Raw genomic sequence first — 144,179 nt, 5'->3', positions numbered from 1 at the left:
ATTTCTTATTTTTATGATAGATTAATTTAATAAATACATGTAAACCAGTTTTAAATGCACATACACAGAATGTAACTATTACACATATCTAAGGGGACTTGAGCTAATTTTATATCTATGACCCTATTCATATCCTACCCTATAAAAAGAGTTAAGGATCAATATTAACTTTTAAAATTATACGTTTGTATAATATGACCTCTTTTATGATGGATAGGTACTTTATTCCTGCTGAATTATATTCTTAAAAGTATCCATCATCTAAAAAGTATGAAACCACAGTAATATACACCAACTATGTATTTAGTTGAATATAACTTTTTATGTTCAGACTGTAGTATTTACTCATTTGTTCATCCCCAAATGTTCAGTTAATCAACATTAGGGATAAAATATTATTCTGAATCCTTGAGTCAAATTGTTAAACAAAAGTGGTGGGGGAGACAGGCAAGTTGCTGATATGTGGTAAATGCTATGATAGATACATGGTTAAAGTAGTTTAAAAAAGAAAAAAATGTAATTCTGACTAGTTGAATCAGAAAGAATTTTGCAAGGAAGACTATACACGTATACACATGCACATACACATATTGCACACAGGCACTCAAACAAACATATACACACATATGCACAAAAAATTCCCAAGTATGGAAATCCAAACTTGGCCTAGTCATGAGACTGTCTCTATATTATGTAAAGATGGGAGATTCAGTGTGGTTATAGACAATGGTGTACCTGAACATTCCCTCAGTCCAAGTATGTGGACATGTAGGTTGGGGGTGAACTCAGAGGGGTCCTTTATATCCACATAAGTAAGTCTGATTTATTTTAGAGTCAACAGGAAGCTAAGAGAGGTTTTAATCAGAGGGCTATGGCAGCAGTGTGGAAGATGCATTACAATTTAGATGCTGAAAGAGTAAATAAGTTATTTCAGTAAGTGCAGGAAAGGCACTAAACTACCACTGTTGTTGCTACTGCTTCTAGTACCACTGCTACTTTAATGGGTGAAAATGTATTGAGGACTTACCAAGAAGCAAGGACTCTTCTCAACTTTTAACATGCAAAATCAGGCTTAATCCTTGCCACACCCTTCTGTGGCAATGAGAATGATAAAGAACAGCTAGAACTTACTCTCCTCATTCTTCCACGTTCTGTACCTGCCACTTGATCCCAAGCCCTTGCCTTCTTCCTCATATCTTGCCCAACCTCCTCCTGACCTTTTCTTCTGCTCTATCTTCTAAAGGCCAGAATTACCATGGATATTGCACTTACACCAGTATCCTTGATTACTTTGCATCCCTATCATTCCTTGAGAACTGCCCAGCAGAATTCCAGCCTTGGAGCATTGCCATAGCCCTCATCTTTGCTTTGCAATTATACGACTGAGCACTGCTGGGTTATAGCACTCAAATATGTTGATGGGCATAGTGATAATTTAAGCATAGCAGCGCTCTCAGCCCTACTGACTAAACTTTTATAGATTTGTCAACAGATCTGCCTCTTACTTCCTTGGGTGTCTAGGAACACCCAATTTGTCACAACATTTGTCACAAGTCATCTACTCCAACAGCTAACATACGACCCTGCAACAGAGTGCAATTACTAAAATTATTTCCCCCCTACTTAAAGCTCTTAGAATACTAATAATAATAACAAAAATGATAATAATAATAATCTATCACACTTAGAGAAATAAATTTTGGAGTAATCAGTTTATAGGTATTAGGGGAAACCATATGAACAAGTTGAATTACCATTTACATTTTCACCAATACCAGTAATTATCAGAAATTCATTTTTGTGCTTTAAAATTAAGAACTCAAAAAATTAGTTTTGGTATTCGCTGCCCTACAGTATTTAATTTTTTATTTTAGCAGAGGACAAATTGTTATTATTTCAAAAGTACAGTTTGCTAAGTTGATCCTGGACCTAATCATGAATATAGTAGAAGGCAACATGTAAGCCTAGTATATTTTCTAAATTCATAAGATGTTTCTAATTGCAGCACTAACATCCCTTCCTTCTACTCTCCTCTTTTTCAGTATAGGGCATTTCAACAGTAAACTTCTTCTCTTTGGGCTCTAATCCTGATCAGGAACATACCCATCAAAAGTTAACAAAATGTGCATCTGATAAAATTTCTCCCAAGATAAATAATATATCTGACATTATAGAGTGTAAGGAAGTTTAAGATTCAATATTGCTCCATCTTTAGTCTAACGTGTCTCTGTTTTTGCTTCATTTATGCCCCTAGAGATACCACTATCTGAATTCACTTCCATTTCTGCAATTCTGACATTAGCCAGCAAATGTGCTAGTTTGTAGTTTGTCTTTCATATGTAAAGGAAATCAGTGACCAGAAGAGATTCTCATAGCACTCAGGGCAATTCCATCAGACCAATTAGGAAACCAAAATTTATCTAATTTTACAGAATTTTTCAAGGCTCCACACATTTCTGGAAATTAAATTTTGGCTAATGGGAACTGATTTCTTTTGTTGTATATTGATATAAGATGGGCAACTCAAGAGACCATAAAATGGTAGGCTAGCCAAACTTCTAGATTCATTGATTTTTTCTCTTTATTTCCACTGCTGGAGGAGTTTATCTTCGTGATCACCAATATAGAGCCTAGGTACTACATAGGACAAAAATAAGGAACTTTATTCTATAATATTTTCTACCTTCAAAAAAATCATAAATGTGCTCTATTGCTAATTGTCTTCTTTTCCTGCTCCTAGCAGGTAGTGAAAGCATATGCTTGAGTGATGTTACTTTGAATGTACAGAGGGAGATTAAATTCTCTGTAAGTGAAGAGACTTGTGTATACACTTAAGGGGCAAAAACCCTGTTCACTCTACATCCTGTGATCAACTGCAGTGTGTGTTTTATGTCAGAGAGTTAATGGAAATGCCTCAGGTATTAAGTTAAAAAGTGAATCATTATGTCAATTAAAAACATTAATTGGAATAATTACAAAGAGATCATAGTTTATAGAGAATTTAGTTATAATTTATACAATTATCTTCAGTTACACAGGAAAAATAATGAAGCTGTTTATCTGCAGTATTTACCTAACTGAAAATTGCTACTTCAGAGAATCTACATATACAAACTCCAAATGCCCATTTGAACTGGATCTGCTACAAGGAGTAAGCTAATGAATTTCCCTGAGGACAGGGTGGGTTTGGAAAGAACACAAGACTTCTAAAAACACAACCTAGTGCCAAATCGGATTCCTTAATTTCAACTTTGTTTTAAATGGGTCTCATTTAAGTATAACTGCTAACCTCCAACACTAACCTCCTCCAGTTGTAGAGCCAGAAGGTATTCCTGTACATATAAAACTTGAAATCTGTTTCCTGACTTTCTCAATCTGAATAACTACAATCAAATTTTACCTACAGATCATTACAAGCCAGAAATAAAATAGGAAATTAAAGAGGAGTGGGAGATAGCATTCCACAGACAAATTGTTAAATTTCTTCTTTACATTCCCAGAAGAAATACAAGTACATTTAGAGTTGTCCAAATTTGTATTTTGTTTTGTTTTGTTAGGGTGGGGGTTGGAATATTGATTACAAGCCTAATCTCTGGAGCAGATTTCTTTGGTTTGAATTCTGGCTTCATCACTTACACAGCTGTGTGACCTTGGTCATATAAGCTATTCTCTAGCCTTGGTTTCTTATCTGTAAAATGTGAAAATACTGCTACTCACCCCATAGGGATGCCACAAGGATTAAGTGTCCTAATACCTATAAAACACTAAGAATAGTGTTTGGTATAAAATAAGTACTATATACCTTCAGGTATTATTATTAATACTGGGAAATGGAGTATAATTCAGGTTTCAGTGTTAATTCATTAGGGAACAAGCTAAGGTCGGAGGAAAGATTCTACCCAAGCAGTCTCTGTCTTTTTGAATGGGGTTTAGAAAGACAGATAGATAACCCATGGCATCATAATGCAATATCCCAGAAATTGTGATAGGGGAAGCTCTCCTTTATTTTCTGATTCCCTGATAATACTCTTTGTTCTTGTAAATCAGCCTTGAGATTTCAACACTTGTATGGGAATCCCAGGTGTGTCTGAGTATGGTTAATTATACATTTCCATACCAGAAGTCTCACTAAACATTTAACAGCCCTTGCATATTTGTGACCTATGTCATTTCAATAAAAAGAGACAAGCTCCGGAAATGCAGGAATTTAAATTAAGCACCTCCTTTCTCAAGTTTGATCTATAATTTTTAGAGTGAAATATTGAAGGAGAGCTTTCTGCATAGAGAGAGACAGAAATGATTATATAAAATTACACTCATTCACACATTTTGCCATTACAAGTCAGTAATGTACTGAACTATTTAGCATGCATTTCACTGTTCTCAACATTTTTTTTGCCATGTAAATTAAAAATAACTGCAAGTTGGGCAACATATCATGGTTTAATATCAAGTGGGAGGCCTTTTCCCTACAAATATCCATGTATAAATCAATGAATTGCCATTTAAAATGTGTTTCTTCAGAAACTAGTTGTATCATGTCCTCTGTACTATTGTAAGATTACCTCTTTATTTATCTCTGCTGCTAAGTTAATTATAAAAATGCTTGCAGTGAGTGATCATTTTGCTTGCCTAGTCAGCATCTTAAACTAGATTAATCTTCTAGCAACAGTTAATGGAAACTAAATCACACATCAACATGCTATAACAATATAATGATGAAACAGCAAATGAATCACTCAATTAACTCTTTGATATATATCAAAAACATACCTTGCTGCTATAACTTATAAAGTCAGACTAAGGTTTTCTACTTTCTGTTTTGCTTGCTTAAAAAATGACAAAATTTTGGAGACTAGATATAAAAATATGCATTTAAATACATGATCGAAATAATAAAAAGACTGCTTAATTTCAATTATTAACAACTTCTAAACAAAGGGGCACCATGTTTGAAATCATATGTTGACTGTATATTACTGCTTTCTAAAGCATTTATTGTTAGCTGGATTCATTGTTGATGTTGACCTTGTTTAAAGAGTGCCTTGTTTAAAGAGTAACCATATCCTTGGTGGATCATATTTTCTTCTTCATTCTAAATGCCAGACATCACTTACTCTATCCCTATCTATCCATTAAACTATGAAATCAAAAATTTATGTCTTATTTGTTTAATATATAATATTAAAGTTGCCAGTTTTATTATTATAAGCATATCTGGGATTATACAGTGATCCTAAGGAAGAAAAAAAACTATAACTATCAAAATGATAAATTTCTGATTAAAAGGCACCATGATGCTAGGTATAGAAATGCCAAGGACTATAATGTGGAACGTACCAAGAAGTCAAAAAAGCAATGGTAATGATGAAGTCAGAGTACATGGGTTTAGGTTCTGTTGGGAGGATTTTTGGAACTGGTAAGTTGAATTTGAAAGAAGAACAAAATTTCAGTCACCAGATTACAAGAGAAAGATAACTTCAGGCAGAGAAAATTGTAGCATACACTTTGGATTCTATTTATGGCAGTGACACTTGACAATAGCATGAGAGATTATAGTATTTGTGCTCCGACAATGTTTTGGATGGAATTCAAATATGCCCAATTTCGACTTTTAGCAAACTTTTGCTTACTGAAAGAATCTTAAGAAGAGTGTATTTGTAGTTTTAATTGCTTGAATCTTCTCAATGTATTGGTGATATCAGAATATAAATCCCCTTACATATGATACACTTAACTTTTTAACTTTTATAAATGAACATTCTGGATGATTCTCAAATGTCAATAGAAAAAAAAAGGTTGAAATAAACCCTTGATTATCCATAAGTGAATTTTCTGTGTGACTAATTAGTTGTTGAAGTTTTAATTTTATAAGTTTATAGTTTATCTACATATAGAACCATTTTATTTTTGTACAGTAGTAACGACAATGATGTTGATGGTGACGATGATGATGATGATGATGATGATGATGATCATGATGGCAGCTTTCACCTACTGAGGGCTAAGTTTCAGGTACTTTACATGGATTAGTTCTTTTGCTTCTTAGAACAGCTAATATAAGATAGATATTCTCATTGTTGCCATGATATTAAGAAACCTGAATCACAGCAACATAAGTAACTTGACTCAGGTGGCACATGATAATTGGCAGAGCTGAGAGAAAATCCACCAAGCTGAATCCAGATTCCAGAGTGTTAGGCCAGGGCACAGGATGTTTTAACAAGATAATCTTCAACCAACCTCCTCTTTGAGAAACAGTAGTTTTTGTCCCTGACGGTATACTGCAGTTACCCTTAAAATTCTTAAAAACTGTAGATGACCAAGTTCACCCCAACAGTTACTGATTTAATAAATAGACCTTTGATGGGGCTTTGGTTTCTGTTAATTTAATATTTGCACAGGTAATTTCGATTCACACTTCCAGAGTTATGAAACTTGATGTAGATTCTTTCTTCAGCCTGAAGTTTTGGTTGTCTAATGAACATGTCATATCCCAAACTATATATTATATAGCATTTGAAACTAGATAGCATTTGAAACATTTTTTTTAGTTCATATAAAGACAAATTAAAGTTGAGACAAATGTGTCCTTAAATCTTAAAGGATAAAAATGTCTTTATAAAAATAGAATTTTTTAATTATACCTTTTTATAGAAGATTAAAATTAACTTCCTGTTTAAAAAGGGATTCAGACTGAATCAGGTAAACACAACACAAAGATATATTTTTACTATGAGATTGTTACAATCAAAGAAGAAAAATAAATGAGTAGTGTCCCCAAAAAACATTAAAAGAAAGATTTAAATACTGTCTATTAACTTCAAATTTTAACTCCAGGATAAATAGCTATTTAATATATGCAAAAAGGAATGAATGATTTTAATAGAAGACGTTAATGAAGATTGGAAAGACTAAAAAAATTGAGGTCAATACCGAACTCTGTATTTCCTGCATATACTATAATGATGGAGATGAAAGTGTCAGTAGAGAAAAGAATATTCTTTCCTTGTTTGATCTCTTAAGTTTTTATCGTGGCTCCAAACAAAAGCTATTAAGACACATTAAAAACTCACTGCACACTTAAAAACGTTTATTGGTTAAGATAATTGATAGATTTCTTAATTAAAAAATACTACCTTTTTAAAGAATAATTTTTTTTTCTCAAGCAAATCACTGCCAAGGTAGCAGTTTCCAAAGGCAGATCAGTGCCATCTAGTGGCAAATCCAGTTAATAGATAATCCTTCCTGATTAAATTCAGAAGAGTACCTTTGGTATAAATGCATTTTTAAAGGTACATTTAACTTCCCAAGAAAATCTAATTAATTATATACTAGTGAGATAAACATGTGATAATTCCACTAAAATGACGGTTAGCTTTTGACAGTTCAGTAAATAATGAGGAATAACGTGCCTAAGACAGAAATATATTTGTGTGTGTGTGTGTATGTGTGTTTATGTGTGCGCACATGTGTATGAAAAAATATATGTATGAAAGATAGAAATAGCTAGCTTTAAAAGAAAAAAAGACCTCAAATGGACAAAGGATAATCAAGTATTTAAATGAATAATAGTTTGAGCATGTCTTTAGTTTCAAGACATGCTTAAGGTAATTATAAATAACAATTAAGAATGAGAAGGGAATATTTGTTTCTATTTCCTTATAGGGAGACTAGGCAATAATTGCATACAATTTCAGAACATGAATTTTAAGATAGAGAAGAAGTTACTGAACAAAATATTTGACAACCATGAGATTTTATGAAAGTCTATAAAAATCCTTACTATAGATTCTGGATAATACAGAAAAAAGTATCCGTTTAGAAACGTTCAGAACTATCTTACCTTGAGGGAAAAGAAATGAACCTGATGAAACCAAGTTTCCTTTCAGGCTTTAATTGTATTAAAAGCCAAGTATACTCCCTCATAATTCATCTTTTTGGTTTTGAGATATTTTGCCTATTTGACCTAGCTGAAATTCTGCCTTTTGTTAGTCCTTTTCCTGAGACTCCAATTAACTTTATAAAATTTCTCTTCAGGGAAAAAATCTAGGCAAAAGGATTAATTTAGCTAACAATGCCACAATAAAAAATCTCTGCAGGAGCTTTTTCTGACCTATTCCAGGGACTCTGCCAACTCCAACGCTGGAATGATAAAAGAGCTCTTCATAGCCCAGGAGATAAGGAAAAAACCCATCGCATCAGACCCAATTGCTCTTAGAGGAATTCAAAAGAATCCAAAATAGTCTTAATGTCTAAAATGCCACACTTTCTACCTAGAGTCTAAAATCCAAAAGGGTACGTAAGGTTGATTTATCAGTGAGGTAATTCTCTCAACCTGATGAGGAAAGCTTTTATATGTTCTAAATGAGCTATCAGAAAGGAGAGGGCCATTCTTTTTCTCAGCCACTCACAGGAAACAATACGGTTTTATGAAACACAGAGCTATGAATAAGAAGAGTCATATAGCTTTTCTTGCCCCCAATCTTAGCCATGATGAGTTTTCCCGTTCTGCTCTGAAATGGAGAAGCAGCGGTGATTTCTTTCCTTTTCTGTATGTTACTTAAAACCCTCTGCAGTGAGGCACTTCATTCCTTTCTTATCTCTTATACAACATGAGCATAAAATGAGAAGAAGCAAGCAATGTATGGAACTATGAAAATGTTTCTGTTTCTGTTTAAATTATTTTTAATTTTCTCATTTATGATATCAAGTCTTTTCTAACTTTTTACATGGAATAGCCTTGGAAAGTCTGTCATGATTCAAGTACAAATGTCCATTACATGGTTATGGTTACTGGACACATTTTTCCTGGAAGACCATATAATTAATGTGTGTGTAATTAAATAATGACTACTAATGCTTTGCAAGGAAAGATAGTTTCACTGAGTTCTAGGCCTGCAAGTAGACACACATAAAACACACAAACAAGAGTGTACACATGTATGAACACAATATTCTGGCTCTTACACTCACGCATACATAAGCCCATACAAATGCACACACACAAACACATTCACCCTCATATAACTTTCTTCATTCTGACTTATATCTTGAAAGTTGCAATATTATGTTTACCTATAACAATAGGAATCATGGTGATATGTACTTATTATTACCATGATCAATCATTGACCAATCAGCAATTTTCAATTTATGGACTATGGCCCAGACTTTATATTCATAAGAATATAATAAAAGTTATAAAATAGAATTTATGTTCACTTTAAATATTATAAATTTACAATATCCAGGAAACAGACATCGTAACTTGTTGATAATGATTTATTTTGTCATAATTTAATTACCTATTCTCTATGTTTTGACAACTGACAATTTTGATTTTGTCATTTGAAATTAATTGCTACTTTCCAGAAAGATTTGTTTGGTTTGATAACTAATTACCTGCCCTCATGCCACTCACACACTTTTACATACTCTGATTTTTTTCTTCTTTTCTCTAATTTCAGCTTTATTTGGTTACTCTTGGCTAATTAGTCCTTTCTTCTCTATTATCAGTCCAGTAAAATCAGACCTGAACAAACTATTTCCTGTTTAGGTGGCAATGTGAAGCAGTTGTAATTGCAATTTACAGAGGTTAATTCAGTTTCTGTGTAGTTTTGGTTCTTAACTATTTTTTTTTTTTTGTATAAAATACTTTTCTTACTCATAAATGTCTTGACATCAAGTACTTTGAAGACGCATTTTTACAGCTATTCCTATTAATCATGTCAGAAATCTTCAGTTTTTCTAATGCTTTAATAAGCATTCATCCCTACTAAATGTGTATTTTTAAATTTCTTTGCTAAGTAGTTGACAGAGGACATACTGTGGTACCTGATGCAAACCTGAAAGTCAAGAGATTAAATTTTTTTTAGACACAGTACCCATTAGGTTCAATCTTCTCTCCTAATACCTGTGGCAACTTCCATTTTGGCAGGGCTCTGAAATAATGTATTCAATTCAGTCAACCTTACTAAACACAGGCTCTTTATGGTTTTTGTCCTCTCACTCAGTTTCCAAACATATGGATTAAATCAGAATTTCCTGAAGAATCATCTACTTCTAGTTTATCTGTAGACTCTGTTTGCTTCTTCTCTCATGATTAAAATCCACAGCTCATCCATGACTACTGCTCCTCTCCACCAGCATTCTTGAGGTCCATGTATCATCAAGCTGCTTGCTCACCTTCAAGAATTGCAGCCATGTCTCAGTCCAGGTCTTGGCTTCCAGTCCTACAGAACTCACACTAATTTCATTGGTAGCAACCTTAACTTGACCCAAATACAGACAAGCAAATGCACTCTGTTTTGCCTTCTCTCCTTTCCCCTATGGTGGAGACTTTGCACCATTTGCCTCTGAGTATGAAATCTTCCCTCCTTCATCTTTCTGCTTTATTATCAGAGGACCTCTAACGTTCTAAAGAAATAAAAGTCATCACTTAAAAATGCCACTAAATTGCGTTATGAACTTTATCAGCTTGCACTGGGATTTCTACTTTAGTTTCTCCCTTCCTTAAAAGGGTGCTGCTTTTCTTTGAGGCTTCTTTCTCCACTTGTGCATTGGTTTATACCCACTGCAGACTTCTCCAACATGAAGATTTAGTTCATGCTCTCACCTTCCTGTATTAGTTCTACCTATAGATATGCTGCCTGAAGTTCATCATTAATCTCATTGACTACTAACCAAGCAATTGGGGGCAATATATGAAACCTCTTTACACTTCAGTTTTCTCATCTTATGGAAATAATAATAACAGATACCTTACAGGATTAGGGTAATAAATAAATGAGAATAATGGATAAGTATGATAGCTTTCAACAACATTTTGCAATTATTTATACTTCTCATAGTGATTCAAATAAGTCTGTTTCATTGGGGCTAGAGAAAGAAGCAATTTCCCTTAACATCAAAATCCTCTTTTCTATTCCAATCTTTTATTTTGGTTTTTATTAGTTATATATGACAGTAGAATCCATTTTGACATAATTATACAGGCATGGAATGTATCTTGTTCTAATTTGGACCCCAGTGCCTCTCCTTCTCCTTCCCTCCACCCCTACTCCCTTCCCTCTATTGATCTTTCTGCCATTTACCCATAGTTGTTTTTAAAATTAATTTCTTATTATTTCAATTCTTTTGCTTCACTATGAAACTAATTAACAGAGATGCACAGTCCACTCTGAACTCCCTCCTAGCCTACTTACGCCCTCTGACTTTGACATTCACTGCTCCACAGCAAGTCCTCATATAAGACACTGACATCAGGCCTCTGTTGATGACTCTTTTCTTAGTGGCTCTTTTGACAAAACTTGTCCAAAAATGTTGGACATGCACGCCTAACTCATCCGCTTTCTTTTCTTGGCTACCTTGAACCCTACTCCCTACAGAACATTTAGCCCTTGATGGGCACATCATGGCCACCAAAAGATACATGTTCCTTGACTTAGCAACTAACATGAATAAAATCTCCCAGGTCAGAGCTGCCATTGATGTCTGCAGAATTTTCACTCCTCTCAATGTTTACTTCCCTGAAGAAACAGCTGAAGTCCTGAATTCCACCTAAGGCCATTCATTTCACATTAGATTCCTTGGGAAGAGGCCAAACCCACATTAGTCTCTCAAGTATGCTCTATATTTAGGATGTCCTAGAAATAGGGGAAAGCCCTTAACTTAGGTTTACATTATATAGCTTTTGTAGCTATTGCATTTGGTCAGAAATAGGAAACAGAAATGGTGAAGTACATTTCCACGAAGACTCAAATTACACTATTTTGCAATGTTTAAAATTTGCCTGTCATTATCCATAAATTACAGCTATACATTATAATTATTTAATCTACATTTCTTGTTAAACATCTAAATTATGTCACTTCACCAATTTACAGGAATTATGTGATTAGGTGTAATTATCCTAAATAGCTGAACACAATTAAAAAATCTTACATGCAGGAAGTGTCATATATAGCATGTTATTTTTTTTTTTTCCTCTTGACTCACTGCCCTTGGTGACTATCACAAGAAGATCAAGGTTAACTCATTTAAAATTGGTTAAGGGATTTTCTAGCTTTCAAGTACCCTCTGTTTCAGGGGCCACCTTTAGTAATTCCCTCTACTGAGCCCATTTTCAGACAATTCCTACAGATAGAGTCCCCTGAAGGTTATAACCAGGAATATCAACTGTAGTGATGCTTACTCTCTGACATTCCGTACTGTTTGAAGTTTCAGCAGATCTGTGCAAGGCTGGGAGTTGGAAGTTTACAAAGAGATTTCTCTGCTTAGGAGCCTCCCCCAACATGACCAGACTATTGAGCATCCTGCTTTGAGCTACTAGGCAGCAGTGTGCAATGGTTAAGTGCTGTGGAACCAACATAACCCGTTCAAATTCTTTGATCACTAAACCTGTAACTTTGGACAGTCTTTCAACTTCTCCATAACTTTGTTTCTCCTTCAATAAAATATAGATGACGATAATGAAAAAATTAATGTGACTCCCTATTGTCACTTTGTGCACATAGTAAGTACATATTACTCTTTGGGTCTCAAGATTAGATATCACCACTTGAGAGGCCCTGATCAACATTTTCAATTTTCTTATAATTTAGAATTGATAATTATGTGTTTATCAGTTTACTATCATTCTCTTTATTAGGTCACGCATTTCATGAAGGTAGGCAGCAGTCATGCTTCTGTGCCTAGCACATGTGTTGCCTGGTTCTTAAGGAATGCCAAATAGAGGAAAGAATGATACCTGCTTCCATGGCCTGTTTTTTGTGCCATAACTGGAGAGCATTTTTCATAGTTACCCTATAAATTCATTTGTACTAAAGTTCTAAAGATCATCTGCCAAGAACAAAGAGAGGTTACACGGAAAGGAACTTCCTGAAAGTATCTGCTAACTATTATGCCAGTGATAGACGCCCTCACTACTACCTGCTTATTAAAGGAGAGTGGAAGGTAACTGCCATCCATGGAAACTTGGTGGGCTCAGTGACCAGCCCAAGGCTTGGAGGAGTTTTCTGGGGGCTCAGAACGCCCACAAACCAACCTGCTAAAATTCTGCCAGGTGTGAGGCTCTGTGCCCAGCACCAGACTTGCCCTAACCACAGGAACTTGTTCTGTTGCTGTAAACATCCACTTCACTCTTTTCCCTCCGGCATCCTCTTTGGCTTGTCTCACCTTGCTGTGGCTCCCACCCCCCACGTTGACTCTTGATTTCAGGGTGTGGCTTAAGCTACTTGTTCTGATTTTGTCTCCTTCAGTCTACTTCCACTTATTTTTGTTCACCCAGAAAGACACTAAAACAGGTAGGACTTTTAGGTACTTAGGTACCCGCAAATAGATTAAAATATTAAAGTCTTACATTACAAATGATTTATTATTTCACGTGGACTCAGCAGCAATGCTTTAAGTAAGGTCTGCTTTTCTGTGTATTTTATATCTGATTTTATTCATAAGTGTTTAAGGTTCAGGCAACTTTGCAAAAAACACCAATTGTACACAGCTAATGTCTTTAAACACCTTGGGAATTCAATGAGAGCATTCACAAATGTTAGATTTTTACAGCCCACGGGGCAATCTAAATAGGGGAAAACAAATTAGAAAATTTTTTCATGTATGCAACATCAAAATGAACAGCCTTAAAAACCCAATGGTACAGGTTAATTTACATACACACGAGAGGCAAGGAACTCATTCCTGGAAGAGACTGTCTTTTTTCTTCTTTCTGTTTTAAAATATGGCAAGCTGTAGACAATCTGCTAATCCTTAGTCACATAGAATATAAATCCCTCATGTAGAAAGAATAAAATATGAGAGCAATTCAAATAAGTTCCATGTGTGAAATCCCTTTGGCCTACTTACACAAGTAACTTCCCTTACACATTTTGGAGAAAGTCAGCTACAGTACTTACTGAACACCAGGCTTCCAGTCTAATTCTCAGTATATTTCAACACAGAGAAGACACCTGAATCTGCCTGTTGAAATCTAGAGATCAGAAGGAAAATAATCGGAAGTAGCTTCTACCTCTTCCTCTTCTAGCTCTTCCTCTTTCTACCTACTCTGACCTTAGATAATTCTCATAAAAATGGCTTAGATAATCCTGTGCTTTGATTTTTACCAAGCACAATGAAAACACATCTATTTCCTATTTTTTTGTTCTGCCATCTGTGGGTCAAAGAGCAAGCTTCTCACAAAATCTTTTACTGAACCGTTAGATTTTTCTTAAACCAATATGTGACCATTTTCACAGTCCCTTTACTTGCAAATTTTAATGAGGTTTGTCCTTTTTATAGTCTTAAATAAATGCCCAGACTTCTGGTCTAACAGCATGCCATCGCTGAGAGGAAAGGCCATTAGAATAACAAAAAGTATGTTACTTATTGTCCTTAAATAAGTTCAGATAAAACTGGTATCTTAAAAAATAACTCAATAGTTTGGCAGTTTTAAAACTTTTGTAAGTAGTTGCTAAACTTGAAGTTAGGTGAAGGCCAATGTAAAAATATAAGGTAAAATTTTAAAAGAGAAATGTAAAGACCTGAGGGTAGCAGGAGACAGTCCTGTCATTTTGATGCATACTTTGAATGCATTGAGGTTGTGGATTACATTTTTCAAGTTCACATTTCTTACGAAAGAAATGAAATAAATAGTTATAAAATCAGTTCCTATGCTTTCTTGCATTTTTTGAATAACGAGTAATTTTTTTCATAGCATTTTTCATGTATGTTGCCTCATTTTATCCTCACAGAACTCTATGCAGGAGCCAGGATATCACTATATAACATCTATATTTTTATGATATAGCATCATAAACTCAGAGAACTCAATGGCCAGCTCAAGGTTATACATCTACAAAGTGGCAACCCCAGGACTGATATCCAGGTCTTTCCAGAATAGTACCATGATGCCTTCTTACCTTCTCTGCTTCTTCAAATGAATGTTATAATGTCTATTCAGTGGAAATAAACATTTAACCAACCTGCAAGATATACCTTCTGAAAACATTTGAATATCTATTCCCAGAAGATGGAATATGAAGTTTCAAATAAATATAAGTGAATGTATCCTTTAGAAAACATAGAGACATATAATATAATTGGGATGAAGTTGCTGTAAAGATGCAGTTCCATTTATTCAGAAGATGGAAAATGATTCATAAAAGAGACAAAGCATATAAGAAAAGCCAGGTCATTCATAGTAAATATAAATTTGGCTTAGGGAATTTTGAATTCATATAAAGATATAGAATGTCAAATGTACATGTATATATGCAAAAAAAACCAATGTGTTTCTACAACACGAAGTGAAAGAGGCCATATACAACACTGAGAATTGAGGAGTACATGAGAACAAAATCGGTTTTGAAATTGTAATGGACTGAATGTACCTCTCTCCAGCCAAAATTCACATGCTGAAACCCTACCCACCAGTATGGCTGTTTTTGGAGATGAAATCTCTAAGGAAATAATTAAGATTTAATAAGAGGATAAGAGTGAGGATGTGATCCAACAGAATTAGTGGTCTTATATGAAGAGACACCAGAGCCCTCTCCTCCCCCCACCCCACATACACACACACATACAGACACAGTTGCCACACACACAGAGGTCACATCTCCCCAAGAGGGCCATCTGCAAGCCAGGAAAATAGTTTTGCCAAAAGCCAAATTTGCCAACATCTACATCTACATGTTGGACTTCACAACCTTCAGAACTATTAGGAAAAAAAAATGTCTGTTTATTTATGAGATATTTATTGTTTAAGCCACTCAGTCTGCAGTATTTAATCATACAGACCCAAGCAGACAGAGGCTGAAGTTTTATTTAAAATTAAACTCTCAGTTTTTCAAATAGACAAATTCTAATTCCCTCATTTTTATCAAAATGACTGTTCAACATGTGTTTCAAAAATTATTCAATATTTATAACGAGCAGGAACTGAAGTTAATGATGTCTACTTAAATTTGCTTCATGTTTAAAGTGTCTCAATTTGTTGTTGAAATATAAAATGTTTTTGCTCCTTTGTGTAAGTTATGTGTCTCTAGAATGAGTCCCAGTTATATCCTTTCTTTCTTTATTTTGTCTTACATCTGATGTAGAATATATGTAGTCGATGAGCTATGGATTATGATTTCTTTAATAACACTGGGTGAATGCATTATTAATACTGAACAGCTTAAACAGAACAGGGGTAACATTTCACAAATGTTTCTCTGTTGTCACACTTAGCAAGCCTAGCTAGGTAGGAAGTCAGTCATGGTTCAATCTACAATTCCAAGGACTGCAATTTTACAGAGAACAATAAATAACTTGTCAAATTCTATATTGTACACTGAAATTCTGCCATTTCCCTAAAATTATGGCTTTGTATCTAATCTTTAGTATTTGTAATAGAATAGCCTTCAGCTTATTTGATAAAAGATCTTTTGAAGTGAATTTATGGTATCCATTTTATTTTAGATCCTGAATAAATGAATTTACTTTTGGGGCTTTTACTTTTCAATATGAAGCCAAGAGGGAGCATAGCATTTGTGGAAACCTTAAGTGCAATAAAAGCTCCCAAATGCAAAATTTAGCATTCTGGGTCACTATGTGGATTAAAAACATCCTCTGGAGAACCTTAGATCTTTAAGTCAATCAATTGATTACCCTTATCTATTTATGCTAATTTTCTCTTGTGCACCACTTCCATCTGGGGTTTTAATTGGCTTTTTAACTCATATTGACTGTTTAATAGGACAATCATTTTTATATTTTTATTTAGCAATTTAATAAATTTAGCAATCATAGGTCTATATTGAAAGCAAGTCTCAGTTAATTGTTGCAAAACTGTGTAGAAAAATGATGGGAAAAAGACTTTTAAAATAGCTGAACAAAAGAAAAAGTGCCAGTGATGAACCCTTTTGGGGGTGAAATTCAGAGCTTGTTCCTTTGGCGAGTAGAGGCTAATATTTCAGCTGAATTTGTCACCCATTTCCAGTGAGAGTTTCAAATATATCAGTCCTTTGTGGAATATGCAAATGAGTGTCTAGTTAAGATTCTGAAATTAATTTCACAGACACCTAGATAAAAATGTAATAAAATAAATATTCTTACAACTCAGACACTCTTTTATATTGGTGTGTTTAAAAATACAATAATAGGAATGCATTTTAAAATCTAGACTGTAGCTCTCTCTTCTTTAGAAAAAGGGAAACTATCTTCAAGTTATTTAATGACATTGACCAATGAATACAAAAAGTTTAATCTGTTTTTAATTAGAATTATTAACATACATTAAACATACACACTAATGGGATTTACAGTGATATTTCCATACATGTGTACATAGTGAGTTGATCATGTCTTTCCACCCTTCTTCTACCCTCTCCCCTGACCTTTCTTCCTGCTCCCTTTCCTACTCCTTAATAATCCCTCTTCCAATCTCAAATCATCATTTAAATTTTTTTTTAAATTTTGGTTTTCACATGTGAGAGAATACTTATAATACCGTTCTTTGTCTATTTTATTTCAATTAACATGATGCCCTCCAGTTTTACCCGTTTTTGTGCAAGTGATAAAACTGCATTCTTCTTTCTTCTTTATGGCTGAATAATACTCTATTGTGTATGTACATCATATTCTTTTTATCTATTCATCCGTGGGTAGGCACCTAGTCTGATTCCATGTCTTGGCTATTGTGAATAGTGCTGCAATAACTATTTTTTAAAAGCAGGAAAACATAATGTCTGAATTTTTGTTTTTTCAGATAGGACAGTAATTAAAATAAATTATTTTCTTTTGCAGTACTGGGGATTGAACCCAGGGCCTCATACATGTAAAACAAATGCTCTACCATTGAGTTACATCCACAGCCCAGGATCATTGTTTTAAATTTAACAGTCTTTTGAAATTTAAGAGAGATGCATATTTAAATGACTATACATAAAAAATATTGGTATCATATAAGCTGGCATTTGCTGTGCTAGCATTGACCACCTATAAATTTACTGGTTACACTTTTTATTTTCAGTACTTAGTCTCAATATAGAGAAGTAGCATCAGAACTACAAGATTGTTTTATTTTGCCACTCAAAAATTTGATAGTTTAGAAATCATTTTTACTTGACTTTAATTTGGAATAATAGTTGATGATATATTTCATTTTTTTCTTATTCATATTAACAAAATTAAACTATAAAGGATATTAGCTGTGCCAAATATACTTTAGCCTACAGCATTTTACAATTACTAAAAAGATAAACATTTAATGAGTATTCTAAATATAGTTTTGCATTTGTCTATCCTTTCATTTATCTGTTCAACATTTAATTATTCAGTGCAGGTTTATACAAAACAGTGTTAGACATCAAAGAAAGATAAAGTTTCTGTCTTCAAATCTACTACTGAAATTCATGTAATCAACAAATACCTATCTTATAAAGGAAGGTGAATCAAGTGGCTTAATTGGATATGAATCTAGAGTCTAGACACAAGAAAGACTCCTCTTATTTGGAGAATCATGGGCAACCTCATAGTATCTTAATGTGTTCTTAAAATAAATGCAGGTTGATAATTCAACACTCCAATGGGAAAAAGACAGGTTTGGGGAGGGGATGAAAGGTGAAAGACAGCATCTACTGCAGAATGGACTACAAGGAAAAGACCAGTGCCCAAGGGGATGGACTGATATTGGAGCTGCTTACTCTATGATCAGATTCTAACTATTCATTAGCAGAAAGGGTGAACATTCATAGCAATGTAGAGCAATAGCAAAAGGCACAGTAAAGAAATCAGTACTTTTCATTTTGGGGGCTCAGAGTTGAAATAGTCATCAACCAGTGGCCCTGATGAGACTGACGTAGCCTATTGCCTTCAGAATAACCCAGTGTTTCTTAAGGTCCAATTAGGGATACAGTTTGGACTGGTGCCAAGACAAATGTTTCCAAGGGGAACTTAGGTGTCCTGAGAATACCACTTGAAAAAAAATAATTGAAAAGTTGAAGTCTGTAAAGTATGAAATGGAATAGCATCAGTTTTATGTACTCTTCTTAAGCATAAAGCAAAGAACTTTCTGAGACATGTTTGGCAAGTGTATGTGGCATTGTCAACCAGATATGGGCCTGAGCACCATGAACATTCCCACAAGTTAGAGACCGAGTAACATCTAAAGGATCAAGGGGATTGGCTACTGTAGTAGCAGGACCTACATTGGACATCATTTCCACTCCAAGTACCCCACTTTGGGTTTAAATAATTAAAGGTGTGCTATTTTAATATATTGCTGCATTCTTTGCAACATTTAAAGAAATGCTTAATCTGAATTAGAACAATAAATTTTTGAAGCATTCGACACACTGAAATTAATGCACAAATTATGCAGTCCTTATTTTCCAACCCTCTGCATATTCTATCACACTACTTATATCTAGTTATTAATGAAGAATCAACTAGGGGCCAGCATTGTCTAGATATCTGCCAAGCTTGCTTTCAGAAGTCTTTACTCCTTAACTCTTTCTTTCATATGTTTTATGGATGCCTCCAGATGCATGCTTAAACTCATCTGCTCCATGATAAAGTAAAAATATATAAGGGTAGGATTTTAAACTTAGTAAAAATGAGTTTAATAGTACTTTTCAAACATTGTGTTGAGGAAAACACTGAATGAATGAAAAGATGATCTTCAAAGGAATCAAGAAACCTCGGATAATCATTTCCTCCTCTTCAACCTTTGTTTATAAGGCAAGAATACATACAAGTAGCAGCAACACTGTTTGGGGAAATAAAAACATAAAATTGGATAATTAACCAAAATGTATGGCAGAGGTCTAAAATGATAAGATAATTAAGAAGTCAACCTGCTGAGAAAAGCAAGTTTTTCTTCTGACAGAGCAGACCTGATGTCTGCTTATTGTGCTTGTGGCATTTAAATGTATATTCTTTTAATCTTTATGTGGTGACAGTCGTAATTTAATAAAAAGACAAAAAATACACAACTCTTTCAAATAAATGTCAAGCCATATTTAAAGATGTTATTTAATCTGTTGCCAGAGTATTAAAAAGTTCATTATTCTGACACCTTAAGTGTTCTGGCAGAAATTAAAAATTTAACAGCTTTTCTCCAATAAATTCTTGACAGAATATAACATTGTACAAATAATCCAATCCTGCCAAATATCTTTGAGGAAATAGCAAGGGTATTTGAATAATGTTCCTACTTATATAATTATTCAAATATAAAATGATTTTTAGTAGTCGTTGGGGAACTAATTGAGCAAAGAATAGAAAAACCATCACAGAACCACTTTCCATTAGTAGAATTGCACCTCCTTTATTTTAAAATATTACAACCTACTTTATTTCTAATTAATTTATTAGAGGCAGTTTTTGCCCAATATTTATGTTTATCCTCTTCATTAGACTTAGCGTCATATATTATTTTGACCGTAGATTCACTTTCTAATTCATCAGGGTCTGCACTAATGAAGAAAGGTGGTCATTAGGGACAACCAGAGACTGTTCACTTGGTAATGCGCTTTATCTTCCTAGTGAGAGCCTGACTGCTCATGTGATTTGTGTTCCAGCCACCCTGTACTTTCCTCCTAATTTGATATTGAGTCAAGTGTCCTTGCCAGTACATCAGAGAAGATAAACATGAAAAACACTGTGAATGTTTAAAATTTGATAATCCAACTCTAGAGACAAAGGACTTGGCTTATTTTAATGAAGCAGATTCGCAGGGTTTACATGACAAGGTATAATACTGGTTAATTGGAAGGGTGGTTCCAGTGATCTTGTTCATACAGCTCCCTCAGCATCACTTGAGCTGCCCCCTCTACCATCTCTGGTTATGCTCCTATAGGTACTACTTACATTTTTTATTACAGAGATGTAAATATTTGATTTTATGTATTTGTTTAAAGGACATACTAAATCTCTTTCCTCTGTCTAGATCTCTCTCTTTTTCTCTCTCTCTCACTCACACACACACACACACACACACACACACACACACACACAAACACTACATTGTCCACTCTAGACTTTAAGTATAACTTGCTTTAAAATCACCCAGAATTGAGTGAGTAACCTAGGAAACCTCCTTCCCCATGGTTCCAGCCTGGTCCTGAGCTAGTTTTCCCATCTACCATGTTGTTAGGTTACGCTGCCCCCAGCAGGCTTGACTTCCCAGCCGCACTTTCTACACAGCATTTCTTTAACCCCATTCAAACTAATTAAAAAAGACGAAAAGAAAAACAAACAAAAAAATAAAAAACAATACTTTATTGTGTCTGTGGTTTAATCCCTCAAGATGTTATTCTTTGTTCATCTTATATATAAGCTCATAAATGGGTTGAAAAACCCATGACTGTTTCTTCTAGATAAACTATTTCTATTTTCTAAAGTGTACTCTAAATATTCTTCTAAAACCCTGATTATTAAGGTATTTCATTCAGGCTTTCTAATCTCTTTCTCAGTGGAATTCTATTATTTGTTGCAGCTCATCAAATGTTGCCTTGGGAGAACCCTTCTATTTTCCTATTTTTAAATTGCATGCCTTAAATTTTATATTTTCTTGTTTTATACCTCATACATGCGGGAGAAAAAGAAACTTTCTGAAGAAATAACAATTCGTATTAGACTTTTACATCTTCATACTTATAACATGCTACTTTAGCGCATAAGGAGAGTAATGAAGGAAAGGACTGAGATCTACTTTGAGCACTGCGCTGGTGTATACTTGAACATAAAACTTCACCCTGAGATTCTCTTTCCTTCTCTGCAAACTGAGTTTAATAAGGCACCCCCTTTCTTACCTCCCTAACTATGGTGAAGATCAAAGAGCCACAAATGTTTCCCTACATGCTTTGAAGACATTGTATCAGCATAATTGAAATAAGCATGATAGAAATAAGATTCTCCATCAGTACTTTCAATTTTCAATTTTCTAAGTTGAATTCTATAGGTCATCCAGTAGAATGCTGAATATGGACATAGGTATTTAGCTATGCTTTAATGACCATCATAACAGATGGTCCTAAGACTCCTAAAGGAAAAGCTGACAGTTGTTACAGATCAGCTAAGCCAACCCTTCACAGACGAGGACAGTGTGGTCTAAGATGGTGAAATGTCTTTCAGGACAAGATACTAACTGATTCCTTAGGTAATTACCTCTCTCAATTATGTTTTAATTCCATCTCTCAATGGAATAATATATCCACTCTCTTGCCATGGCTTCATGGTGAAGAGTGTATTTCCCTACCCCTGTGGGCTTGATCAAGAGGCTTTCTATAGTCAGGGGGATGTTAGAAGACTTGGTATAAATGATCCTGAATTTTTGTGTGCTCACACATGCTCCATAATATCCATAAGCCCAGGATGTCCCTATAGGCATTATCCTTTTAGGTTAGAAAGAGCATGAAAAGATGTAAGTACTGAGGCCAAACCTGAGAGTATAGACACTGAAATCACATTACTATACCTTTAAATGCAATTGTCATTTACTTCATGTTCTAAAAATCTTAATGCTATCTTTTAATAATTCAAACTTGCAGAACCATTTATAATATGCCTGAGGATAATACTATGCTTTGTAAGGTAATACTTTGAAATATAGCTGTTTTTATTAATATTTACTGCACATCTAATACTTCAATAGATTATCAAGATCACTTATCTGTACATTATACTAGTGATTTTCAAAGTAATACACCTAGACCACCAAAAAAATCAGGCTCACCTAGATATTTTTAGAAATGCAAAATATTGAAACCCATTGCAGATCTGCTGAAAAGAGGAGTTCCAGGGGAAAGTCCAATAATTTGACTTTCAGCACATCTTCTAGCTGATTCTGATGCATGCTAGAGTTTAGGAAACACTTCATGACATTTATTTATTTCATCCTTTGTTCATTAAAATGAGAAAATGTACACTTCTATTCCTATCAAAGTGCTCCCCCATTTCTTTAAAATTACCCTCTCTAGTTCCCTGACTTGATGACTCCAACCTTTCCAATTTTCTTCATTTCTCAATCTCATTCTGAGCACCATTTATCATGTCATCTCTTTTCATCTTTCATTGGGAATGAAAGGGAGTTCCTTTCCCTTTCAGGTCTCGCAGTCATTAAGTTTCTTTTTCTAAACCTACCCTTCATTGCTTTCCTTCAGTTAAAGAAAGAATCACAAATATTTATTTCTATGACTACAATCTTCCTAAATGTATACCACTAATTCTTCCACACAAGCTGCTAATAAATCCTTGTCTCCAGTCATCTAGTTCTTCGGATTTTTTTCAATATGCAACTAATTTTGGATTACTCAATGTGTAACTCACGGTAGCTAACTTCCTAGCTATCCTGTGGGTACCACCCATTACTTCAATGTTTTGCCATTGTCTCAAATTTTGTTGCTATGTGATGTCTATCCCTATCACTCTACTGGAATAGAGTTATCTATGTTGTGACCTTGGAACTCTTTTTATTAAGAGCTGCAATCTATGTACCCATTCCTTAAATCTGGGTGAACATGTGGCTTGTTTTGGCTAATAAAATGTGGCATAAATGACAGTGTATCCACTTTGAGTTAAAGCTTTAAGAATCTCTGAGAAATTGTTAGCTCTTGGGTTAGGATTGTAGCTCAGTGGTAGAGTGCTTGCCTGGCATGTGTAATGCACTAGGTTTGATTCTCAGCACCGCATATAAATAAATAAATAAAAATAAATGGCCATTGGTAACTAAAAAAATCTGTTAAAAAAAAAAAAAAAAAGAAGAAGTTGTTAGTGCTCCTGAATTTCTACCTCTTTCACAAGAACAGGACTAGATTGTCCCACCTCAGAATTAGAGATCTGTGGAATTGAGATAAATTATCAATCTGAGGCCCTACTAGATAGTTAGTCATCAGAAGACCCTCCTGTTGATTACAGAGGTTAACTTAACCTAGTTAAATTCTGGCAAACTTGGACTGGTAGAGCTATTTAATTGATTCTTAACTTTTGGGAAATAATGCATTTGTTTTTATAAGTTATTGATTTTAGTACGATTTCTGATGTCTTCAATAGCTAACTGGTTCAAAAATTCAACTTCTTTTCAATAGCATAATTCTTGGTCATAGTTGTGATTATTACTGTAAACCACTCCCATGTAACTGTGCCCACTTACTCTGCATGGGTTTAGCTGCCACTTCCTATGTTGGCATTGCTTTATAGCATCACCTTCAGCCCTATACCCTAAACTCTAACCTCGTACAACAGATCTGCACATAGATTATTGTTAGGGTCCAAAAACAGAATTTAAGACAAATGCACAGAATAAAAAAAATCCTCGAAACTGTTAATTTGTCTATAAAGAAGAGAATTCATTATTTCATACATGAAATCCTATATATTAATATGTATGTACAAATATAATTATAGCAATATATACATTATCAAGAGCACATATGCCAAATATAAATTTGTACAACTTTCCAAATTTAATATGTTCAAAATAGAACTCATTATTTTCTCCAATTGCTCTATTCTCACAGACACATTTTCTCATACTTCAAAATCATTTTCTAATCTTTAATTCATCTATTACATTTACTAAGATATCTTTAATCACCATTTCTACTGCAACCAGTCTGGTCTAGCTCTTATCACCTCATATTTGAATTATTGCATCTTTTATCAGACATGAAAATAGAGAAGATATGATCATCAAACTAGATCTTACCTTAGGTTGGAGAAATAGCTAGGTTTCTGAATGACATAATCAAGATGATATACTCCAATCCTTTCACTTCAATATTGAAAATCGCATTAATGGATTGAAACTATCAAGAATAAACTTTATCAGAATACATTTTTAAAAACTGCATTTGGTTCCAACAAACCTACCATACTACTTAGAATTGGAAAACTTAGTAAGAAGAAATAAGTAGAGGTAGAAAAAATGACAAAGACAAATTTGAAAAAAAGTCATTAGACTCATTTAACTAAGAACAAAGATTTGTACAGAGAAGAATTTGGAATATAAGTTTTCACAGATGTTACATGAACAAATACTCAGGTCTTGAATGCTGGGCTAAAGATGTTGGACAGAATTTTAACAGATACTGTTAATTAATTTAAGCCATTTTCTTGTGAAATAATTTAATATGAATAAAGCCTTGGGATATAGGAGTGACTTAATGTTTCATAGGCTTGATGCTATAAAAAAGTGAAGTCGCAGGCATGATTCTTAATGAGGCAGTTACTTTGCCTAACATTTTATCATAGACATTTGACTATTGAACATTCACTAGTCTTAATTTATATCCTTAAGATTCTTGGTTAATAATTGATGTTTCTGGATACATTATGTTGATCAATTGCCCTAAAATAATAACATTTAATCTTTATAATCAAGGAATTAATAAGGTACACAAGTAATAAAGCTTATATTCAGATGGTGACATTTTCTAACAGGCTTTGGTTCTTCAGCTATTTTCCTCCTGCACAGAATCTATCTTCTAAGAAACACAAAGGGGAAAGGGTTGTATGGAAGACTCAGGTAACATCAGACACCAAGGACAGTTGAAAGATTTGATACTAATAAACTATAGAAGATATAGTTCACGTTTAAAAAGAGTAGTTCTCAAAGGGCTGCTGGGGAGAAAAGGAGGAACTTATTAGCAATTCAAAAAGAGCTTCCTATTATACAAATCTTTATATGTAGGTTAATTGCCTGCCAAGATTTCCTTTTAAATCAAAGTTAAAGTATGCAAGATCAATGCCGTACAATGAAGTGTCATTATTTTTGAGTACCTGAAATGCAGCATGGAGCTTTTGTACTAATTTTATTCTACTGGGGAACTGTAAGTATTCTTTTATTATTATTATTATTATTTATTATTATTATTATTATTAAAATATTAAACCTGAAATGTTAAGAGTAGAGTGAGAACAGAATCTCCATATTTTTCATGTTTAAAAATGTCAAAATAAATTATCTTCATTTTTCTAATTGAAACATAAGTGATTTTGAATAGTTAAAAACTCAGTAAAAAAAAGAAAGAAGAAAAAAATGAACTAGAGGCTCCATTTAATTGTGATTCTTAAAGTAAGGATGGTGTATTATAAACACATATAGTCTCAATTCTGTTCCCTTCAATTCTGCTTTCCTCAGGAACTGGAATTAAATCATTTTTTCCCCCTCCTTTTCTTCTTAGCCTAAAGGACATTGGAAGTAACATTTTTTTTTAACAGATTATTAACCTACAGCATACCTGGATCAAAAATGTAGGTATGGAAGTTTCCATGTTCCCTTAAATTCCATGCAATCAGTAAACCCACATCTCACTTGTCTTTCATATCAGTAATTTTCCCTTCTTTTGTTTGTTAAGTTTCACAAGATGAATTGTCAGTGTGAATAAAAGGGCAGGTCAGTTAACTTCCCTTTAATTGAACTGGTTCTTTGTGAGATTAGACAATGCACCAGAGTAATAGTTTGGTTCAGAAGCCTTACTTAAGTAGTAAGTAGCTGATTATTCTGAGAACCAACTATTGGTTTATTTTAGAGATAATTTCACTTTTGTTAATAACAGATGGCCTGGGTAAATTACATATGCAGTATATCAAAACATCTTGTCCATTTAAAAACAAGTTATTAGGAGCAATAAAATGGTGCCAACATGAAAATAGTGGAGGATTAACTTGAAATTTAATAATATTCTAACATTGTAGAAAATATTATATATATTTCTTTTCTTTTTTTTTAATTCTAGTACTGTATTCTATCACTAATGACTAGTTTGAATGTGTTGTCAGGTTTTCTTTTTTTTCCACACTCTTTCTATGAAGTTTAAAATTCTACTTTTGAATTCTTCATCCAAACAAAAGAAAACCAGCGATTGCAATTGCTTTCTGAAAATTTAAGTGTTAAAATACAAAAGAAAAAATAAACATAAGGTTTATATCAAATCTAATACAGGTGGGGGTGAAAAATTATAAATAACAATTCATCTGCTAGATGTTTATGTCATGGAGTTAAGGGCAATTATATCAAAATTGGAAAAGTAAGAAGTCATAAGGAACAGAGTAATAAATCTGAGAGACTCCGATGAATGATGAAGAGTTCTAAAATTATTGTATTAAAGGTAAATGCTTGGTTTGTCACCAAGCAACAAATTTTGAATTGTTGAAAGCAAAGATTTTGAATGCTTCCTTTTGATGTTTACTTACCTATCCCTCTTAGCAAGTTACATGTATTAACTACTTGATTATGGGAAGTTACACACATATACACATAACCTATGTTTTAAATATATATGATCATGTACGTGATTACATGGAGATAAATGCTATGGATCTGTTAAAATAAGAAAATTTATCTCAGAATACTTTTCTTTTTTAAAGAGTGCGTGAAACACAGTCATTTCTATAGGAAATCTTCAGAAACAGGAGATATGGTCTTGTTTTTTTCACTGACAATATTTTCAATTTGATGATGTTGAAAAAATTACAATAATGTTGTTATGAAAACTAGGACTTTCATTATTTGTGTTTCTTAAATGTCAGCCCTCAAAGTTGAGCTTGAATTAAAAATGAAGTGAAACCCAATGAATACTTTATCAATATTAATTTTAGTTGTTTTGAAGCTTTCTGTGTATATCTAATTCTGAATCCTATGTCTCCTTAGATGCAAGTGTTACCATAAATGTTGGAAATAACTTTTTTCTTTTTAAGACTGCAAAGTCAAGAAGTTTATGACCCTGGTGTCTGGACCTGAAGAGTATAGGATTAGGTGTGTTGGTGAAAATAAACTCTTGTCGAATAGGATTTGTTTTTATTTTTTATAACACGGTATCATCATTGTAATGTTACACTGCAGCAGAAAATATCTTCATGCCTCTATGGGCTATCTTTCCACAAGACCAGCTAATCCTAAAGGCGACATAGATCTTGCTGGATAAAAATGTGGAACCTGAGACTGTCATGCAATAATCAGTCGTGACCTTATGACTCCTTGTTATCACACCACCCTGAGGCAAAAGGCTAGACTTTATAAAAGAAAGCAACTTGCTTGGTCCTTGTGAATCATTTGCTACCTGGTAGAACATGAAATAGATAGATATGACTTAACTGGCACAATTACTCTCATGGAAAAGAAAAAACAGAAGATAAAAATGAGACTATAAAGATGAGACTTCAAGACAGATCCTCCTTTACCTATTTGTCTCTTGCACTTTGTGAACAATTATAGTTTAGATGCACTCATAGAAGGAAATTTAGGATTATCATATTTTTAAAATTAAACTAGACCTCATAAAATGAGCGAGTACATGAAAAGATTCCTGCAAAGAAACCATGGACAGATAATAATGCAAATAATGTGAGTATAAGTAAACCAGAAAATGGAAGTGGAGACAATAGTATCAATAAGTATTACTACTGTTAGACTAAGCTCTTCATCAACCACATTATTGAATAAAGAATGGCTTTCTGAAAATTAAAAAAAAAGAAGACTGTGTCCAAGGCTATCTAGAAGATAGCCTTGAAATATTATCTAATATTAGCAAAATGTCATCATGGTTAGCAAGATATTTTAAGTGACTTTTTCTATGTTGACATAATTATTTTTCAGTTATTATTAAATAATTATTTAAAAATCATATATGTGATATATCATATACGATATCACATATATATCACATGTTTTTTGCTCTCACCAGAATGATAAATGTATCATTCTTATTTTATAAATAAAAAACAGGCATGCAATGTGAAAAGCTCAAATTTTTAAAAAAATGTATTAATAAGTATTTAATGAAAACAGTTATACCAGATTTATGTAGAAAATGGAACTACATGGAAGAGTTTAGAATAAAAGAACCAAGCTCAAGTTCACATTAGTAACAGTACTTTTTTTTATGTACAGGGTGTTTGGAGTGTTATAATGACCTTGAGAGATGCTGACAAACAGAGCCAATGTGATCTGTAATTGAATAGTCTCAGGAGCTCCTTGGAAGCAGATGTGGCTCTCCTAATTGTTGTAGGCCCAGCAGTATGCATGGTGCTATATACGCTATGTGATATAGATATATTCGAGATATCTGATGGATAGTTGTTAAGCAGAATGGAATTTTAACACATTTATTTCTTTGTTAAGCCACTGAAAATATACCATGTCATGGTTTCATACTGAAATTAAGATCTCCCATCTCTATTCACAGAAAACAACAGTTGTGAACTTTGTACTCTTCTGCCTTGTAACTGTCCGTGTAACACGTGACATACAATTTAGGTAAACTTTGAATAGAAGCTCTCTGGGAGGGGGACATAATAATTATCTAACCACCTAGATGGAAAACTTTTTGTTCATATAATTAAGAAGAGAAAGATAAGTAAGGATGGTAGATAGAGTCAGGGACTCCAGTGCCTAGGTATTTTTCCCTCTCCTAATCATTCCTTCTCTGGAAAGGGGTGTGAGAAGAGTATGTCCCCTGGGACACCTTCACTCATGACAAGATAATGCTGTGATGGAGATAAGAGATCTTCACGTAAGATGGTGAGTGAAAAATCTAAAAGGGGGGAAAATACAGCATAAATGAATTAGAACATAGATTACTGGTAGAAAAAGCACTCTAGTGAAAAGAATGATGAGCCATGCAATGAACTCCATGAGGTAGGTTTCATTTAGCCCAATTAGACTGAGCTAAATGATACTCAACTGCACAACTAACACAAGGAAAGACAGGAGCCTAACTCCAGATTTTTGAGCTTCTAGTTTGTTCTATGTTGTATGCATATCCTGGGGGAAAACCTATCACATGGACAAATCAATATGCCTCTACATCTGGAATAATCCTAATATATCAATTATATTTGCAGATCTGATGAAGAACAACAATTATAGCAAAAACTTCATGCATAATGGAAGTATATTGTGTTCCACAGTTAGAACCAAAGTCAGGAAAGTATTGCTAAATAAAAAAATACCATATTTGTTAATGCCAGCATAAATTATAAAGGATAAAAAGAAATGTCCTACAAGGTCAAATAACAGAATGGTTAAAGTTTGTAACTAAATAAACGAATACAATATTGATAAGGATTAATATTTCTATGTTTAATATCATTTCAAGTATATTAATATTTTCATAGGAGCAAGATTTCTTTGAGTCTAACATTTGACTTTTGTGATATATAAATGTTTTCTATGTTTACAAATGATTGTTCATAAAAAAATGAAAGGCTAATCATGAAGTTGAATTTAAGTAAAAACAAAGGAAGCCATCATAGAAGCATAGAGAGGAAAATGTGTATTTTATAAGCATGTGATTCTAACTGTACACTAATAGCATAACTTCTAGGCAAAAAAGAACTGCAAAGAAATTTTGAAATTTTGAATTTTACTTGTTTGAAGTAATTTTTGGTGTATATTTTGGAGTAGAACAAATAAATTACACATCAGAGTATTGTTGGGAATTCCAACTATGGGAAAGGAGCCCACGATTATGGAATTGAGGATGGGGAAATAAAAAATAGGCAAGAAAACATTAAAATAATTAATCTGATTTCCATTGCTGATAAGAACCAGAAAGACAAACAAAACAGGGTGTGAGGATAAAAAGTGAGGCAGTATTGGCAGTTGGTAGAGGTACCTTGTAGAAGAATGTAGGTGGTGAGCTCTGATTGTGGAAATGGAGTCCTCATGACTCAATTTTGGAGAACTTACTGGACAGAGGGAAGAGCAAGTATACAGGAACTGAGGAAGAAGAAAACTTGTCACTTGTGAAGCCATATGTAACTAGTTTGTCTAGTTGTGGGATCTGGGTTTAGAGAAATACATGTGGTCCATATGAGAAAGAGTCTGAGGCAAAAGGAAGATTTAAAATTTTTTGTGTGAGTGAGGCAAGATGTTATTGGACTGATTTAAGTAGGGAGGGGAGTGATATGATTTCATTTTGTTTCAAAAGAACCATTTTGGGGTTTGTGTGGGGAAAAAGCTCAAAATCTAAGAACTGAATTATTCTGATAATAGAGATGTGCAGAAGTACATTAATTTAGGATTTTTTTGGAGGTAGAGACTGACAGAAGCTACTGATAAGATAGATGGGAGATAATCAAGAAATAATAAGAAGAAATCATTTTTTAAAAAATTATATTTTACATAAACCATTCAATGAATGGAAGTACTCAATACTAGGATAAGAAAGGTAAAGAGAACAGCCATTTGAGATGGAATGATGGGAAAATTAAATATTTTATTTTAGCCATGAAGTATATTCAATTGAGATTGCATAGTTGGATATATGATTTGTGTAGGGAAAGAAAGAAAGAGGAAAGAAGGAAGGCAAGCAGGCAGAAAGGAAGGAAGAAAGAAAAAAGGGGTGAGAGGAAAGGTTAAAATTTTCAGAGCAACAGATAGGAAATTGTAAATTACTGACCCATAGATGTCCCAAGCAAGGGACTAAAAGATCATTTATAGGATTGTAGAAAAGGCACATCAAACCCCAAGCTCAGAGTACATTCCAACATTTAGAGACCATAAAAGAAAAGGAAATATGAAGAGTGGATTGAGAGAGAGGGTAGCTGATCAGATAGAATGAAAACTAGTTGAGTTTGGTGTCACAGAAGCTAAGAGAAGAATTTGATTGAAACAAAAGGAACAATTGTGGAATGATAAAAAAACAAAGTAAAACGAGAAGTAACTTGTTTTTAATACACAGGTCACTGAGGCTCTTAATAAGAGTACTGGTCAGGGAGTATCTTGTATGGCTGCCCATATGATAATGATGAGGTGAGATTTTAGTGAGGGAATAGAGAGGCTATTTGATTAGATTTGGCAATGGCAGGGTGAATATAATTGCTATGGATTACTTTTCATTTTTCAGTGAAGTAGGAGAGTCCACACACACAATCACACACACACACACACACACAGCCTGGGATGGGGAAAATGGTGAAGGAGGTGTTGCAGGAATGAAGAGAGAGAAGAGCATGGGAATTCAAACTTAGGAGGGAAACAGTGGCACTGGCAGCCAAAACTGAGTACACCTCTGCTCTCCTCTCAAAATATTTTTAGTTAGAGCACAAGCAGGAAATGAATGCTAGCATGATAACTGGACAACTGTCTTACGAAGACCGGAAGTAGGACATGTTCAAGGTTGCAGAGGGAGGAAGAAGGCTCTGGAAGGAAGAAGGAAGCCTGGCTTTAATAAGAGCACAGTTCTTAATGAGTTGTTAAAAACAGCATCAGCAGACGAAGGTCCTATGTTAGTACTAACATAAGACCACCAGTTCTATACACACTACTTGTATAGTTATTTTTAAGTTAATGTTCAATTTTTAAAAATATCTTTTGACAGGTTCAGCAGATGGTGGCTCATAATTCAACTGGATGTGAGAAATAGTATGTTTTTTTTGGCCATACAGTAATCCTTTCAGTCAACAACTTTTCCAAACCTCCCACTCCCTGATCCCCATTCTGATTCAACATTTCACCTATACAGCTTCACATAGGAATGCAAAGAACTGAAAAATTCAATATAACATGCAGAGATATTTATTTATATAAACTATATATGGTGTCCCCAATTTATTTTAAGGTCCATATTTTTTTTTTTTCACTTTTGGGCATTGAGCCCAGGGTATTGCACGTTCTAGGTGAGCTCTCTACCACTGAGCTACACCCCTGTCCCAAAGATATGTCCTTTTCATGACTGGATTCTATTGCTGATGTTATTGCTAAGATGTAAAAATAAACACAGAAATATGTTGCCATAGCCACCAGATGCAAATATGAATCACTTAATAGAAATTATTATATTTGTTTTTATGTACATAATTATCATCTTTTCAAATCAATACTTCAGTTTAGGTTCAAAAAAAGTCATTGTGATAAGATGAAATCAGTGGTCACATAAAACATCAGAGTCCAAAGTCAAGCCAGTTATTGTCTTCTCTAAATCTGAATCTAAATTATTAAGACACCCCAATCAGTGTGTCCAAATATTATGATGCATTATGTCCTATTTTAAGATTGAATAATTGTGCAGTCAAGAACACTGGGTCAGAAGTCCAGGTTTTTGTGTTTGTTTGTTTGGTTGGTTTTTGTTGTTAATTAGAAATCCCCATGAAAAGGAGGGGGGAAGTGGAATCCAAGAAAATAGTTTATTTCTCAATTATCACAGGAGGAATTGATTCTGAGGAAGTTAAACAACCACAGAATGGTCATCCTAACTATTTGGCACAGTCCTGCCTGACACTGAAAAGACCAACTGTGATCTGTTCCTCTATGTGTTGCTATGAGCAGTCAGATGAACGGATCTTCTTGGTCAATGAAAACATTCTGTGTGTCAGTATTTTACCAAGAGAGTAAAACTTGAAGTACAAATTACCTTTAGTAAGAGGATCTACTGGTTTTGAAGAGAATATTATATGTCAAGTACTTACAAGGTCAGATGAATCTATTTCTGTCATAAAGTTCTCTTGACAGAACTCCAAGAAAAAGATGTCAAAGCAGAAAAGATTGGAATGATACATAAGTTTTTGGCACTAGATTATTTGAATGTGTGTTAACTTCAGGAAGAACAATATTCCAAAAGTGGATGCCTTTATTTTAAAATAGACAATGTATTAATAATCTTTCAGGTTATTAAATGCAAAAATACTCTTCTAGAGCATGACTAAATGAAAGGACTGTGTGAAACCCCAACCTCTAGAATCTCTTTCACTAACCAATTAATATTCTCCTGTGATTTCCCTCCAGGGAGGAAAAGTTCCTTTGTTTTTCACAGACAAAGACAGTACATCATCAAACAAAACAGTGAACAATCTAAGCAAATATTTAAGGCTACAAAAGTAAAGCTACAACTGGAAGAAACATTAGAGATCACTCAGCCCAGACCACTCATTTTACAAAGACTGTTGAGACTTTGAAAAATTAAATGACTTGCTCGAGGTCACAAATCATAAACAGCTGTCAGCATCATGCCTAACCTGAAAATGTCTCTTCCTTTCTTTTGAAACATAATCCACTCCACTTTCCAAATGTACTGCTTCTCTTTCCTTCCCTTTTAGTGTCCACCTAAGATAAATCTTTCAAGACCTTTCTTCTCTGTCCAGAAATTCTCAAGTCCCTGCCACATTGGGCCTGTCTTCCACACTCGCTCCATATATCATTTGTCATTGGTGGAATTAATATGGCTTTCCAGTGCCACTGAGTCTACCTGATAGAGTAGATTTGAAGTTTAGACACGCTGCTGTGGAACACTGCAGCTTTTATACTTTGAAGGTTGCATGGGAGTTGGGGAAAATGAATTTTAATAATCATACACTGCAGAGACTATAATTCTTTAATAACTCAAAAGAGTAGTAGAGATTTTTGAGCCAAGGTTTCAAATCAATATCTGTTGGTTATTTTTCAAGACTGAGAAAACACTCATTGTTTAAAGAACAACGTGCAAGGCCATGGATTCCACCCACAGCAGCAGAAGTGGGTACGTGGGGAAGAGCAGACTATAAAATAGTGTGGTTTGAATCTTGGTTCCACATTTTACTAGTAGTGATCAACCAAAATAGAAAGTGGTTCAATCACTTTGTTCTTCAGGATTTCACTTCTGAATATGTGAAAGATGAATAAAATAGCTCCTCCTTCACAGCATTGTTTGAAGATTACCTGAGAACATCTACATAAAGTACTTAACAATAAAAATGACTTGTAGTAAAACCTAAAATGTTAGGTTATTATTATGTCAGATGGGTATTATTCAATTCCTCAGTCTTTTCCCATCCTGTTACAACCTGACTTCTCTGTCACTCTGCAGCAACCACTCTTGCAAAGGTCACTGTGGACTAACTACCAAATTCAGCTACCATTTTTAGTGCCTGTTCTATACTAACCCTGGGCTCTGAAATGTTCATTTCCAGTATTTATCTAATTTGAGACATATAGACCTAATTCCAAACTGCGTGCTGAATTTTTTATATTAATGCATAGGACCAAAAACAGAACTCACTAATTTTTTCTGCAATGAACTTCCCCCCAATTCCCTACCATTGGAAATTGCATCTACATCTGCACCATGGAAATTCTGAAAGGCTTCTTTGATTCTTCTTTCCAGGATCCCTGAGAGACAATTTGTCCTGTTTGCTTGAAGTTTATACCTGTCATTTAATCTTCATTATTAAAAGAAAACTCTTTTATTTTCAAAAGTTTCCTGGTACAGGTGATTAATTATATAATTATTATAATAATATTAGGCATCAAATCCACTCAACAACCCTCATTTAAGTACTCATTCTTTTCTATCCTCTGTGGAACTTTAGTTTTGTTCCTTCTGGATTATACCAACAACCTATTTAGAGAACATTGCTACCAACACATTTCTGATTATTACATTCTCCATATGGCTACTAAAGTAATCTTAAAAATAAGCTAGTGTTGTTATTTCTGTTCATAAAGATTTTTCATTCTTAGTTGCCTATAACACAAAATCTAAAACTGTCTTCCAATTGTTTTCCTTTATTTCCTTCCTCTGTCACCTTCAGATTCAAAAGCTAGTCATATACTAGAGAAGACATTTTGTATTTGAGAACATAAGTTAAATAAAGAGTAGACATTCAGTAATGTCTTTCTATGTTAACAGTTAAGGAATAATGCATAGCAACTACTAAAATACTTTATCAGACATTGCAAAGGGAGCAATATGTTTTGGGTTGCCCTACAGCAATATTAAACTCAGAGGTGACAAGGCAAACAGGTTTAAAATCACCATACAAGGTACATGACTATTGTTATCACTATTTTTTCTCTTCTGCATTTATTTTTAATCGATTCTTTTGTCAAGGATAGAAATATTCAAATGAATTTCTCTGCTACTCAGTAAGAAGAAACAAATAAAAACATCACTCTTCCAAAGCAAACTTGGTGAGAATCTAATATCAAAATTTTCTTTCTTTAATACAAAATTAAATATTAAGGGCCTACATTTTTTCATTGTTAATAGCAACTGAAATCATTGAAGATAGAATATTAAATTTAACAAAGTTTTAATTATTTTACATTTTATAAATTCATAGTCAAACTACTTTCCTGATATTCTATACTATTTTATGCTGGTAACACATCAGTAATGTATCCAGATTTTATCACATTATGTCTAGAGAACAATGCACTGTAGATTATATTAATTATGGTCCTCAAGCTCTAAATTCCAAAAACCCAGGACTAGGGTACATATAAACAGAGACCAGCAACATCAATAAAAATACTAACAAATTCGGAATCAGTAGAGCCTGTGTGTGTGTGTGTGTGTGTGTGTGTGTGTGTGTCTCCATTCAGTACTCCAAAAAAAAAAGTTAATATTTTCATTCCTTTTTACTTACCCCTTTAGAAATTATACCTATTTATATCTATTTGTCTACATATTTTGTTGTTATGATTATGTTTTACAAATGTCAAGGCCATCTGCAAGCTCATGCACTGGTTTTGGGGCACTTAGAAGGCACATGTACACAAATTAACTTGAACAATAGAAAGTCTTTTTTTAAAATTAAAAATGGTTCAATGTCAACTGCTTTCTATAGTTCACCCTAATAGCAAATAGGAAACGACAAAGAAAATATAAATAACTTTATTCAGAGTTTACAACAAATTACACATGCTTCATAATGAAACTCTAAGCTAATTTTATGTTAAGGCTACAGAAGCTAATATAAATATTTAACTGGGCAGATATACCTGAAAAATACAGCAGCATGTTTATTGTTTCTTTATGATGTTAACATTGCTGTTCATTTCATCTTTAATATTTATATATATTTGGTCATCTTTGGACAGATTGTTATATAAGACCACATAAACATAAATAATTTTGGAATTTGAAAGAGTGTATCTAAACTGTAGTAACAATTTGAAACACTGATCCATTTGAAGACCACAAAATTGGAGTTCATTTTATTTTTATTGGTAAACAATCTTGAAGATTCTCTCATTGATGAAAGTCATAAATGTATGAAAATGTTAGCCCGGAAGAGATCAAAATGTAAGTCTTTTATTTTATAAATGGAGAAACTGGAGGTCAATAAATGGAGGATAGTAGAAGTGAAATGACTTCCGATAGTAATTTAATCATTTGTAGTAGATCATTAGGAACATGAAAAGAAATTTTTAATAAATCTTCATAACCAAAGAGATGTTTGCATTGGATCTAGTAGAGCTTTCAGAACAGAATCTATTGACAGTTCATTGATTTTGCAAGGCAGATGCTACATCGAAAGCTTGGAGAGTCATGCTGCAATTGACAACTCTGCTGCCTTTAAAAGACAATGAGTAGGAAAATGATGATTTTATGCAATATATATAGATATACACACAGATACATGAACATGCATATATATAGTATATGTTTGTATTAAAGTTGAAAAGCTATAGAATAATTCATTAATGTCAATCATAATTTCTCCTAATAACTGCATTTCTATTTTAACTGGAAGTATTAACCCTATGTAGAGAGGATACTTCCCATGTCATGCTTAAAATAATTGATATTTTATTTACAGGTATATTTTGAATTTTTCAGAAAACATAAGGTAGACTTATATTTTGAACCTAATAAGTTTACATCTTGCAGTGAGTAGTAGCTTTATCTCACTGATCCTTTACTAAAAAGACTGTGCTCTAATGAGTGTTTGCTATCACTGTGAGTTATCTACTGCAAATACCAAATTTCCTTGTCAGGGCCTAGGAAGGTAGACTAATTTTTAAGGTTAGAAATGTTGAGATCATAGAAAAAGATCATAGAACATTTTGTTTTATAATAATGTTCTGATTCTCAGGATATTTTTCTTATTTCAAACAAGAGATTTGATTGGCACTAGTAAAAACCTTTGTGTGATTTTGACTTCTTTGATAATTTCACTTTTGAAATCCAGCTGTGTCTTCATTGATGTCTCTATAAAGCTTCTGTAGCTTACAGCTGTGCAGTTTTAGACACTGTGCAATGTAACTACATGTACCTTCAACATTTGGTTTTAGGGAAAAAAAGAGAAAAAGAAATTACAGTACATGAATTCAAATTTAAGCTCAATTATTGACCATAGGCAAATAGATTGTGTGACTGTTGACAAGTTATTTAAACTTTAATACTTCAATTTTCTTATCTGGAAAAGGAAATGATAATAAAGTTACATACCCACATATGTTAACAAATGGGTGACATATCAGAGTAGCCTTTTAGAAATTGTAATATACAAGGATCTGCTCTTCCTAGATAGCAGTTATAATTCTGAACATACTAAGTATAAATAAAAATAAAAGAATTCATAATCATAAAATAGGAGATTTTTGTTTTCAACTGATTATTCCGACATGCACCTTACCATTCCAAGGCAATGAGTTGTTGGATGAACATTTTAACTAGAGAAAGAAAATGTCATTGTGAGACTTATTATGTAATCAATATTTATCAAAGAGTTGCATTTAAATCTACTTCATTCAAATTTTATTAGAGGGCCAAATTTTCAAAGGAACTGAATCATTCTAATGTTAATAGCTAAAAGTCATGTTATTTAAGCAATTCAATAAGGTCTTAATCATTTCAAAATTTCAGTCTATGAAGAATTTCTCATTCAGAATTTCTCAAATATTTCACTTTCTAAGGTTATTTGACATTTTATAATAATGCTGAAATGGTATACAAAATGATCTATAGCAGTAGTTATAGTTATGTGACATGGAAGCTTAACTTTTTCTTTCCCTCTTAAAGAATAAAGGGTAAACAGTATTATTATTTGAGAATACAATTTGAATTGATGTAGGGCTTTCTAGAGGGTACATAGTGGTCAAGGATCAAATGAAAGCATCCAAGGATCATTGTGGATCATTTTCAGCAGTCAGTAGTGGATGTCAGAGAGGTTTGAACATGTCAGTGGTGAGAGATGGGAGCAACCAGAAAGGTTGGAGTGAACTGTGGACAAATTTGGAAAATCTATTAAATTTGTGTCTGTATATGATTAGAAAACATTTAAGAAAGAATGAGGTATTATAGCTAAGTCCATGATGGATGATAGACAATCCTTTCAAGAACAGGGAAACAAAGGCCAGAGAGGGAAGAAAAAGAGAGTTTGTAGACAGGTTGCATAAGAATATTTAAAACCTAAGAGAGAGAATAAAGGAATGATATATGAAGTAGTACATAAGGCAGATGCTGCTCAATCAGCTTAGTCATTTGGCATGGAAGAGAAATTTGGGGAGAAATGGAGACATAAAAATAAGCACATCATAGATTTAAAATATTAGCTTGATACTAGAGATGGGAGTTTGGAAAACAAACTAGAAATCTTTAGAAGAGAGAACAGAGTCAATGATGATTGAATGATTGAAAATCCCAAGGGACGGGTACCAACAAAGAAAGTAACTTGGCACAATGAACTTCTAAGTTATTTATAACAAATGACAGTAAAACTAAAATTATCAGGTAAACTGATAAGAAAGGAATGTATTGAGGTAAATGGGCTAGGTTTATGTGGAGTCTTAGTATAAAGATGTTATCTTTTTAATGATCAATAAAATGACCTGATAAAATATGTATTCAATAAGAAAGGGAAGGGAAAGTATATCAGCTTTGGGAAGAGGGATCATTCATTTCAGTTGGAGTAGGAAAGTCAGTCAAACCTGAACATCTAGAAAATGTAGAGAAATTCTATGAAGGTGCCCCTGAGAATATGATAGAAACTTAAATGAATAAGAAAAAAAATCCTGCAGTTTGAATAAAGCTAGATGCTCTAGAATTTTACATGGGAGAAAATGACGTGACTATGAATGGTAACCCTGCAAACTTATATTCCTCTTAGAATCACAGGTAGAGTCTAGAAGACTGGGCATATTTGATGAAGTGAAGCAAAAGAAGTTAGATGTCAATAAAACCCCTGGTTGGTAGAAGACATAGCATAAAGGGAAAAAAATGAAGATTTTGGGAGAAATCTAGCACATAAAAGAAGTTTTCAGATCAAAAAGAATCAAATGGTTTGCATTGTAAAGAGAAGCCAAGGGTGTGCATGTGTCCAGTTAGAATGCTTTTTACATCTTATCTTTACTTTTCTACACAGAAAACTCAGTAAGATCAGTTAATTTTGATAAAGAGCACAAATAAACTAAGCAAACTTTAGCAAATCACTTAAATATCCTCAAAATATCATTTGTTAGATTGATTCCCAAGTATTTTATTTTTTTCGATGCTATTGTGAATGGGGTAGTTTTCCTAATTTCTCTTTCTGAAGATTCATCACTTATGTATAAAAATGCATTGGATTTATGAGCATTGATCTTGTAACCTGCTACTTTACTGAATTCACTTATGAGTTCTAAAAGCTTTCTGGTGGAATTTCCAGGTTACTCTAAATATATAATCATGTCATCAGCGAACAGGGATAGTTTGAGTTCTTCTTTTCCTATTCGTATCCCTTTAATTTCTTTGGTTTGTCTAATTGCTCTGGCTAGAGTCTCAAGGACGATGTTGAATAGAAATGGTGAAAGAGGGCATTCCTGCCTTGTTCCAGGTTTAGGGGGAAACGCTTTCAGTTTTTCACCATTTAGAATGATATTGGCCATGGGCTTAGCGTAGATGGCCTTTATAATGTTAAGGAATGTTCCCACTACCCCAACTTTTTCTAGTGTTTTCAGCATGAAGGGATGCTGTATTTTATCGAATGCTTTTTCTGCATCTATTGAAATAATCATGTGATTCTTAACTTTAAGTCTGTTGATATGGTGAATGACATTTATTGATTTCCGAATGTTGAACCAACCTTGCATCCCTGGGATAAAACCCACTTGATCATGGTGCACTATCTTTTTAATATATATTTGTATGCGATTTGCTAAAATTTTATTGAGAATTTTGCATCGATGTTCATTAAGGACATTGGTCTGAAATTTTCTTTCCTCGATGTGTCTCTGTCTGGTTTAGGTATCAGGGTGATATTGGCTTCATAGAATGAGTTTGGGAGGGTTCCCTCCTCTTCTATTTTCTGGAATACTTTGAGGAGTATTGGAATGAGCTCTTCTTTAAAGGTTTTGTAGAACTCAACAGAATGAAATTAAACCCCTATCTCTCACCCTACACAAAACTCAACTCAAAATGGATCAAGGACCTCGGAATCAGACCAGAGACCCTGCATCTTATAAAAGAAAAAGTAGGTCCAAATCTTCAACTTGTTGGCTTAGGATCAGACTTCCTTAACAGGACTCCCATAGCACAAGAAATAAAAGCAAGAATTAACAACTGGGATAGATTCAAACTAAAAAGCTTTCTCTCAGCAAAGGAAACTATCAGCAATGTGAAGAGAGAGCCTACAGAGTGGGAGAATATCTTTGCCAACCATACTTCAGATAGAGAGCTAATTTCCAGAATCTATAAAGAACTCAAAAAACTCTACACCAAGAATACAAATAATCCAATCAACAAATGGGCTAAGGAAATGAACAGACACTTCACAGAAGAAGATCTACAAGCAATCAACAGATATATGAAAAAATGTTCAACATCCCTAGTAATAAGGGAAATGCAAATCAAAACTACCCTAAGATTTCATCTCACCCCAATTAGAATGGCGATTATCAAGAACACAAGCAACAATAGGTGTTGGCGAGGATGTGGTGAAAAAGGAACACTCATACATTTCCTGTGGGGTTGCAAATTAGTGCAGCCACTCTGGAAAGCAGTATGGAGATCCCTCAGAAAGCTTGGAATGGAAACACCATTTGACCCAGCTATCCCACTCCTTGGCCTATACCCAAAGGACTTAAAATCAGCATACTACAGAGATACAGCCACATCAATGTTCACTGCTGCTCAATTCACCATAGCCAGATTGTGGAACGAACCTAGATGCCCTTCAGTTGATGAATGGATAAAGAAACTGTGGCATATATATACAATGGAATATTACTCCGCAATGAAGAATGATAAAATTATGGCATTTGCAAGCAAATGGATGAAATTGGAGAATATCATGCTAAGTGAGATAAGGCAATCTCAAAAAACTAAAGGACGAACGATCTCGCTGATAAGCGGATGGGGGGTGGGAGGGGTTAGCATTAGGTTTAGGGTTAGGTTTAGGGTTAGGGATAAGGAGTGTGATAAGAATGAAGGAAAGAAGGACTGTATAGAGGGAAAAGAGGGGTGGGAGGGGTGGGGGGGAAGGGAAAAGAAAAAAAATAATGAATCAAACATCATTGCCCTATGTAAACGTATGATTACACAAATGGTATGCCTTGACTCCATGTACAAATAGAGAAACAACATGTATCCCATTTGTATACAATAATAATAAAAAAAAATAAAAAAATAAAATATTAAAAAAAATCACTTGTTGAGTAAAGGAAATAGGGAGAGGGAGGAGGAGAGGGAAAGTAGAAGTACTGAGGACTGAATTGGAGCAAATTATATCCAATGGTGTTATGATTATGCCAAAATAAACCCCAGAATTATGTATATCTATGAAACCCCAGAATTAGGTATATCTATGAAATAATGAAAAAAAATACCTACTTGTTAATATAGGACTCTTTGAAAGAATCAAATGAAATAGAAAAGTATGATATTTACTTTGTTATATGTGTGTAATTAAAGGTATAGGAAAGCAGAAGACAATAACATACAGAGATACAGATATAAATATAGATACATATATTCATTGATATAAATACTTTTTGGAAATAAGAAACTATGTAGAAAGACATATAGGGATCACGTTTCTATTCATTATTTATTTTCAATATTGTTGAGAATACCATTTCATAATCTCCTTGTGATTCTTTCTTAATGGAATAATGCTGGACTTCTTTTTCCTGATAGAAATACCATCTGTGACAAACCTATCCTCACTTTTAAGAATAGTGATATGCAGAACCTAGTGAGTTTTGAAACAACATAGAATATTTTAAAACTAGAATCTCAATCTCAGTCTATTACTCTAACAGTTCTTCTAATATTCTAATATTCTTCTTATATTCTGATATATAAATTCAAAATGTTGCACACAACATTCACAAAATGAAATTTCATAGTGATATAAAGTACAATTCTACTTTTATTAATTTTCCTAAAAAGCCTTTTGGGGAGTTGGATCAGTGGGGTACCACTTTTTACTTTTAATAGTTAAAATAATAACGAACAATATTTTGTATATTATATTGCGTTTTAGAAGCAGAACTTTCTGAATTTTTGGCATCACAGATCTCCATATTCTTTTCAGGATTCCATAGGATACAAAATTTTCCCATTTTATGAGATGACTGATGAGAAAAAATTAGATGTAGAAATACCTGAAATTTCTAACAATTGTTAAAATATAACATTTACTATGGTCATTGTAAAAAATCTAACATACACAGAAGAAAACGACTTTTTTTTTCACACAATTAGAACCAATGTTACCATTTATACATATTTCCTTTCGGTACTTGTATTCCATGCATAGGCATATCTCTAATTTTATAATGGAAATTATACCAAGTACAAATTCTTACACTCTATATTTTTTGCATGGCATCATGTGCTTTTCTACATAATTAAAGAATAGAGAACCTTCATAAATATTACTTTGTTTGCCATAGGACACTATTTTAGGATTATGTTCTAACCCTAATAATATCATTGGCCATTTATGTTGTTTCTGTTTTTCCATTGTTTTAAATGACACCATGATTTAACATTAAAAGTTTAAATGTATGCATAAGTTTGCATCGGAAATGTTAAAACATTTCTTATTATAATAGTTTTTTGATTTCTAAAGAGAGACAATGGAGGCAGACAATCATGGTGTAAGTGAATGCTAAGAATGTGCCAAGTTTGCTCTGAGATAGCGCCTCGGTAAAATGAATACAAAACCATAAGCATCTTAATAGCCAGATAATTTTGCACAAAAGTTCTTTACTATTTTTGTCAGTGACTCGAGAGAAAATATTTTCTCTGATGTGATAACTGCCAAGGGAAGCCCAAGAAAATAGCACAGTGCTTGAAAGAGATGAATGACCCTTGAACACATCTAATAAGTTAGGAATAATATAATAAGGACACAACCGACTCAGTGCATATATTTCAGGATCTAGAAAACAAACAAAAGTCAGAAAAATTGATAAACTTTTTTTTCATTTTGCAAAGGAAAATTTAACTGAATTTTAACATCTTTAGACATGTGCTATACTAGGCTGATATGGGGAAGTATCAATCGTTTGTGAAAAAACTACTATCCAAAAGGATTATCAGGCAAACAATTTTTATATCATAAAAGGAGCATTCTAATTAGTAAAATATTTTTAAAAAATATGTCTTAGCCTCTATTTGTAAAAGAAAAGTTTGGGTCAAATTAAGCAATATTTTAAACTTCTTGTTCACAAAACTATTAGATACTCCGCTAGAAAAAAAAAAAGTCATATTGTTTAAGGACAGTGATTCTGTTGCACAGATTAAATTGGATTACATGGGGGGGGGAATATGACAATGCTATTCTAGATACATTTTAGGTTCACTGTAAATGTAGCTGAAAACAACTATGAAGTGAATAAAAAATGTGCTTTATCTAAAATTTCACCTGCTTTGTGTTTATTTGGCCATGGAAACTTTTTCCTACTAATTGGAGCAAATTGTGAATTACAGAAGATTAATGTGTTATCTGTGACTTTCTAAAATTTGATGTTTTAAAAATATCTTAAATTATTTATCACAAACAGAAGTCATTCATGCCCTCACAATAAAATTACTTAGAATTTGTACATAAAGAAACAATATAAAGCTCATAGAGAATCTTTAAGAGAAAAAGTCCCTCTGTTTAATTTCTCGGTCAGTTATTCAAAATATTCACTGGTTAGCAAAATGGGGAAAAATTCCTCTGTGAAAAACAAACTAAGAGCCTATCTGTTTGGGTAAGAGCACTTCTACTCTAGAAAAATTTAGAAGGTATTTGGAAGTCTAGTAGTATGTAAATATTTGTTGGGTTTCCAATGATTATTAGTCAAAGACTTGAAAGACTACAGAGAAGAAGCCAGACACATTAGCTATCTTGTTGTAAGATCAATCCTTTTTTTCAGTCAGTAAATATTTCAGTATCTCTGATACTGGAGAAACCTTTTCCAGGATTTTCCAGATCTGGTGGAGCATATGAGAAGAATCAAATGAGGTTTACTAACAACTTTTTTTTTTTTTTTTTTTTTTTTTTTTTTAAGATTAGGTCTCACTGTGTTGCCCTGCATGGCCTCAGATTTCTGAACTCAAGTAATCCTCCTCAGTGTCCCACATAGCTGGGACTACAAGCACGTACCACCTGGCCTGACTCTAAAAACAACTTCAATAAGTGATCAAACATGGCCTATTAGACAAAAATCTTCACTTAGTCAAGGAATAAAGATTAGCTATTTCACCTAAATTCAAAACAAGCAAACAAATCAATAAACAGGCAATCAAACAGAGGCTGAGATAGAGAACACTTGAATATTAAATGAAAACCAAGAAATATTCAGAGAACAGGAAAGCCTAATGCCAGCCCCATGACACAGGTAATGCTTTGGTCAAGGGCTCACTAAACCCTGGTTCCATTACTTTCTAGCAATGTTTCTATACTTCACTTTTCTGTTCCTCATATTCTTTACCTGCAAAAATTGGAAAAACCTTCTGGGTTTCTGGAGAAATTTAAATAAATTTTAAAAGAGTTAATATTTATTAAAGTCTGACTGGTCCAAACTCAAGTTGCTAATTCACTTTAAAAAAAATTGTATGTAGTTAGCTAATAGCACATAGGAAAGGAATATTGTTTATTTCTCATTATGTTAACCTGTAATTATTATTACTTGTCCATTGCCAACTCCCTATCTGATTGTGTTAGAAAATGTCGGGGTACCCGGGACCCCTGGCCCTAGGTGTGGCTAAGATGGCGCCTGGCAGTGAGCCAGAGCAGTTAACTTTTGCACAAACATCTGACATCATTTTAAGGAAGTCTTTATGACTGGTTCTCTGGTCTCATGCACAACGCATGATCTCGGTATGCCCTGCTTGGCTCTCTGTATCTGTCCACGCTTTTCCCTCGTGTGCTCTCCTTTGATTGGTGGTTTTACCTATATAAGGTCTGTAACTTCCCTGCTGGGGAGGAAAAGGAGGATAAGAAAAAGAAACAATAGAAGCAGAAGGACAGCGCGCAATAAAGCATTGAAACTTCAACCAGGTGTCGTGTTTCTCTGCGGGCAGGGAACGCAACAAGAAAAAGATTAAAAAACTTTTATTCAGTCATATAAATTCTGCAAATTGAAGAATCAAGAGATGTTCCCTATTTTTTTCCTTCCAGTTCTGCCTCAGCACACCCTTAATACTGCATCCTGTTCAGTATCCTCAAACAAGCCATAAATGTAAATAGCCTACCATATAATTATTATACACATATATACAAAATAACATGTTACTGGGAAATTAAAGGGGAAATGAATTAATCGAGTTTTCTGAGGAATCTCCATAATGCTTTTCAGAATGGTTACACCAATTTGCAGCCCTACCAGCAAGGTATGAATGTAATTCAATACATGACTTTCAGACATTTTTACACTGAATACATCATGAAATAGATGTTTGCAACTGTCTGTAGAGTCACTGTGAACATGACAAGCTACAGATAGAGGATGATGTTGATACATATGTGTGTTATTACTGAGTCCAATATAAAAAGCTCTGTTTTTGCTGATGATGTGATTTCTTGGTAAAAAACAAATACAATATTCTCTCCTTCGACAAAGAATTGCATAGTAAGAATTACTATGGAAATCAGAAAGAGCTTCTAGGCTTTAATAGTTATAAACAGAACTTTTTGCCTACACGTGTTCTCAAAGTGATTTTTTTGAGAGTTTTTATTCGGGAGTAGCACTCGAAGTATTCATGGTACATTTAGTATCTCTGGTCTCAACCCACTAAATGCTAGCGGCTATGCTCTTTGATAATTACAACAACCATATGTCCCTGTAGGTTCCCAAAACATCCCTAAGCAGTGATTCTCAACTTTTTTTTTTTTTTAATTACCACCATGTAGGGGGCTTCTAGAAAATTTTTTTAATCCTGATCATACTCTAAGTGAAATTTTAACATCATAGATATACTTTGGTTTATACACATAAAACTATGATGTTTTTCTTCCCACATGATAAAAATTTCTCCACTTTGGGAATAAAATCTCCCCTGAATAGAATGACTATCTTAAAAAGACTAGATGGCACTCATTGAGAACCAAGGTTCATGTGGAGAATAAGAAGGAGTCATTGTGCCACTGTGCATGCATGGCTGGGGATCTCTGATCAATAAGAGATCTGTGGTTACATGTGCTTGCAACTTCTATGAGACAGCAATAAGCACAAATGTGAGCTGATGTAAGTTTGTATATACACAAAACCAGAGTTGTCTTATAAGAGTGTTAGAGCATTAATCTCTGGGATATATGAAGAACTCAAAAAACTTAACACCCAAAACACCCAATCAATAAATGAGCAAAGGAACTGAACAGGCACTTCACAGAAGAAGAAATACAAATGGTCAACAATACATGAAAAAATGTACAACATCTCTAGCAATTAGAGAAATGCACTGAGATTTCATTTCATTCCAGGCAGAATGGCAATAATCAAGAAAGATACAAGTAACAATGTTGGTGGGGATGTGGGGAAAAGAGAACACTCATACGTTGCTGGTAGAACTGCATATTGGTATAACCAATCTGAAACCAATATTGGGGGAATTCCTCAGAAATCTTGGAATGGAACCACCATGTGACCCAGTTATCCTACTCCTTGGTATATACCCAAATGACTTAAAACCAGCATACTACAGTGACACAGTCACATCAATGTTTATAGCAGCTCGATTCATAATAGCAAAGCTATGGAACCAACCTAGGTGCCCTTCAACAGATGAATGGATAAAGAAAATGTGAAATAATTATACAATGGAATATTACTCAATCACAAAGAAGAATGAAATTATGGCATTTGCCAGTAAATGGATGGAACTGAAGACTATCATGCTAAGTGAAATAAGCCAGTTCCCCAAACCCAAAGTCAAATGTTCTCTCTCTGATATGTGGATGATAACACACAATAAATAAGGGTAGGGGAAGAACAGAAGCTCATTGGATTAAACAAAAGGGAACGAAGGAAAGGGGGAATAGGAATAGCAAAGATAGTAGAATGAATTAGACATAACTTTCCTATGTACGTATATGAATACACAACCAGTGAAACTCTAAATGATATACAACCACAAGAATGGGATCCTAATTAGAATATGTTATACTTCTTGTATGTATAATATGTGAAAATACACTCTAATGTCATCTGAAAATATTTTTATAAAGAGTGTTAGATCATCTTATTCTGTTCTAAGTCTTCCAGTGACTTCCAATCTCATCAAATGCTTTGTGGGTCTCCAAAGCCCTACATGTCTGTTCCTCTCTCATCTGTCTTCCATGTTGACATGTGGTCATGCCAAGAGCTCTTTCAACCTCCCACGCTTTGCAATCACTGTGCCCTCCTTTTGAAACTCTTCCCTTTGATAAGAGTACAGCTCACACCCTCACTTTTTTCAGATCTGTGACTTTGTTCAATGAATGAATATGTCCTGATTGAGCAAACAGTATTGAATAAATGGCAATTATGCACATTCTGGCATATGCATGTTCATTTATGAGGACTGCCAGAATTTTTAAAATTGCTTATAAACTGAAAAAATGACCACATATCTAACACTCTATAAAAGCTGTCTTAAAAACATCAAGATTGTTTTTAATAGGAAAAAAAAATGATGCTTTCAAGATGACAGAGAGTATGGGCGCATTGCACTGAGTGTAAATGAAAGGTGTTTCATATTTTTCTACCTGTAGACATTTTCACTTACACATACATGCACATGAGTGTGTGCACACACACACTTACACACACACACACACACACACACACACTACATGAATGTGACTGTGAAATATTTTGACATTGTCCTTAATTCTTAAAAATTATGATAGAATTTTTATAGGTGTTTTCCAAACATGATCCCAAAATGACATTAAATATGAGCATTGCTGATTTACTTACACTAGAGTCTTGTGTAGAAAAGCAGAACTCATAATACTTAGGTTTATTGGGTGTACGCTTACCCCTGGTTTCGTATTTAATTACTTATTCAGAAAAGCTTGCTGTGTGCTGATCAGTTCTCAAATTATGTCACCAGAGGTAAGTTTACTTCAAAATATGGTAAATGTGACTTTTTAGCCAATGAATAAATTTGGAAAAATATCACAATCAGCTAAAATAAATTCATAACTGTTTGCATTATTTCTTAAACATGAAAACCAGAGTGTTAAAATATTTTCTAAGTTTTCTGTCAATTTCCTAAGTTGATTAAAAAATACAACTCCAGAACACACATAATAAACCCCATAATGCATATTTAGCAAGTGTGAATATCAATCAGACGTATGTTCTTAAATACATTACTTGGGGCAGTCACTGGAACACCCAATAGGAACCTCCAAATTACCTTCACACTTCAGGTCCTTCTCTATATGAAATCATTTCACTTTCTCTCATCACACTAAACATTTGTACTTTGAAGTCTTCATTTTAGAAAATTCAACCCAAACTTTCATTAAAAGAGCAAGTTTTTAGTAGTTGAAGATGCTTTGATTCAATTTTTTTTATTAAAATAGTATCTCATTTTATATACTATGGATTTCATACTTGTAAAGAAGTGTTTCTTCAAATGGATTATTTCAGAAGAGGGCATAACAAAATTATTTGTCCTTTTTAAAATCAATATTGGAAATGTAGTTAATTGGCTAATTACATACATTTAAGTACGTAAATGAATAAATTCTATTAAACAAGTTAAAGATTTGGTAAAGGAATTCTAAGATATCCTATCCAGTTTTCCATAATTTTTGTGGACTCATTCATCTTGTAATAAACAGTTTTAATTTTGGAAATGCATTTGACAAAAGAAGAAGAAACATTGACATCGATGATGACTAATTACTGAATATTAATTGACTCTTTGGCAGCGCACAGATTAAAAGCCTAAGCAATACCTATACAGTAGCATTAAAATTAGAGATAACAAAGAAAATATGTGTTTTTAGACACAAGTAGATCATTTGAAAGTTACTATTATGTTTAGAAATTATTATATTTCAATATAGTAAGATGGGGGTAGGTAAATAATTATTAAAATTACTTAGTTTTAATCAAAATTAAGCTAAGCTGGGCATGGTGGCACAGGACTTTAATCCCAGGGACTTGAAAGACTAAAGCATCCTGATGCAAATTCAAGGCCAGCCTCTGCAATTTATAGCAAAACCCTGTCATAAAATAACAGATAAAAAGGGCTGGGAATAAAGCCCAGTGCTAGAGCACCCCTAGGTTCAATCCCCAGCCCCAATGGTTGGGGGTTATGGGAACACAAGATTAAGCCCGATTTTTTCAAGTTTACTGCATGTGGAATATTTGTCCATTCATTAATTCATTATTTATTAAGGACCAGACTCCAATCTGTGTTTTATATTGGGTTTTAATATGAAGCTGCTAAACTTAGCTACAACGTTATGGTTAAAAGATGTAAGAATTGATACTTAGGCTTCTACATTTTACAGACTGAGGTATCAAAGTCTTCGAAGGTAGACAATAAAAATGTGAATTTGGTCTATTTTTTAACTTATAAACAACATTTAGTAATAAAGGAGGGAAAATTAAGTGTTTTGAGAATGATTAATGTCATATATAGATGTTAGATGAACAGGAAGAGGGAGATTTCCTTACTTTGGAAGCATTTTAATTAATTAAGCTCCTGAAAAAATATAATTGACCTATAATACTTGCACACATCCAATATGCATTTGTAAACACAAATACCAGACTATCATGAATCAAGATCAATGCACTCAGTATCTTTATAATCATGAGTTCCAGGAAAAGGAAAGGGCAATAAATATAGGACTCTGCAGGTAAAACCAACAAATCTTCAATAATTTCTAACACATAAAATGAAAAATATATAGCAATAAAAATAAAATGGATTCTTGGCAATGATATGGCACTGAAATTTCTCTAATTTTCTTCAAGATTTAATCCTGGAATTTATGAGATTTTTGAAGTATTCTTTCAAGCTTCCTTTCAGGGAGAAATAATACTATATTATATATATATATCTTTGGATTCTTTTAACTTTTTTGGTATATAACTTGATCTTGAGCAGGTTTTATATTGAGGTTTAATGTGCAAATATCAAAATGAAAAGCCTTTACAATGATACCTTATAATTTTTGTGAGAGACAAAATAAACAATTAAGATTTGAATTGTGGTTTGATTTGTATTATATTTTTTCACAACTTAAAAAGAATTATTTATTCCATTAAAATATCTCCCTAAATCTCTTCTTAAAAGTTATCACTGAGTCTCTCGGTATTACAGACCATAATGGATGTATATCACCAGTCTTTCGTTGCAATCTGAAAGTCACACATACTGTTAGCTGAGTCTGTATCAAGCACACAATATGCTCTCAGGGAGTGACTCTCTTTATTGGTAAATATTACAGATATGTATGTGCAATAAATAGATAAAGGGGTATTCAGAGAGAAACAAAATGTAATAATAATCACAATGTCAAGAATAATAATTACCCTGCCACTATCAGAATCATCAGTGTGTGAGCACTGTGTTTCAGAACTTTCTGGACACTTTGTCAAACCTTCACAACATGTGGGAGAGAACATATTGTTATCTCTGTTTAATAAGTAAAAACAGAGGCCCAGAGTGAACATGCCATTTCTCAAAACGTATGTGCCAAGCTTGAATGGGGATCAAGCTACATCTGTCTAAAAGATACTTGTGATAAAACCATTATATAAATGAGGATTTTGAAACATATAGAAACCTCTTAACTGTTCTCACAGATTAAATTTGAGGTTAGATTGATCATAACTCTATTCTTAATTATGTATAACTTTTCACAGGGAAATGATTTTGATGATTATTTTCACGATGGTTTCCTTTATGGAAGAAATTTCCTTGGCAGTAAATGATGAAATTTCTGGTGCAGCCCACAGCCTTCTTGACCACAGACTTCGTTCAGGTTACAAAGCCGCTCTGTGAGGACCTGCCCCACTTCAGGCTAATGGGCTGCCAAAATGTCTTCAAATTATCACTCACTTTCCCTCAGTCCACTTCTTATTTTTACCATCTTACGTCACAGAAGAACTCCCACTCTTTCCCTTTGTCACTGTTCTGAAGAAGAAAATATTGTAACAAAGCTAGAAATTTAAAAAAAAAAATTGTAGATGGACAGAATACTATTTTATTTTATTTTATTTTATTTTATTTTATTTTATTTTATTTTATTTTATTTTATTTTATTTTATTTTATTTTATTTATTTTATTTTATTTTATTTTATTTTATTTTATTTTATTTTATTTTATTTTATTTTATTTATTTTATTTTATTTTATTTTATTTTATTTTATTTTATTTTATTTTATGTGGTTCTAAGAATCAAACCCAGTGCCTCACACTTGGGAGGCAAGTGCTCTCTGCCACTGAGTGACAGCCCCAGCCCCCCAAACCAGACATTTTAAAGCTAATAAATTCATGAATTCTTTTCTTCCATGACAAAAGTAAGAAATGAACCAAGATTAGACTACATTTGAGCCTGCTTAGCATTGTCTTCCATTAATCAAATGACACCAAACTGACATATAGTGTGAAAAACTTAATGGTGAAGGTGATAAACATACTCAAAGAAAAAAAAAAATGTGGCCTCTTTGGCAGGGACTTTGGACAAGTTGCAGGACTGATACATTCATCACATTTCTTCAACACACTACTCTCCTTCATTACACTCACCAGAACTAACTGAGCTCCAACACATAAAAAATTTTAACACTTCTGTAACCTAGGAACAATTTCAAATGGCAAATAATAGGTAGTTTCTAAGAAGGACTAGAGAATAGTAAAATTTGAACTTGTCTTTTTTTTTTTTTTCAAAATAACAAGTTCTCCAAAAACATTATATTCTTAGGCATGGTTTTATCCTTCCCTTGGGATAAAATTTTATAAGTTCAAATCACTAATTTGAAAATCAGGCAATTGGAAAATAATGGTAAACTGATCTAAATATGCTACCTAGTCAAATTTTTTGGATTACATTTGTACCATAAGCAAAATGAAACAGAAAAAAAAACAAATATTGTATAGATTTTCTTTCTTTTAGTATCTTTCAAATTTATGAAAACAATTGTCAGAGGCAAAATTATATTAGAAGCCATCAAAAGGAGATAGTTAAAAACACCATAATATAATAATTTAGGGTCCTATTGCTGTAGCAAAATTCAGGATAAATACCATATTTACTATAGTTAAGGTTACAGACCCTCATACTGTTCATTTTCTTAAATTTCTTACCTTTTAACAATACCTACACACATTTAATTTCTATCACTTCTATCAAAACACAATCAAAGCTTTTCTAGTTTTTCAGTGTTGAAAATGTGCTTTTATGCAGTTTTAACCTTTCAGCATGAAAGAGTTGAGAATGGATTACCTGGGAAACTGCTTTTCTATTCATGTGTATGACAGCTGAGTGCAGCTGTTTTCTTAAGCACCCATGGAACAGCTGAGCACTCTCCCCTGGTCCCCAGATTTGAAACTAAGGGAACTTGAAGCAACAAAATTACATTGGAATGTATCTGATCAAGGAATTCACTTTCCCCTTCATCTGCTACAGCTTTAAGTTATTGACCTTTGTGGCATAGTTAAGGTTAAAATCCTCTTTTGTAACTCTTGTCCTTTCTATAGATGGTGTATATATTAACAAAACCACATCCACTATAATTGTATATTAGGGGCCCAGTCTTCAATTTTGTTCCAAATTGAAGTCTCAGTTTTAGAAACTTAACTGACTGTAAAGTCCTTATCTATCATCTGGTGTTTGTGTTCATCTTCAGATAACAGGCAGAGCAATCTGGAGAAATGGAATACAACAGATCTGCTTTTACTCATTGGAAAGAGATAAAATGATGTGGTGTCAGGTACTGAAGATTTTTCATATTCTACCATCAGTTAAACTTGGTTTTCTGAACAATCCAGTACTGAACAAACAGGAACGGGAGGAACACATGAAAAATAGGACTGTGCTTTAGTGCAAAGGCCAGTGTTGCCAATACAATAATTCCACTGCAAGTAAACCATATACCATGTCTATTTAGTGAAGCTAGAGTATAAATAAATCAATGGTGTCCTAAAAAAACGCTATTGTAATGAATATGAAGTAGTTTCAGTTTAAATGTATCTTACAGAAATGGAATATAGAATATATATGTATATATGTGTATATATATGTGCATATATGTATGCTTCATCCAAACTCATTTTATTTCAGTTCTTTTATAAACTATTGAAAAAAAAAAACCTCTCTGGACCATTTTACCATTAAAACATAATAGTTCATTCTAGTTATTCTTCATCATCTTGACTTCCACTCATTGTCCCCTTATGTTCTTTGATTTCAACTATAATTTCCAAAGAATCAATGATAGAGTCAATATTATTTATTCCAAAAATATCACTCCACAAAAGACTATAGACATGCAACACTACATTGTTCTCAATAAAAACAAATGGGGTGGACTTTTCTGAATTTCACAATGATATGTGATGTATTTTCAAAGTACCATAATGTAAAGATAATCCTCCTTGGTTTCATGACTTTTGCTAAAGTAACGCATGGGATCTCTATACTTGCAGTGCAACTGGTAGTTCAGATGATTCCAGAAAGGAGATGAACTCTTCAAAGAAGGTAGTGACTGTTGTGTTATGACATACAGCTCTGGCTTTTTATCTTCAAGAAAACATGATGCTTTTACTAACAGGGTCCAATCATCCTGTGGTTGCTTGCTGGCAAATCCTATCAGCCTTTCATGTTTCCCAGTTATCTGGGTTTAGTTTGGGTGCATTTTGGATTCTAACCTTCACTTGAAGTTAACACTACTTTATTTTAGTTCAACATAAATTTATCAAATTTTTTTTGTGTGTCTCATTATATGATCAACAGATATATTCTCACTGGAAAAAAAAAAGAGCAAACAAAACTAATGATTCTTTCTTTTTTTCTTTTACATTATAACACTATTATTTAACTTATTGAATATGATGTCTTTATAAAAAGAATTTCAAGCATTTCTCAAAAATTCATAAAATATGATTAGTTAGGAAAGAGAGGTGAGACAGAGAAACAAATTATTTTTTTTTTCAAATAAAAATATTCAGAAACCTAGCTAAAAGGCTCCTAGCTTTTCAAAACCAGGGCACTGAAAGAAAAGTAAACCATTTTGCAGTATTAAGCTCTAGGGAAATTATATAGTGTATGATATTGTTAATAAAGTGGCAAAGATAAATGTAAAATTAGAGAAATAGCAAGTTTTCTAGGTTTTTTTTGAAAACATTATTTTCAGGGCATTGCTGAAAGACCTTCTTTTAATAATTCTAATATTTCAAAAATTTCTACACGTGACACTTGACCTGTAACCAGTGATAGAAGAAAAGGCATAGATGGTTAAAGATAACTATAGAGAGTTTCTTTGAAAGTGTTGAGATAGGATGCTAAAAATAAAACATCAAAACAAAAATGTACTGTGGTGTATTTATGGAGGATTTTTTTTTTAGCCCCAGAGGATATAAGTGTTGGCGAAATTAAATGGAAGAGACAGTTTGTATGTGTATGTGTGTTTGGGGGTGCTGGTAGTAGGTTATATACAGATTAATGGGACAGTTTAAACACAAGGTACTTCAGTTACTGCAAGTTGTTCCTGGAAATATGTGTTTAAGTTTGCAAGTTTTTTTTTTGCCAATAATTTAAGTTCACATCTGAAATTTTTATGTAAAAGATCCTCAGAGTTTCCTGATTAAATTAGAAGTTTAATAATGTGATCTAGATATTTTTCTTTATACAAAATTTCTTTTTCATTCCATGTAGTTTTATGATTTCATCTGCAAATCTGATAGGGAAATAAAAACAAGGAATGATCAACACTTTTCTTATAATCTGAAATGATGGAATAGAAAGGACTATGTGAACATTATGGTTTTTGGGTGGACGTTCTACGTGGCAGTAAAAGAATGGTTTAAATAAAATTACATTTCTGGGCCTTATATTTGTGAAAATATACTAAAATCTTTATTTTCCCCTAATATAATGAAATTCTTCCTATATGAGCTTTGGTAAAAGAACAAATGCTACAAACTGATGACACTTACTGTGTTGAGTTCTGCTTGTAGGAACCTGAAGAATTGATTCTGTTTCCTTAGTGAAATACTCTCCAAGTCATTATTGGATATTTCATTTCATTTCTTTATTGGATAATTCATTCTGTGTCCTTCCCTGCTTCGAATGTTACTTTGCAGATGCTATTTTCTTAGGTATGAGCTCTTTTCCTGGTCCCTAGTAGATTCCAATATTAAAGTTGTTTTCTTAGTTTCTATGTGTGTTTAGGAAAAAGTATATTTCCTCAATTCATAAATATTTTGCATAACAATAAGGTTAATAGGTAACTACAAAATGTTTGATTTATTATTTGGTTATTATCTACTCTAAAGATAAAGGAAGATAAATATAAACATATTTTGTAAACCAAAATAAAATGATTTGATTTATAGTGTTTATAGTGAAAATATTGCATATTTGTAACCCATGTTCTCTAAGTTTTCCATGTCACTACATTTTAAAGTCGCTTTTGTTTTTGGTACTGGGGATTGAACCCAGGGACACATAACCACTGAGCAACATACCCAGCCCCTCATTTATATTATTATTTAGAGACATGTTCTTGCTGAGTTGCTTAGGGCCTTGCTAAGTTGCTGAGGCTGGCTTTGAACTTGCGATCTTCCTGCCTTAGTCTCCTGAGCTGCTGGGGATTACAGGTATGTACCACCATGCTGGGTCTCACTTTTAATATTTTGAAATGATTGGATTATAAAGGTTCTACTATCTTTAAATTTTTATATTTTACATTTGAAATTTTTTTTTAATAGCTAATATTTTGATGGATATCTTTGTATGTAAACATTGGTTGTAGGTAAGATTATATCCTATGTTACATATTCTAAAATGAATTTAGAATGTTACATATTCTAAAAGAATTTACTCAAATTGTCTACTAACTTATATTCTCATATTTGATTGACATTTTGAGGGGTTCTTTTATTCATGCCTATATTCCTTGAGTTTCCAAAATGTACTAGGCATTCTATTTGATGATGTAAACAATAGTCTTTTCTTTGAAGTCAGAATTTCAAGAAACAAGAAAAATTATAAACATTCAAAAAGCTGGACAAATATGAAAATATATTAAGTTCTAGATACTCAAGCAAATATTTAAGGGTACTACAGTCTCACAAAGAACATAAATGCAATACATTTTGAACTGGAAGATGTCTTTAACAATTGCTGAAGTCTTTTTAGAATTTCAGAAATTCATGAAAATAATATGACAAAAAAGAGACTTGTAAAGTCTCTGATATAGGCAACAAATAATTTACATTTTCTTAGGCATTCTGACCTACACCAAAAGGTGTGACTTGACATTCTTTGAAAATTAGAAATTCTGATTGACATTTCTTACCTTGACATTTATCATCACCATTTAAAACCTACTATAAAACTTTAAATTCATTAGGAAATTGAGTATCCCTCTGAATATGTCTCACAAGTTCCTTACAAAGAATATCTATTAAATTGACTACAAGTTTTCCACCACAATTTATTCATTGTTGGAATCAACTGATCTGTTAAAGGAATTGTCTTAGTTTAGAAATTCTCACTCAATTTCCTGCACTCTTCCCACTCAATCTCTTCAATGTCAAGGTTTTCCTTTGATTACTGTTTGGTGTTTCCCATAGGTTTATTTGAAAGGAAGGAGTATAGGTTCTGAATTGCCCTCACCTTGTCTCTTTGGCATGGAGACCACCACAGTGATCACAACAGGGGGATTTATACTTCAGTTACCATTTGGTAAGTTAAATTACCTAAAAACAAAATTTTACCTTGACATTAACGCATTTGTCCCATTGTCCTAGATGCAGAATATCTATAAAAACTTAAGAGTATATAATATGTAATTATATAATATAAAATGTAATTATATAATGATATCCAATTATATACACATATACATATATGTTCTACATTGTGGTTTTCCATGTGTTTTACTGCGCCTGCATCAATTTCATTAAAATATTAGCAAAATTGAAAGTTTGGAACTTAAAGGGTTAAGGGCAATTGGTTTATCACAATTTCCTTCAATTCTTCTGCCCCAAAGCATCCCTAATTTTTTCCCAAGCATTATGTCCTTAAAATATTTTTTTTTTTGGTTTGGGAATTCTGAAATGTGTTATTTGTAGCTTCCTGGAGATATCTATTTATGGTCAGCTAGAAGGAAATCTTTGAGAGTGCCCACTCAGAAGAGTTCCCTCTGGAGTATGCTAAACCCGATGTATGTGACACTGTATTAAAATTGGCCTCAGAGATGACTGAGGAAGTGAGGAATGGGTTTCCCACAGTTGGGTTGTTCTCTGAGGGAACTTTGTGCAATGAAAAGAACACTGAATTAGAATTTTTAACACTCTGATTATAGAGAACATTGTCTCTCTGTATTACTAACTGCATGTTCCAAAGCAAGTCATTTAATTTTTCTTGTATCAGTTTCCTCATCTTTAAGGGGAAGTGGTCATATCCCTCCTTACTGTCATGGGAATATGATTGATGCCTTTTCATATAGTGGATATGAAAATATTATAAACTCTGTGACCATACAAGTAAAAAATATTATAATAATATTATGAACTACAAGTGATTAGATTTACTTCTAAGTTCGGAGTTAACTGATGAATCTTAGGCTTTGGAGAGTAATGGATTCCTTTTCTATTATTCTTTAATGGGGCATAAGACTTAGAATTCACAATGGTTATACTGAATCAGTCTGTATGTCCAAAGAAGAAATCAGCAATAAGATCAATCATTTATTCTTTCTGGGTGTCATAAATATTAGATCTATAAATATTCCCTTTATGAATCATGAGAAGAAGAATAAAAGAGATTGACAGAAAAAGAAAGAAAGAAAAAAGATATGAGGAAAGTCATAATTGTATACCGGGAAATTCAGGAGAAGCTGAGCAAGTAAAATCTATAACCACTCCAGCCTGTATTGCTTGGTGTTCCATTGATCTGTCCATCTGAACTTCCCAGCTCCTACTCAAGCCAATAAAACAGAATACAAAATGGCCAAAGCATGAATGAAACAAAAGTCATATGCTTAACAATTAATTTCAGAGTTACTTTTAGTCTACTGGAGGAAGTTTCCAGTTTAAAAAAACAAAAACAAAAACATTTATTGGCATACCTCTTCTGAACATTCAGCAATATTATAAGAGAAGCATTCCTTTCCTCCAGATCCATTTCTGGATCCATTTCTATACCACTTTTTGGAACATAAATATAGCAAGTGCACTTCTGAATTTCTATTTCTAAATGTGGAGAACAGAGTAAATCTCTTTCTAATTACACACACAAATGCATAAATGCACGCACACACACACCCTCTGTCCTGTAGTGTCTTATGTGATGATAGAAAAGAGAAAAGACATTGGCTGTTTGGACTAATGAGTTCAGAGGCAGACAGATGTCAAATCCATTTCCTTCTCCTGTAATAGTACAAGCAGATTTAGTTCTAAAATCGTAGTTTCATTACTATATTTCTAAAATGTACAAGCATATTTCATGGCCAAATTCTGAAAGTCTTCTCGTACTTCTATGGGAAGAGAATAAATGACAACTCTAGAGAGTAATGTATTTATCAAGCCCCAATTATAAAGCATCACATCAAAGTTTCTATAATATTTACTATTTCAAACTTCTTTCTTGTTACCAGATGTGAGGATTTTTATTATACAGCTAACACTTGAATATCTACAAAAATGGGTAACATTTTAATATTATAGAGAAGAGGTAATATCAAGTCACTCACGTGGCCTTAGGACCTATTAGTTTTTACAAAAGTCTTTCTAACTCCAAGGAATTGTAAGAGTTAACTAGAAAAGCCAAGCAAAACTCTTGCAATGAAATCCAGAACAATATTGCAGATGTGTGGTGCTTACAGGAGGTGGAGCCCATTTATTCTGCATGCATATTTAATATGTAAAATTATTTTTACATCTTAAAACAACTCTTGGAAATGCTACGAACTGCAAAGCTAGGCTAGTCCGGATGCATTCCTAATTATATAAAGAAAGAAAAAAATGCACCAAGAGTAAAAAATCCTGGTTACTCACGATTCTTTTCACCTCTCCACCTTGACCCAGCTTTCATTCTGCCCGAGACACCCACAGGAGAAGTTATTTCTGCCATCCAGAGCAGCAGCATCAGTAACAGCACAGCCATGCCAGGTAAAAATAACCTTTGTGGAGAGTCCTGTCACCGACGAACCTGAAGGCTCTTAGTGGGAATAGAGACCTGGAGCCAATCCTGTCATTTTATCCAGCAGAAGTGCAAAGACGCTGTTTTCCCCATAAATTTTAAAAAGCAGGTATGTTCTCATCAGACTTTTCCATTTGAATTATGCAAGAAATGTTAAAAAAAATTAGAAGGGAAGTAAAACCTTCCTCTATACATGAGCACAAATGTCAGGAGAGAGAAGCTGACAGTTTTCCTGGTCTTTTTGCAGCTACTAGTTCCTAACCTGCTTCTGCCATCTCTCACTCCTTCTAAATGTTTGTCAACATGTTTCATATCATGGCAATAGGAAAAAGCTGAGATTTCAGCATTTTCCCACCTACCCATTCTGTACCACAGATTATAGTACTTGACGAAACAGAATATTTAATTTTGGCACTGCAAACCACACCTCATTTCAAACAGAGGTGGTTGTTAAGGAAAGGAAAAAAAATCCACTCGTTCACAGGGCTCTATCTAACATCTTGGAAAAGGAATTAGATGTATAAATATCTGCTGCTAATACATGATAAAAATACCTCTGAAAAAAGGGAGTGGTAAACAATCATCTTTCCTACTCAGCTCGTACTGTGCAATTTCTGTATTCAGAGAATAATGTATAAAGACAGTCTGCCAAAAATATCTCAGATCCATGAAGCAGGCAAGATGTAATGTACATTGCACATTCTAGGATCATCTGCAGTACATCATAAACACTTGTTTGCTTTGTAAATATATGTTGGTATATTCCAACTCTTCTGTTCCCTGCATAATAATTTTCATCACCTCATGAGCTGAGCAGATTTTTTAGCAAATCATACTTCTGTGTTTTACAATGAAGCCTATTTCCTGTGGGCAAATTGAAATATTGTCTTGATTATTTTGGAACTCTACTGTAATGACATAAGAGGATTGCCTTCACTGAGGGGAAAATTTATTTATTCTTAATAATAAAAAGAAATTCATGCTTCCAAGAACATTATAGAGCAAGAATATATATGCATTTCTTTTACAAGAGCATAAAGTTATTTTTAGATACTGCTAAACACATAATAATGTTCTACAACCTGACCTACTTCTATACTTAAAGAGTTCACACAACTGCCAAAATACATTTCTAAAACACAAACCTGATAATGTGCTATTTACTGTTAATTCCTTGTTCTATAGCAGAGAAAAAAATAATGTAAAAAAAAAGGTCTATAGCAGGTAGGCATATAGCATAACTAGGTAAAATAGGCTGGTGTAAGACAAGAGTGGGAAGTGGGGATTGTGGCCACGTGGCAAAGAGTGTCCCCTGGATGGTGGCAACTGCCACTCAAATTCAGTGGAACATTGTCATGTGGGTTGCAATTTCATGATTACCAGGTATTTCAATTTTTAAAAAGAAGTTGAAAATTCTGATTATGCGCACTCCCCTAATCTCTAAAACAAAGAAACAAAACTCAGAACTTAAATCAGCATATCAAGCAGAATATACTAAATGTGGTTCCAAGTTAAATTTTCCAGATTCATTGATTAAAAAAAATGCATTGATTGCTCACAAGATATTAGATATTTTATTAACAGCAACTAACCATTTAGTAAGCTTAATAGGATACATGTGTATATATAAAAGATTTTTCATATACTATGATAAATACAATAAAAATTCATATGCAATTTCTGTGGAATCATAGAGAGTATCAAGGAATGCTTTTCCTTTTTTCTTATTTATATGGTAAGCAAGGCAATCTAGTCATACCAGGAGGATCTCCATTCTCTAAGAGAATACAAAGTTCAGGTCATTTTTTTATGATCCTATTAATGATTAAGAGCTTAACAAATGTTTAATTTCAAATTTTCCCAGGAATATGTATCCATTTTTCTTATAACTTGTTTCCCTGGAAGGAGAGAGCTCAACACAGTTTAAAGTTTAAGGTGTGGGCACATGTGTGTGTGTGTGTGTGTGTCTGTGTGTGTCTCTGTGTGTATGTGTGTGTATGTGCATGCGTGCTATGTATCTCATTTTGGACCCTTTTGTGTTTTCATTATCCTAAATTCAATAATGATTGCTGTACATAGAAGAAAATTTTCAATAGTTCGATCAACTGATGACACATTTTATTATGTAATAGATATTAATACGAATGGGTAGATTGCAAAATTTAAATGTGACATTAAAAGAACCAGGATAATGTTTTTCATCTCCGGACATATATTTATTTATGTTCTGTCTCTCGTTTTCTTTGGCTATTAGGATTATAGGATGCTACAGATAAATAGGAAATCCTGGTTACATTTATTCCCTTTTAGTTTAAGTCAATCATAATCATCAAATAAAGTCAGCACCTCAGTCTGCTATAATCCACACTATCCTAGTAAAAGCCTGGAGCTTATCTTCTACGTTAACTTTCATATCATGAATACTGAGAAATCATCACTGAGGCACAATTATAAATATAGTAAGCTGCATCTAGAAACACATAAGACCAGCTTTCAAATCTGCAAACTTTCAGTATAAATGCCCTGGAGATTATCAGCAGATGGACTTACTCTTCTCTAAAATAATGAATTGGTCCAATGCCAGTTATTTGGCAGTCACATCCTAAACCACACACATCCAGATCTATTTCCACTTAAAACATTAAGAAGGCAAAGTGCATTTCTGTATCTTTTCTCTTCTTTTAAGTACCTCTTCCATTTGTCTGTGGAAACACATATTATTCTGTGCCATGGAGTTCAGCAATGAGCAGTCTAATTTTTCCCAAGTAAAACTGACCAGTATACTCATGTCCACTCACTCTCCTAATAAATACATCTTGACTAATGGGAGTTAATGGGACGGATTGAAAGCCTCCTGTCATTCATTCATTCAACAAATATTTTTGGAGCAACCAACGTGAATCAAGATCTAGGACAATTACAGAGGTATTGAAATGAATCAAGAGATGTGGTCCCTGACCTCATGGAGATGACAGTCTAGTGAGCAGAAAAGATACCATATTCTGAGATCCCAGTGCATAATTTTAAATTGCATATGCAATGAAGTATAAAGAAAGATTTCAAAAGGAAATTATAAAAGGGGATATTAATTTAAAGGTTTTTAAGGAAATGTACATTAAGCAGATAGAAAAGATGAATAAACACATTTGAGGCAAAAGTGGGAAAAGCAGAAAATGGGTTTACACAGAAAGCTTGTCATGCATGAGAGCTTGGTATGTGTTACAATGAATGGTCAACTTACAGAGTGGGGATCTTTCCAATTTGGGCCTGAGAACATGCTAAGGATTCTGAAGTGTATCTAAGGCTTTATAGAGGAAGAGGTTTTTGCTTTAAAGGGTTACTTTCCCTTCAATAGAGAGAATGTGTTGAAAAATGTCAAAATGAAAGAGGAAAAGATCCGTTAGGAGACTTTTATTATTTAAGTGAAAACTTCATACTTACAGTGGTAGAAATGAAGAAAGTTGAATAGATTAGAAGCATATTAGGTGGGAGATAATGAATAAGATTGGCTAATGAGCTGCACAGAGATGGTGAAGGAAGAGAGTTCTGGCTGCTATTGGACTTGGGGATGGACTTCTGAGACGCAGTTTTTAGGCAGATTTAGGAATCATGGATGAAGGTAAAATGATTTTGTTCCCATCTTTGTTAAATAACTTTCCAAAATGTCACTATCACTTCAAACCAGTTAGGAAACGAATATAGAAATTTGTGTGAGAAAGAGAAAAGTACATAACACTGTAAAAAATAAGACCCTGAACTAGTGAGAACCATCCTACTTGTCACCGACATATAAAAGTCTCAATTCTCATATAAAGCACCATTTGAATTAAGTAATTGAAATGGCTAAAAAATGGTTAACAGATTTAGAGGGAGAGGAATTTTAACTGGAAATCTAGTTAAAGATTATTGCATCAGTCTAAGCAAGAGTCCATAAATGTCTTAGAGTTCTGGCAGTAAAGATGGACAGATGCACGGATAGGAAAGGAACAAAATTGATAAGACTTGGTGTTACTTTGGTGGGAAAACATACCCTCATGTTGTCAGTGGTAGACAGTAGTGTTCATCTATGTATAATAGTAGTGGCAACTTCTTGAACTATCAATCAACATTAACATGGGTGTTATCTCCTTACCATATTCTATAAGGTTTTGCAATATTCTGGTCTTTGTTAAATAACTTTCCAAAATGTACTATCATTGGTCATAATATCTTGATTACAACTACAAAAGATAAAAGTATATATTTATTCCAGTGGAACTTGGCAGATTGCTTGCACAAACATTACCTCAAATCAATTTTGGAAAGTTAGGCTAATTATTCAAACTTTCCAGTTAAAAACACACTAACAAACAAAATTTCTCTAAGTTTGAGAGATTCAAAAAATTCTTCAACCATTAAAATATCTAGATTAGGAAAGGACATGTAGTAGTTTGAAAATATTTTACGAGTTCTTTGGTACTCTCTCCTTAAAGACATAGATCTGAATTTCCACCCTTCTGAGTGTGGTCTGGGATTCTAGTGAGAATAAATGGAAGTGAAGGCATGACTCCGAGACTAGACTATAAAAGTCAGAGATATTCTTCTCATTCTCTCTTTTGTTGATATTTGCTCTGGGGCAGCCAGCTGCCATTTTGTGAGGAGACTATGGCAGCATACCGGGAAGTGCACACTGTAAGAGTCTGGGGTATCAGCCTAATACCCAGCAAGAGGTCCAGGTCTACTTAACAACCTTGTGAGTGAACTTATGGGTCATGAGGACTACAGACCACACCAGGCTTACAGGTTGACTGTAACCTTAACAAGAAAACCTGAGTCAAAACCACTCAACTAATCTGTTTCTAAATTCCTGATCCTTTGAAACTGTGTGAGACCATAGCTATTTCTTATTTTACACTATTGAACTTTGGGGATAATTTATTACAGAAAGATTGATATCCACCACAGCCTGGATTGAAACCTCCCACTCATTCTTTCTATACCACCTACTTCCATGATTTTGATTCCCATATCAGTTAGTCGGTAAAGGCTCCAGTGACCATAATAATTTCCATCAACTGCATCACTGTCTAATATCACTTGTATGAGTGGCACCAAGGAAATTATATTAATATGGGGAATACCAATAGGGAAAGATGCATTCTAATCAATCTTACAGTTTTTTATTTTCAATGTTTGAGTAGCAAAGTTTTGTGTTTTGTTTGTTTTTAAGTCAGGCATTTAGTTCTCAGTCCACATAGTTCTTAACATGAACAGTTCCTAATTTTCTGCTCCAGCCAGATGGCCATCCACATTTAAGTTACAGATCTGGTTTTGGAACATATATTAAAATCAGATTATTGTAAAAATACCATCACTATCTCAAATAAAATGCCCTTGTTTTACAGGACATGATAATTAAATCCCTTATGTAGTATCTGATACATTGTGTATCTTTAATAAATATCTCAGTAAATGAATCATTGATAGGATATTCACTAGAAAGAACATCAACATGGTAAAACAAACTCTGTGAATGGTGGTATTCAGTGCTTTTGCTTTCATATTTCCTCCAGGAAGCCCTACATGTATCTCTGGTTCCTGCTTTCGAGAGGGGCTGGAGTGCATTTCTTTTAAAGACTTATGAAAAAGGATTTCTTATTGATTAAAAGCTTTCCCTCATTGTTTTGGTATCATATTACAGCAATCAATAGTATCATAGCACATTAGAAATGAACCAGAACTTAAAGATCAACTGTGTTACCTTTACTTCATCTGAAGTGGATTCAGCAGATGTATAAAGATAAATGCAGGTTGAAAATAATTTCACAAAAACGATTGTGTTCCTAATGTTATATGGATGAAAAAAATCTTCAGTCATGATAACCTTTCCACCATGAAAACCACCTTCCACCATTAATTAAAGCAGCTATTTATACATAGTCTCAATAATTGTTTAATTGGATGAATAAATTAACAGGCAAAAATAAAGCAAACTGCTTTATGCAAATAACATTAACACCATTTTTTAAAATCGGGCACCTAAGTATATAATAGACTACTAGCAGACTTGAATTTCTCTTAGTAATTATGCAAGCAAGAGAAGGCATTATCCATAAAAGGATAGGGGGAAAGAGATACTGTTTTGACTAAAGAGTTATTAGACATAAATATGCTCATAAGTTCACAATGTAGCTGACCAGAGAGCATGCCAAGTTTGAAAAAGAAGAAAGTAAATCAATTCTAAGAAACTATTGCAATAATTAATACTGAAAGTGTTTTGGAAATGGATTAAGTATTAAGATATATGGGAGAAGTTTTGACCTAAGTGGAATTCAGATTAGAAGTTGGGCAAGGACAAATAATGAATAGGATTAGCACATGTAGCTTAGGAGTTAAAAGATGAGAAAAGAGTCATGAATGTTCATTTGCAAGACCATGACAAGAGGACCTTTCCTGGCTGGAACAGACAGCATTTGTAGGGAAAAAAAAAACTATTGTCATATACCATAGAACATCAATTTGAGGCACATAGAGTCCAGTGTGAAAAATATGGAGAATTGTACCAGTTCTGAGCAAGACAATATGAGGATGAAGTCAGATATCCTAATAAATTGATAGGAGTGTAAAGTATCAGCAAATTTAAGTTTTTATTTAGAAAAAGGTGACCCATTTGTGATGTCAACACATCTTACACATTGGAGACACCTCGACTGGATTTTTGTGATATTGAGTATCATCAATGTTATTATGAAGAATTGTAGCTATGGCCACTGCTCAGGATAGTGGGTTCCCCTGAAAGGTTCATGTGAGTGTTTCTGAAGTTGATTAAAATAAGTGCCACCATCCCACATGCTCATTTATGCATGGCTTTGGCCATTCTATGGAGAGGTAGAGTATATTTCAACATCACTTAAATCTGGATTTGCCTTATGAAATGTTTTGATCAAGAGAATGGAACAAAAAAGTGTTTCTTACTTTTTGAAGTTGGACCTTAATATGCCTTATAGCATCTCCCCTGGCTCTCTTGGAATTCTGCCCAGGGACTGCCACAAAAGCAATTTGGTCTATCTTAATGGAGGTGAAAAGACCATGCAGAGAAGAACCTCCACATTTCAGCAGACATGGCATGGGAGCAAGACTCCAATGGATCTTCCCAACCCAGCTGATAGCAACAGACTGTGTTCTACAATGGAACTGTGTCAGTCAAATTCATATATGCTTATGGAACTCTGTGTTTACTTAAGCTCTTTTGATTCAGTATCCTGTTCTATAAAATGAGGATAATAATACTCTCTGATTAGTAGGGTGGTTGAGAATATTAAATGAATTGGTGCAAATAAACATAGTAAATTTAAGGAGGATAAAGCAAACACCAACAACATGTTTGTAAATAAAATTATTATTGCTATTGATGTAATTTGTATTTATCTTTTACAGAAAAGTAAAATGAGATTCAGAGATATTAAATGTCTTATACAAGGCTACACAACTATGGGACTATATGATCCAAGAGTAGAGTTCTTTGTTCCTGAGTTGAAATTATAATCATTACATATTTTTGCATTCACACTATAAATCAGAGTTGCAGTCAATATGGTAGTCATTGTGGCCAATGAGCACATGTGCCTTAGTTTACTTTCATACAATGGGGACAAATCTATTTATCTTGCAGAATTGATGTATGTATGTATGTATGTATGTATGTATGCATGCATGTTTATCTTAAGTTAGGAGGGGAAATGCATCCAAATATGTAGAGTACATTAAATATGCAGTGGCTCAATATTTTGTAGAAATTATTACCATTAGTTTATAATCAAAGTTCTGCTTTTTAAATTTCCACTTATTTGTACATTAAATATGCAGTGGCTCAATATTTTGTAGAAATTATTACCATTAGTTTATAATCAAAGTTCTGCTTTTTAAATTTCCACTTATTTGTGATGAAGGCAAAATTTTATTCTAAGTTACTGCAAATATTATTTTAATTTTTAAAATAGTATATTCACTGGAGAGTGAAGAGAATGATAAGTCACTGATGGACTCAGAAGGCAGGAGTTCTGAGCATCCAGATACTTGTATTCAACCTTTAAATTGATCAAATTCATCTTTCTTGTAAATGAGATTTAAAATATTTTAGCATTCATTTTTAAATAAATGCACCAAAACAAGAACTTTTGACCATACAATTATGAGGAATGCAAATCTATGGAACATCAAATCTATGGAAAATATAAAAAACGACAAGAATAACAGTAACATCAGCGTAGTATCTTATATCCAGTTTTTCCCATTATTTTATGTTATTTTTGTTGTAATCATTTGTTCCTGACTGGGTCTGGTGTTTAGAAAACATGGCATACAGTCAGCTTAAAATACTATAAATCAAAACTAAAGTTTACATATATGTGTATATTATGCATATACATGCATGTAGATATATGTGTGTTTAAGTGTATATATTTTATATATTATAAATCGAATTATTGTCTCATAATATTGATGCTTAAAGAAGGACATTGGTATTATCTTACTGATACTGAGAAGCCAATTATTCCTATTACACCTCTTACTTTCATGTTTATACCTCTTCCTCTGCTGACATTTTATACTTCCCAATAACTCTCTTTAAGAAAGCTTTTAAAATCACATTCCCATCAGTTGCCTCACATTTCAGTATATTTGTTCAATTCAATTAAAGCCAGTAGGATATCTTTCTAAAGGTAGAAGTCTCATTGAAGGAGAAAAACAGCATACTTCATACATTTTGTTTCAAGCTATGTAAAAAGATGTATGAATGCTGCCAGACCAAAAAAAATAGCTATATGGCTTAAATTGCAGAATATTGTAAGACATTTTTATCTCCAAATGAAAAAACACTTTGAAAACAAATACTGTAGATAAAAGTTTAACATAAGCATTTGTAACTTATTTTAAGAAGTCACTATAGAAAAGATGATTTTGATTTTCAAAGCAGTAATATAAAGACTTTCACCTGATCTGAAAAACTCACATATACAATTACAAAGAATAATGTTTTATCTACATTTGCTTTAATTTTTTAAAAATTTATTTATTTTTTATTGTAAACAAATGGGATACATCTTGTTTCTCTGTACATGAAGTAGAGGTGTACCATTTGTGTAATTTTTGAATTTACTTGATATTTTGTTGATAGCTAATGATGTCTCCATATGTGAAAAATTTAAAAATTATATATTTTATTTGAATTCATATCAAACATATGCTCCTATGAAACTATTTTGCTAATAAATTTTGTCTATGGTACATTAAATTTGTGTCCATTATCTCCAGTAATTTTTTGAAATTAGAAAAATACAGTTATACTTGATGATTCACTAAATATGTCTTCACAGAAAACTGAAATTGTACCAATTTCATTAGAATGAAATGAAGTAGCTAGGGTGTTGCTGGCTTTAAACTGATTAAGCACTGAAATAAAAATAAAATTATGTTACTTACATACTGTGTAGTTTTGCAAAGAAAGTTTGACAATAAATTTAATTCAAAACCAACACTAAATAATTGATCAGATATATTATTTTAGTTTAACTGTAATCACAAGGGTTATCTGATTATACTACTTAATTTTATAGAAAATATAAGTATTCATCTATTGCCACATTGGTTGAAATATACAAATTGGTACTTTTTTTGTGTGGAAAGGGTACAAAAAGTGAAATGGAAACAGTTATGTACCAATGGGTTTGGAAATAAGGATGAGGTGATGATCAATGAGGGCTTATTTAATTCCAAATGCATTCATATGCTAGAATTGCAAATTGTTTGGGTTTAAACAGGTATCATGCCTAAGTCCACAAACTGTCTTAAAAGTATTTGTATCATTCTTAAACAGCAAAAGCAACTACATAGTGATGCAGTATATGTAGAGTCCAGAGTACTTCAGGCCTGTTCACTTTTACTTTTGTGGGACAAATCTCACACTCACCCAGAATTCACCCTCTTCTTTTGCTGGCATGCTTTCAGCTCAATTTCTATTATCCCTGCAATACCAATAATCTCTTAATACAACTTTATTTAGCCTATTTTCATCACTGCACAGTAGACAATACCTTGTAGCGCTTGAGAGAATGACTCACTCTGTTCAATCGACTAATGTCTCCTGAAACAAATTTAAGGATTATAATACAAGGATTATAATGGAAAGAAATGTTCAAAGTCAAACAGAATCACTTCACAATATAAAAAAGAGAAAATTAGATAAAAAATTAGCATTCTGCTTTTACCATTTGAGGAACAAAAGTAGTTTGGAAATAAATGGAAATAAAACCAGTGTTGATTCCACCTCATCTGTAAGAAATGGGAATATAATCCTCTCCAGAAATAAAAAACTGTAAAGAGCTGTCAAAATATTTTATTTTTTACTCATAAGGAAACTTTGGCTTATACATTGCCAATCTTCACTTTCACATTAAAGTGTAAATATTCATAGGAAGTAGTAAAATGTTAAATTGTTATCACACTTCTGTAAAGTGTGAAATCTCAAGAAGCAGTTTTATGGTGTTATGAGGCCTATATTCAAAGCCCACTCTGGATAAACAGATGTGAGTCATTCCTCCTAGTTGAGCCTCTATTTTCTCACCCGAGAAATGTACGTATTAAGAATGCCTGACTCATCCTGACTCATCAAATTTCTGTGGGGCTTCATTAAGATGATACCTGGGCATATGACTTATGACTGTAAATCAACATACTAATAACACTTTTTATTAGTTTTTCTAACAGTATGCTCCTGAATGATGTAGCACTTAGCATTTTTGATGAAAAATCACAAGAATAGCTTTCATGGTGTATTTAGTGGAGATTCACAACATGAAATGTTGTGCATGAAAACCTTTCATGAATAGAATTGTGGGGAAGAGTGGGAAGATCAGAACAGAGAGTTAGATGGAGAAGTGCTTAAAGTCCTTTTATAATTCTTCCAATAGCCATATTAATACATGACTGTGTCCATAAGAGGTTCCACCTTGTTAGGGATCAACCTAAGCCTTTTAAACATAGAGATTTTTGAAAAATTTCATTTCTGTACAACTAGATTGTTTTGGACTCATTTTCAATAAGTTGAAGTCGCTCTTTCTAAAGATGAACATTACTGGTAGGTTGATGGCTGTCTGCTTATGGTTCAAAAGTTATTGTCTGAAATACAATGATCTCTTTATACTCTAAAACATTAAGTTTAGTATTTTTTAAATTATAGAACATATTCAGTTATACATGACCTGGAAGAATTCCTATTGTGACAATGAGAACAGAATGTTTAAACCTCTGTGATCTATAGAAGTCAGAAAGATAGCAAAAATAGCATAGTAGTCCATATTTTTACCATATTTAGAATTCTTTTCAACTTGGACCATAATGGTATAATGTAACAAGAATGCCAGTACAGAGGTCAAGAGGCTCACAGAGATCCCAGATTGCTCTGATTGGCATCAAACAAACATAAAACACTCAAGACAAATATCAAGTTTATGTAGATAAATTCTACATAAAATCTATATTTATCTTGAAGCAATTTTAACCAATAAAAACCAATCATAGAATAAGAGAAAGGTGGGACACACACACACACACACACACACACACATGTACACATACTCAAAAGGATCTAAAATATAAGTGATGCAGACTGGGATCAGAAAATTGACTGACCAAGGCTGGAGATGTAGCTCAGTGGGAGTAGAATGCTTGCTTAGTATGTACTCAAGGTCCTGGGCTCCATTCCCAGCATGGCAGGCAGGGGGGGATGGGGAAGAAAACTGACCATTTTTTTTAGCTACAGGTGGGGGTTAAAGAAGAAATCAGAAATAATAACCTAGATTTCATATTATCATGCATGTTGTGGGATACATAATTTTGTGCTTCTGATAGCTGTATGTATTTGTTCTTATCCCACATAACATCTTCAGCCATTCCCAGATTTTTTTTTAACAAAGGGTTGAAAAATCAATTGAGAAATATTTACAGAATTTTGATCAGAGCAGTTCCTATATGCAGCTTTATTTAACACCCATTATGAACTGAGAAAGAATCTGCTACATTTGATGGAGTTCAGTCTAGATTTACTATGTTACATTTAATTTTTCACTCTCAATTTTTAGCATTGTATCAACACCAGGTATTAAAGAGTAGAATAATGAACATACATAATTCATATAAATCTAGGTTCCTTTAAACTAAGTTAACTGTCACTCCTTCCTCTTCTCTCTCTCTCTTTTTCCATCTAATCATACTATGTCTATCTCCAAATAAAGGTGTCATGGCAAGGTCTTATAGAACTAATTTTATCATATTTCTTTTTTCATTCATCTAAGGGATAGGAAAACCATCTTTTTTCTTTTAGTTTAAAAAAAATTTTGGTATGGATTGCCTTGCCACTGAGCTGCATCCCAGTTCTTTAAATTTTTTTTTTTTTTTTAATTTGAGACAGGATGTCACTAAGTTGCTGATGACCTCATTAATTTGCTTAGGCTTGTATTTGTGATCCTTCTGCCTCAGTCTCCCAAGTAGCTGAGATTACAGGTGTGCACCACCATGCTTGGCTTAGGAAAACTATTTAATATAGAGTGTGAGAACAAAATTTAAGTGATTCAGTGATACTGCCAAAAATAGGCTATATTTGTTTTTCAAAATAATTAATGATAATAAAAAACTAATTGTGGGCAACAAGAGGTTGCCAAACTATTTCATATCTACCAATTTTCATGTACGGTTTTAGTAATACTCAAACAAAAATATAAAACCTACATTATTTCAGTATTTACTTATTCTGTCTTTATATAACAAAACATTGTCATATTCTATTTTCACTTTAACTTAAATAGAATTTTGTGTATTGGAGTCTGACTCAATCTCTGTTTTTGTTCTATAAGATTAAAGTCATTTTCCTTTCTGATTATAAATTTAGGACTTTTACATTCAATCCAATCCTCATATCAATTTGTAGAGGAGATTCCAATTTGAATGGAGATTGTGTAAATGCAGAAAAAATAGGGCAACTTGTACATATGAATAGCACATACTAAAGGCGTTTTTTTTCAAGTACTTGGATGCTAACTTTTTCAGTTTATGTTCTACTCAAGATGCCTTTCAACACCTTCCTTAAGAATGCAATTTTTAGAAATCTGCTGTTGACTCCATATTATCCCTAATGTCTATTTTACCATATATGGAGAGAAAGTAGAAGATTGTATTTTAGGGGAGACATTCCTAAAGCCAGATTGTCTGAGCTTAGATATTAGCTCTACTATGTATGGGTCGACAATGTGGGCAGGTTACATGACACTTTTTGGGTTTTAATGTCATTTTAGAAATGAGTATAATAAGATTATCTATCCCTGTGATGACACAATTAATTGAAACTATTCCAAGTACTCAGTAGAGGGTTTTTTTTTTTTTTAATGGGAGAGATGATGAATAGGTGCTCAATAAGATTGTTATAATTTCTATTACTAGAACCATTGTTATTATTAAGCAGTACATATGGTACATTGTTGGTTGGAATACAGACTACTGAAGACAATATTATAAAAACGATGTTGGTACTTTCTTATGAATTTACTCTTATAGAATTAGCAATTTCTCTCCTACATATTTACTCAGGAGAAGAGTAAACATCTGAATACTGAAAGACTATATGGGATTATTTTTATCAGCTACATTTGTAAGCATCCCAAACATGTAGTAAACAATTTATTCATCACATGGTAAAGAGATGAGAAGTGGTATATTTATGCAATATAACATTTATACAGTGGAATAAAAAGAATAAGTATCACTGTGCAAAAACATGAATGAAAATGCATCATGAGTGAAAACAATCCTGGAAAAAAAGGCTACATATTGTAGAATTTGATTCTGATGATGTTCTACAAAAGGCCAAACTGTAGAAATAGAAAAAAGTGTTCTAGGAGAATGGAACAAAGAGATATCAGTAAACTTCTTGGATGATGAAAAGATTATGTATCTTCATTATGGTGGTAGTAATATTACTACAGAAGCAGGGCGTGGTGACCCATGCCTGTAATCCCAGTGACTCTGGAGGCTGAGGCAGGAGTATTTCAAGTTCAAAGCCAGCCTCAGTGAAAGCAAGGTGCTGAGCAACTCAGTGAGACCTGTCTCTAAATAAAATACAAAAAAGAAAATAGGGCTGGAGATGTGTCTCAGTGGTCGAGTGCCCCAGAGTTCAAATCCCAGTACCCCCCCTCAAATATTACTATATATATTTCAGACCTCATAAGAATTTACAACTAACAGTGAATTTTACTCTACGTAAATTAAATCTCAAAACCTGACTAAATAAAACTAGGAATACAGTGTGTAAAGTCGATATGTAAAAATATATGCGATTATTAATAAGTCAGCTTCCAAGAGCCCTAAATTCACTCCTTTGAACTAAAATCTAGGCTATGAATGGAGTTTTTGATTTATCCTAAAACTGTATGTCACAATCAAACTACATCCACAAAGTTCATGCTATCTGCAAAATTGTTACTTCCTGAGACAGGATTTCAAGCCATGAATCTGAAGATTGAAGATCCAGGATCCACAAGGCTTCAGATCAACCTGAAGTCTGACCCTACCAGGTCAGTGGAGCTGACTCATAGAGAAGAACCCTGAAAAATGCAAGGTCTGTTCCAGGTGACAGAATTATTGACAGAGGTCAGTTCAGTAGCCTGAAGGGACAAAAGAAGTATCCCTAACTGGCATTGAGCTAAGTAAAGCAGCTCCTGGCAGCAAGTGACCAGATAGTCAGCTGGCAATAAATTCATGTGCTGTGCGGGTTTGGAGGTAGATAATTTTGTTGGCAATATCTCAGAAAATACTGTTGTAGTAGTAATCGATTTTTAGGATAGAAACTTCTTTGAACTGACTAATCAATGTAGTAAACTTTAAGTCTTGTTATTGAAAATGTTCTTTAATTTCATTATTTTTTAGTTGAAAATTCTATGCTGTAAGCAAGTAGCAAACTATGTAATATTTGTTTAATTTGTCTTGGTCTATATTTTCTTCTTATATATATTTATGATTCTTATTATTACATACCAGATACCCTCAGCAATGTGATGCATCTACATACATTAAAAACATGTTCCGTTAATAATCCCAGTTAGGACTTCTTCTTTTCATTTCTTTTTAAAAAAATTTTGTGAAATGACTTTATCAAAAATTAAATTATGAAAAATATAATTCATATTTTCATAGGGTACAATGTGATGTTTTGATACACATACACAAAGTCTAATGATTTATATCAAATGATTAAAATATGCTAATTAATTTATCCTCTATTTCACATACTTTGTTTTTTGGTGGTAAGAACATTTAAAATTTATTCAAGTTTAGCATAACACAATTTATTCTTCAAAGAGTAACTAAATAAAATACCAAGTAAAGGATGGTTTTGGCCTAAAAATGATGTATTTTGGCATAATTCAATATCATGATAAATCAATTACAAATTTGCAATGCCCATGTGAATTTATATTAGAGCTAATAAAGCTATGGAGTCAAAAATAACAATTCAGTTTTGGGGACTGAGTGTAAAATGCTTTGTCAGTATAATATCTCAGTCAAAGTATTGAATCCTAAAAAATTGTCAATAGTAGTATTTTCCTTTTCAGTTGGAAATATTTGATATGCAAAAGCACTATTGAAATGGAAACCTGTTAGCATTAACATCAGAAAATTCAATGATGTTAATGATGTTTCAAAGTAGGCAATGGCAGATTTCTGAAGTTGGCAAAGTTAGTACACTTGAAGAATCATTTAAGGAGATAAGGTTATTTGAATGTTAAAAGTAAATCCTTTTTTTAAAATGAAAAAGAAGTGATAAATATTTTACTCATTTGGTCAACATTTGTTCATGGTTACTATTAAAAGTTTTGAAATACTATCAAAAACTCTTTATCTAGAATTTCTTGTAACTATTTTGAGGCTATATAGCTCATTAAAGGTATTCACAGAAGTAGATAATTTTCATTAAAAATGAAAGTATTTTGGTTGGGCATGGTGATGAATGCCTGTAATCCCAACATTTCAAAGGTTGAGACAGGAAGATCATAGTTCAAAGCCAACTTCAGCAAGGGTGAAGCACTGAGCAACTCAGTGAGACCCTCCCTGTCTCTAAATAATTAAATACAAAATAGGGTTGGGGATGTGGTTCAGAGGTTGAGTGCCCCTCAGTTCAATCCCTAGTACCCAAAAACAAAAACAAAAACAAAAATGAAAGTATTTTGTTTGCATGGGCTATACAATTTCAACATTAAATGTACTTCATAGTTTGTATTTTCCTGAATAATATGATATTAAGAAAGTGCAATGAGCTACATTTTTCACCAAACTGCATATAGATACCCCATATCCACTGAAGTATACTTTTGTATGCCATACTACATAGTTTTATGTCTTTCATGTGAAATAGGTTAAGAAATTTTAGTCTGAAGAATAGGGAATGAATTTGGGGACATAGAATCACTCATAGGGACTTCAAACCTAAACCTAGAACATTTTTTGTTAAATTAATCAGTTTCCATTATGGAAAATATTTAACATCCTTAGAGACCTAATTATCATGCACTTCAAAATGTGCTGGGAAATAATATAGTTAATATGGTAAAACCATGATAATATTTTGAATTACTTACTTATATTACAGAAATTATTTGATTCTTCCACCATCTTTAATCTCAGACTGAGAAAGAGTAAAACACACACACACACACACACACACACACACACACACACACACAGACAGCATTCTTTTCTTATTATCCGCTTCCCCCTGACTCAATTATGTGTTCTCACTCTTCCACATTCAGGGGTTTTTAATACCACCGGACTGCTTATTAACCATGCTGTTTAAAAGAAAATCCAGGCTACAATGTTTCTTTTTACTTAGGTCATTAATGGCATCCTAGTTGATTAAATATTATGAACAAATGTATAATTTATGTAGGCCATATATTATTGGCTTTGAAATACTGCAGAACTGTCTACTTGATTTTAAGTCCAAAGTTGTTTCCAAAGAACTAATATATTCCAAAAATGAAAGTTAAGTAAATTAATTACAGTAATTTTAAAAATAAAATGTTTGATTCATACTTATTTCTATCTTCAAAGATATTTCCTCTACAATTCTGCACTGTTTCTTACTCATTTTGAGCTTACAGGGTGGCAGCACACTCTTTTTGAAGTTTAGTCTCTTTTCTTACCTATATAACAAATTGCAATTTCTATAGCTCTTTAGGCTGATTTCATGTGGGAATTACTGTATGAGCACAGGATTGTAGTCATTAACACTGTCCGGGTTCTAGACGTAACAATCAAAACTTGAGCTTTGCAAAGTATTGACCAAATTGATGAAAGGAATTTGTTTCAGAACGTGTTAGGATATGCATTACAAGATTCTGGCTTCCAGATATCTTTTTTTGGAACTTCTTAATTGATGCAGACTTCCTCTTTATTCTGAACTCATATCTCAGAATGGTGCCTTTCTTTTGATAGCTCCTAACCAGGCCAAGAGTGAATGTAAAAGAAGCTGAACCCTCCCTCAAACGAACTTTTTCTACTCCTCTGAGCTTACTCTCTGAGGCAAGAAGACTCTTCCTTCCATATTTCTTTTAAAAAGCTTATTAGCCAAAAATCTGAAGTCTATGTTAAGGAAGAAACAATTCTGAGAATCAGAATCACTTGTGAGGAATTCAAACCACTTTAGAGATAAAGCCTGTGTGAGAGCTAATAGATCACCATTCTGAAAAAACACATTGGACCCTTGTAAATAAAGCATGGTAACTTTTCAGTGAAAAAAATGACTGGTTATTAATCTCACAGATCCTTGTTTTATAGGAACTAAATCTTAATATGTGCTAATGAAAAAAGGGCCAGTTTAAAAATAATAAATGAAACCTAACAAATCACATATGACTGACTTGTTTGCATTTAAAAGCATAAACTATTTCTCCACTGCACTGTTTAGATTTCTGCAATGATGGAGGACAAAAACCTTTATTTTTAGCCTGACAATCTGTACCATATTTGATTTGTATTTTTTGGTGAACGTTAAAATTCTACATTAAAATTATAATTTCCTTTTACCAGGGACTTTTTAATTTCCATCTTCTTTCACCACAGATAGTTGCAGGATCTTCAGTTTTCCATTTCAAAGAGTTTATATTTAATGTTTATTCCAAAAGAAAGAGAAGGCTTAGTCAACTTCATGTTATTTATTTATTTTGCTTTGATCTGTAGGTTGTCATGTAAACTAAGCAGCACATTTCTTTCTCACTTACATATGGGCTTGCTGACTGACAGAGCTCTCGGATTTCTTTGTGGCTAAGGAAAGTTATTTTTGATACAGTGCGAGATATTTTAAAAGAGTGTTTGAAGTGTTAAAGCAGATATCTGGGCCAACAAAAATGAAGATCATGTTCTTAATTTTGATCATTCCAAAAACTTCGGGCTGAGCTTCCTAGTGTCAAAAGCAGCATTTGAGAAGTAAGGCTAGTTATGAAAAGATGATTTATAGCATTTTGGGTTACAAAAGTTAGTTTTAAAAATTAGAACTTTATTCCATGCTCTTAATGTAATTTTTAGAGGATATCTTTTAAAATCTCAAATCATGCCTATTTACTTCACTGTCTTTTGGTCATTCCTTTGTTCCTTGATCAGGTAAATCTTTGAGTTTTCTTATGCTGGATTTTTTTTTTTTATTGTAACTCAGTGCAAAGAAATGAGTTTTGAGCATTAAAATCATGCATCAGAATGGTGAATGTACATGTCATCATTAATCTATAAATCACAAAATTAGCATAGACTTTCCTTTTTATGTGCTCTGTAAGTATATACCGCTAATATAAGTATTGCAAATAAAGGAAAGGCAGCTACCTTATAATGCTACAGATAAAAGGTCACCAGCTGGAAAGCCAGAACAAATAAAAAAGACTGAGATTCTCAACAAGCCAGGGATCAATCCCCTGCTAATACTGCACAAGTTAACATGAATATCAAGCTTGTCAGCTTATATAACCAATTCAGATCCTTCCCCTACTTCCTTACTCTTTTGGTCCCTCCGCTTCCCTCCCTTTCCAGTCATTCCCTTTTGCTGACTAAAAGTAGTCCATGTGATACTTGCAAAAGCTGAACATATGCAGATTTACACACACTCTCTGTAGAAATTTATACATATGTTTACCAAAATATATTTTGCAAGAATTGTCATAGAAGTTATATTGGTCCTATCCAAAAGCCGAAAACTAGACAAAGATTGTCAACAGTAGAATGTGTTAAGTTGGGATATGTTCATACAAAAGAATACTACACACAACAACAGGGAAAATTCTCACATATATAATGTACAGTAAAAGAAGCTGAAGCCAAGAATGAAAAAATATATACTGCATAGTTCTGTTTCTATAGAGTGTAAAAACTGCAAAACCAATGAATAGTGCTGTTAGGATAACACCTATGTTTGGGGAGTTAGTGACTAGGGTAGGCTCTTCTCTGTAGCTGAATTCTACTTCTTTTTCTGTGCAAAATTCACTGAGGTTTTCATTTGGGATTTGTCTGCTTTGCTGTATGTAGATTATGTTTCAATAAAATCATATGCCCTTATAGAAAACAATTATGAAAAGGAAAAAAATCAGAACTTAAACATAATTATTATTCACCTTCTGTTTTTTCCTTCTAATCTTTGAAATGAAATAAATGTTAATAAAGAAAAAGAAATTAAAATATCTTTCTACTTCTCTTTTTCAATTAATGTTGTATAAGTTATTTTACCTATGTTAGCTGAACAATCATCACAAAACAATATCTTTTTGCTTCCAATGCACTTTGAAGTCAAATATGCAGTATTAAAATATGTTCTTTAAATGAAATATGGAGTAACATATTCTGACATGGCATTGATATTTATTATGTATAGATGTCTAATTATTTGGTGCTAATTCTAAATTCCCCCATTGAAATCGAAAAGGGAAACTCAAGGTTATTTCCTATTTTATAGAAAGGAAAGACAAATTATTTTCTGTCCAAAAATTATTACAAGTTCATTTATACTATTTTGATCAGAATCTATTAACTTAGATAAAAATATAATAAAATACTGGCCATAAACATTTTAAGCCAATTAAATCATTTTACTTGTTTCTCTCTTTCAATTTTTTTTTTTTTTTTTTGGTAATGGGGATTGAACTCAGGGGCACTCAAACACTGAGCCACATCCCCAGACCTATTTTATATTTTATTTAGAGACAGGGTCTCACTGAGTTGCTCAGTTCCTTGCTTTTGCTGAGGCTGACTTTGAACTCATGATCTTCCTGCCTCAGTCTCCCAAGCCACTGGGATTACAGGCATGTGTCACTGCGCCTGGATGACTTCCATGTTTTCTACCTGAATAAATACTCCTGTTTCACATTAATTCACAGATTTGCAAATTTCACTGGTGCAGGCTCTTTGTCTTCTTCTAACTGGAATGAAACCTTTAAATCTTAGCATCACTTCATTTGCTCAGTAAGTCAATACTGTCTTAAGGAGCTTAGTAGCCTAGGCTATGCTTTCCAATGTTCAGATGGGTGATATTAAAAAATGGAGTTTATGAAATATTTTTTAAGACAAAACTTGGAATGGACCCACCTTTTGACCCAGTTATCCCACTCCTCAGTTTATACCCAAATGACTTAAAATCAGCATACTATAGTAACACAACCACATCAAAGTTTACAGCAGCTCAGTTCACAATAGCTAGATTGTGGAACCAACCTAGATGCCCTTTGACAGATGAATGTACAAAGAAACTGTGGTATATATACACAATGGAATATTATTCAGCCATAAAGAAGAAAAATATTATGGCATTTGCAAATAAATGAATGGAATTGGAGAATATCATGCTAACTGAAATAAGCCAATCCCCCAAAACCAAAAGCCAAATGTTTTCCCTGATAAGTGGAGAATGATATATAATGGGGGAAGGGGGGAAGTGAGAGAAGAATGGGGGAAATTTAGATTATGCAGAAGGAAATTAGAGGGAGGGGGGTATGAAAAATGGTGGAATGAGACAGACATCATTATCCTATGTACATGTATAATTACATGAATGGTATGAATCTACGTCATGTACAACTATAGATATGAAATGATGTATCTCATTTGTGTACAATGAATCAAAATGCAGTCTGTAAAAAATTAAAAAATAAATAAAAGACAAAACATTTATATATGTTTCTCAGAATAGTCATATTCATAAAATAATATTTCATCAATACCTATTTCTGCTAAGTATGGGACTTAACACAATTTAGAGAAAATATTCTAAAATTCTTATATAACATGTTGTTTCCTTATACAACACAAGGATACAAATTTGATACTGTAGATGAGAAGTGATAATTAAATCAATAAGGAACTACCAACATTTCCCTTCAATTTTAGGAAAAAAAAATGCTTCAGATTAAGATGGCTTTTTGTAGAGACTATTTTAGTTATAAAATTTATATTTCTCCTACATCTCAAGATAAAAGTAATTTAAATATCTGACAGAAATTAAGTTATTAGAAAGCATTATTATCTAAATCTATTTCTCACCCCATTCTTTTTCTTCTTAAATTTTGAGAGGATACTTGTATTTTATCTTTATTTTCTAAAAGCAATAGAATTTGACATAAAAAGAAATTCCATCTTAAATTTGTGTGCAACCAGAAGTCGATAAATAACAGAAGTAAATTTAATCATTACAGTATAAACAACACTTAGAAATAGTCTTAAATACATAGTTTTCAAACATCTCTTTTACATCAATATGTCGATTTCAGATTTTAATGCAAATCTGTGTACTTACAAAAATTAACCAAAGTTCTTCCCAGTTCTGCAAATATTTTGTTGAGGGGAATTTTTTTTTCTTTTAGGTTCATTTCTGCTTGGAATAACAGCCCAAATATGTTAAATCTGATGCCAAAGCCAGAAGGGAGGAAGTGGGAGGGGGGAGGGAGGGGGAGAGAGAGAGAGAGAGAGAGAGAAAGAGAGAGAGAGAAATAATCAGAGAAGAGAGAGACATAATGTGGTAAGAGGAAAGATCTGGGAAGACTTCATTGAGATTTGGGCCAGATTTTGAAAGAGAACTAGAACTGCAATAGGATAAACAGCTAAGTCAGAGGACATTGTGGCCGTAGAAGAGTAAATCAGAAAATTAGTGCAATATTCTCTATGTAGCTACATTTCTAGGGTCTTAACTCTTAAACTCCTGAAGTAATCCTTTACATTGCTGTAAATTATCTTTTGAAGTATGAGGTATCACCACATCACACTCCTCTCCCCACTGGTTCAAAGTATAATTAAAAGTCTTTGTAGTAAGTCATAAGATGATGTACCATCTGCAGGAATGTTTATATTTCCAACATCATCTCCCATTACTTGCTCTTCCACCCATCACACCCACTCACCCCAGCCATACTTAAACTATTTGCCTTTTACCAAAGATTACAATATTGTATAGACTTCATCCTCTGAATAGACTTATTTCATGATTTATGTTGCTGAAGTAGCTTGGATAAAATAGAAAATGTTAGGAGACTTATTTTAATCACTAATTTATCAGCCATGGATAGTTGTTCCCTTTAAAGTCTAGGATAGCCCTCGTCCTCAAACAGTTCTTCTTGCTTACGTTTACGACCCCAAAGCACATGTCTTAGCTCGAAAGGTAATTGCAGCTGCCTTCTTGTTGGTTTCTACCCGGGACCATAGCTACTGTGTAGCCTGCATTTTCTACCTTTGGAATCCAGTACAAAATAGGAGTACATTTGTTTGGATTGTAAATTAGACTGAATGGTAAATGGTGAATTAATGGGAAAATGTAGACACTGTGGAACAATATTTGATATTGTGTGGCTGGGATTTAGGGGAGAATTAGAGCCATTAGAAAGATGAAGAAAATAAAAGAAATAATGGCATTATGTGGAGGGCTTGGAAAGTCATTGTGTGGCATTAGACCTTTGTTCTGTTTCACAGTCACACTAGCAAATAGGTTCAACAGATGAATGTGCCAATTTATACTTCAGAATCTGAAACAGGAAACAATATCATGTTAAAGGTTTACACAAAGAGCAACTCTATAAGAAGTGCAAAGAGAGAATTTCAAGCCCGTGGAAACTGTTAGAATATATTAGTAACAGATATCCTTAACCATTGTTCAAGAAAGAAAACTAATAACACAAATAGTTAACATGGTAAAATGATATTCAGTGGGTCTTGATAATTTTAACTACAAATAGAAACCTCATTAATTTGTCAATTTTAGTTTCTTGGGCACTGAAAATTAGGTAACATTCTGTCCTTCACTCTGACATATTGTGTATGATTGTTTGGTTTTGTATGGTTTCATACTATCTATGTGTTTCTCTGTGGAGGTCCCATTAGCATTTCTTGCCATCATGGCTGATCAGTTTTGAAGTAAATAGCTTATTATTTGTGCAGCATCCCTTGGCAATTCTGTTCTGTGGGATAAGTCGTGGAGCTGGAGAGGAACTGATTTACACATTTTCACAGCAAAAAGATAGGATATAAGCATCTGAAAAATTCACCATTGCTCTCCTTAGTCCTTCAAATAACCACATTTTGAATTACTATTCTCAGAAAAAAGCAATAGGTCATCCTAGATATAATGGTATGAATCTGGTGCAACTACATGTACAGTATGTCAAAAGAAAAAAATGAATCTCATTTCCTAGAGTATGTAGATTGCTAATGTAAGGAAAGGTTGAAAGAAAACTAAAATGATTTAGAAGGAGTAATAGGTAGGACACTCAAAAGGCATGAATCTGTGCTCCAGAGATTACTCCAAAATTGATTGAACATATAATCACAACATAAAAATAATTTTGTATTTAACATAGCAATAGTTCTTTAAATTTATCTGCTCTCACTATATCAGAATTTGATTTAACCAAGTAAGTTATGCTGATCACAATGACTTGAGAGATTGGCTTCCAAGAAAATAAGAGGACTATATTTTCCATGGGAGGAAAAAACATATTGAACTAGCTTTTGGTTACTCATTATTGTACTTTTAATCAACAACACAGATTGAGTGCAGTTCTGGCCCTTGGGGAAGAATATGATCTCTGACCTCCCAATTCTTATTTTTTATGTTGCTCAGATGCAAATAAATGAATAGTTTAGAAACTGCCTGAAATGTAGATAGTCCATCATTATCTGTATATTCTAGATGACATCCTTGGACGATATAAAAATATTTATGTGTCAAGTTTTTGGTCTCTCAGATTTTCTTTCCCTGAGTTTCATTTTGGTGGACTATCATCAACTTGTAATGACTGCAGATAAAAGAAAATTCACATATAATGTAGTATTGTACTTATTATGGAGATAATACAAAAAAGAATATACCATGTATTTCAGAATGTTTTTTATGAGGAATTCTGATAGAAATGCCTCCAGACTTTTCCTGAAGATCTAGTTTCCATTTATCTCATGGATTTAAGAGTAATATAGCTATCATATTTCCATTTATGCATTAATAAAGAATTACTAAGAAATCAATTCGGTGTACTTATTTTAGGACTTATGGAACGTATTTGTTTGGTGATGGGTCCTACTTACACTCCACCTGAATCCCTTTGACTTTTTTTTTTTGTGTGTGTTACATTTTAATTTTTTTTTTTTTTTTACTGTAAACAAATGGGATACATGTTGTTTCTCTGTTTGTACATGGCGTAAAGGCATACTGGTTCTAGAGAGTAGTGATTGCTAAGGTCTCACCCCTGTCTTCTTTGGAGAACTACTTATTTTTTTTTTTTTTAATTTCTTTTCTAATTTGTTCTCATTAGTTATACATGACAATAGAATGCACTTCGACATATCATACATAAATGGAGTATAACTTATCCTTTTTCTGGTTGTACATTTTGTAGATTCATACCAGTAGTCAAATATTCATATGTAGTCAAATATGCACATAGGGTAATAATGTCTGACTCATTCAAGTGTGCTCCCTCCCCCCCTCCCCCTTCCCCTCTCTTCACTCCCCTCTGCTTAATCTAAAATACCTTTATTCTTCCCCAGCATTCTCACCTCTTATTGTAAGTTAGCATCCACATATCAGAGGAAACATTCGCCCTTTGGTTTTTTGGGATTGGCTTACTTCACTTACATGTGGCTTGGAGAACTACCCGTGACAGAAGAGAAGTTCCCTCAAGTGGGAACCAACCACAAAGAGTAACTAAGGAAATGAAAAGAACTGTCCCTCCCTGGAGCTGGGACCATCTGTAGATGCAAATCATGTCAGATCTCTTGGCAGCACTATGCTGAAGCTACTGTCCATGGGGTAGAACTCACCTTTGTTTATTTTTTATTTTTTCCATTGGAACCAACTTCTTCCCAGACTGTATCACTGAAAAATCAGATATGCAGGACACTTTCTGTGTGGATGAGTTTTGATTGCAAATCAAAGAAAGCTTTTGAGATATCTAAAATGCATTTGAAGTCTGAAATACTTTTTTTACACTAAGAACTCAGAAAGATTTTATTAAGTTCAAAGGTCTTTATTTGTCTAAGTTTTTGCATTGCTTATACTATCATTGAATATAAGTATCTTCAAGAGTCAGATATCTACCTATCTCTAAACATTTATATTTTTTAAAAGGCAAAGAAATTCAAAATTTAATCAAGTGAACATCATTGTGGGATATGCATGTTTCTGTGACTAGAGGAGAAAAATTAGATACCTTAACAGCAGAGATTTGGACTACATGAAATTTGAGAGCATCCACTGTAAGTTTTGAAGTTTGTGATATAGCAACTTAAGAGTTATAAGAACTCATTCAGAACTCCAGCTAAAATATTTAGCTTGGTGTAATCCAAATTAACTTGGATGGTAGGTGTCTTTCTTAGGGGATCAACCATCTGAGTTGTTCTGATATATCTTTCAGCACCATCAAAAATTTAGGATTATTTATATATCATTTTAGACTGTTGATCTCAACAGGAATAGTAGCACCTCTCAGGGAGGAATGCTTCTTGAGAATTTTGGGGAGCAATTTTGACTATGAAATAATAGGGAGATATTATACAAATTTAAATGGAAAAAAGCCAAGGAAGACAGATGTCCAACATGTGACAAAGATAACCTGAACATGTCCCACCAACTGTTGATATAGTAAAACAGCCTGTCTTTACATAGCATGACTTACATGTAACTTCACTTGTAAGCTCAACCAAGTTTTGCAAAGCTAAAACTTAATTGTGAATGGAGGGAAGTTTAAAATTTTTGATTGCATTTATCATTTCCGACCATCAGATAATGAAGGATCACATTTAATTGACCAAAATAAAACACCTGTGTCTGTGTAATTAAAGTTATCATATATGAAATTGGATTTGAGAATGCAGGGATATGCATTTAATTACTTAATGAGGTCTTCTAATATATTTTGCTTTAGAAGATGTATGTTAACATAAAGGGATTAGACTATTTTCCCGGTATTTTTTTCATGTTATAGTTATAATACTGAAATAAGTTTTAAAATTACCCCATATGCATCTACGATTTCATGATTGGTGAGACTCTGCACCATGTACAGTCAATGGAATGAGAAGTTGTGCTCCATATGTGTATAATGTGTCAAAGTACATTCTACTGTCATGTGTGACTAATTAGAACAAATTTTAAAAAATAAACAATGCATTTAATTAAACTCTATTAACTATGGATTTCTTTAAGAAAACAAAGGAGATATTTTTACTCATGAAAAAAGAATCATAGATCAGATACATTTGAGAAACACTGATTTAAGGAATTTAAATATGATTTTTTTAATTAAGAAGCAATAGTTGTATTTAAAAATGCTTTATGCATGGTGTATTTTAGAAAAATTTGAAATCCAAAGTAATCTATGAGAAAGAATATAATGAATGAATATTTGTATATAATTATAATCGATTAACAATATTGCTATAGTAGCAATTTAAAATACTTTAGCACCAGCAGAAATGTTAAAGGCACCATTTAGAACAACAATGAAAATCATTAAGTATCTAGGAACATTTTTTAAAATTATATACATGATTTAATGGAGAAAAATAAAACTTTTTAACTCAAAAGTCTTAAAGAATATCTAAATAATGGAGAAATGTACCATTTATGTTTAAAAAATAAATACAGTCGTAGAAATATCTCAACAAATTGACTTAAGATTCCTTTTAAGGAAGAAGTATTGGAAGAACACATAATATGATTCCATCTTCTTAAGTTCAGCAACTGGTAAACAATACAAACATATAAAGAAAGGAAAGAGAGAGAAAAATACAATGAAAGTACTGAGATTAGGATAGTAGAGGTGAATGAGGAAGATGTTATCCAAAAAAAACGAAAGGGTGGTGTGGATACTAAGTTATGGTATAACTGATTTTTTAGCCTCTGTAGCTTATTAGAGTCCATTTATGGATATCAGTCTTATTGTATCTTCTGCCTTATCAGTTACCTGCCATATAAATATCCATTTTATCTAGTAATTTCAATCTATCTTTGATTCCTAATCATTATTTTTATTTATGAATGTTTTAATGTAACATCATATTTATGTCTTATCCATATTAATGTATATATTATTTGTATATATGATATATATTATTATAGCTAATATATAATATACTGAATCTCATTATTTAACTGAAGTAAACATTTAAAATTCTTATTTTATTATAAAACTGATTATTTAAGCTTATACCAGTGATCATGTTCATTACTAGAACTTCATGTGTTGAAGTGTATGCATAGTAATTTTCAGACTTTACATTTTTTATTCTTTGCTTTTCATAAAAACACAGAAGTTGGATTCTCTTATTATTTTTGTCTTTTCTCAGTTACTTACAAGGACAAACGTATCCATGTTACTTCCTACTTCACCATCCACATTCTTTTTTTCTAAACATATTATAAGTTAATATAAATGGAAAATTTAAAGTTTTATTTCTATGGAGTAACATTAAAAGAAAAAGTTCAAAATCCCTAGGACATTCTAAATTTTCATTGATCATAAATAAAATTATAGTTGTCAAAACTGAAAATCCTCTTTCCTAAAATAAATGTTTCAAATTTTATTATACAATGTATCCTATATAATAATGTTTCAACATATTTGAATAGTCAGTTGAATTTAGCACCATATGCATTATAGTCAGGCTTAGTGTTCTGAAATAAATTAGAACATGATGCAATTAGTTTTGTTTATAATGGATATGTAAAAATTTAACTAAAATATGATAAATGCAAGATTTTTCCCAGCAAGCTGTCACATTATTTTTGAAGAACATCTGTTTATTTACAAACCATGGTATGTATCTTGTTCTTATTGTGCATGCTACTGTTATTATTATAATATGCCACAGTGAACTTTGAATTACAGGTGTAAGTCTAAGTATGTGGGACCATTTTAGTATATTTAAGTTATATTCTTTTAGTCTCATCTTCTTGGCTTAAGAATAAAAATCCAATGCTTTTTAGTCTATCTTATAATTTTTAGAAATATAGAGAATAAGCAACATGAAATCAACAGAAAAATAAATTTAATCTGATAATATAATTAATATTTGAAAATTCTGTTAACTCTAATATGGTTCCATAGTGACTGACTGACAAGAGGCAGATATCAATGTTAGGTACTTTGTTACCTACTCAGCTGGCCACACTGGCAGAATGTAACAGGAAAAATTAAATGTCAGTGGGTGATGTGAGATCCAGAAATGAATGTAAAGTTTTTCTAAAAGTTTGTTTTTTGTAGTTGTAGATGGGCAGCATGCCTTTATTTTATTTGTTTATTTTTATGCAGTGCTAAAGATTGAACCCAGTGCCTCACACATGCTAGGCATGTGCTCTCCGCTGAGCTACAGCTCCTGCATATAAAGTATTAATTGTGGAACTACAAAAATGTATATGAAACTAGCACATGGGAAAAAGATTCTGCTGCCAATAAATTTAATTTTAATCCACAGTTCAACATAAGTCCAAAACTTAGTGTTGAACAGAGAAAAGTAATATACCCATCTTACCTCAATAAGTGAATTAAATAAAATCCTAATTAGTCAATTAAACAATATTTTGAAATACAGAATTGAACAAAAGTTGAAGTCTATAGGTTAATATCAACATTGACAATCTTGACTTATTCCAAAAATAAATGCATGTGAAAAGATTAAAAGCAATACCATGAGATTATGTGAGGTCCATTAAAAGTGAGATTGCATGGTCTAGACAACACAGACAGGAGAGTGGTAGGAGTGAGATTTCTGACAGTGGAAAGCCACTCCCTTAAGAGAGTTACACGTGTTTTAAGTGGCTCTACAGGACAAGTTCAACAGAAGTAAGGATGTTCTAATAAAACAAGTGTTCAAAAATGGAATGGGTAACAATATCCCTACCAATGACAATTTAGCTTTTATTTGAACGACTAGAGTTAATTTTTAAAATGTTCAAGTTTTGGATGGAGATGGAACAAAATAAATGCTTAACCTTTCTTCAGACTTTACATCCATTGCTGTAAAGCCACAGCTGTAACTTCTATTCATTTAATTATTTGTTCAAGGCTTAACCATAAGTGATTAGCATGTAAAATCTAGACAATGAAAATCTTTCAAGATTAGTTTCATTACAACATGAGTTAATTTGGACCCAACAATTATACTTGAGAATTGTAAATATAAAGCTATAAATCTAGTACCTAAAACTCGTCCTCAGTATGCTAATGCTATGGATATACTGGGTTGGGTTGTTTAGTCTTTTATGCCCAACCACTAGGTAATTAATTAATTGTAATGTGTGCTTTAGGAGAAAAAGCACATCTGAACTCTTTTTTACCTAGTTCTGTCAATAGCAACATAACTTACTTGGGCTGTGGTGATAATCTGCACAGCAGAATTATTGATGCTGCTGCTTCTCGTTTGTTTCTTCTGCTACTACTACCACTATTGCTTCTCCTCTCTGATTGCTAATACTAATAAAGTAATATGATGAAGAAATTACACTTATTGAGTTGTTATAACATAACATGCTTAGTACTCTGTTCAGCATGTTATGTAAATTGAGTAATTTCCCTTAAGCAACCCTATGAATAGTGGTAGGTACTATAATTATCTGGATCTTAAAGATAAGTATACTATGGCAAATTTGGGTTAAGAAACTTGACCAATATTATACACATTAAAAGCATTTGGATTCAGGCAATGATGTTTTTACTAACCTATGCTCTCAAGATTCAAATGGATTGCAATATGAGCATAAAAGTGACATTCATCTATAGTAAGAAGTTTTTTTTTCCACATAGACCATGTCATTACAATTAAATCTTTCCCTCCTTCCTAGTAACTGCACAATCTCTTTGGTAATTCTATTTATGTATTTTATTTGTGCTTTGTATGTATCTTTATATAATCTAATATTTTACAGCATTAGCGGTCATGATAAAGTGCAAGTTGATTGGTTGAGAATGTTTGTTATTTGTTCTTCACTATGTTTCAATCATCTGGCCAAGAGCAGGAAAATCCTTGAACCAGACCATGGTAAGCAAGTTTATCTTTCTGTACAGATTAGCTAACTTTATTTTGATATAAACTTGATGTCATCTCAATACCCAAATTGGCAGTACATAGGGACTTTTTCTTCTTTCATTAATGTCAAGAAGAATGATACTGATTTTTAAAATCATGGTATTATATAATTAAGCAGAGGCAAATGAAGTGGCTTACCAAGAGTATCAACAGGCGACAGCCTGAGAAATTATGTAGTTTTTAAAAAATTCTGATTACATGAATTAGCCATGATTAACCTGGCTCAATGACAATTTCTTTCTTGACTCTCTTCTCATCCTTATATCTAAGCCTTTGAAAAGATAGTAATTTCTACCTGGAAGATTCGGCAATGTATGTATCGCCTTTCTCACATACAAATTAGGGAAAACCCTATATTTTCTCAAAAATTGTACCAAATTGGAAAATTTACCAAAATGAGTATTCTGTTTGTAAAATAAATTGGCAGCATATCAAAACAGAAAATAAAATTAATTGAATACTAATTCAGGAATAGAAGTTCATTAAGGAAGAATATACTTATAGATGAACTGTAAATTAAACACGTGGGACTACATCCTGCATACATGTTATAAAAATCAGGTAAGTACATATATTGATGATATGATAGAAATATTCATACAAATCAATGAGTCTTTTAAATCAAAGTATGCCTCAATATTCATAGAATATACATAAAATGTTTCTAAGTTTTTCTTGAAACAAATCAATAAAAGCAAAGTCATATATTATTTGAAGAGGAGTACATAGTTAACATATTTGACCCCTACCACACATTTTTAAAAAAGAAATTTGTTTTAAATCAAAAGTTCATATTGCCAATGGATTTAAGCTCCTTATTAAAACCACACAGATATGTGATGTCTACAAAGTTTTGAGCACTGTACTAGGCACCCATTCAATGTTCAAAATAATCCTATTATGTATTATTATGTCTTCATTACCTACCTGGGAAACTGAGGTAGCATATGTTTCAACCCAGATCAGAGACCTATTTTTTTTCCTTAAGCAAGAAAAGATAGATTTCTATACTATACAAATAAAAGTGCATTGACAAATTAAGTTATTTGGCATACAAAGCTAAATAAAGCACTTTGATGGCTGATATAATACTGAATTTCTCATCTTGATTCTTTTAAGAAAATACATTCTTAATCTCTTATATTACTGGCATTTTACTAATGTATATAGGAAAGGAGAACAATAACTAAAATGTTTGAAAGTCAAAATTTGAGTAATTCTCATGTTATTTTACATTATAATATTATGATAATTTCAATCTATTTTTATTGACAACCAAATACCAAAATATGTCCACTAATTATTAGAAATTACTTTTTTCACACTATAGAAAAAGGAAAGGAAAATAGTTACTCAATCCTGACTCAGTGTCAGATATCATTCTGGGTCTGTTGCACAGATCATCTAGTATTTAGTACTAATCTTTGTTTTTTCAGATTTTTTTTTATTGAATATATTGAATTTCTCTCAACAATGCAAAATTTATGCATTCTAAATTTTATTTTCCTCCCTTTTTCATTCTTTGATTCTTTTCTTTTTATGTCATTATTGTAACTTTAAATTACACATTTTGTTATATACATAGAATAAATAATATCTGAAAAATCAGAAGATTTACAATATCCAAAGTCAATATTAAATTTTTATTGGATTTGTAACAGTGAAGGAAATGCTGGAAACTCCACAGGAAAGTATGCAAGTATCATTCATTAACAGCCTGACTCAGGAAGATGAAATCAGATGAGTAACAACTATATGAGGAGATTCTTGAGGTCTCTCATAGTCAAGGCAATGTTAATTTAAGCAAGAGATACTACTTGGCACCTATCAAAATAATAAACTTGCCAAGATGTTAGGCATACTATGGGTAGATAAATTATAGGTAAACTAGAACTCTCATGCACAGCTAATAGGTATATAGAATGCTAAAGCCATTATGTAAAATATTCTAGAAATATTAAGTGAATTTAACTATGTATATGCTTTAAATCCAGCTATGTTTCCACAGAACAATTCTTATGCCAATTTTTAAGAGAACAAAATGTATGTTAATATTCACTCTTTGTTTAGTTTAGTGGACAGTTAGGATTATCTATGCTTTTAGGGGTTGAAGTTCAAATAACTAAATGTCAAGATGGTTACTATGGAACACCATGTTTTAGGATGAAGCAGAGGGCTATATATTAATATAATAGCAGTGATATGATTGAAAACAGCATTGAGTGGAAAACAGGAGAAAACAATGAGATTTACATCATTATATCAATTGTGTGAACTAAACACATAATTCAAACACAGCAACAGAAATCAGGGCAGGATATAGAATGAATGTGACCTCTATCAAAATTTGTATGGGGGTCTTTGAGAGTTAATTAAGGTCAGATTATGTCAGGAGGCTAGGGACCTTAGGAAGGAATTAATGCCCTTATAAAAAGAGAATGAGAAAGACACAAAGGCTCTTTCCTGGAGCATGAACCAAGGAAAGGCCACATGGGCACACAGATAAGGTGGTTGTCTTCAAGCTGTGAAGTGGGCCCTTATCTGACATTTGATTTTGTGGAAACTTAATCTTGGACTTCCAAGCCTCTAGAACAGTTCTTGTTTAAGAAACTCGGTCTATGGTATTTTGTAATAGCAGACCAATCTGACTAAGACCAGGCATTACAATGAATACCTGCAGAAGATATAAAGAAATGGAAGGGTAAAAAAAACATATTAAAAGAGAAACCTGCTGAAAATGATGATGTTGGCATACACCATCCTGAGGAATATGCTTCATACAACATTTTGCACCTAGTTTAATCCAAAAAAAAAAATACTAAGCAAGAAAATAAGTAGGCATTAACTTCCACATGATGAAATGATCAGTCACTCTCACCCACATCGAATCATTATGAAAGTCTGCAGTTTTAAGTATTTTAAATTTCTTTCATATATACTTATTTTATCTCATTTCAGCAACATCATAGGTATGTCTAAGGATCTCTAATGACATAACTCTCCAATTCACCCTTACCTCACTTCCATCTGTTTTCCAAAACTGCAGTCAGATGAGCTTATCAAATACCAACCCACGGTTGATCAGATCACCATAAATGTCTTTACTGCTTTCCCACTGCTCTTAAATGAATACAAAGTCTTTAAATTGTCTTGCAGGCCCACGTGGGGCCCACCAACTCTCTAGCTTCATTTCCCATCATTTACACTCCCATTCAGTTCTTTCTTCTGATTTTTGGACCAACACTGAAGAAACCTCTCTGATCTTCTGGGTTATGCCTTATCTCTTGTGTCATATGTTCTCAGGGCATTGTGTACCATTATTTTATAGAATAAAATCTGCTTTCAATTTATATTTTTTGTATAATACTGATTATCATCCTTTACTTGCTATTATCAATATTTAAAATTTAGAGGAAGAAATTGCCTTACTTTTGCTTATGTTTCTCTCTATAACTTTCATTTCACTACCAAAATAAAAAACAAAAGCACTTAAATTTAATGTCTGAAAGTCATATATTAATATGCTAGAGATATTATATGTTTGAATTTTATTTAGGAAAAAAACATTAGATTTTTACTTGGGATATATACATATATATAAATATATATATGTGTGTGTATATATATATATATATATTTTTAACCTACCATATACATGTACTTTATTCACTTTATGCTTCCTCTTATGTTCTTTCCATACATGTATCCAAGGTATGTGTCATTAACCTTTGGGGAGACATTAATTGTAGGATATAAAGCAGATGTTATTAATTGATAACATGCATTTCTGTCTATTGTTTTCTACAATCTTAAAAGTTTCACATAGAAAGGGAAATGATATAGAAAAGAAGAGGAGTAAGAGAATAACAGAGGAGATTAAAGACAAGAAGACAGAAATACACACATAGGCACATAATGAGGGAAAGAGTTTGGGTTTTATTTCCCAAAGAATGGGAAGTAGTAGGAGGTAGGAATTTGCCTGGAGTGCCCGAATCTAGATTGTACACACTGTGACCTACCCATCTCTCTCAAAGAATCCAAAGAAACAAGCAAACCTCAGTAAAGAGAGGCCATGTGATGCTCTCAGGGAAGACAGATTCTAGTTAAAGGGCACCCAGACTAAGCAAAACCTGTGCCATCAAATTAAAAATATGACTTAGCACTGCAAATTGGAATATTGTTGATCACCACGATGGACCGCATAACCAAAACCCTTCTTCCATTTTCCTTACATAAGGGAGTATAATATGGATACTAAGAGAGTGATGCTTATTAAACACTGATTTTTACATCATAGAATCATTCATTTTTGCCAAAATGATGATTTCTGTGAACTAACCCAGACAAACGAACACAGAATCTTTAAGGCTGAAATTCAAATTTGTGTTTTTGAAGTCTCACATATACTAGATTTTGAGAATTATTGAAAGAACAAATTTGGCTAGTCACAAGGAAAGAGCCAGGGACTTTTAGAATTAGTAGCTTTGGAGAGTTGTTCTAGATTCTGATTGAATTCAGATTTCAATGAAGATCTGCATCAAAAGTACTAAGGATGGAAAAATAAGATGCATAAGCCTATAATAAATCACAGCCAGAAATATCAGGGATCCACCAGATCACAATTAGAAACTTGGAGGGAACAACTATCCAAGCCAAGACAAAGTAGTTGTTCAAAATACTGCATTGAATCTCACAAGCAAGTTCATCTCCAAGAGATGGACATGGTCATGGAGAAGAACCAGACAATAGCAGAAGTGGGAGATTACTTTTACAGTGAATGCTGATTCCCGCTACTCAGTCTCTTCTAGACTTTTCTGTTGTGTTGGGAACTGCTCTTATACTTGTTTAGCTTGAGTAAATAAATGGGAGTGTGTTATTTGGGTCAGATTTGAGTATGGGGAAAAAGAAGTCTAACGCTCAGCCAGAGTCTAATTGGCTTTTTGAGAAGAAGGTATTTTTGTGAGGAATGTTCTAGACTACTTAATTTTATTCTTTTTTCCCCCCAAACATTAACCACAGCTTGTCCTAAAGATTATTAAGGACACACATGAAAAGTAACTGGAAATGATTTCGTTACAGAAGGAAACAAACTGACATTACAGCCTGCTCTTATTGAGAATAAGACAGGAAAACAAGCTGCAAGTGTTCATTTTCTATTCATTTGGCATGGCATGTTTTTCAATCAAGAGATACTAACTTTAGATGATTGTTCATTCAGTTTCTCTGCTTCATGCTAACAAGGGAAACTTCCTACACTTGACATGAGCTGTGATTTATAGCCATAAACTGAAGAAAAAAATAAAATTGCACATATCAGAATATCAGACATATAGAAGCAACTGATTTCACACTGTCCTTCAGTGGACAGACCAGCATAGAATCCCAAGTAATATTTTTAACATGAGATAAGGAGATGTCATTCAAAGGCAAAGAATGAATAAAAATTGGGACAAAAAATAGCTGGACATTAATTTATCTCTATGAACTAAGGCCTGAGAAAATTTCCAGTTAGCTTCCTGGATAATTTGTTCTCAAACTCTTGGTTTTTTTCACTTATCCAATTTTAAATGAACTTCTCTCATAGCCATTAATCTCACCTATTTTCTACATTTATATCTTTAGTTTCAATGTAAAGACGACTATTCCAAAATCAGATGAAAGGCTTCAATTAAAATACGCTTCAGGAAGTAGCAAAACCCAGATTGCACTAAAGGAGCATCAGAAATGGAATAAAATACAGAATTTGTTGCTTAACATATGTGAAATCAGACTGGCCTTTCCCTAGGCTTTGACTTTTGAGTTGGCTAGGTAGACACCCCTGGGAAAATCAGGAAAACTAGTTTTCAAAGGTTGGCAAGATTTTCTCAGGGAACATTCTAAGTATCTTACTTTGCAAGAGGGATTACAGTTTAATACGCTCACTCTGAATATCTTTTCTTATTACCTAATTGGTTGAAGTTATTAAAAACTTCTCAGCGAGTTGAGTTTCAATTCACACCTTATAAAAAAGGCTAAAATATGCACACAGAAAGTCTCTGGTAACAGAACAAGCAGTGTTGCTCTTTAGAATGACTCATTATAACACAAAAAGTAGGGCCTGAAGCTAGACTATGAGATTTAACACTCACCTCTGTGAAATAGGTGAAGTGCAACATTTAACATCAATCTTCAGTTTTCACTTAATACAGCTTATTATGGACCAGATGGCTTGAGTGTTCTGCCATTTCCTGAATAATTTTTTTGCAGGACTAGAAATTTGACATTTTTTTTAAGTAAAATGTCATAATAGTAAGGTGCATTTCAGGAGAGATGCTAAGAGTAATTTTGTAATTTTGGATTCATTTAAAAACAGCCTCTAAGATCCTGATGAAATATTTTAGTACTGAAGTGCTTTAAAGAGGATTTTAAATACTCACCTATAATTCCCGTATGTTTATCATTGTAATTACCTCAGAGGTAGGACTGTGAGTAATTTTTCTACATTTTGATTATAGACATAGGGAAGAACTATTCAATTCATGACTTATTCAAATCGAACCTCCAAATTCTATTGTACAGAGGGGACAGAGGGGCACTCCCTATTTCTCTATGTATGTAATGCAATTTTTGAAATATTTAATCTAATAATGTGTTTTCCTTTGCTATGTTGCCAGTGCAATAATAATGAATAAGTTTCAAATATTAAAACAAGAAACAGCACTTGAGTATGACATAGATGTACCTTTAAGGGTGATGACTGAATATGAATCATGACATTCTGCAAAATATCCAAAGACTTCATTCTTCCTTCTGTATGGTAGAAATGAAGAAACCCTGATAGCTCTATGCCTACATTCATATGATTTCTATTTCTTCTTGATACACCATTTGTTGGGCAGCTGTAGTCAGTGTTAAGCTCCTTGTATCCGAAGAAGCTGTTTTTTTGTTGTTGTTGTTTGTGGTTTGTGTGTGTGTGTGTGTGTGTGTGCGCGCCACAGCACTACATACTGAGACCTGCTGACTATAAGTTCTATCCTTGATTTCTTCTGATGTGATACCCTTTATTCCTATCACCCTTAATGAAAGGAGAGGTATTAATTGAAAGCTTTCACGGAAAATAAAACAACCTTGGAAATTAACACAGCTTCTGTCAGATCATTTGGTCCTTTATAGCTATTTAATCAAAAGGTCCTTTGATGATTAAATTTTAAGCATTTCTCGGAAGACTCCTGCTTAATCCATTGACTTAACATGCAGCCTACCTTACCTCAGTGAAAAACATAAAAAATTTGAATGAGAAACAAGAAAGTCACTGTTTTACCTAAAACTTAGAGAGTGTCATACAAAACTACTGCGGTGGCAGCAAAAGATTCAGCATGCCAAGGGGTGGAAGAGTTAAAAGTCTGTTTCTATAGAAGGAAAAAGCTGTACGTCGATAGGTCCATATTATTATGCTACCTCCTATTTTTAACCATTGTTTGTTGATTGCTGTAGAAAGTTGAGTTACATTGTTCCAAAAAAAGTATAATAAGAAATGACATGAAGTTTTTTCTACCTAATTAAATTTCTGTATATTAGTCTAATAGTATACTTTTTATTATTATGCATAGAAGAATATGAAATTAATGGGTGTAAACCAGTTAAAGTGACAAAATAAAAGATAATCATAACCATCTCTTCAGCAGCACAATGCAAATTAATCAGTGCTAGAGGTAAGGTAAGGCTAATGGGCAGAGAGAGCTGACCTCACAAGAACTTGGGTGGAAGATAAGACAGTGCAGAGACTTTTGCACAAGAATGTTCCTCCCTTGCCCATGCTTTCTCCCCAGCATGTCTTGCTCTCCATTAGTGAGTGTGAACAGCTCTGAAGGGTTGCTTGAAAAAGGATAGATAAGAGGATAGAAGTATCTTCAAGATGACAGTATCAATATCCACAGGACTAGAGAAATATAACTCTTCAAAAATAATCACCCAAAATTAAAGATTTATTTTGTTTAAAAGAAAACAATGCACTGAGTTCAGTGGCGCATCCCAGCTACTCAGGAGGCTGAGATGAGAGGATCCCAAATGTGAGGCCAGTCTTGGCAATTTAGTCAGACCCTGTCTCAAAACAAAGTAAAAATTTTAAAAGGGCTGAGGATTTAGCTCAGCATTAGAGCAACTTCCTAGCATGTGCAGAGTCCTCAGGTCAATCCCCACACTGCAAACAAAATAAAACAAAACAACAAAACCCACACATACAGAGGAAAGGCACCAATACCGGAGGAAAAAAATAGGGAGGTTGGTAGGAACTTGTAAACAAGACACAAAATAGAGAAATATTAAAATAAAACAAAATATAATATTTTAATATGAAAATGAAGCACATTTCAATATCAATCAATACAAATAAAATGACCCTAATATAAACCAGGAAAAGGGATATTTATGTAGTTTGTCAGAGTGACATTTTTAAATGAAGAAAGCAAATGTAAAATTAAAATCCAAACGAAACTCTTTGTACTATGTTTACTAGGGGATAAATTATAATTTGAAGCTAAAATAGCTAAAACCTAAAAGTTTAAATGACATTGTCCTATAAAACTATGTACAACTTTCTACTAATAGCAAAAGCTTTCAAACGATGAGACTGAAGTCCTTTACCTCTGATTATGTCAGTAATTCCTGGAAGCACATTATTGTCAATACATATCCCATTTGTACTTTAATAATTGGAAAAAAACATATACCTTCCTTAAGAGATAATATCCCTATGTTAAATTATCTCCTGAGCATGTTTTTTCTTCACTATTTTATAGTCCTTTAATGAACATGAACATGGTTATCTCATAAACATAATTTTTTGAGTAATAGGTATCATGAACTGACTCATGGTAACACAATAAACCTTGAAAATGATTGTCTATAGAAAATCAAGGTGTATGATTTTTGAAGGGCCAACCATGTTGTGTAACTCTATATCTTTTGTATTTGCTTTGAATTTACTGTAGGTGTTGCCAACAGATTAATGAAATTAGTTCTGGTAAATCATGGATTAGGACGACAAGGAGAGATTACATGCAAAAAATACTGTGTTTATCGAGATTTACCAATTCTTTATTGAGGGCTTCATTTTTCTCTCAATACTTATTAATTTATCCTTCATTTTTTAATCTAAAAATAATGTAGGTTAAGCATAATATTTTAATCAGAAAAAAAGAACTTGCATCCACTTTGAGTTGACGTCTATATGGGGTCATAGGGGTATAATTTCTTCTACAAATCGATTAAAAAAAAACAGAAAAAAGAAAAAAAAACTTGCTGAAATGAGCTAGTTCAATTTAGAAGTGAACTATAAATTATCCCAGATATCTTTTCAGACAATGAAAGACTATATAGATTTTCATAATAAATCTACAATAAAATGATCTACATTTTAGGAATGTTATATATGTAATGCATTGTTATGTATAGTTCATTATGTATATAATTTGTTTATAATTTGTTTCATAAGGTGTTAATAGGAATAAAATTTCAAATAAAGTGAAGCAGAAGCTGGCAGCCGGGCAAAAAGCAAATGTTGGTGAATTCATTTTTCCATAATTCTGTTAATAAACAATAAAATAATATGAAAACTTGAAACTGCATAAAGATGTATTAGTAAGCCTAGTAAACTTAATAGGCCTAGGTTTTTATAATTATATGTCTTAGGTGAAAAATCATAAGTAGTGCACAGGATTTAAAAAAGAAAAAATGAATTTTTTTCATTTCCTGGTCAACTATCATTCACTTAAAAGATGTGCCAGGCTAGAAAGAAAGAGGACTGCTGATAATTTAGATTTAAATTGATATGTTTAATGTGCATCCCCAATTGCTGAGAGTTTTTGCCATTAATATATATGGTGATTCTGCAGTAACACTAATAGTAAATATTCAAATATGTTTTAAATTACCATACAACATGTGGCCCAAAGCAGAAAATCTCACAAACGCTCTCTAAATTGGAAGAAAAGCTTTTATAAGTTAAATATATTTTAAGTAGTATTCTGATGTGATTGCATAATAAATTTATAGCAATAAAGAAAAGGCTTATGCAAACAAAAGAGACAAAATGAGGGCTATAGCAGATTCTTTTGTATGGCAATCTAATGATCCTTGAATTAAGAATATTTATAGATCTGAGAGACTAATCAAAATACAGCAGCAGATAAAGCACTTAAAATTATACCTATTTTTCTGAGCCAACAAGAACATGTAAATTTAGCCTCTTTTCATCCTAATGAGAACAATTCCTTAATGACTAACATACAATCCTGCCTGCTTTGGTTGCTATAGCATATGTAAATCTGATGATTAAAAAAATACTAATTGCATGTCTGCTTGACTTAGCTATAGTGAAATCAATACAGAAGTAATAAAATTATAATTAAGTTGATCAGAGATGCAAAGCATTATAGGGAATCACTTCATTGAAATAAAATAATAAAAAGGGTTTTAATCTGACAACTATTGTTGAGCTAAATGTTAGACAAAAATCTATTTTTTTGACATTTAGAGAATCATCATGTGGTTGACTAAGATGGTCATAAATTCTTTGAAATTTTCTCACAATGGGGGTCTATTTCCCTTCTCTGGTATCTGGGCTGGTTTGTGTTACCTGGACCAATAGATAGGGCAAAAAGGAAAGATTGCTAGTTCTGGGACTACCCTTTTCATCCCCACCTTGCCCTTTCAGATTTTGAATTTCATTATAAGACATCTGATAACTCCTAGGGAGAGATCACAAGAAGTGACCCTAAAAATAACAGAAGAGGGAAAAGGCATATTTAAGCACATCATTCTAGCTGCTTGTCAAGTCTCCATGCATGGGAATGAACTCAGCCATCTGGCCTCTTATTCATGTCCCTTCAGCCCAGCTGCCAAGGGAACACCACTGAGTGACTGCAGTCAACATCAATTGGACTAGAAGAATCATCTAGCCAAGCCCTGCCTGAATCCCTTTCTTATGAAGTATGAGTTACAATGAAATATTTGCATTCGGCCACTAAATTTTTAAGTTAGTTTTTTATACAGCAATAAATAACCAGAAAACATTCATTCTTGGAACTAAGGAACTTACAACAGCAGCAATAGTACTGTGAAGTTAGACCTTATTTACCATTTTGATGTTGTAAATACATATATATACATTGAAAAGAATTGTGAAAAAATAAGAAACTTTCAAAAGACTTGAAAATTCTTCTATACTTTATATAAAAGGAGGGAGACTTATCGAGTAAAGATTTACCCTAAAAGTAACACAAAATAAGCAAAAAAAAATTGTATATAAATTTTAATATGATGCTTATATATTAAGTGCAAACTGACAACTATAAAGGTAAAAAGTAAGGTTATAGTTAAATAAATTATATCAAACAGCAAAGTATTCTGTTAAGTAAAATAATATATATTATAATATATAATTCATTGTGCCATATTCATACATTGACATGGCATATAATCTTTAAAAAGGCAAATAATTTCAAACAGCTTTGTAGAATTACTAGATAATGAAACATGTTTGTAGAGAAAATAAAATTACCTGTGAAACACCATAAAAAATATACAGCTGTTCAAATTTAAGTTTTCTTCAGGGTAACAAGGATATTTGCATATGTTTGAAGTTTGCCTGACAGTTTGAAAACAGGATCCATACTTTAATCTTCTTGCATTTTTTTTGTACTTGTCAAATCTAATCGTGTAGGTAGATATGATAACCCAGAGTGTTAAGAATGAGCTGGTGCGGTTGTGCCTGCCTATAATCCCAGGTTCAAAGCCAGCCTCAGCAAAAATGAGGCACTAAGCAACTCAGTGAGACCCTGCCTCTAAATAAAATACAAAAAATAGGGCTGGGGATGTGGCTCAGTGGCTATGTACCCCTGAGTTCAATCCCTGGTATGCACCGCCCCCCAAAAAGAAGGAATGAATGAGTAACTAAATAAATAAAACCAGAGGCATGTTATGTCACCACTGAAAATGAAATATATTTTATAATTCACATGTATGGCATACAGTACACATAGATACACTAATTCTTACTTTGGAATGATTTGTGATCCATCTATAATCTGTTATAAAGCATAATTTGTTCATATAAGTTAGATAGTTTATTTGCATGATATTTTCTGTCTGTTGGAGAATGTTCTTCACATGTTGTCTTTTTTTTCTATTGTCTATTTCCTCTGAAAATCTTTCCAAGTAACTGCAATAAAATAAACCACCACTCAAATAATACAATCCCCCCTATATCTTTTTCTGGTGAGTTGCTGTACATAATATTTGATTTCATCAAAGGAATAATGAAATAATTGTATTAATATTTGCATGTAGATGTTTATCATAAAGTGTACAACTTGATGGTTTTTATTATATTTATTTATTATATTTATTATATGAATTGCTCAACCATCATTTCATTCGATTTTAGATCATTTTTTGCAAGTCAAAAGGGTCCAAATTGGTTAACCATCACTTTACCCCTTCTGACTCCACTGGAACTAGGTAACCATGAGTTCACTTTCCTTTATAAATTTGCTTCTTGTACAATTTTTATATGAAAGAAATTACATAATTAATTGCTAGTTCTTTTCACAACTGACCTCTTTTTCTTAATACAATGTTTTTAAGTTTCATTCATATCATAGCCTAAATATCAACCAGGTCTTACATTAATATTTTGGTCCAAGAAATATAGTTTGTCTATGAAATGCTTTCTTTATTCATTCAGTAATTGATTGAAGATCGAGTACTTCTACTTTTTTTGCTATTATGAATTATGTTGCTAAAACTATTTGTGTACAAGGTTTTGTGTGAAACAAAAAAAATGTTTAATTTCGCTTGAATATATGTATCTAGGAGAGTTTAATTGGGTATGTGTTTAGCAAGGTTAAAACCTTTGTTTAACTTTTTATTATTTTTTGGTACCAGGATTGAACCTAGAGCCAATCACTGAGCCACATCCCGACCCCTTTTTATGTTTTTCAGCACAGAGTCTCACTAAGTTGCTGAGGCTGGCTTTGAACTCGAGATTCTCCTGCTTCAGCTTCCTAAGTAGCACCAGGGCACCCAGCTATGTTTATTGAGGAACTGTCAAAAATGTTTTCTAAAGTGACTGCACTATGTTTACATTCCTTCTGTCAGTGTGTTACAATTTCTTAACATTCTCACAAATGCTTGTTATTACCTAATCTTTTTCAACCTGGTATATGTGAAGTGGGATCTCCTTTTGGTTTTGGTTTATAATTTCCTAATGGCTATTGAAGTTTCTCACCATTTATTTACATGTGATTATTGGCTATTACAATCTTCTTTAGAGAAATGTCTTCAAATCTTTTGTTCATTTTTAATAGCATTGCGAATTGCAAGCATTCGTTATGTTTTCTGATATAAGTTCTGTGTTAGATACCTGATTCACAATTTTGTCTACCATTATTTGTATTGTCTTTTCACTTTCTTAATGGAGTCCTTTATAACACAAAGGTTTTAATTCTGATGACTTCCAAAGTATCTTTTCATTGTCATTGTTACTTGGGTGGTATGATTTTTGAAGGAATGATTGTGATCAATATTTTGGGTGAAAAGTTTATAGCAAGAAGCCATAAATTCTATCCCTATGTGCAGGGGCCCTGCACAGGTCTTTAATCCTCCAGCATTTCTTCTGGCTTTAATTACACATCAAATCACTGGGCAGCTGTAGACTCATGGCACCTCTGTGGCAATAGAAAGCAGAGAGGAGACAAAGTTCTTAATCCTTAAAGAATGTATGACACGTTCCTTGCAGTCCAGAAAGTAACTCCTTAGGGCATTCCTGGTTAAACTTGAATTCTATTTATAATAATAAATACATGGAATTCAGTGTGCTTGAGTTAAGTTGCTGAACCATTCACTTTCTGTGAAAACATTTTGTTATTAGTAACACAGCATTATTAACACATCCCTGTGTATAACAGGGACGTTTACCATAAATGAAGGAATGATCCTAATATTCACCTTTAACAATGGATTTTCTGGATCATCCTATGGATCTTCTATCTCCACTCAGAATTATCACAAAATAAGATATTTTCAAACACTGTCACTTGTTCGAATATCATTTTCTAAGTGATGATCACCTTTATTTTGTTGGCTATGGATTTTTGTCTGTAATTCTTTTTGTGTATTTTGTCAGCAAACAGGGGGGACTGTATCTTGTCCTTGGTTCCTTCCTTTCTTTCTCTGTCTGTTCTCTGCAGCCATGGAGTGAACAACTTTGCTCTACCTCACCCTTCCTCCAGGCCCCAAGCGATGGAGCCACAGAACTTAGGCTGCAACCTCTGAAACCATGAGTCAAAATTACGCTTCCTTTTTCAGTTTTCTCAGGTATTTCATACAGGGATGAAAAGCTGACTAAAACTTTTTTAATTCTCAAATAATATATTATTCTTATGTGAAATGAAACATTAACTTAATTAATGGATGCAATGTACCTGTCCAGGGCTTTGGGATTCATTTTATTTAATTCTTTGTGTTATTATTATTTACCAGTAGTTCTCGACTATCATGGCCTACTAAGTTCACTATGACCCTCACTTTATACTGTATCTAAAACATTTTAAAAGGATTTTTCTCATTGCAATGTGTAGGGTCATTTGCTAAAAAATAATTATCTGATTAAATTCTCTCCAGACATTAAAGAATATTTCTTCACACATCCAAAAATTCTTAAATAAGCAAAGAGTTGAAGTCCTGGATTGTTTATTAAATGAATAGAGGACTTCTATTATTATCATACGAAAATAATGGGACTTTTTACTTCATTAATTTTCCTTGAGAAAATTACCAGCTTCTAAGAATAAACTACAACAAAGATAGTTAAATTTCTCTTTCATTTTGTAATCTGGTTTTGAACAATTCTAGTTGTTATGTGTGATAATGAACAGGTATTATTATTGTCAATCTGCTTTGAAAAAAAACAGACTTGTGGCTAAAATTAAAAATGTTGAGATTCACCCTCAATTCTCTCTGAAAATGTCATTGTTTTCCTGTGTGTGATTAAAAGACTGTCTTTGCTGGAGACTATGAATACATACATATATGTGTATATGTATATATAATATATAATATATAATATATAATGTGAATTACAATACATATATAATGAATATATATAAATATATAAGAATATATTTATAAAAGCATGGATTTGGATTTTTAAAATTCACACTATAATTAATGACATTTTAAACAATCTATGGCTTCCTTTAACCAAATAATGTTTTCAGCATGATTATCCAAATGGTCAAATGCATCTTAGTTCAAGAACTCATGTGACTATTTGTGTGGTGTCATTATTTTTCCTGTATTTAAGTTCTGGATATTTTTTATTTCTTATAAGACAAATTATACCCACAGAGCCTGATAGAGTTGTCCCTTTAACTAATGACAAAGAAATCCATACAGCTCATTTCACAAGCTGAATGATCAACCTTTATTTAGGAGTACAATGAAGTTCAATAATTATTGTTGAATTACAAGAGGAGTTCTATTGGGTAATATATTATATCTGTAGGCAAGGAGCCTGATGTTTCCACATAATTAGTGGAGTCAACTGGATCTTACTTATGTTTTTCAATAAGTTAAACCTTGGAGCAATGAAGTATCTCACACATGGCACACTTAAGTGGGGGTCAGTGACATAATGAAGAAGTATTTGGAAAATATTAATTTACTTAAAAAGTGTTTCATTTATTATTCAGAAGAATAAAATAACACTTTTTTTTAAATTTGGTGTCAATATCTGCCTTTGGAAATAGTGCACTCTGTATAATATATATATATACACATATATTCTTCAGGATGTATGTATCTACCCCTCCATAGGAAAGTTGCTCTGACTGATAAGGAAGATGGAAATTAGGATATGAGAAAAGATTAAGGTATGAGAATCACTTTGCCATAAAAAGAAACACAAGATGAACAGATGAATGGCTAAAACCACCAGCCCCATATTTAAAGACATGGTTCATAGAAGAGATGCATGGACTTACTGGGAAAATCTGTGATGACCTGATGACAAGTATTTGCTGTGTCTGAGGAAGGCAGCACTGCTTGAAAATGGAAGGCATTTCTCTGCCACAGCACAGTCCCTAGAAGTATGCAAGCAGATCCTGGGGCAGGGATTTTTACAAGGGATACTGTCCTGGACAACGTCTATTAGACTATGATTCTAAACCTTCATTTTACGTGGCACCAGCACAAACAGTCAAAGGATTTATTGAATTCCTGTCACATAGCTCTCAATGTGCTAAGCACTAGTTGGACCAAAATTTGGACCACTTTACTATTTCTAGAAGATAAAAACATTGAAAACTGACATATCTAGAACTCTTAAAATCAAATTTATAACGATACCACTCAGTAACTTTTAAGTGTCAGAATAAAAGTTCTATGAAAACAAGGACTCTATAGATTTTATTCACTGTGCCCCAGCAATGACAGTGCCTGATCCTGAATATATTTATATAAAAAATAGACATATTGTGTCAAACACTGTTATAAGTATATTGAAACTCACAACTACTCACTTAATCCTGGTAGCAATCTTATGAAGTGCATACTATGATTACCAATAATTTCCATGTGAGGATACTGAGGTGTGAAGAAGTGACTTTTCTAAGTCACATGACACCACAGGATTTGAACAGTCTGTTTCAGAGGGCATGTTCTTAAAGCCCACTGATCCTGCCCCTTAATTCACAGTAGTTTAATATGCCTTGTTATTAGAGGTGCAACCTCAGTATTCAAGGGAAAGATTTTTAAGTTGGAAAAATTGTTAGAATTGAAAGGGAATCACTTGGGTCAAGCTCTAATAAAATAATAATAAATAGAGCTGGAGGTCATGAAGGAGGGGCTCTCATGCACCAATGCCTGATAACAAGGCAAGCAGTCAAGCCTCTGCCAGAACCACAACCTAGCACGAAGGCCGCTGCAACCTTACACATCCGTTAGTACCTCTGCAGGGTTCTCTTGCCTTACTCTGTGCCCTACTTTGGGCTAATGACATCCTTATAATTGATTCTTATATTCAAGGGTTATTATTTCAAAATACTTTACATGACCCCCCCTCATTGTGCCTTGAAAATCTTTCCCCTGTCTCACCTTCATTGAATGTGCTCATGGCTTATTATGTCATACCTATCTCCATTGCCATCCTACTCCAAAATAAACTCATTAACTTTGAGAGTCCTTCTCTGTTATTTAGGTTGATAAGGTGGCAAGTTTGAGCAAGAAAAATTAAAAAATTAAATGAGCAAAGTAGAGTTCAAATAGAAAGAGCATAAAGGAAAGCAACACTCATTTACTGAGTACCTACAATAAGAATGTCCTGGGAAAAGGTAAGAATGACCAGCTCCCTCCTCTGAGGAGGAAGTATACTGTGGGGTGAATTCAGAATTAAATTAGGACGCACTGTAATTAAACCCATGTCAGTCTTTTGCTGACTGTGCTGGGGGAAGATTGTTTACTTCCCTGATCTCAGTTTGGGTCATTTTGAGGATTAAAACATAATTCAACAAAGATAAAGTATAGAAGTACAACAAATGTTAATTATCTTGACCTTTTCCTCTGTTTGATAGGAGTGTTGTGAATGAGATTATGTATGTGAATTTCATAAAAAGGTATCAGGCTCTCAGGAATTAATTAAAATCTACTTACAAGACAAAATAGTGTGGTAAAACAGAACACAGTAAATGTGAATAGGCCAATGCAAAAATTAGCCATGAGTGGTTGGACACCTGTTAAAAACAGGAAAACTTTAAAGATTGAATATATAAATTATCAAGGAACATTACTGGAAATTATGAAATAGAAAAATTAGGTGGTACAAAAATTAAATAGATACATTAGTGTTCCAGAAGCATACATAATACTTTAGTAAATTGATTAGAGACCAGGAAGGTGGTGGGACTACAAAATCAAAAAACAGAATCTACCAAAGCCCAAGAGAAAGTGTTTCTTGGGTTTGCCCTAATTATTGAATAAAGTTAAACACCCGATTTATGAAAAATGATGAATAAATATAGGAGCTACTTGCATGTACTCTTAGTTTTCCTATTTATTAAATGGATATGTATTTTACATGTTTATTGTGAGGGAAAACAACTAAAATATCATGTACTCCTATACTGCCTAAGGCATTTAGTAATTAATGAATGTTGATATTGATATCATAATTCAGGTAATTCATCAGATTCAGAAATACAAATGTATTTTAAACAATGTCACAAAAATTTGAACAAATGACTAATGGTTGACTGAGCCTCCATTTGAGTTTGGTTTTAAGTTTATTACAAGGAAGATTGATATGATCTGGTTCCTGCAAAAACAAAGCTTTTAGTCATTGTAGAGCAGACAACAATTAAAAAAGTAATTACAAATATTACAGTTTGATGACTTAGAACTCATGGTGGTTAGTTTTTTTTTTTTTTGGTGGTGGTTTTGGGGATTGGTTTTCCCCTTTTTTTTATTATTATTGTAAACAAATGGGATACATGTTGTTTATTTGTACATGGAGTCAAGGCATACCATTTGTGTAATTATACGTTTACATAGGGCAATGTTGTTTGATTCATTCTGTTATTTTTTCCCCTTCCCCTCCACCCCTCCCACTCCTCTTTTCCCTCTATATAGTCCTTCTTTCCTCCATTCTTATCACCCTCCTTATCCCTAACCCTAAACCTAAACCTAACCCTAACGCTAACCCCTCCCACCCCCCATTATATGTCCTCATCCGCTTATCAGCGAGATCATTTGTCCTTTAGTTTTTTGAGATTAGCTTATCTCACTTAGCATGATATTCTCCTATTTCATCCATTTGCCTGCAAATGCCATAATTTTATCATTCTTCATGGTGGAGTAATATTCCATTGTATATATATATACCACAGTTTCTTTATCCATTCATCAACTGAAGGGCATCTAGGTTGGTTCCACAATCTGGCTATGGTGAATTGAGCAGCAATGAACATTGATGTGGCTGTATCTCTGTAGTGTGCTGATTTTAAGTCCTTTGGGTATAGGCCAAGGAGTGGGATAGCTGGGTCAAATGGTGGTTCCATCTCCATACTGCTTTCCAGAGTGGCTGCACTAATTTGCAACCCCATCAGCAATGTATGAGTGTACCTTTTTCCCCACATCCTCTCCAACACCTATTGTTGCTTGTGTTCTTGATAATCGCCATTCTAATTGGGGTGAGATGAAATCTTAGGGTAGTTTTGATTTGCATTTCTCTTATTACTAGAGATGTTGAACATTTTTTCATATATCTGTTGATTGCTTGTATATCTTCTTCTGTGAAGTGTCTGTTCATTTCCTTAGCCCATTTGTTGATTGGATTATTTGTATTCTTGGTGTAGAGTTTTTTGAGTTCTTTATAGATTCTGGAAATTAGCGCTCTATCTGAAGTATGAGTGGCAAAGATATTCTCCCACTCTGTAGGCTCTCTCTTCACATTATTGATAGTTTCCTTTGCTGAGAGAAAGCTTTTTAGTTTGAAACTATCCCAGTTGTTGATTCTTGCTTTTATTTTTTACTCTAGATTTGGGGTTAGAGAAGTCTGGAAAGAGACTTTTTAAAATAAAGATTAAAAGAAAAACTAGGTTTTAGTCAGATGAGGAGAAGGTGGTAGGGAGTAAGAATGAAAATGAGAGTCTTCAAGGTGTAAGTTGATAAACAATTTAAAATGTTTCTCTGTACTGGGTAGAATTTATTCTGCAAAAACCTTTGTTCACGTCCTAACCTCTGGTACTTGTGAATGAGATTTTATTTGGAAAAATAATAATTGCAAATTTAATTAATTAGAGGTATCTTCTATTGAGATTGGACCCTAAATATAATAACTAATATCATAAGAGAAGTAGGATATTTGGTGTGAACAGACAGAAAAGTCATGTGAAGACTGAGGCAGAAAAGGAATGCAACTCACACCAAAGCATGACACTCGTAGCCTGCAGCTACCAGAAATTGGGAAAGAGTCATGAAACAGATTCCCTTTCAGAGACTTCAGAGGGAACCAAGTCTGCTTACACCTCAATTTGAACTTTGGATCTCTAGAACTGTGAGACAATAATTTTCAGTTGTTTTAAGCCACAAAGTTCATGGTAATTTGTTGCAGCAGCCCAAAGATACTAATACACTCTGTTTTAGAACCAGAGTCTGAACTAACTTAAGGACAGCACAATCAGTAAATAGAAAAACATTCACATTTTCTATCAAGGACTGTATTATGCATTTCTTATTGAATACCATCTTCCTATTATCTGAAATGCAATTATTTTGGTGCCTAGGAAATATGTTTTGGTCCTGAAAACAGTTAAATGAATGAATGACAAGTCATATGTGTGAAGTATTTAATAGTTTATGAAGAATTTTTATCTTACAAATATTAATATGAACAAAAATATTGTGGATTATTACATCTTATTACATTTAATATGAACAAAAATATTGTGGATTATTACTATTTTAGATGATGTGTTTAAGGATTTTAGTAAAAATGAATAGCCTCAAGCTCTTATTGTTTTATATCCACTTACATATTTGAATAGAGAACAATTCTTCAATATGTACAAGCCCCAAAGTGGTAATAAGGAATCACTCATATGAGTGTGCCTCTAAATGGTTGTAGGTCTCAAGAAAATGTTTAAGTAGCATCAAGCAACATAGAATTTGAAACAAAAATGCAAGATCTGTGAAGCATACTGAAGCTCTAAGTTGCAATCATGTTTTTGCTTTTATTTTTCTCTGACATTAGAAAAGTTCTTTCTCTTTAATAGTCCTCTTTTCCCTCATTTAAAAAATTTTGAGCATAATGTCAATCACAGTTGCTTAGGTACGGATTGAATAAAGATACAAATGCAAACTTCTTTAAAAAGTCCACAGTAAGTGCTTAATGAATGTCAGGTAGTGTTATCTAGTGAAATATATCTAAACCTAATTTTAGGAAGTTTTAGCACATGAACTTTAAAAAGAATCTTTTGTTTTTTTAATGCATGGTGCTAAACTAGATTTAGGAAATGTTTCTTGGAAAATGGAACAAATTGTAGTTTAAATAAGTTTGTGAAGAACCACCCACTCCTTAGAGTTTTGGAAAGCGTAATTATGTAAAAGACGCTTAAATTCTGTAGTAATTTGTTTCATCTAGCATCTTCTAGACTTATTTGACCACAAAATGCTTTTTCCATGAGACAATTAGCATCTTGAGTAAACACAAGAAGGGTAGCCTAGCAAATAAGAAGTTGTGCTATATCTGAGGTTCTACTTTTTAATCACTGTGATTTTAAACACATTCTCAGCATCTAGAAAGAGTCAGGGAGATAATAACTGCAGAAATTGTAGAACTCACTGTGGTAAGTCATACATTTGACATTTCAAGTCGACTGTTTTTAATATACCTTTATATAACAAAATTATTTTCAGTAATATTCATGAAATAAATAAATATTGCAAAAGAATGACTGAAGAAACTCAATTTCCTTTTAAAATATTTATTCTCACATAGATACATTTTAAAATAGCAAATCGACTATTAAATACAGGAATTTCAAAGATCATAGGAAATAGAATCATGAACTAAATCAAAGTGAGTTTAGACATTTCTGAACTATTATACACTTCATCTTGAAACGGATGTATGTGGCTTAGTTTGCTACCAGTTACTCTAGTGCATTGAGGATCTACTTCTATAATTGGTTGTGTTTCATATTAACCTCCCTGTTGAATACCCTGTTTACTTAAGGATTAGAATATAAATATGCACTGATTTTCAGCTTCCAGCTATACCATTAGCACTTAGTAGGATCTGAATAACTTTTAATGGAAAAAATGCTTCAATTACACACTAAATTGCAGCAACAGTAATGGAAGCAATTATAATCGCAGATATTGATCAGCCATAGAAAAAAAGGACTTTAGGAGGAGAGTATTTTTTGAATATTTTATTGTTGTATTATTTCAAATTGCCAAGGGATGGTGATAACAGAAAGTGGGGTCATATTTATTTGATTTTATTGTAGTTTCAAATTCTCTGCAAAAAAAAAAGTCATTCTTTCTTGTTGGCACCTTGGGTGGACATTCCCATGGACCATTCCACTAGTCCTGCTAAAAAGTGTTTAGAACCACAAAATGCATTGAAGAGTGTTGTATAAACTCTCAATTATAACAGAACATTAAGGTGTCATAATGAACAGTTTGTAAAATTCACAATTAGAGTGGACTAGAAAGCTGGCTACTTCAGTAAAGGGTATGTTACATGTAATCTGAACCAAAAATTTCTTTGGTATGCTAGTTAAGTCTATGGTTATATTTTGCACAGTATAATTTTTAATATATAGAAAAACATAGGGTTGAAGTGATATTAAAATTCACTAATGGAAATTTAAAAAAATTGTGATATGATAATTAGCACATTAAATAATATGATCTAGTGGCAGAACATCAAATTACCATAATACTGAATTAAGGAGGAATACAAATGATATTTTGAAACTTCCACAGCAACTATAATATAATAAGAGTAATCAGTGATTTTTTGGTCATGTCATTGATACTGCTAATATTATTATGGCTTATTGTTATATTCATAACTGGAAAATAGTGTATTTCAATCAAAGTAAGTGGAAATAAAGATATATTATTGCTTCTATTAAAATTCAGAAACACCTCAAATTTTATTCCAGGTACTTTTGGGGATCTGTGGATTCCAGGTAACATACCCTTAAGCAGCTTATGATGTGATTAAAAGCTTCAAAACTTCTTTTCTATCTCAACCAGTGAATATGCTCTTTTAATTGGGAAATTCCTCCCATCAAGCTTATGAATCCCTCATTCTGAATAGATATAATGGTGATTTATGTGTATTAAGTAGTGAGTTCCAGAACATTATGCTTTCTTCTTTATTGGATGCAGATGAGAGATCACTTATGATATGCAAGAACGTGACTTTTACAAATATTTTCTCTAAATAACTAAAGAAAGGAAACCCAATAAGTGAAAAAGGTCAAAAGACTGTAGGCTGTAGCTTCATCAAACTGGCATATGTGAGGAGAAAAATTGTTTTGAGCAGATATGTCCATATGGTTTGGGTATAGTCTTTCATTTTGAATTTGAGATTTTATAAGTCAATACACAAAGTACATATTTAGATCTTTAAAAATACAGTTGCTAATAAGTCAAGTTTAGGTGCACTGTATCATCCATACGCAGGATTCTTTACTGTATATCAGTTTAGATCCTTAGAATCAGTTTCTTCACTGATTTAGGACCGTATGGTGCATTCCTGTACAAAGGCTTAGGTTCCATTTTTAATACCAACTATTTATATATAATTAGTAATTAATTATTAATTGATGTGCAGATCTATCTTACTCTGTGTTATGAAGGTACTGAGAGTTGCTCCTCCTTCACTGTGCCTGTATGAGACCCTTACTCCCATACTGTGGGGAGCATCTGTAAGTATGTTTGCTGTAACTTATAACACTATAATCAGAAGGTGAAAGCAAGTGCTGGAACAAAATATGGCTGCAAGAGCCCAGGATCTATGGGGAAAACAATTAAATGAAGACTGATATGAGGGTGTAATTTTAGAAAGGCAAAGTACTGAACAAGCACATTGGACTATAAAGGTTATGCCTTTGGTATTCTTATGGGGCCTAAATTCTGATAAATTTCAACTTGATTTCAACTTGATTCTAGGCATAAAATACTCACCATTAATGAAGATCAAGGAAATACATTTTAGCCAAGTTAGAACTGATCATTACAGACAAATTACATGTAAAGCTTTTTAATATAATAGTTAACTGAATATTGGGCCTATAGTATTTTATTATGTATGGTTTGAAGTGTTTCCACCCCTATTCCTTAAATATTGATTGTGAGGAAACTAACCTTCAAATCCCTTGTGCTGCCCGATTCTCAGATACTCTGAGTCCTCCAGGTGAATTATTTTTCTTAGAATATAATGGGTCCTTACATTTTCTATTCTTTCATTTTGCTTGTTTTTCTTTACTCTATCCTCATACCATCTCCAAAGCCATTGCAAATGCCACTTGTCATTATGAAGGCTTTGAGTACTGTCTCCCACCAACCAGTAGAATTGATGACCCCTCTTCAGTGCGTCTAGGAGGTGTTACTTAGAGCTTTAGTACAACCCTCCTTCATATTGTACATATTTGAGATTTTTCAAGTATAATGTATACAATGGAGAAACCAACCAGTTTTGGTTGTTATTGTCAAAACCCTTAAATCTAGAATGAATTATAGATAAATAATAAGAATAACAAAATATAATATTGTGTACCAAGTTGTAGAAAATACAGAAGATAGGCAGGTCAAAAAAATAATCATAGGCAGTCACACTGTATCACTGCTTTCTTCCCTTGAAAACATTTACCTGTCTGATTTCTTCCCTTTCTAGCTAGCTTGTAAGTGGAACTTAACAGTTACTACACAAATCAAGAAATAAATGATTACACAAAGTGAACTGCACTCAGTAAATGATCTATGATCTAGAAAAAAAAAAAATCAAGTAGAATTGGCCAAACTGATGTCTGGATGTAACTCCTGTAGAATTTAAATATCTGCCAATTCTTGGGCAGCTATCTCAGCATGATGAATAGCAGATAAAGGAAATCTATAGAAATCAAAATAACCTTGTGATTTTTAATGGAACCCCAAATAACTTGATAATTTTTATTAATTCTGTTCAGAGCAATTGCCCTTTTAAAATTAGTCAGATATATTATTATGTCAATTTAACTGATGGTCCTTTGGAATTAGATCTTTCATCATTTTATGGTTATTTTAGACCCTTGACATTAATAGTAGGGGGCATTTCATAACATTATCATGCTAAATTTAGTTCAATATTTTTTTTTACCAGTTTAGTCCACTTAATACTGAAGTCTACATTCCCTAGTTTTTCTATTAAAAACTGAATAGTAAATTTGCATTTATATTGAGCATTTTGACTTCTTTGACATTGAAATCTAAGCAAACCATAATGATAAGGAAAAATGAATCTAAAAACATATGCAATACCAGGTACCCAAAAGACTTCATATGGATAAATTCCAGTTGATTTCCAAGTCAATATAACCTGTTTTTAACTGCAATTTTTTTTTTAATTTGGAAACTATTTTATTATTAGGTTGTCAAATACTCTTTTATAAAAGAAACGTCACTATTTTTGGAAGATAGTCATCCTCTCCAATATATTTTGGCACTTTTTATAATTCAAATGAATCTAGCCCTTGCTTTAACCTTTACAAACAATTTCTTAAGTATATCTGTAGGGATTCATTGAAATCAATAAAAGAACTAAAGAGCTTTTCCTTTTCAGAAGGGTATACTTCATATGCAATTCTTTTTTCCTGTCTATGGTCCAGTTATGTTGGATGGATTGGATGAATTATTTCATCGCACTTAGTGCATTTTAATGTATATAGTGAGATTATCTTTTGTTCAGTTTCACTGATATGATTATTTCACTAACTAGAGATTCCAGGAAATAAACAAAACAGCATTCGCTGCCTGTTTAATGTATATAAATTATTAAGATTCTCAATGTCATTTTCCAAACTTAAACTGTAAAAGCTATCTATGGAAACTGATGCACATTTCAAAAATTGAAGCTCAGTATAGTATGGAGAGGAAAAGATGTTATCAGCTTTACTTTAACCAAAGAAATATTTATCTTCATGGGATCATAGTTCTTTTATTCTTAAGTCATTTCAAACCTTGATATTATATATGATTTTATTTTATTTCTAATAGACTATAACATGTGATTCCAGAGCTGCATGTAATACAGCAATTTCTCTCCAGCACAGAGAAGACATGTGAGATAATTTTTTTCCTCTTTACATTTCCTATTTTAACACATAGCAACTAATTTTACTTGCCAGGTTTTATGGCCTTTTATTGGTTATGCAGTTTTATTTATATTCTTGCTTGCTACTAATTATCACATTCTGCATAATTTATAACGTATTCTACTGATGGTGGAGTCTGAATAATGAAATCCATCTATAGAAAGAAATCGACTGCCTCCCAATGAAAATGCCAAGCAAAGTATGAACAGAAATTGTAAAAGGCTTAGAGATTTATACTTAAAGTGAACTCATGTCCTTTGTTCTGCAAAAGAAAGTTAAAGGCATTGTTAGAATGGATCTAAGTTGAATTTTGTCCAATACAATGTTACCTATTTTTTATAAACTATGAAAATTCTGCATTGATAATACTGGGTTTTTAATTTTTACACTAAACTAGGAGAGAAAATTAAAAAATAAAAATGTAAACTTGCAAAAATTGAAAATTTTATCAGTAGATTCATCTGTAGAAGTGGCTCTATGAGTAATCTAAGAACATTTACATGTCCAATGTTTATATTATTGATATGGACTCCTTTCAAAAACGCCTTCATCTCCTATGTTTATTAACTAGCTCAAGTCACTAATATAGATATTTATTAGAAACAAATGTTTTCCAAATTTTATGATCAAGGATTTCTTAAGTTCATCATTCTATGATACTGGAACTTGAGAAAATCTTATAACCAGTTTTAGTTCCAAAACTTTGATTTTTATTAATCTTTGTCTTTTGGCCCCTGGTTATTCCTTCTTATAAACTGATTTACCAACCTTTCCACTTTCATCTTGCTTTCAATTTTAGAAAAGCTGAACCATAGTTTAGAAGAAATGCTGATTTTTTTAAATCAAACTTTATCAAATTGGCTGTCATATCTTTTCTTAATGTCATGAAAATCTGGCTATTTTCTTTAGCTTTCACTAAATGGTGAGCATTATGCGAGCCATCAGAATTATAGGTATAGAAAATATGTTAATGATTCTGTTTCTTTTTCAAAAATATTTTTTAGTTGTCAATGGACATTTATTTTACTTATTTATATGTAGTTTTGAGAATTGAACACAGTGCATCTTGCTGCTGAGTGGGACAGGTGATTGTCCTTGCCAAAGGAGGATTATCAGAAGTCTATGTACAACATACATATTCTTTCAGTCTTCCATATCTTTTTCCCTTGCTTTCTTCCCACAGGCTAGACTGCAACATAAATTAGTCAAGTTCACATCACTCAATCAACTAAAACATTACAGGGTATGGTGGGGCAGTGGAAGGAAATTACATGGAGAGCTGTGGTGAAATAGAGCTGTCTCCCTACCTAGCTCTGCACACTGACCTTAGGTGCATTGTGCAGAATACATAAGCCTCTATTCTGCTTGGATAGTTTTTATTATTTGTTTTGGAGAAGGGCTTCTCTATATTGTCCAGGGAGGTCTTGGACTCCATGTCCTACTGTTTTAACTTCCTGAATAGCTGGTATTACAATGTGCACCAGCACATCACACAACTTTAGTCTTTGTTGCCCTATTTAACTTCTGGCATATATGACAAAGATCCCAACTAGAGACACTGGGCTATAGGGCAAATAATAGAGATGAATGGAAAAGTGGAAGACTGACAATTTACCACAAAAAAGGGGGAAGCAAAAGAAAAGTCCCATCAAGTGGAGCAAAGTGAACTTTTCAGGGAGGTTTGATTGGGGAAAAAGAAATAAATAGTTCAGTTTTTGATGTTTCCTCTGAAGTAGTAATTCTCCACTGAGATGGAAACATCTACTAGGTAAGAATGGATCTAGGACTGGAAGTCAAGAGAAAGGTGGAATGGAAATTTCAGAAATGGGATTTGTTAATGCAGAAAAGAGGGAAAACCTGGAGAAAGAATGCTTTCTCAGCAAGAGCACTGGAAAGCAAAGTGTGGACCTGGCTGAAGATTGAGTCTTGAGATGCAAGGCATTTAGGAGTCAGGAGACCAAACTGTTTTCAAAGATAGAACCAACAGTTAGAGTTACACATTAACATCTCATTTGTTAGCCAAGGTCTTTGCATTGGAAGGACACAACTCTCTGATGGTAGAAATAGCAGTGACCTTGCTTAAACAAACTGATTAGAGAATCATGGCCTATGTAAGCCTTAAGGTTCAGGTCTATAGAGCAGGGTGACTTCTGTTTAGAGAGGTGACTAAAGTGCTGGACTGCTTGTTTATTTCTTCTCTACTCAATAAACGTCTAATTGCACATCATTGGCAATGAAGGTCTAGCGTGCAGTGTCAGCACCTCTGTGAAGCAGAAAGAATGAGGAAGTATCACAATTTTTAATTCTGTTGTACTTAAACAGAATTTTCTTTGGAAAGAAGATGTTAAAGATAAAATTAGGGTCATTCTAATGGTTATGGACTCATTGTAATAAAAGTCTATTTATTAAGTAGATGATACAATGAATTCAGGCATATGTATGGTGATATGGCATAGTTACATTTGTAATTAATAACTGGCTGAGATTTAACAAGAAGAATGCCTTTATAACTTAAAAGCAATAATTTGGTGTTCTGTCAGTAGAGAATTTGAAAATAAGTGATAGTGTGTGTTTATTTTACTCCTGTGCTTTTCTGGGCAGAAGGACTGTTATAGTTTGGATCTGGTATATTTCCCAAAAACTCATGCAGCGGTGGCTTGGCCTTTGGCTGCTGATGCTATTGAGAGGTGATGGAAACTTATGAAGTGGAACCTAGGTGGAAGAGATGGGGGTGTGCCCTGGAAGGGTATATTTTGTTCCTTATCCCTTTTTTCTCTCTTTCACTCTGCTTCCTGATTTCCATGAGATGAGCAAATTTCCTCTGCCACACCCTTCTGCCATGATGTTCTGCCTCCCCATGGGCCCAAAGCAATTGAGTTAGCTTACAGAGCACTGAAACTCTGTCATGGCACTGTAAGTAAAAATAAATCTTCCTCCTCCAAATTGATTTATCTCATGCTTTTTGTCACAGTAACAGAAAGCTGACTACCACAAGGACCAACTGATAAATATGTATTAAGTAGATTGTAATAACTCAAATAGTTCACGTGCCCCATCACTGTACTTACTACCTTTTCTCTTACACAAGATTCTAAACTATCTCAGGGAGGACACCTGGTCTTATTAATTTTATTATCCTTTGTGCTGAGCTAAATGACTACTATGTAGAAAACATTAATGATTTTTTAATAAAAGGATGTGGCATGATTGAATCGTTTGGATTAAATGACACAATATATTAATTATTTTGTTACACTTTATTTTAAAAGATCTAAATTTCTAAACAATAAGATGTAATTTTATCCAGTTTCTTTCTGATCAGTCTGTTAGTGATATTTATTATAATTGTATATTGATAAACAAAATCACAAGTGAAAAATAAGAATAATGGAATAATTATAAGAAATTAAAAATAAAAAGCAATATATAATTCCTGCACTAATAAAGGTTAATAAAAATTTTTTGACTAAAGTTAAAAATTGGTCTTAATACAATTTTATGTTTACTTCCTGCCTTCTTAGAGGCAGTTTATGGTGTATACCTATCAATTACTTGTTTAACCAATACACTATGAGTAAGATGCTATTTTTCACACTTTAAAATGAACTAATTTCACTCTTACAACAATTACATGTCCATTTTTTACAGACGCAGAAAAAAAGTCATAGAAAGGTCTTGAATGCTATTCAGGCTCAAATTGCATGAATGACTGTGATGTAGACTCATTTTAGCCATTAGCATGTCTCAAACACTCTTCTAAGATCTCACCTTGCTAATGGCACTATAAGGAAGTGCCACCCTCACTTGTCTTTGAGGACAAGAGGTTGGAAGCCATTTTCAGAGTCACTTTTTGATGGCCCACTCAGTCGTTTGCCAGAATTCATTAGTTTCCTATGACCTGCAGAATAGAGAGTAGTCTCCTAAACTAAGTCTTGTGTTTTCACCACCTCCACAATCTCATGCACAATAGACTCTGGATCCACTCAGCTTGATTTTGATTACTCTTTGGATACTTAATATTCATGCATCCTTAGAAAAGTGTTAATCTCTCAATACCTAAGTTTCCTCATCTCTAAAACAGAAATAAAAGTGCCAACATAAAGGTTTGTGGTGGGAATTCAATGAAAGCTTTTAGAAGAGTGACTAGCATTTAGTAAAGATATCATAAAAATTGCTATTTTTGTAATTATGCTGTAATATTTTTAAAACTTCCTCATATACAAACAATGCTGACCTCCTTCTGGTGCACTAAATATATCTTCTTTTTGAAACTATGAGGACAATCATATGTAATATTTTCATGCAGAGTTTTCTTTGTCTGGCAAACCCCTATTTGCCCTGCAAGATCTTCGTGGCTATACCAGATAATGCTGGCCTTTCGTGCATTACCTTCCCAGAATGAGTATATCTATTATAGTATCTCTCACGTTATGTTATAATTATTTGTTGACTTTCTGTCGGACTGTGAACTTTTTCATCTCTTCTCAGGAACATTCCTAATTTTCTAAATCTGCTTGATGGAGCAAAAAGTCAAGTGTAGAAATTAACAGAACATCCCTGATTTATTTTTTATAAATCACTTTCAAAATTAAATACTAACTTTCAGGTTAACTAACAGTAATTTTAGGTTGGGCCTCAGAGGCATGCATATATTAATGGTAGCTTACAAACATGACTTTACCAGGGAAGAGTAGCAGAACATGCCACCTCAAAATATCGCCCTTTGGCATAAAGATAATTTTGTTGAAGATAACTGAAGACCAACAGACAAGAAAAGCTCTCTTTCCTGAAAGCAGGACATAAATTCACAAAGACATCTGACTTCCCTTCTCTATCAGGAGTACCATGTTTCATCACCAAAGATGACTTTAGACTCTTCTTGGCCTCAGAGGAATCTATGTAACGAACTTCACTCACTAGCTTATCTACCACTAGTTTCCCACTCATTTGCCTTCCCACAATATGCCACTCCATGAGCCTCCAGGTGTTTTTCCTTTGTCTTGTTGTTGTTCTAAAATTATACTGTTCTCTGTTGAAAATGTTGAATAAGCCTCTTTGAGAATTAGTTTCTGAGCATCTCCCATATACATACAAAATGGAATTATTAATAAATTCTTAATTTTCTCCTGTTTCTCTGTCTTTTGTTATAGGGATGGATTCCACTAAGAACCCAAATGGATAGAGGAAAGACTATTTTTTTCTGTTCTTGTACCACTGTGTACAAAATATTTTTTGGAATAGAGAAGATAGCCACTGTAGGGCTGTTATAGCTTTCTCTACTCTGAGACCTTTTATTCTATTTTTCCTTACCTGTGGAGACTGAAAAAGTGTCACCTGGCCTTCAGGATTAAAAACTTTCCAAGTCCATAAATAAATATGGAAAATTATCATTGCTCTATTGAACTAACTTATGAGAGCATCTTATTTTAGCACACATATCTCATTTCTCAAGATTTATCAATTAAAATTTCAGTGTTGTAATTATTAGATGTGTTTTCTTAGAAAGGGAAAATGGGGAAAAACCCTCTTTATTTGTAATAAAAGCAGTCCAATTTAAAACAGTTGAAAATTATAAAGAATTTAAAAAGTTATTCACTGAAAACATGAGGCTATTTAGGGGTTAAAAATGAATGATCTACTAGGGCCTATTACTTGGCATTAAGGAGAAAAACTTACAGTTAGGCCCTGTTATTACATAAGAAATAACTATTTTAAATTAAAAGACAAATGTCAATTAAAAACATTTAAAACTAAAGAAACAAAACTACCTGAAAATCATTCCAAATTTGAACAAATAAGACTGAAATGAATCTTTAAGTGGCAAATTTATAATAATTTGAATTTCTCAATAACCCTAACATAATAAATACAATATCTGAATTCAAAGTATCTTATAATGGCATGGTAGTGGCATAAAAAGTAGACACCATGACCAAAGGAATGGAGCAGAAGACACAGAGACAAGACCACACAGCTATGGCTGTCTGATTCTTCACGAGGGTGTGAAAAACGCATGTTGGAGAAAAGACAGCCTCTTTAACAGAAGGTACCAGAAAAAACGGACATCCAAATGTAGAAAAATGAAACTAGATCCCTGTTTCTCAGTCTGTCCAAAAACCTAAGTATAAGACCTGAAACTTTTAACAAATATGAGGGCATGACTTCAGAATATAGGCACAGGAAACAGCTTCTGAATAGGACTCCATTAGTTGAGAGAATGTCAGCAAGAATCAACAACAGTTAAATGGTGTTAAATTAAAAAATTTCCACAGAAGAAGGGAAACAATGGAGTAAAAAAAAAAAAAAAAGCAGACTAAAATGGGAGAAATTCTTCGTCAGTTTCTCTTCTGACAGAGCATTACTATCCAGACTACATAAAGAACTCAAAAATCTTAACATCAAAAAAGAAACAAACCAATCAATAAATGGAAAAATAAACTAAATAAACACTTCTAAAATGAAGTACCAGTGGCCAATAATTATATGAACCCCCCCCCTTTTTTTTTTGTGGTGTCAGGGTTTGAACCCAGGGCCTTATGCATGAAAGGAAAGCACTCTACCAACTGAGCTATATCCCCAGACCAAAACTTTAACATCTTTAGCCATCAAGTAAGTAAAAATCAAACTACACTGAGATTTAATCTTACATGAATAAGAATGGCAGGCATCATCAATACAAGTGATAATAAATACTATTGAGGATACAGGGGGAAATGAACATTTAATACTGCTGATGAAACTGAAATTAGTTCATCCACTTTGGAAATCAGTGTTGAGTGTTCTCAAAAGACTAATAATGAATGGAACTTCCATATAATCCAGTTACACCACTTCTCCATATTTTGCTAAAAGAATTAAAATCCGCATACCATAGTGAACAGATTGAGAAATGTGATATATATACACAATGGTGTTTTTTTCAGTTGTAAATAAGAACAAAATATACCATTTTTCAGGAAAATGGATGGATCTGGAAAGCATCACACTGTGTGAAGTAAGATAAGACTCAGGAAGTCAAAGTTCACATTTTCCGTCTCATATGATCTAACTATATCACTCTTAGGTATATATCTGAAAGAATTAAAGTTACTATACTCCTCATAATAGTCAAATTATGGAATCAGTCTAGGTGACTGTCACTGTATGAATGAATAAAGAAAATGTGGCATGTATATATACATTTAATGGATTTATTATATCACCATAAAGAAGAATGAAATATATCATTTGCAGAAAAATTGATGAGACTAGAGATCATCATGCTAAGTTAAATAAGTCAGACTCAGAAATACAAGTATCATATGTTTTCTTTCATATATGGAATCTAAGGAGAAATAAAAGAGGAAAGAGGACATGAAAGTAGAAGGAAGACTATTAGAGAAGAAAAAGAGGTTCAAAGGAAGAGGAGACAAGTTTGGGGAAGTAATGCAGAGTAGAAATGATCACAGTATGTTATAGTGTATATGAACATGCCACAATGAAACCAATCTAATTAATATGTACTAATAATGAAGCACAGAAGTAATTAATGACCAGAATTGTCCATCTCTTTCTTATGGCCTCACAAAGACAGGGAGTATTTATTTTTCTAAGAGTATCATCACATCACTAGAATATTTATAGAGCATTTTAACAGGTGTTAAAAATTGGACTATTTTCTTGCTTATGTTGCATTTGGCCTAAACTGCCTAATAGGTAATGTGCACATCATTACAGAATTTCACATGAAGAACAAAATTATTTTTGTGGTAAAACTGATGAATGCCATACTTTATGATTTCCACTCTTTCATGTAAGTCATGACCACCAAAATAAAAGTGACAGAAATCAATAACAAAAGTAAATAAATAAATAAAACAAAAAATCCCCCATTTGATGGCATTTTGAAATATCTGAATTGCTGTCTCAAAATTACACCACATAGTATTTTTTAATTTACTGGGGAAATAAAAATCCTTTTGAATTGTAAACATTGTGGACTGGTACCCTGGGATTATTTTACAGATGACTAATTCAGTTCGAGACCTTGAATCTAATGGACATATACTGTAAATTAGTTAAAAGCAAATCCTAAACCATAGTGTCATGAACTTTGTACTAAACATATTTTTAGCCTACATTCAGATATATTCATATATGTAAAGTGACATGGAAATCTGCCTTAATTTGTTGGGAGTCAATTTTTGTCCTTGGACATTTTATGCATAACTTTGCTGAAGTAAGATTTGACCTTGAGTCTCCAAGTTCAGAAATGAATTTCCCTCTTTCCTTTCCACAGTAAAAAGTAATGTAGAAAAATGAAGGTAACTCTAAAATGAGGTCAAATTAGGTCATTTAAAATCATTATTTATATTTGTTATTAGTGAATAAAAATTAAAACTGCTAATACACACAGATGTAATTCCTAACATATATTTCTGAGGATAAGAATATAGTCAGACCTTTAAGAAAGACTGGAGGATAGTTGATTTAAGAGATAGCATTGGCATTTATGATTGAGAGATTAAAATATGTATTAGTATTTCTTAAAGTAGAATATAGAGCAGTGGCCTAATGTTAGTAAAACAAATACTTCTTTTCTGGTTTATAAAAATGAGAGAGAGAGAGAGAGAGAAAGGGAGAGAGAGAGAAGGAAGAGAAACTTTCTACTTTATGAAGTTAGAGGTTATCTTAGAGGTTATCTAGACATTGACAGTATACAGTCTTTGTAAAACCACAGGTTTCTTCAGGATGGTTACATGTAAGCTGCCCCTTTTCCTCCCTAATAGCATCATGTCCCTCCCCCCATTTTTCCAACTCATCATTCCCAATGCATGAAGTTGCAAAAAAGTCTTCATACTTTTTTCCTACACATGAAGTTTTTATATAGTGTATACAGCAATGCAAGAATTCACATGTTAATGAAGAACTGGGTGAACTTCTAATAGCACATTTGTTGACTGTTGTAATGGTCGTCTTGAGGGACAGAGCCAAACAAGCATTTTTGTCTTAGTGCAAAGACACTTTAATACTTAAATATTAAGGGCCTTGTTATTTATTTTCATATTAATTCCTAGTCTTTATATCAGCCTTGCCTTAAACATTTCCTTGAAATTTGTGTACTGTATTATTCACTACCTTTTATCTCTTGCTAGGAAAAACTATGATATTTGTATGGCATAGATGGCTCTTCCTATTTTGACTTCTTTAATACATCTCTTAACTGTCCTTGCCTTATAATTGGAACTCTAGTCAAACCTAAGTCATTATCATTGCCCTGTTGAATCAGAACCTCTGCATGTGCTACCCCCTGGAATGCACTCTTATTCTGCATCCTCTGTAGGCAGATTCTCCCTCATCTTTGTATAATAAACTTTTTTCATCTCCTGGACACAAATCTTCTTTGAGCTCTTTCTCTAGCCAATAGCATGTACATTTAAAAAGAAAGAGCTAAAACCCAGAAAGATGAGACATCAGGGAGGAAATGAAAAGGGCTGGAGCAAGGGAGAATGGGTAGGTAAAGGGTCCCTAATGAAAACCTGGGTCATGTGCAATTACGAAGCTTCACCCAGCAGCCCTCACAAAGGGAAGCTGCCTTCCCCAAACCAGGCTTTGTGCATAGCTGATGCATCACAGTCTCTGGAGTTTCAGAGAAGACTCAGGTCCCGGTGTTTATGCAAACTTGTATTCCTAGCCCAGGCATCTTCACTCTGGGACCCCTTTATCTACGGTCCTTATGGGAAGGGGGATAGGTAGGGAAGCCTTGAAGAGATAGTCTTCACTCTGACTCAGTATCCTAATTTTCAACCCCTGATCCTCCTTCCTCCCTCTTTCCTTTTCCCTCTCCCTGGTCCTGGGAGTCCTTTTTCGGGCATATACAACAGTGAGATGACCCCCCAATTCTGTGCTAAACCTACTGATCCACAATTGGTACCAATCTATATGGAGAGTGGGGGAGTTGGAAGGTGGGATAGAAAAGAAATGGCACTTTCTTTTGCATTTTAGTTTCTTTCTTATATTACGACAATAAGTGATTGAAAACTTGAGTATGAACTTTTGCTTTGGGCTTGTGGCTATAATTTACTTCCCCAGCACCTGGAAGCTGGGCTCTCTTGAGCTCAGCTGAGCTGTTGACAATGAGATGCTAAGACAGAAGTCAGCTCCAGGGAACTTCTGTACAACTTGCAGGTGTTTGCAAATGGGAGAGCAGAAAGAGAGCTCTCTATGAAATACTACATAGCTCTATCTGCAATGAATCACTTGTCAGTAATAGTTTGTTATACTCATGGACTGCTAGAGTCTTTGACATTATATAAAAACTTTAAAGGGCATACTTGAGAGATAACAAAAACATGATTAAGCTGCTTATTCTTTTGTCTTTTCTAGTAAGAGGGGTGCCACACCCACATTTATTTTGGTCATCCTTAGACTAAAAATCCACTGGAGTTCTCACAATATATTTTATAGGAGTTAGGTGGTAGGACAGGGGAAGAATATCATAGCTACATTATAAAATGACTGAATCTTATATTTATGTTTTGTAAGCCTAAAAACAAAATCAATCAGGCTGCTGTATAGAAGAAGGTAGGAAAAATAGTGAACCGAACTCTGAGTGGACCATTGAGCTCACTATGTCCCTGTTTGAAAATGACTGTTTATGTGAACAGGTGAACGAGGCCTTGGTTGTAAGGCATTTGCTAATGCCTACAGCACCAGTTGAGTGAGTTGAATGGAGTACCATTGAACTCTGGCATAAATATTCTGGGCCAGTGGTTATTCTTTGGCCTTTATCATGTTTGAGGGTTTTACTAAAGATAGGATAAATTAGATATCTTGCAAGTCAACAAGACTAGTGATTGGAAAACCTAATGTTGAATTAGCCTACATATTTGCCCCAGCAAAGAGGCAGTGGAGTGCAAATTAGAACTGTATATTTAAAATTATGTAATTATTTATGGATTATTTTCCCATAAACTCAGAAAATGTATTATATATATACATACATATGTGTATACATATATATATATATATATAATGTGTAAACATATATACACAGAGAAATATATATATGAAATGCTTTTACTGTGGTAATACTATTAAAATGAATTAAATTAAAATCAAAGAAGATTTAAAACTATTCTGCTAAGAAATGCATAAATTTAGACCTGATAAAATTTAAAATATTTTAGATTCAGAAATATGCATTAAATCACATATCTGAAATAAAAGATTAACTTGCCTAAATTAACTTGAGATAACCTATAAATTCTTTAATTGTACTAGAATTAACATATATATTTGTGAAATTAATATACATATTTTAATATAACTTCTATCTTGTTAAAAGTCACATGACCAAATGTTCAACTTTATATTAAAATACTCATATCTAGTATATGACATTTTCTTAACTAGTCATTTCTATTCAGAAGTTGAGAGCACAGGTCAGTGTTACTTTTATTAATTGAATAAAATTCAATTTTACATTTTAAAACTGTAATAGAAAGGTAATATACAAATAATTTGTAGGAAGAAAATATAAAGATTTGGGAATGCAAGATGTGTCAGACATCTTTTAATTAAGATCTTCAGTAAATACCTGAGGTTTGAATGCTTGAGATTAAAGAGCAATTATAATAGATATACAATGGAAGATCTTATCATAATCTTTAAAACAGTCTTCTTGGTTTTAAAAACTGTTCACCCTTATTGTTTAAATTTCAAACAATATTATTTCTTAAAATTTCAAAAATTGTTTAAATTTCAAAATTTATTATTATTTATTATTGTTTAAATTTCAAAAATGTATGTAAATAAATCATCTTTATAAGCTCAAAAACACTAATTTTTGATTTTTCAAAAGAAATTATAATATATAATTGATTTTTTTGCTGTATTAATAGGCACTAATTAATTGAAATAGAAAATGCTGAATCATTTAACAAAAATTTGTTAAGCACTTATGCTGGACCCTGGGTGAGGACGTGTGGATGTAAACCTAAACAAAATACATAATTTCTGAAAGGATCACATTGATATTTAAATAGGTGCTTTCTTGACCATTTTTACTTAAAATCCAAAAGTTTCTTGAAAATAATTTTTTTCTTCACTAAGTTAAGAGATAAATAAAAGAATCAGAGAATTGTTAATTCCTTATCAAAGTTAAATTTGAAGCTCATGTTAGATATCAAAAAATTCTTAGTTTTGCTTTCACATGGTTTCTTGGATTCTTGCTCTAAAATTTGTGGAAGAAGACTTCTTATTAGAAATCCCTGAAAAATATTTGTCCAGAACTATGAAAGGTAGATTTGTGACTGCTCTTGGATGTGCATCCTGACCTTCTTGCCCTCCATAACTTATACTTCATTATCAGCAAACAGCCACATTCAAATGTGAGTTTTAACCCTAAGGAAAGCAACCTGAGACCTATCAAAAAATCTGGAAAATTGCAGAAGTAAAGAACAAAACCCAAGAAAGTCACTTAAAGGCTGGATGCCATGAACCATAATCTATAGTATGTTCCTTAGATAATTCTCCTTAGCCTGAGGATATTTTATGAATTTGTTCAAAAGAAAAAAAAAGTCTTTATGAAAAGGTATAATTTTCAAAAAGGAAGGAAGGAAACAAATAGATTTATATGAGAAAAGGATGAAAAATGAAGTGAATTTGAGAGGAAAAAAATACAGAAAATTTTTCAAAAAAAGGAAATACAGCTTAACAGTTTAGGATACTGAGGTGTGAAGACTTCACGTAAAACAAAAGGAAAAAGGACAGAGACAACTGCTTGGAACATAAGGAATTAAATACACAAGGTAGTGGTGTTCACATGATTGGTTTTTCACAAAGTGTAGAAACAAAAGAACAGATAATATAATGACTCAAAGCTAGACCAAAAACAAAACAAAACGAACAAACAAAAAACAACAATGACAACAAAAAACAAGGATTAAATGAGTTTTTAAATCCACAAATTGAAAAGAAACAGTTACTGTAGGGCAAGTGAGTATAAAATTGTTCATCCAGAGAGTGTTTGCCCAGGAACACTAGAAAATGTCAAGGCTGGTTCATTCACAAGACCATGGAAGTTTCCCCAGTGAACCTACTTGAGTTAGCATGGTCACTTACAGGTAGTTCAAGATTCCTGAACTTTTACTTTTATTATTTCCCCTAAAGCACTGATCACTATCTGACATGCCCTTATTTCACTGTGTACATTTTATGCCAATTTTTTTTTTTTAGGTAAGCGGGGGTAACCGTTATATGACATCTTTTTTGTTCGTTTTTTAAATTGTGACTTATTACTTAAAAATCATTTATTACTAAACTGTCTTTGCTATATGATTAGGATGCACAGAATAAATACAAACACATGTTAATGTGGTGGCGACAAGTATGTGAAATAACCTAAGAAGATTGTTCATGCTTATTGCTCCTCTCCCCAATTAGATGCAAACTCCAAGAAATCAGATTGTTTTTAAAAGTGGTTGAATCTCTAGCAACTATGACATGGTCCATGAGTATCTGATAAATATATGTTGAACAAATAAACTTCATAAATAAATAATTACATAGTAATCTGGGTAGAAAAGAACAGACTACATCCAAGAGGGCAGTTTTACCATTTTACCTGTCTGAGCTTGCTTAAAGTAACACAGTCACTTAAAGACAGAGGAACAAGAAAACACTTATTCAAAGTATACCCTGATATTTTTTATTTTTTGTACTAGGGATTGAACCCAGGGGCACTTAGTCACTGAGTCACATACCTAGTTCATTTTTATTTATTTATTTAATTTTGAGACAGGGTTTCACTAAGTTGCTTAGGGTCTTCCTAAGTTGCTGAGGCTGGTTTTGAACTTGTGATCCTCCTGCCTCAGCCTCCTGAGCTGCTGGGATTATAGGTCTATGCCATAACACTCAGTTGACATTTGTCTTGAGGTATAATGAGAGACAAGAGTTCATAAGAATGCTAGAAAATACATAATCCATTTTTGAAGATACCTAGAATATGAAGAAATTAAGATAAACATATAACCAACAAATCCTGACCATGAACAAGTGTGATGTTTTAAATTACAGATCTATGTGCCTACATGTATAACATGTATGTCAATCAGGGTTGTGATTTAAAAGTGATGAAACCAAATTTTTGTTTCTTATTTTTTTTGGTATGTTTAGCACTTATTTTCATGAATATAAAATTGACTTTAAATATAATACTGTTAGCTAAACAAAAATTGATCATGTTATTGTAACAGGAGACAATAGTGTTCAGTCCTGTTTATCTGTCATAGAGAATTAAAGTGCACTATTGTGTTTATATGTTTTGTTCTTGTTATTTCCAAATATAATTCCACTAAAACCTATATAATCATTTTCCAAAGCTGTTCTGTATTTCTTTCCCCTCTTTCAATGTTACTTTGCTCTTACAAAAAATTGAATTTGAAAACATAGGGAGACCGAAACATTATGCCCTTTCTACTATTGATGTATTAATAACAATAACTCATGTTTAGATGATTTCCTTAAATAAAATATTAATGTGTATGTGGAGAAGTAGGAGATAAGAGAGGACAGGCTGGAGACAGAGTGCTGTTGGGAAGACTTCAAAAACAGGGTGATACGCAAGTTTTATGCACATTCCATTTCTCTAAGAGGATTAAGAAGTGTTAATATGATACACAATATTAGAGCAGTCTTCTAACTCATTGTTAAATGGTTCCAGAGAATATAATGAGCAAATGCTTTTATTTCTCCAAAATTGAATTTCAAATTTACTACTAATATCGCCCATGATTCTTATTTATTTTTATTTCACCTAGAACTACTCATCCATATTTATAACTTAAAACACATATGGCATTGACTTACTCTCCACACGAATTCGTTACATATAAAATAAGGTCCTTTTTACTTTGTGTTATTTTGTCTTCTGGTAATTATGGTAACTGAAAAACAACGATTGACTTTAACTAAATAAAATCAGAGTAACACCCATTATGCTATCTTTTATAAGTGAGATGTTATTCACTCAAAACCACATGTGCATCATAAAGATAACAAAACTGAATGATGCTAAATATTAAATCAATGACACTTATTCATGAAAAGGAATAAAATGAGTTTTTGTCCTCTTTGGAAGTGCAAAGGGACAAAAATATTGGTACATGTTGCCCTCTAGTGGAATTTTGTAAAGAGGCAGTTGAATTATACTTTGGTATCTTTTCAATAGCTGCCATACAAAGTTTACTATTACACACATATTAAATAACAAATAATTATTTTGTTTCTTTGAAAATGGCAAGTCTGTTAAAATAATTTTCTATTAATTGTTTATAGTTGATGGGTACAATAGTTTTAAAAGAACCAAGAATTTTAAAAGAAAACTATATCTCTTGTACCATTAAAAACCAAGAAGGTGTGACTTATATAAAACAAAATGTAGAAATAAAGATCTCAGGCATACAATTTCATTTTCTTTGGACCTTTGCCAAGAAGTTTTGTCCAAACTTGCTCAATAAAACTATCATTTAGAACTCATCTTTCTACTACTAAGATGACTAAAATTATATTTTAATTTCTTGGTAGGATGCAATAATTTAAAAAAACTTTTATTATCAACAAATAAAAACTTGTTCTTATAAAACTATGAAAGTATTTTTTCAGAAACATTTTTATTTTTATTTTTTTCTAACAAAATATTTTGTTCTCTATTTCTACTAATTTTTTTTAATTTTATGACTGTAATCCATGTCAAAATGGATCAAGCTTGCTACTCTATAATCTAATATGGAAGAGTGACTCTGTACAAAACATTTTATTTGTAGCAGGCATTTAAAACTCTTATTGCAAATTCATCATTTTACATCACTTATTGATTTTATTTTTGCTCACCTTTTACAATACCTCATTTTAATACTACACATTTAGAATAAGAATCCTATTTTTCTGATTTTCATTACCCTAAAAAAGTTATTTAAAATATAGTACCTTAATCAATTGTGTATAAAACATGATTTGTAGTTCCACTTATCCCATGAAATACTATTATACAAATATTTAATGAATGATATCATTTTGATCATTAATATATGCTCACTATCTTTAAAAGTAACAGAGCAGAGCATAAGTTTATTTGTGTCTATGGGGTCTTCTGAGGAAATGTAATATTAAGTGCCAAATCGACACTATTCCTACTAACATTGAGAATGGTGATGACCCTTACAAGCATCTCTGTGTCAATTCCTGCATTCTGTCTATGGACAAGGCAGCCCTGCAGTTACAACTGAGATGGAAGAGAAGCTGTCAACTGCATTCCCTCCTCTGTTATTGGAGCTATAATAATAAACAAGGGAAAAAGTTGCTGTGTATCAGCCAAACTCATTTAAAGGTCTGTTTTTTAGCCTACACTCATTAAATTCTTTTGCAGATTGTTTCCAGATTAGTCAGGCGAGAAGTATTCTTGATGCCATCATTATGGCTCTAAAATGGTGTTTGGCAAACTCTAGGTCAGACCAATACCTACTTTCTGGAATTACCCCAATATGCATCTTTCCAAGGCCACATGGATCCCACTTAATAACAACAGTGGCTATCAGTTTTGACTTTTCAGTGTATCATCCCTTAAGAAAAAGGGGACAGTAAAACATTATGTCTCTGCTGGCCTGCTTTCTGTTACCAAAAGCCTAGCCAGGGTAAGGAAACTATGGTAACAAGCATGGACCAGAAGGATACAAATGGATACAAATTATCTTGAAGGACACTGACTTTCTCTTATGCACACTGGGAACTAGTGCAGGTCAGTGTCACTATTAGTTAGTGACACTACGTTCAATTTAAAAGGTGGGACTGGACCAAGCTATTTTCTTCAGATAGGTCTGACAATTACATAGATCAATGTAGAGAAAGTGTAGCTGTTTGTCTGTTTTATAAGGAATGAATTTATAAGCTCAAGGGAATATAAAATATGATACTGTCCTGTGGTAGAGAAGCTGTCAGAAGAGCTTAGGTAAATTAACATTGTGTACCCTGTAGTAATGCATTTTAACATGCCTTCATTTGTCTCCTCTCTATACATAACAAAATCACAGACTCTGCTGGATCATAGCTGTGTACAGAGGAAACAAAACAATTAGTTAGATGAAAACACATAAGTGAAAAGCAGAAACTTCCAAAGTGTGTTTACAACTTCATAATTGACTGCAAAAATCTGTTTCCAATCTACTATATAAAACTAGGATAAATGAAGGAATCTTTTCCCCATCATATTTGAAGACAATGGCCATCATCTGGATTTGTATTAAAAGTTCTTGGGAATTGCAATTCTCAACAAAGGTCCCATTATAACTGGAATAAACTTGGGTAGAGTTGCCATCATTTGGATTAAAAATGAAGTTTCAATTTCTTATTACCTAAACTTATTTCTTTTGCTTTACTAAGCACAGAAGAATTTTTTCCCAGCTCATAGTAGTAAGGTTCAAGACCTCCCAAGGTCTGGGCACCTTAAAGACCCAATAAGATTGTGGCTTTTTGTAAATCAACATGTGACAGTAATCTAAAAGTTTGAACCTGTGATGTGTTTTTAATATAAAAATTATCTAAAATTATAACTGTCATATTAGAAAATTCATAAGTTTAATATTATAATAATGCTGAATTGGTTATATTAGTTCTAGTAAATTTTAGATCTGAAAATGACTATACTTTTTTTTTACTTGGTTTTAGGAGACAGATACATTTTATTATCTTCGGGGCATAAATGTAGTGGAAATATATTTGTTTGAATAAATATTTATTGATAGAGTAAGAAAATATTACTGAGTCTACAGATTATTTTAAATACATGAATATATATTCATAGTTTTAGAGAAACACAATTCTCAAAATGTCAAGTGCTAAGCAAAAAAGACCCATTTTTCTCTTAATTTTCCATGAAGAGTTTATTAAATATAGAATATAAAGCCAAAAAACAAAAAAGGAATTTAAAACTAACTTTTTTGAAACATGAAAATTTGAAAGAACACTGACTGCAGAACTGCATAATCCAATAAAGACCTTCAGTGATTTAATTTATGAGTATTATTGACAGGTGATTATATTTCAATTCTGCTGTACATAACAATTAAAGGACTCATAATTTGAACTAACACTTATTCTTAATTGCTTCAGATATTGGAAAAGACATTATGAATTTCACATATTGTGCTTTCTTTCCAGATTTCTAATTTTTTCTCTTATATCCTGGTTCTAGACAGATATTCACAATTATAAGAATTTTTACCAATAATACATATATTTAATAAGGAGCAGAGGTAGTTGTGTTTGTGTCTCTTTGTGTGTCTATGTGTGTGTGATGTGTGCAAGAGATACTTAATAGTTCTGAAATAGCTTTCCATATTCAGGAAGATAAATCATGTGATTGTAACAGAGGGCTCTTAAAATACTTTATAAGTGCTAAGAATACCTTTCTGTAAAAACTTTTTGAATATTTACTCCATTAACAATTATATTCTTACATTGAAATGAACTCTTGGATAATCCATCACTGAGGTGGGATAAATGTGAATTTGCTGCATAAAGAGTTACCATTAATTGACAAATTCATCTTCAGACAAAGACATTATAATTGATTAAACTTCTTTATACATAGTCTCTTATAATTCTATTAATTTACTCTTGGCTCTGTTCAGACCCTTTTTTCCAGTCTTCTAGCAAAGACAGAGAAAAGAAGAAGAGAGAAGGAAGAGAAAAGATAGAGGGTTTAAGAGAAAAGAGAGACAAAGGTTTTGTTTTATCCAAATTGTAATCAAGGATCTGAGAAAGAAATCACTTTGATCAAGAAAAGCAGAAGTATAAGACCATATGTCATTTTGCCAAAGTTCTGAAAAGCAAGGTATTTGTTTTCCAAGGCCCTGCCAGTAGTATGTGATTTTCCTGATATAAGGACAAAGCAATGCTGAGAAAGAATAAGAGGAATCTTTACTGTTGTATCTCAAATCCAACAATTTGGAGAGAAAAATGACATGGCTGCATGTTAAGGACCACTCCATCTTAGAATAGTGTGCAGTAACCCGGTTGAGACTTCATAGGCTTTCTACGAACAACAGGCTTAAGTAGGGCAATAAGATGAAGAAGAGACATAGATTTTTGCCTTCTGTGGATTTACTGTCTCATAGAGTGAATAATACAGGTTGGCAAATGATAATGCAAGATATGATCCTTCATGTAATGCATAAAGCATTGGCTTATGGAAGAATGAGATTATTTATGGACCTCACTTTAAGATTCAACCTCAAGGAAGAGTAAGCATTCATGGTATGCCTTGAAGTATGGGAAGGACAGAGAGGTGAGGGTAAGAGAGGGAACTTCAGGCCATAAAAACATTAGGTGTTCATTTCATGGGTATTTGGGGAATACAGCTGACTCGAGCAGACCAAAATGTAAACTATATTAAGAAAGTTAGTGTTAAGCTAACTTAACATTATATGAAAATACATTTAGGGAAGAACTTTAAGAATGTCTCTTTTGACTGAACAAAGAGCATGCATTTTATTAAGATGAAAAGAGGTCACAGAATTTTTTATTATTGCTACTATAAATTATTATCATTATGACTATTTTTGACATGATGTGTGTGTAGAGATTTCATGATTAGAAACAGACTTTATAAAAAAGTCTTTTATGGTAGTGAGGAAGAATGGAAGTAGAAAAGGAGTGGAGGAGGTGCTATCACTCAGAAGATTAAGTACATGAATAAAAACCAGACTTCTATCCAGCATGGTAGCATAAGAAAAAGGAGGAAATAGAAATAGGAGATGATGAAGTGTCAGAATCATTAGAGTTCTTCAGTGAATTTGAGGTAGGAACAAGGAAGATGGGACAAATGTAACCCATGTGATGCCAACACACACACAAAGAGGGAAATAATGAAATGAGGCAAGTTTTCAAGGAAGGTGATTGGTTTGATTTTGAATATGTTGTTTTAAGTGTCATGGAAGCATCTCTTCTACTCCAGGAAAGTAAAAGTATTAAATTGGTGGATAAGACAGAGTGAATTTGTTATCCATTAACCAAGTGTGCAAGTCTCACACCTGAAAGATGACAGAGTTCATAGGAGGTTGTGGGAAGGCAGTTCTGTCAGGGGAGGACACACAGCCAGGGTTTTATGCAGCCACAGCACCTAGATTCTTTGAATGTCAACTGTCTAGTCAATCAACATTTTTAACAGAGTTCCTTTTGAGACCTGGCACTGTTTCATGTAATGAGATAAAAACTGAATATAAACCATGATTCCTATAGTAACGCTTAGAGTGCATTAGCCAGTTTGCTTGAAAATAGGAGAGTGAGGATCATAATAATGCACAAAATTAGAACTTTCACTTACAATCTAATAGGATGGTTAGCAAGTGTGTTCTTTGATAAAAATGTAACCCAGTTTCAGATGCCTACCAAGGTCTCTAGAGCCTGTAAGTATAAATGCATAGACATCCCTAGCACACACCAACAAGGTGTTGGGGGGAGTTGCTAATTTACTTATCTCTCTGTTCCAATAGCTGAATAGCCATACTGCAACCTATAGCAACAAAAGGTCAAAGCAAGAGAATATCAACTTGTGGGGAGGTTCTTCAGAGCCTTTGAGTAATCTACTCAAACAGGCATCCCTTGCTTTTGGAATTAGAGGAATCAAACTGGTTTATGGTGGTTCTTTTAATGCCTTCATCAATTTATTGTATTGTTCATCATAGAGAAAATTTTGCTTTCATTTTCTAAACTTGCAAATCTATAAATATTCACCTTTTACTTGGAAATAATGCAGGTGCATTTCTTTTGCATAGGCTGGTAGTATTGTGGCCTTACCAACCTTTAATTTTTCTTTATGATGTATTGTTTTATAATACTTGTGAAGGTGCTTTGCCCAAATCCATGCAGTTGTGGACCAGTCCTCTCCAAATTCCTACGCTGAAGTTCTAATACCCAGTACCTCAGAATATGACTGTACTTGTAGATAAGGTGTTTAAAGAGGTAATTAAGTTATAATGAGACCATTACAGAAGGCCCTAATCCAATATGTCTGGTATCATTATAAGGAAAGGACATTAGGACACAGACACAACAAAGTGAAGACAAAGGGAAGAAGATGGCTGGCCATTTGCATCAATGTCCAAAAGAGAAACTTCAGAAAAAAACCATTTCTACTGAAATCTTGATCTCAAATATCTAATCTCCAGATCTGTCAGAAAATAAGTTTATTTTGTTTAGACTACCCAATCTGTGGTATTATGTCATGATAGCCCTGAAAAGATATTATGCTTAGTAACAGAGATATGATCTTTCCTTGGGGGCAGGGTACTGGGGATTGAACTCATGGGCATTCAACCACTGAGCCACATCCCCAGCCCCTTTTTGAATTTTATTTAGAGACAGGGTCTCACTGAATTGCTCAGTAACTTGCTAAGTTGCTGAAGCTGGCTTTGAATTCGAGATCCTCCTGCCTCAGCATCCTGAGCGAATGGGATTACAAGCATGCGCCATCAGGTCTTTGAATATTATAATCCCTAATAAAACAAACAGAAAGGATACTGATGTTCAGAAGGCTCGGTAATCTTTAGGACTGCATATCTTGTTAATGGGGGCAATAATATGGGAACTGGTATCTACATGCCTTCAATCTACCAGATTTCCATGACTGAGTACATGATTATTTTGAACATCTTTTCTTCACCCTCTGTTTTTTTATTTTTTTTTTTCCCCCTGAGAAGTAAGAGTGAAGGGCATCTTAGGCTTCTTTGTGATTCTAGCCACAGGCTAGAAAATTGCAGTTATTAGGTCATTTCGCTCTAGGAAAAAACATGTTCACTGAGCAGGGAGAAAATAAAATCTATACGAGGTTTGAAAGCCTGTACAATAAGAGAAATGATGCAAAAGAAGGCAAAAATTATACAAGCTGTTGTGGGCTCAATGCAGAGATTTTTTGATTTCATGATACTATATTCTGACTGTTGGATTTTAACATCACCATTCCAATACTTACTAGAAAATGACATCATGTATTTATTCTGGAATTAAGGTGAAGTAAGATTAAATAGCTCAAAGTTTATGGTCTCCTTGAGATACAGTACTGTAGTGTTTCAAAACCACGTTTGAGATGCATGCTCTTCTATTAAAGCATTCTTTAAAATCTACATACATTTTAATTTCCCATTTTGTGTTATGCGTCCCCTGTGTGTCTTGGACTCTTCAGCAATAAGGGAGGCTATTGCCACAAGACTCAAGTTCTGCTAATGTGGAGCTGGGGTGAAAGCACAGGATAATCAGGAATACATATAATAAATTAATTTTAGACTTTTTTAATTTGTAAAAATCTGGACTAGATTCCAAACTTTTCCTGTTACTATCTCAGGGATATAAGCAAGTTATTATCTCAGGACTTCTTATTTTTCATCTTCATCTGTAAAATGGGAATAATTTAAAACACTCTTCACCATTATATTTTCAAATTTAATGAAATAGTCTATTCACTTAATAAAAGAAAAAAAATTTTCCTCTTTTGGATGAGTATATCAATAGATTACTAGTTTCACTTTCTAGTACTCTCTGAAGTTATTTGCTTTCAAATAACCGGTTGCCAAATTCAGTTCCTTCTGAAATTCCTCTCTTTTTGTCCCTCTAACTGCCTCTGCTCCATTCACATACTCAGAGTTTAGTTAGAATATTCAACTCAACAGGATGTCCACTGTAGTCCACCAGACAGAATAGTTTTAGTTTTAGTAGTGGGCTGATTCAACTAGAAGATCTATCTCCTGACCAGAAAGTGTCAGTAGCTGGAAAGAGATCTCATAGCAATGCTTACCGATTCTGTGGTGAACATTTTAGACAAACTACAGAGGTCCAGAAAGACAATGTAATCGGTTTATATCACACAAATATGTGGGTAGGCTTTAATTGATGAAAAGACATATTTAACATTTTATGTGAATTTAGCTAATATAAGCTAAATTCCTACCAACATAAACTATGAAAAACCCCAGATACTAATCTGTATTTAAAATCAGTTATGATTCTTTTATGCTGTATAGAATTTGCTTTTAAATTTTTACCTTAATTTTAAAATTAGAATGCCTCACATATTTATTTTAGTTTACATTGTTCAAAGGCACTTGCATGTATATTACTTAATTTTGATTCTTCCTAACCTGTGAAGTAGTGACATGTTGTGCTTCCATTTTCCAAGATGAGAAAAAGAAGCTCTGAGAATCTTGGTGATTTGCCTGAGGTCATTCTTACTAAGTGACAAGTAAGAACTCTGGTGCTATAATTCTTTATGCTGTATCTCTCCCCTATTTTACAGATTTGAGTTATTATTGTTAAATGATCCTAGAAAAGAGAATAAACCAAACAAATCGTAAGGATAATTTCCTTTTTCTAAACAGGAAATATTTTATCACATAAACTTTAATTACAATGATCACAATATGATAATATATTTCAAAACAAAGAATTGGCATTGCATTGAAGAAAAAGAAACAAACAAAAGATTGAGAGCTTACAGGGAAAATCTGGTGTTCAAACTTTCAGAGATAAACAACCTTAAACATAAATAATACCATAGAAACAAAATACACCATGCAGGATTTTGATTCAAGCCTTTAAAAGTTATCCTTAGAAAAACTATAATGTGCTTTTCTTCAGTAATGCAAAAAGCAGATCTTATAAGTGAAAGTGTTCGTTATGTATAAAAGGAGAAAAAAAAAAAGTCCCGATTTAAACAGACTGAAAGCTACTGTTTGTATCAGGCACTATGAATCAACCCTAACCTGACCTTCACATGGAATATTTAATATCTAGCAGTGGACTTGAGCTTCAGACATCAAAATCTCATTTTGGATTACTGATCTGTGAAATTCTAGGAGACATTTGAAATTCCCATGGAAGATAACAAATAACCAAAAGGAACTATCAGCAAACAAACCAACAGTGTATTTAATGGAGTGTAAGAAACGGTTTTCAAGTGTTCTGATTGATCTATTGAACTTTAAGTGTCATATTTTAAAAGAAAATACTACATTCTATAGTAAAACATTATACATTTCATCATAAGAATTGGTGCATAAAGTAATTAAAATATCAAGTAACACATCTAAACACAAATGTAAGCATTTAAATATATTTTAAGGAAAAAATGGTGATGCTCGTTCATATTTAAAAAAGTAATATTTAAGTTTTGAGGAACATCAATAGAGGGGAAAAATATTACTCTAAGATGATTACCATGAAGTCAAACTATAACTTCAGTTACGGGAAAAGAAATTAAATTACTGTTTCATGCCTGGTCCCCCTCTCCCTACCCTCTAGTAAGTTCACACGACTCACTACAAAATTGAGAAGTAATTCAATTTATAATGATATCTTTATAGAGTGATTAAGTCAATTTTTGACCTACATAAGCCAAGGAGAATGTTGCCTTGTCAGAGCCAGCATTTACATGGAAGGAAACTTAATAAAAACAACCTGAATTAGCTATGGTAAGGAAGAGAAATCCTATTCTCTGTGCCCAGAGATTGTTTTTTGCTGGGTTTCTAATTTGCCAGTTTCACTATAGCAGTCATTTTTAAATATAATGTTATTATTTAATCTATATGAAACTTAATTTTGTATAACTCTCTGAAAAAATTATACCACTAAAAGAGCACATAGAAATGAGGAATTTCAGTGGTTGCATTTCTGAAAGCTGTAGGAGAAAACACTTCTATTGTAGAACAATTTTAAATGTAAGACTCATTCAGAACTTCATTTCGATCATCGCTATGATGAAAACCACTATAATCCATAACCCTTTGCTCTCTAAGCCATCACCTTTATCTGTCACCTCTCATCATGATTCTTAGTCCACTTGTCTCTCACTTTTTGGGGGCAGTGGGGCCATTAGGGAAGTAGGTTTGGGAGATGTGGGGAAGACAGAGAAATGTGGACTTTCTAGAGTGGGAGTAGAAATGAGGTAGGTCAAGGTCAAAAACTGAATTACCACAGAAACACATCTGCTTGTTTGGAGAACAGGAAAAGAGAACAGACCTGAACAATTTTATGTGTGGTCTTAGTTCCAAATGGCATGTATGACTCAGAGATGCATATGGGGTGTGTGTGGTAGAGGAGCTGAGTTCCTTTGACATCCTTTTGGCACCAATTACAGTTTTTTCTCAAGGTTATTCTTAAGAATTTAGGTAAAGCAGAAGTTCGTTAAACTTACCATAGAAATTTGGTGGACATGATTGACCTGTTTAAAGTTGTGTTTGGTCATGTTTTCTGTTTTTTCTTTTTAATTTAATGTGTTTTTGACTGGACACAGTCTCTGGTTTTTGAGGGTCCACAGCACTCTCTGATATCTGTACTGTCCCCTTCAAGTGGGTTTGGAGACAAGAGAGTTTTCAATTCTAGTGCATTGGACAGGGACTCCAGGGTTAAGAGGGTACTAATACTAGAAGCACTAATTATCACCAGGAAACAATTTAACCTACTGGTGTGTATATACAGTATGTCTGTGTGTTTATGAATCTGTAATGATTTATATATCATGTTTGTAATGTTTTGTCCCTAAATTAACACATCATTTAATGTTAAATAGAAATTAAAATTGTGGATTAAAGTATACATTTAGTAAATTCAAACAGGGAGACTAAAACTTACAATTAAATATAATAAACTCAAGAATTTTGATGAAATCTAAAGATACATGTTTTGATTCATAAATTACCTTCTTTGTATATCAAAATAATTTCAATATTTAAGAAATTTTAAAGACATACAATCACAAATTTTTTAGCATTTTCCCATTTGACCACTGTAGGGACAAATCTGCTACATGATTGAAATAAATGATTGGGCAAAATTATACTACTATTTCTTGAATAGTTTTGATTGCATAACAGATTCACTCTTTTAAATATAAAATTCCCCAAGACATATTTTGTAACTTCCCCTCCCAAACAGATCCTGAAGTGGAGAGACATCATGGCTCATGGCAGCAGACACACTGTTAGCACAAGAGGCTGAAAAATAGCCCAAACCAGTCCTCATGTATTATTAAAGCCAGCGAAGCTTCATGCGCTGCTGAACAATGATGACTGTCCTCCACCAACGAATTCAATCCTCAGGCTTTCTGAATGTTCGCCAATGCTCTGCATTGCCTGCACATGGCAGATATAATTGGTAAAATGAATGAAGAATTTCCTATTCTTACTAGGCAGTATTCCAGATAGAAGATAAGAATAACTTCAATAGCTGAGCTAGCATGTGAAAGGGCTCTGCTTTTCATATAAGCACTTATTATGAAGATGCAAATTTCCCCTCAACCAGCAAAAATGCTTTTGACTGTTCAGCAGACATTCCTTTAACTATTAACAATTTGTGTCCTCATTGTCTTATTTTTCAATATTTTTATACCATTTTGAGACATTATAATCCTTCAGAGTTATCTGTAAACATAGATTTACAAATATCATAAAATTAGCCACACAGTTGTATTATTTAGAAATTCAAAATATCATATCCAAACATATATCCTATTCAGTGTTCATTTGATTGAAACCTAGGTTAATGAAAGTGAATACAGTCTTTGGATGGAACCAATGTTTGATTGGAAAATATTCCATAAAAGGAATCATTAAATAGTCATGTATCAGTCTGGTAGGCTGGCATGCAATTGCTTTAAAAAGGTATTTGGTTGATGTGTTCACATTTGTTCTTTTGTAATTTTGTTCCCATCATTAAATGTTGTTTTTTGGAAGGGTCAGATACACAGTGCATACATAATTTAAATATAAACATAAGATTTTACAAAGAAAATAAAATTTCTCTCTCACACCTGACTTTCAGTCTCCATATTTCTTTCCCCCATTGTTAATAGATAATAGATATACATGTTTCCTTCTTGAAATAACCAATGCATAGTAGGAAAAGGGATACATAATGGTAGGACAGTAAACATGATTACCATATCTTAATTTTCCCACAGTAACTAACATTCAAGTCTGTCAATTAGTAATCAAGTTAGTAACTAGATTAACTATTATATTAATTGGAAATTAAAATCTAACTTTTTAATAAATGTAGCATCAGTGCCACTTTTCAAAAAGGGCAGTACTCTCTTCACTAGATTAAATATTTTTTACATATAATCCCACATAATT

This window comes from Sciurus carolinensis, chromosome 9 (assembly GCF_902686445.1).
Source record: "Sciurus carolinensis chromosome 9, mSciCar1.2, whole genome shotgun sequence".
Classification (NCBI taxonomy): Eukaryota; Metazoa; Chordata; class Mammalia; order Rodentia; family Sciuridae; genus Sciurus; species Sciurus carolinensis.
This window is presented reverse-complemented; position numbering follows the sequence as displayed.